The 144,179-nt window shown below is 33.3% G+C and overlaps 9 protein-coding genes and 1 non-coding gene across 29 annotated transcripts; 3 read left to right on the top strand and 7 right to left on the bottom strand.

Moving 5' to 3' along the window:
- Positions 1-16,996: 16,996 nt before the first annotated feature.
- On the bottom strand, positions 16,997-22,189 carry LOC108332009 (uncharacterized). 5 transcript variants are annotated; one of them, XM_052876739.1, is made up of 10 exons: positions 21,777-22,189; positions 20,810-21,184; positions 19,230-20,696; positions 19,000-19,149; positions 18,787-18,930; positions 18,613-18,694; positions 18,415-18,481; positions 17,487-17,672; positions 17,342-17,402; positions 16,997-17,240 (listed from the first exon to the last, which is right to left on the bottom strand). In XM_052876739.1, exons 2-10 carry the CDS (start codon positions 20,904-20,906, stop codon positions 17,059-17,061), a joined length of 2,436 nt encoding a protein of 811 aa, XP_052732699.1. In that variant the 5' UTR covers positions 20,907-21,184; positions 21,777-22,189; the 3' UTR covers positions 16,997-17,058. The 5 variants fall into 5 exon arrangements, with proteins under 5 accessions (XP_052732699.1, XP_052732697.1, XP_052732696.1 ...); XM_052876737.1 differs by adding an exon at positions 21,305-21,409 and having other exon boundaries at positions 18,787-19,149; positions 21,777-22,188; XM_052876736.1 differs by having other exon boundaries at positions 18,787-19,149; positions 21,728-22,188.
- Positions 22,190-32,159: 9,970 nt separating this feature from the next.
- Positions 32,160-43,843, bottom strand: LOC108331520 (uncharacterized). Of its 3 annotated transcripts, XR_008248574.1 has the most exons (7): positions 43,474-43,843; positions 42,018-43,270; positions 38,737-38,931; positions 36,933-37,842; positions 33,904-36,493; positions 32,892-33,119; positions 32,160-32,455 (listed from the first exon to the last, which is right to left on the bottom strand). XR_008248574.1 is itself a non-coding variant. In XM_017566243.2 (6 exons), exons 2-6 carry the CDS (start codon positions 43,180-43,182, stop codon positions 33,090-33,092), a joined length of 4,890 nt encoding a protein of 1,629 aa, XP_017421732.1. In that variant the 5' UTR covers positions 43,183-43,270; positions 43,474-43,843; the 3' UTR covers positions 32,546-33,089. The 3 variants fall into 3 exon arrangements, 2 of the variants coding, with proteins under 2 accessions (XP_017421732.1, XP_052732942.1); XM_017566243.2 differs by lacking the exon at positions 32,160-32,455 and having other exon boundaries at positions 32,546-33,119; XM_052876982.1 differs by lacking the exons at positions 32,160-32,455; positions 38,737-38,931 and having other exon boundaries at positions 32,546-33,119.
- Positions 43,844-49,247: 5,404 nt separating this feature from the next.
- LOC128196185 (pathogen-associated molecular patterns-induced protein A70-like) lies at positions 49,248-49,655 on the bottom strand. The gene has a single exon (XM_052876412.1). It carries the CDS (start codon positions 49,653-49,655, stop codon positions 49,248-49,250), a length of 408 nt encoding a protein of 135 aa, XP_052732372.1.
- Positions 49,656-50,116: 461 nt separating this feature from the next.
- Positions 50,117-56,381, bottom strand: LOC108330880 (uncharacterized). Of its 2 annotated transcripts, none has more exons than XM_052876981.1 (12): positions 56,308-56,381; positions 55,855-56,112; positions 55,318-55,467; positions 54,974-55,141; positions 54,447-54,599; positions 54,183-54,335; positions 53,869-54,033; positions 53,577-53,747; positions 52,957-53,140; positions 52,658-52,868; positions 51,646-51,910; positions 50,117-50,565 (listed from the first exon to the last, which is right to left on the bottom strand). In XM_052876981.1, exons 2-12 carry the CDS (start codon positions 56,009-56,011, stop codon positions 50,552-50,554), a joined length of 1,791 nt encoding a protein of 596 aa, XP_052732941.1. In that variant the 5' UTR covers positions 56,012-56,112; positions 56,308-56,381; the 3' UTR covers positions 50,117-50,551. The 2 variants fall into 2 exon arrangements, with proteins under 2 accessions (XP_052732941.1, XP_017420958.1); XM_017565469.2 differs by having other exon boundaries at positions 50,117-50,545.
- Positions 56,382-66,391: 10,010 nt separating this feature from the next.
- Positions 66,392-68,829, top strand: LOC108330615 (transcription termination factor MTERF15, mitochondrial). The gene is made up of 2 exons (XM_017565108.2): positions 66,392-68,421; positions 68,505-68,829. Exon 1 carries the CDS (start codon positions 66,466-66,468, stop codon positions 67,762-67,764), a length of 1,299 nt encoding a protein of 432 aa, XP_017420597.1. The 5' UTR covers positions 66,392-66,465; the 3' UTR covers positions 67,765-68,421; positions 68,505-68,829.
- A 1,403-nt stretch (positions 68,830-70,232) lies between these two features.
- On the bottom strand, positions 70,233-74,949 carry LOC108329929 (cleavage stimulation factor subunit 50). Of its 2 annotated transcripts, XM_017564316.2 has the most exons (14): positions 74,705-74,949; positions 74,500-74,583; positions 74,114-74,202; positions 73,865-73,937; positions 73,681-73,764; positions 73,510-73,596; positions 72,604-72,674; positions 72,440-72,491; positions 72,300-72,357; positions 72,130-72,230; positions 71,888-72,042; positions 71,318-71,426; positions 70,916-70,972; positions 70,233-70,814 (listed from the first exon to the last, which is right to left on the bottom strand). In XM_017564316.2, exons 1-14 carry the CDS (start codon positions 74,804-74,806, stop codon positions 70,659-70,661), a joined length of 1,278 nt encoding a protein of 425 aa, XP_017419805.1. In that variant the 5' UTR covers positions 74,807-74,949; the 3' UTR covers positions 70,233-70,658. The 2 variants fall into 2 exon arrangements, with proteins under 2 accessions (XP_017419805.1, XP_052732940.1); XM_052876980.1 differs by lacking the exon at positions 74,705-74,949 and having other exon boundaries at positions 74,114-74,192; positions 74,500-74,586.
- Positions 74,950-77,721: 2,772 nt separating this feature from the next.
- LOC108331491 (protein COBRA) lies at positions 77,722-81,186 on the top strand. Its single transcript, XM_017566198.2, has 6 exons — positions 77,722-78,007; positions 78,636-78,715; positions 79,090-79,546; positions 79,927-80,083; positions 80,221-80,498; positions 80,591-81,186. Exons 1-6 carry the CDS (start codon positions 77,905-77,907, stop codon positions 80,872-80,874), a joined length of 1,359 nt encoding a protein of 452 aa, XP_017421687.1. The 5' UTR covers positions 77,722-77,904; the 3' UTR covers positions 80,875-81,186.
- A 276-nt stretch (positions 81,187-81,462) lies between these two features.
- Positions 81,463-84,063, bottom strand: LOC108331490 (COBRA-like protein 4). Its single transcript, XM_017566197.2, has 6 exons — positions 83,793-84,063; positions 83,607-83,686; positions 83,033-83,489; positions 82,378-82,525; positions 82,002-82,288; positions 81,463-81,901 (listed from the first exon to the last, which is right to left on the bottom strand). The coding sequence occupies exons 1-6, from the start codon at positions 83,890-83,892 to the stop codon at positions 81,603-81,605; spliced, it is 1,371 nt and encodes a 456-aa protein (XP_017421686.1). The 5' UTR covers positions 83,893-84,063; the 3' UTR covers positions 81,463-81,602.
- A 1,136-nt stretch (positions 84,064-85,199) lies between these two features.
- Positions 85,200-101,455, top strand: LOC108330990 (UDP-arabinopyranose mutase 3). Of its 12 annotated transcripts, none has more exons than XM_052876976.1 (7): positions 85,316-85,554; positions 85,643-86,192; positions 87,798-87,858; positions 99,873-100,250; positions 100,340-100,590; positions 100,680-100,848; positions 100,925-101,455. In XM_052876976.1, the coding sequence occupies exons 4-7, from the start codon at positions 99,933-99,935 to the stop codon at positions 101,267-101,269; spliced, it is 1,083 nt and encodes a 360-aa protein (XP_052732936.1). In that variant the 5' UTR covers positions 85,316-85,554; positions 85,643-86,192; positions 87,798-87,858; positions 99,873-99,932; the 3' UTR covers positions 101,270-101,455. The 12 variants fall into 12 exon arrangements, 6 of the variants coding, with proteins under 6 accessions (XP_052732939.1, XP_052732937.1, XP_052732938.1 ...); XM_052876975.1 differs by having other exon boundaries at positions 85,635-86,192; XM_052876977.1 differs by lacking the exon at positions 85,643-86,192 and having other exon boundaries at positions 85,262-85,554.
- Positions 101,456-107,075: 5,620 nt separating this feature from the next.
- Positions 107,076-107,147, bottom strand: TRNAD-GUC (transfer RNA aspartic acid (anticodon GUC)). Its single transcript has one exon. It is a non-coding gene; the product is annotated as a tRNA-Asp (tRNA).
- Positions 107,148-144,179: the final 37,032 nt, after the last annotated feature.

The following is a 144,179-nucleotide window of genomic DNA, read 5'->3' as shown; positions in this document are numbered from 1 at the left end:
TGTGTGATGGACAATATGGTCAACTTGTGTGTGGATATGATGTAGGATTTTTATTCGGTTGATAGTTTGTCTTCTTGTATTACATAGGATTTTGTTTGGAGAATATGTTTGAGATACTTGAAAATATATTAGTTTTGGTTTTGTTCCACCATGCTTTATTTACTATATTTATTTACAAAGGGTAAGTAGTGTCTTTGGTTCAACATTTACTATCATATTTCGTTTTTAATATAATAAAAAAAAAGTAACCTTAGTTACAATTTTAATTTCGTCAGTTTTGTTTGAATTTAGTTAATGATTTAGGTAATTAAACACATATTTAGTCTTTAAATTGTCATGTGTGTTTATTAATATATAATTAACTATGAAGGGAGTTTTTTTACTATTTGTTTTGTAAATTTAAAACTTTAGTAGTTCCTTTAATACTTATTATATATTAACATTACATTTTTTTTGCTGACAATTATTAAAGATAAAACACATAGTATATTATCTTATTTGTTAATGAAATTGAAATGAAACTAAAGAAATTAATCTTTCTACTAAAACTAGTTTATTTTATTATTATTATACTAAAAATAAGACATGTTAATATTTTTTACTGAACTGACTGTTTATTCTTTAATAAATATCCTTAAAAAAGATATAAAGAGCGAAATTGTGAAAGTAAGTGATATTATTATTAATGTTGCCTTGAAAAACATTTAGATACACAAGAGAGTAGTTGGTATTAGTAATTTACATGCATACCAACTTTATCATTAGTATTCTTTTAATCTGTTTGGTAAAAAGTATAATATCTTAATATTTATTTTTATTGGAGCCTACGGTTCTGATACCTTAAAATTTGGCTCTGTAGCTTATATAAGATACAATATCTATGAAAAAAAAAATTTGAAAAGAAAATTGAGCACAAATAAGAAAAATAAAAGTCTGGATCGCTAACTTTTTTTCACTGTCAGAAACAAATTTTATGCATATGCATTGTTCCAATATGAGTCACCTTAAATTAAATTGTTTTAATAGATCACAGAATATTGAAAATATTCTAAGTTAATTTAATAATTTTGTTAATAAGAATGAAATTGAGAAGTTGTGATGGTTATAGATATTAAATTAAATATTTGACTTAATTTAATCTTAATGATATAAGTAAGTTGTAATAATTAGAGTTTGATGCTAAAAAATAAATAAAATTATTGATGTATAATTGAGTTGGAAGTATCTAGGAGTATTTTTCCATTTGTGTTATTGCTAAGCATGTAGATTTGAATTGAGTTGAAAAAGCAGAGAAGAGAAAGAATGATGAAAAAGTGTGTTATTGAGGAAACTGAGAATTCCGTGTCAGATTCTTCGGGCACATGCCTCCCCACCTAACCTATTGCATTCCAATTCTCCCTACACCTTCTCCATTCTGCTTTTTATTCTTTCACTTTCAATACACATTATGCACAATTCCACCATAAATTCTCAAATAATAAAAAAAAACATTTTTCATAGATCTTGAAAAATTTATGTCAATTAAAGATAAAATAAATTCTTCACAAAACTATAAAATGAATTCTTATTTTTTTTAAAAAACTTAGTTAAGTAAAAACCAAAACGAATAAAAAATTTAAATATTAAGACTAAATATCTATAACATTAATCATTAAAGAAAATTGTTTACATATATTTTTATAAAATTTATATTTTAAATATTATTTTCTAAATTTGAAATTTTTTAACTATTTTAATAGAATTATAAAAATTATTTATATTTATCTTATAACTATAATCTAAAACATTAATAGAGAAGATTTTTAAATTTCTTAAATTTGACTGCTTTTTAAATTTAATATTTTTTATATTTAAATAATTATTTATAATAAAAAATTATTTATATAATAAATAAATTTTATTTATAATAAAATTATAAAAAATATTCATGTTTATTTTTATAATTATCACTATAATAATTTTAATATCTTTTAAATGTATTTTCACTCAATTTGAATAATATAAATATCGTGGAAGAGAATAATTAATCTACGCTCCAATGGACCCCTTAATCCCATAAATGTCCAAAGGACTCATTTTGTTTTATCACTCCAACATCCCTCGTCATCTTACATATGTCTTATTATTATAATAATAATAATATTATTATTATTATTATTAAAATTAAAGATTATGCAAAACGTGAGCCTCATGTTCACAATACAGTTTGCCACGAAAACTGTTAATGGAAATTAATAACGTGGGTTGGAAAAATTTTAATTGAAAAACTAGTTTTAAATTTGTGTTACTTGTTAATGTTTGTATGTTTATTAAAAGAGAATTAAAGATTAGAAAAATAATAAATGATTTTAAGTTTATAATTAAGTTTTAAGTAGAACCAACTTTAGAAATAATAGGTCTTGAAAGTCAATATGATTATAAAAATATAGGTTTCAAAAGTTAATATCTTTATAAAAATATAAATAATAAACTTTTTGCAAAAATATAAATCGTAAAAGTATAAAGGATATGCAAAAAATATGTGGAGTTAATTTGTTAAAAATATAAATTAGTATATCAACATATTGATGTAATGTGTTGTTAGACTTGTCTAATTAATGCATTGACAAACTTGTTTAATATGTGTTGATAGACTCGACTAATCAATACATGGACACTATAGGAATCTAGAAAATAGAGTATTAGAGTAGATAGGTGTATTAAAATAATGAGATCGAGTATTTTATTATAAAATAATCTTATAATATAAATATAATTTACTAAAGTTCGCTCATTATCTAAAATACTATCTATCCTTCTAAACTCTTTTCTCTTCGTTTTCTCTCACTTCTCTCTAACCTTTCTCACCCTTAGACCATCTGTTCGACGATCAGGAGGTGTTTAGGCGATCCTGGCGTCGAGGGCTACCTTTACAACCGATCAATTTCTTGATTTGAGTCGGTATGTTTCTGTCGCAACCGAAAAAAAATCACGACGGGACGACGATCCGTAAAAAGAAAACGGGTTTTTGAAAAAAGAGATTTGGAGTCGCCACCATAGTTTATTCTGGAAAACTACGGAAAAACCATAAAATGATAAGGCATGGTCTATTAGAACCAGATTCTTGGTTCGGGAGTCGATTACGTGTAGGGAAGGTATTAGCACCCTACAACGCCTGCCTTAAGGCAGTACCTTTAATTAAATATGCGAATATGGATGTGGTTTTCAAAATGTTTAACTTTCCCTTGAAATAAAACTCGAAAGAAACAAACAATATTTTTTAGGTTTTTGGGCCCGACAAGGATTGACCTTGCTCCTACGTATTCTCATTCAGAATGAGAAATCAGGGTTCCGTAGTTCGTTTTGGAGATTGCTTGAAAATTTGTTTGAGAATTGTTTGGAAATGATTTTGGATTTTTGGGAGAGTGAACCTGACAAGGACTGGCCTTGCTCCTACGTATCTCCACTTTTGATGGAGAATCAAGGATCACGTAGTTCTAGCTAGGCGATATTGTTTGAAGTTTGAAAAATAGATGTTTTTTAGTTTTTGAAGATTTTATATTTTTTTTGGTATTTTTTATTTAGGAGAATGAAAAGGTTTTTGGCACAAGGACGATGCGTGCGATCACACATGTGCCTAAACCTTTAAAACATATTTTTTTGTAATTTTTGAAGAAAGAGAAAAGGTTTTTAGCACAAGGACGATGCGCGCGATCACACATGTGTCTAAACCTTTGAAACGTATTTTTTTTGGCATTTTTTGAAGAAGGAGAAAAGGTTTTTAGCACAAGGACGATGCGTGCGATCACACATGTGCCTAAACCTTTAAAACATATTTTTGGGATTTTGAAGAAAGAGAAAAGGTTTTTAGCACAAGGACGATGCGTGCGATCACACATGTGCCTCAACCTTTAAAACATATTTTTGTAATTTTTAATTTTTTTTATTTTGTATTTTTCTTTTTATCTTTAATTTTTATATTTTAGTTTTCTTTTTATTAAGAAGAGAGACGAGTTAAAATGTCTATGACATAAAATTGTGAAAGAAAAAAAACATAAGATAAAATTGTGGTAGAAAATTGGATAAATTAAAAAAAATGATCAAAATGCATATAAATAGAATGAAAAGAAAATGTGTACCTCGTTGAAGATTTGAAAGATGAAGCAAAACTTTGCTTGTAATAAGTTGTAAGGAGAGATAGGTTGATGGCGAAGAAGATGAATTTATAGTAGAAATGTGGTATGGGATTTACTATGTATAGAGGGATTAGGAAATAGTAAAATGTGAGAGAAAAATGAAGTAGAGTTTTAGGATGGAATGAAGAGGTTTTGAGAGAGAAGAGATGAGTATTATGTAATTTTTTTTTGTGTGTGAAGTGAAGAGAATGTAGGTATTTATAGAGTTAAGGATGAAGAAAGTTGATGAATAAAAATAATAAAATAAGTTGGTGGAAAATTTAGATGAAATAAAATATAATAAAAAAAAGATGAATAGAAAAAGTTAATGTGGAAAATAAGTGAAAGAAATAATATAAAAAGTTTGTGGAAAAATTAGGTGAAATAAAATATAGTGAATAGTAAAAGTTAATGTGGAAAATAAGTGAAAGAAATAATATAAAAAGTTGGTGGAGAAATTAGGTGTGGAAATTAAGTGGAAGAAATAATATAAAAAGTTGGTGGAGAAATTAGGTGAAATAAAATATAGTAAATAGTAAAAGTTAATGTGGAAAATAAGTGAAAGAAATAATATAAAAAGTTGGTGGAGAAATTAGGTGTGGAAATTAAGTGGAAGAAATAATATAAAAAGTTGGTGGAGAAATTAGGTGAAATAAAATATAGTGAATAGTAAAAGTTAATGTGGAAAATAAGTGAAAGAAATAATATAAAAAGTGGGTGGAAAAATAAGGTGGAGAAAAATGAATAATAAAAAATGTTGATGGAGAAGATATAATTAAAAAATGTAAGTGGAATAATTAGAAAAGTTGATATATAAAATTAATATGGAAATGATGTGGAAAAAGTAAATGGAAAAGGTAGATGATGTGGAATGAGATGTGGAGGGTGACGTGGATGGTGATGTGGAGAGTGGGGTCTAATAAGAGAAAAGAGGTGATGAGGAAGTAAAAAAGTAAGAGATTATTTTGGGCCATTGGATTAAGTGTTTAAAAGAAAATTTGGGGGTGCAAAAAGTAAAATAAATAGTATTTTTCATTTTGGTTTTTTTTATGTTTTTTTTTTATTTATTTTTGTGATGAATTATATTTACCCGGACGAAATTGGGTATTGACAGTTTCGTTCTCGTTTCTTAGCTTTTTCTTAATCTGTGATCATACAAAGAATCGGTCTTTGCATGAGATTAGAGTCTCCTTCTCTTGATTCTTATCTCAATTTAGGTTCCAACGGTTGTTTCCTATCACTAATTGGTGATTTGTAGGTTTTTCTAGAGTTTTCTTGCGGTGCAAACATCATTTGGGGTTTTCTAGAGCTGTGCAGATTTACACTGAGGTAAGGAAAGCTAGATTATGGTTTTAATTAGTGATTTAGTATGTATGTGAGATTATTCTACGTTTATTGTGTTGACTGAACTAAATTTAAGTTTTTAGAGTAAATGTATCATGTACAATTTGACTGTTGTGAGTGTGCATTAATGAACTGTGATAATAAACTGAATTGAATGATGTTTGATCGATTATTGGCTATATGAAATGTTATAAATTTGTGATAATTTTAGTTGGCTGTGAATAGAATCACATTGTAATGGTTTAAGGTTAGTTTTGAGGAAGTGGAGTAGTGAAAATGTGAATTAGAGGTTAAATGCTCAATTGGTCCGTTGGGATAGCTTTGGTAAGCCAAATAGGACTTGCTTGAGTTCCTAAGTTGCTTAAAACAGTGCTAAAAGTGGTAGAATGCAAATTAGGTCCAAAGGTTGAGGTTGTTAGATTTTGAAACTTAATGCGATTAGGAAATACTTTAGAATGAGGTTAGTAAGGTTTAGAAACAATTGTTCAAGTCTAATTAAGTCCACAACACGATCTAGGAGGATTAGAAGTTGGGAAAAGTATTTTCAATTGGTCAATTGGGTGCATATTCATAATTCTGCAGTTTGGTGCTGCAGAATTATGCAGACTCGCTGAGCGAGTGGAGTCACTCAGCGAGTGGTTGAGAGTCTAGACCATTGTCTAGGAGATTCGCCTAGTGAGTTGTGCCGCTAAGCGAGAGGTTGGAGTCTGGGATCATTGGGAGTTTTATTCGCCTAGCGAGCCGTGTCGCAAAGTGAGTGCATGGGGGGTCTTGACCACTGTCTAGGGGATTCACACAACAAGTAGAGTAGTTGAGCGAGAGGTTAAGGTTTGAGAGAACTGTGAGTTTATTCGCTTAGTAAGCGGGTCGCTGAGTGAGTGGTTTGGAGTTTGGAGGTATTATTGTGTATTCGCATAGCAAGTTGGTTCACTATGCGAGAGAACTTCTAGGTTTTAGTTTTTTTTCTTTCTTTCTTTGTCCTTGATTGATTTGAATGATGTTTTGCTTCATTGTGATTTATGTATGGATGTGTATTGAGTTATATGAGTATCAAAGTTATGAGTTTTTATTCAAAGTGGTGAAAGTAAGTTCCAAAGTGAATTCTCTTGGTGAGATTCAAGTATGTTTAGAATGAATGCAGGAGCTCAGTCTTGGGGGTTATCCTGAAACTCCAATGGTCTTTCATTCTCATGTAGAGAGGATTGATCCATGTCATGAGGAGTAACAGGAGGTCTTAGTCTTGGGGGCTTCCAGTATGCCCCAAGGCCCATAACAGACTAACCTTGTGAGTGTGGTAGGGTGGAACCCATTGACAATGGTTTTGCAAAGAAGTAGAAGCCACCACAAGTGCATAACCCGCCATAGTTTGGCAATCATTCTAAGTCCGGACAATCAAGTCATTGTAGTGTCATGCATAAAGTGTCTTTTGTTGGTGAATAATTATGTGTGAGTGTATATAACATAGTTGATGAATATAATGATTGTTCTTTTATTTAAACTAGCTTACCCTATTGTTTGTACTTGTGTTTTGTATGTTGTGGTGTTTTCTTCTTTACAATGATCATCCTGTAGGTGTGAGCAGAGGGTGAGGAGCTTTCAGTGGAGCAGGCTCTTGATGGCGGAGATGTTGCTGAGTAAATTTGTTTTATATTAGCTTTATAGATAGTGTTGGTTTATCCGCTTGTAAATAAAGTTTAAAATTTTATGGTTATTTTGGATGACTGTAAGTTAGACTTTATATTATAGATATAATTGTTCTATCATACTAATTATGTGATAACTACAATATGGTTAAACACTATATTTTGGGATGTTACAGACACATTCATTTAATGTGTATTGTTAACTCATATAGTTAGTCTATGAACAAAGTTGTATAATTATCTTAAGGCATATCATTATCTAACTCTTCATCTGTTCACACTGTGAAGTGATCATCACAACAAAAATAAATAAAACACAAAAATACAAAAGAAACAACAAGGTATGCTAGTATGCAAAATAATTATCTTAAGATAATTAAATCATCAAATATAAGCTAAGCATGGATTAAATAAATCATGTAGGTACATACTGTTGGAACAATCGGTACCGTTATAGAGTTGCGCAGCGGAATAAAATATAGATAGCGGAAAGCGTGTAACGATCACAACACAAGTTAAAATAGTCGGTTTCAAAAATTGATTTTCTTAGCGAACTTTTATCGAACAGTTGATGTGCTAAGAGTTTTAGGGATCAAGAAAATCAACACAGAATTTTTATCCTGGTTCGAATCAAAAGATTCTACGTCCAGTCGTTAATCACTATAAATAGTGATTAACCTTTTTCACTAAAAATATAGTTTGCAGATTACAATCAGATAATCAAAATAAGCAAAGAATAGAAAACACCTTCCTTCGACAAACGAACGGAAGAACCTGCTCAGCCAACTTGAAGAGAACCGCTCCGACCTTTGACACACAAAACGCGAGCTTCTCCTATTCACAAGACCAGACAAGAGCACTCTATCACTTTGAGAACTTCCTCAGACAAACTGTATTCTCAAAATGGCATAGATCCTTTTCACTCACAGAGAGCTTCCCTTAGGCACAAAGCTCTAATACTCTCAATTGAAAAGTTCTTTCTAAGAGCTGTGAAGACCTCTATTTATAAGCCTAGTTTCGTGCAGGGTCAAAAACTGAAAAGACATCTCCCAACTGCCACTGATAATCGATTATCAAAAGTGATAATCGATTATTTGTGTCCGTTATGGGGTTTACAAAAAAGTGATAATCGATTATATGATGTGATAATCGATTATTCCTGTATGACTCTGTGATAATCGATTATTGCCATTCCATAATCGATTATTGCAGTTAAAAATGCAAGTTTACAAAGTTTACAAGAATTTCCTACTACATTTAATTTCTACAAATTGCTTTTAACTAATTCTAATATCTTCTTCAACTAAAACTTCTTGCAGCATCATCAAAACAAATTTCTTCAAGATTTACCAATACTCCTTATTGGTAACAATCTCCCCCTTTTTGATGATGATCAAAAATATCTTCTTGTTAAAAGCATTTCTAATTTCCTGCACAGATTTCATACTTACAAACATGTTAGTAATAACTGCACTACTTAAATTAGAAGTTTTCTCCCCCTTTTTGATCATAAGCAAAAAGTAAAAAAGTGGAAAAAACTCCCCCTCAAAATTTTCTCCCCCTCAACAAAAGAATTGATGCATTTCAAAACAGAAATAAAATTGAAATTTCAGAACATGAAAGAACAGAATACCTCATGGAATATAAGAACAACAGAAATTCAACTCTAATTAAGAAGTACAAACAATATTAATTAATCCATAATAGAGATAAAAAAAGATATCTAACAAACTCATATATCTCCCCCTTATATAAATACCAGTTATCCCATAATATGTCAATCAAAAATAGATTTCCCCATTTTTTATCATAATTAGAAAAACATCTAATCTTTATACTCCCCCTAAATTTGTTAACTTAAAAAGAATTTGGGTCCTTTTAATTCATTAAAAATTACTCCCCTAAAAGTAATATTCCCTTTAAAAATCAAAGACAGATTCCTTAAAAAATTTTAAAAAAAGTTTTTTTTTTTTTTTTTTTTTTTTTTTTTTTTACGTTGTGACTTAAGATAATCGATTATTACTTTAAATAATCGATTATTTGAGAGCCAAATTGTCAAAATCCAAATTTTGAGGATGAGATAATCGATTATTACCCTTGGTAATCGATTATTTACGCTAATTTCCGAAAAACACAAATTTGGGCCAAATTTTCAACCTAAGACACATCTAACATTCATAAATTATTTCAAAGCTCTTTAAAAAATACCAGGATACCATAGAGTCTTCTTTTCCTTTTGAAAAATTAACCTGCAAAACAAAACAATAGAGTTTTGGTCCCCATAATCTCATTTGGGTCCTTTGAGGTTAGAAACAATTTACTTTATAACAGGAATCCAAGCATATTTTCCATTTGGAACATCAAAATGTTTAAATCTACATTTGTTCGAAGTGTGCCCCTTTTTCATACAATAAAAGCATGTGACAACATTTGGGTTTCTATAAGACACAGTTCCTTTTTCAACCCATACCCTACGAGTTCTTTTAATTTGGTTCTTACTTTTAAAAACACTTTTGTTTCTATAAACCTTTTTAACAGTTATAGGCATTTCAACATTATTATTTCCAGTTGCAACTTCAAGAAGATTTTCAAGAATATCAATATCAAGCATATGACTCTTACATGAAAGACATTCAACAGGATGTTCAACATTTGAAGACTCTTTCATTTCCAAGTTGCAAATTTTATTTCTCAAACTTACTTCCTCATCTAATGCCTTCTCATATTTAATTTGCAATTGTTTAAATTCCTTTTTCAAATTTTTATGAGCAGCATTCAATTTTTCAGATTCATCAAGCAATTCAAGAAAAGCTTTTTGCAAATCAAATTCACTAGATTCAGAATTAGAACAACTTACTTGGCTTGCAGTATCATCAGTATTTACCATCAAACACAAGTTTGCTTCTTCATCAGAATCACTTGAACTACTTGAGTCATTATCAACCCAAGCAATGTGGACCTTCTTCTTTTTGTGAATTTTCTTGATAATTGGACAAACGGCTTTTATATGGCCTTTTTCACCACATCCATAACATTTAAAGCTTGATGAGGAGCCTTGATTGTCCTTCTTTTTCTTCAAGAGTTGGCTTTTAGATGATTCATTGTTGGCCATTAAGCATAGATTTTCTTGCTCATTTGAATTGTTTGAGCTTGAGGAGCTTGAATCGAACAACGTCAACTTAACAACATCTGTGACTTTATCATGAGTGACTCTTAAAAATTCCCACATTTCCTGAGCACTTTCATAAACAGAAACTTTGAAAAAATCATCAAGGGTTAGTGCAGATAAAATTATGTTCCTAGCCCTAACATCATATTGTGCCATTCTATTTTCATCCATAGTCCACTGTAAAAAGGGTTTTTCTACCTGCATATCATTTACAAAAATAGTGGGAACAATTGGTCCATTCATAACAACTTCCCAAATACCCCTGTCAATAGACTCCAAAAATATTTGCATTCTAATTTTCCAAAACGCATAATTTTCCCCCGTAAACAAAGGAGGTCTATCAATAGAAGCACCCTCAGCATAAACTTGGTTATGACCGCCCATTTTCGAAAAATTTGAAAAACTATCAAAGCAAGCTCTGATACCAATTGTTGGAACAATCGGTACCGTTATAGAGTTGCGCAGCGGAATAAAATATAGATAGCGGAAAGCGTGTAACGATCACAACACAAGTTAAAATAGTCGGTTTCAAAAATTGATTTTCTTAGCGAACTTTTATCGAACAGTTGATGTGCTAAGAGTTTTAGGGATCAAGAAAATCAACACAGAATTTTTATCCTGGTTCGAATCAAAAGATTCTACGTCCAGTCGTTAATCACTATAAATAGTGATTAACCTTTTTCACTAAAAATATAGTTTGCAGATTACAATCAGATAATCAAAATAAGCAAAGAATAGAAAACACATTCCTTCGACAAACGAACGGAAGAACCTGCTCAGCCAACTTGAAGAGAACCGCTCCAACCTTTGACACACAAAACGCGAGCTTCTCCTATTCACAAGACCAGACAAGAGCACTCTATCACTTTGAGAACTTCCTCAGACAAACTGTATTCTCAAAATGGCATAGATCCTTTTCACTCACAGAGAGCTTCCCTTAGGCACAAAGCTCTAATACTCTCAATTGAAAAGTTCTTTCTAAGAGCTGTGAAGACCTCTATTTATAAGCCTAGTTTCGTGCAGGGTCAAAAACTGAAAAGGCATCTCCCAACTGCCACTGATAATCGATTATCAAAAGTGATAATCGATTATTTGTGTCCGTTATGGGGTTTACAAAAAAGTGATAATCGATTATATGATGTGATAATCGATTATTCCTGTATGACTCTGTGATAATCGATTATTGCCATTCCATAATCGATTATTGCAGTTAAAAATGCAAGTTTACAAAGTTTACAAGAATTTCCTACTACATTTAATTTCTACAAATTGCTTTTAACTAATTCTAATATCTTCTTCAACTAAAACTTCTTGCAGCATCATCAAAACAAATTTCTTCAAGATTTACCAATACTCCTTATTGGTAACACATACAAACAGTTGACGCTAAACTTCATATTCGGATACATGCTCTTGACATAGAAACTCATTAAAGGTGTGCACTTGTGGTGGTTTCTAAGTTCTACAGAGCCATAGCCTCAAGGAGTTATCACCCGACCATGCACAAGGTTAATTCTCTTTGCTCCTAGGACCAAACAATATCCATAGACTAAGACATTCTCCTACTTTTCACAACATAATACATTCTACTCTAAGTGTAAATGATTATTAAAGTGTTAAAATATCCTCTTACTGAATCTCATATGTCAATTCATACTTTAAATTCATCACCACAAAGAATTTCACATTGAAATTCCTTCATCACCATCACTACATGCCCACACCCTATCATCAAACAATCAAAGAAGAAAACATATCCAATGATATAAATTGTCGTTTAGATGTGGCGCTCAACCCTAAACCTTTCTCAAAGAGTGGTGCTCAACGACAACACTGACGCTCAACATCATTCTTCTCGCAAAAGTTTACGCTCAGGTGCTTTCTGTCGCTTAACGTCCTAGAGCTAAAATGCTTTAGACATACAGTACAAAAGTTGCGCTCAACGGTGTCCTTTAACCACAACACCAAAGCATTCACAAAATACAACGCTTAGTGGGTTGGAGCTAAAATGTTGTTAGACTTGTACAACAAGGCTAGTGTTCAGGGTTAGTCTGTCATCCCTTAACATTATACCAGATATCAACAATTGCATTTTGTGTTTTTGAGAAAATTTGAACTTGTTAATTGATCAAATTGGTACTTTTTTCTTAATGCATTGGTTCAAAACAATTTTAAACTTGTACCAATTTGTCCAATTACTCAGATTATAAACTCTTTCAATCACACAAAAGCAAGCAAAAACAATAAAGCACAAAACAATCATCAACATGTAAAACATTAGATTTATCAAACTCACCCACACTAAAACAACTAGTTTCTCTTACCTGATCCAACAACTCACAAGACCCTAACTAACAAAACTTCTCCCATCTTGTAAGATACTTTATCTACATATAGAAATATCATAAGAACAATCAAGACATACTGTTATGATCACTGGTCAGTAGAGATTTGTAATGACTAAAAAGATACATACTAGTGGAATAATGTTAACATGCAACTGATACTAGAAAAAGATCAAGAAAAAAAAGTTGAAAATTAACTTGTATAAACAAAAAATGAAATATCACCTTATAGTATTTTAAAACGTGTTCATATTATCTATAAACATGCTTTCTAATGGATTGGAATTTTGGTTTGTTAGCATTTGCATTTATTCATAACTTTTCTATCATCCATCTCATAAATTATTAGTGGGTGTGCCTCTAAGTTCCATCATAGGAGAGTTTTAGATTATTGGATAAAGGTTAAGAATTTAATTATAAATTTAAGAGTGTTAGATAATAATAAAAAGTCTCATAAATTAAAAATAAATGAGACAAAAATATATTTTAATAAAACAAATATTCATGTATTATTTTAACGATTTGAATTAAAAATAATTTTTCGATCTCAACATACACTTATTTATAAATTTATAACTCATTAATATTAAATTTTTTAATCTCTACCATTCTCAAGTATTTGAGAACACACTTAAATAAAATACTTACTGATTAAAAAATAACATCAGATTAATTTGGCTTGCATCAAAACATATAATTAAAGTGGATGGATAAAATATATTTTCTTTCTAAATCTATTTTTGGAGAGCGAAATATGTTTTTCATTTCTATTTTCAATCATTTTAGTTCCCAAAATATACATTTCTCAGTAGAAAGTATGTTTATAGGATATGTTGGACGGAGTGTACTGCTCACAACCCATTTGAGTCCTTCATCAATTTCTTAAATAACACAAGCCTAAACAAATTATTCAATATTTTTTATTTTCATTTTATTATTTATTTTGGATGGTTTCTCAAAGAAAAATTTACCAGAAAGATTCAATTTAAGTTAAATCGAATTAATATTATTTTTAATTCAAAACTTTAAGACAATAATTAAATGTATTTTTTTTATAGTATATGTTTCAACTCTCTTATTACTTTATCATACATTTAAATTCTTAATAAAAAAAAATTCTCTGGGTGGATGAAAAGAGTCCAGCTGTTAGGAAGAAGATGAGGCATGTTGGAAAAATGAAATGATAAGTATAGATTTGGAGAAGGATTGATTTGAATTATTGGAATGTATGTGCATGAAGAGATGTATATATGATTGCATGGAATTATGTGGGTAGGAATTGAAAGTGATAATGATATTTGGGGACAAAGAGGGTTAAGCATAGCTAGCAAAAGAACCCCACATCACAAAGTTAAGGAAGGCACATGTGACATGTTGGAGTGTTTCAGGCACAACCAACTAACCTAAACCAATCATCACTAACCCATCCTCATTCTAACATTACCCAAAACCCTACTTCATTGCCACATTATGCTTTTCCTTTTTGGAACCAAGCATCCCCACTTCTAATCATCATCTCTTTACACTATTAGATTCACCTCAATCAACTATACAAAAACATCCTATAGCTATGCCTATGCCTTCAACTCAAAAACTTCATTTTTTTTTTCAACAAAACAATGTGCATGCTCAATAGAAGAATAGGGTTTGAACAACTCTATAAATGCTTAATAATATATACTTGTTTTTGTTATAATGACTTTTTAATTTTATCCTTTTAGAAAACAAGTTACAATGTGATGTAGTTTGTTTTGTCAAGTTGACAATGATTTTGTTATAATGATATATAATGCCATGTTTGTAATACAACTAATGATACTTAATCACTCGAGGTTTATTTATTGATTAGGAATAAAATTGACATATGATATGTGTATGGAATCATATATGTCATTATAATGATGCCCTCATCATTAATTTAACGAAAATAATTATATTAATTTTTTTAAAATTTCGAATAAAGTCAAAATGATCAAAATATTAGAATGAAATTGAAAAAAAAAATCTATGATGATGAAAAAATAATTAAAAATAAAATAAATAGAAAAAACGAAATAGTATTTTTTGTAAGTTAAAATGATTTTTTTTTGAATTGCAAAAAATGTTTTTACAAATTAACTTATGTCTATATTAGTTTTAGTTTATGGAAAGATTAATTTTGTTTCTGTTTTTTAAAAAAATTTAAGCCAACGAGGAAGATTTTGATCTTGTTGGAGTGCACGATGGCATATTGGGAAATTTGAACTTTACTTTACCTTTAGATTTTTAAGGCTGTGAAAGTGAAAAGTAAATTGGGATATTTTAGGTTCAATCTTGGATTTGAAGTAAAGTAGGACTACAAATTAAATAAAAGCTGACTAAATTGTTCGTTCAACTTCTTTTGCTTTTTATAGTTTGAGTATAGGAAAAACTAAACCAAAGTTGTTGGTTGATTTGATTCCATGATTTAACTTTCTATCACGTCTCAGAGTTATTTTATTCTGTGTTATTGACTCCAATTTTTCTAAACAATTACTCTCACAATTAGTTTATGGATAAATCAAGATCCAAAATATCCATTTAGAAAAAAAATTGAGAGATATGTCAAATACAAAGTGACTCTCTCATAAAGCTATATAACTTTATAGTTTTTATTATTTATTTCAATCTAATTAAGCATAGAGTATTATTTATAATAACTTTCTATTAAAGATATAAAGTTTTATTTAGAACAAAGTTATTCTAGTTAAATATGAAATATTATTTATGTAATTGTGATCGGTTCAATCAAACACAACATTATTTTGAATGTAACAACTTTTAATTAAACATCAAGTATTATTTAAATATGTAATCTTTTCGATAAAACATGAATGAACTAAATTATTTTTGGCTAAATATTTTGTTTACACAGATTATGATATCATCGATAACATGTTTCATTCATTAAAAAAGAGTAACTATGATATTAATGATCACATGTTTTGTTTACTAAAAAAGAATAACATAACGTCTTAAGATGAATATAAGATGAAAAACAATGTTTTAAGTTTCTAATGAACACAACAACTTTCTTACTCACAAACTAAGACAAAAGATCACAAACTAAGACAAAAGGATTGATAAAGAATATAAGAACTTTAATGTTCTTGTCATAATTGTTATTGTAAACATTTTTTCCTCAAAGAGATCTTATTTAAATATATATATATATATATATATAGAAAGGAAAATAGTTGTTGTAAATCCTTTTGAAGATATGGTAAGATCTTAAACAAGTTATTGTGCGTCTGTGTATGTTCAAGTTAATAGATACACAACTTTTTGATTGGTAACCTTTTGATATACAACATGACTTATCAAACTTAAGTGACTTGTATGAAAAAAGAGCTCTTAAAAACTTTGAATTTAGAATATTTGCATTGGGAGGAGAAGTGAATTGAAATTTATGGGGGTTGGTTACAGTAGAAGAAGTCAAGACAATTGATTCGTCGTGCAGGAAGTTGGAGTTGAGTGCAGATTTTCACCACAATGAGCAAATGTGGTCCAAAGAGAAATGGAATCTAAAAACCAAATTCCATTGAGCAAGCGACAAAGATACACAACACTTGATAAACCAAATTCCATATGTTGGAAACATAGTCCACTGATAATGATGGAATCTCTGTTCTTAATTTTAGATTTGAAATGTTATTGGAAATACTTTCTTTTTTTTAGAATTAATCTAAACCATCCAAAAACTACAGCTACTAAGAATAGAGTTGATGCCTTTGGATATCATTGTTTTTTTCTTAATGCAGGGATCAATTAACATTAATCGGTGGTGGAAGAACTTTCAACTTGAATTCCTTGCAGAGAAGAAGAATGAAGTATCCAAGAGTTGAACCTGAATTTTAAGGGAAAGTCTAAACCCAAAATAAAAGCTTCCTGAGGGTTTGATGATGAGAATGAAGAATTATTGAAGAAGTCAATGACTACTATGGACTGAAATCTCCTCTAAAGCTTTAAATAAATTTCAGTCATTAAATATCATTTTATTTTAATTTATTTAACTTTCAAAATCATTTTATAATCAACTAGCTCCCTTGTCCAAAAAGGATATGTATGGAAGAAGGAAATAATACCTAATAGACTTGCATATTCTTTTTGAGGACCCAAATGCCACCTTAAGTGGCTTCAAATGAGACTCTAGTTTATTCTGTTAATCCAAGTTTTACATAATAATCAATTTTGAACAGCTCTAAACTGGAGTTCAGTGGTCAGTGATTTCCAACGGCAAACCAAAAACGTTCCAAGAAGGTAAAAAAATGATGAAAACAATTGAACTATATGCCCTGCTGCTAGTCATTCTGGCTTAAGTAGTAAGTAAACAAAACTGATCTATTTTAAATCAAAACTGAACGTCATTTCATTCATCAGAGTGATTAAACAAATGCAGTGCCTGATCGCTTCTTTTGAACTGATTCTATAACTCTACGGTAGTAACCCCATGATGGATTTGCTTCTCTTATCGGCCGTTGCCCAAAAGGATTTTCTGACACGTACTTTCTTACATTCTCAGCTAAAGCCAACCCTTCTAGATAAATCCGAAGATCACCTTCTGGTCCTGTCAACACAATTTCACATCAGTATCATTAAAGCATTTGTTATTTGAAAAATGGTACATGTGTTATACTGGAGAGGAAGATGAGCAGAACACTGTCCTACCTAATTCTGAGTCTCTGGTGTAGAAGTATCGGTAAGAATAAGGAAATATAGCTGAATGCATCTGAAAATAAATTGCAAGGTTGAAATGACAACAGCAGAAATTAAAGCTTACTGCATAAAAGGAAGACAAAAGAAGAGAGCTTACAGGATTCATTAGTGCCTTGTAAGGGGAGTCATCCAATAATAATGTGTTGGACTCGTTAAACTCTCCCTTCTCCCATGGTAGATCGGCTTCTTCCTTTTCCCACAATTTTCTAAGTTCCTTCAACACAAGGGGCTTGTGTAAATCCTCAACAGTAGTGAATTCAGTTGTAGTACAGTGGGACTGATTCTGCACATCACATTATACAAAAAGATTAATAGCGTCTAGAGAAATTACAAGAAGGAATGAAGATAACAGTAGCCATTTACAGGCTAAAACTGCATTTATAATGATGAAACACAAGCTATCTTACTAATGTAATTATGATTTACAATACCACTGCATCCACTTTGCCTAAACCAAAATCCATACACACTCACAAAAGACAACCATAATTAAAAGGCTGGCAGTGCAATATAATTTTCTTGTTGATTGACATTTATTAAAATATCATGTAATAACTCCATATATTTAAATGCCGCCAATGTACGCTCTTTTTGGGTACTGATAATTAAAACATAAAACTAATGATATGGAAAAGCCTGCAGAAGAGAAGGCATAGGAGTCAGTCAGGAAGCAAAAATATAACAAGCCGTACTGCAGAGACACACGATATTAAATGAGAAAAATTAAATAGGTGACAGACAGCAATTTTTTAAATTAACAATTTGTTTTGATTAACAAAATTTCCTATTTAATTCGATATGCAGGGAATTACAAATCAATCCAAATAACCCTTCCACATCTGGCCCACATAAAACAAAAGACCATATAGAGTAAAATTGTAATAGAGTACACCTAGATAGAAGATGTACCTAATTCCTAAGACTAGGTTGGAGGAAAATAAATTATTTATTGCAGACTTATATACCTTACGAAAAGCCCCTAAAATAATACTAAAAGATACAAAAAGAGTTATAGATCAGATTACCCAACAAAAGAGAAGTTTGGATGCAGATTTCCCCATAAGAAATTTGATTGCTTCATCAACATTGCACCTGCCAATAGTGGCAAAGTAAAAAAAATGTAACACCACTTTTCTTTTTCTTAAATACAATTCGGAAAGCCTTTGATTGCAACTCAAGCCTAGGTTAAAATAATAAAAAAAAAGTCATAGAATGGAAAATACTTGGCTCTAGAAGACCATACTCCTACATGAAATCTGTCCAAGCAAAACTGTAGAAAATTCTCGAAAAAGGGCCTCTTGTAGACTGCAAAAGGAAAAAATAACATGGCACTCAGATTCAACCTAGACCAAAATATGAAATTTGAAATGAGGAAACCAGATATTTGACCATGTTACCTTTTCTCCCTTTCAGTATAAAATCTGGCTCTCGTTCTCGCCTATACCTTGTTCTAGTGTCATGGATACTGACAAAATCAGCAAGCAGTCCATTCACATCAAGGATGAGAAGCTTCTTCTTTGGGTTCCCCAAACCACTTCTGTCTAGTGAGAATTGTGAAATCTTTAAATGACCATCTCTCACTGTGTCTAAGCTTAAATCAGAAACATCACCTGCACAACACATATCATTTCTTGTAATCTCCGCATGATCTAGCTGTCTACCATTAGTTTCAACTTGCTCCGCATGAATGCCAACTGCAGATGAGGCAGGCATAGACCTTTCCTCATCAATGTTGTCGGTGTTCAACTCTATTTGCTCACCTGCAAAACCAACAATGAGAATTATAAAATCTTTACATGATCATATCTTACCATGTCTAATCTTAAATCAGAAACATCACCTGCACAACACAGATTGCTTCTTGTAATCTCTGTATCATCCTGTTGTCTACCATCCGCTTCGAGATGCTCCACAGGAATGTCTACAACAGAAGTAGTAATAAATCTTTGCTCATCAATGATGTCAGTGCTCAACTTTATTTCCTCAGCTGCAGCTCCACTATGTGAGGTAACTTGATCAAATGAAAGTTTTGTTTCTCCATCCATCAAGCCAACTCTCAATGATCCATCAGAAAATTGGTGTGAATGATCCTTGTCATGATCCTGAAAAGTCGGTTCCTTGTTAGCACTTTCAGGACTATGGTCACCACTGCTTCTCCTACAATCAGCATCAACCATTTGTCTCCTTGTACAGGCTTTATAACACATGTTTATATCGGACAATTCATAATGTGCTGGGTCATCAACATCTTCCTTCATCATACTTGTATCATTTACAAAACTATTCTTATCCTCCGGGTTGGAAATGTTATCATTTATGCTATGCTCAGTACTCAATTTTACAACTTCTGGCACACACTCTTTCGAAAAAGGCTCCGGACTTGCTGCAACAGAAGTGTGGTTGCAGCTTACTTCTGAAACGTTATGCTGCTTTTCTGCAGTTGTATCCATTGTCTTCTGTTCCTTTTCTTCATGATCTCCCTGACAAAAACCCACTTCCTCACAAGATTCACATGTTATTGGATCAGTGGAAAAGCGTTGAATTGGACGTCCCGAGAGCAAATCCAATGCAGGGGAGGAAGCTTTTGCTGCAGTTGTATTGATCATCTTTTTCTCCTTTTGTTCACGATCTCCCAGACAAAAACCCACTTCCTCACAAGATTGACCTGTTATTGGATCAGTGGAAAAACATTGAATTGGATGTCCTGACAGCATATCCAATGCAGGAGTGGAAGCTTTAGCTGCAGTTGTTTTGCTCATCTTTTGCTCCTTTTCTTCATGATCTCCCAGACAAAAAGCCACTTCCTCACAAGACTGACTTGTTATTGTATCAGTGGAAAAACATTGAATTGGATTTCCTGACAGCATATCATATGCAGGTATGGAAGCTTTTGCTGCAGTTGTACTTATCATCTTCTGCTCCTTTTCTTCTTGATCTCCCTGATAAAAATCCATTTCCTCACAAGATTGACTTGTTATTGGATCAGTGGAAAGACATTGAATTGGATGTCCTGACAGCATATCCAATGCAGGTGAGGAAGCTTTTTCTGCAGTTGCATTTATCATCTTCTGCTCCTTTTCTTCGTGACCTCCTTGACGAAAACCCACTTCCTCACAAGATTGACTTGTTATTGGATCAGTGGAAAAACATTGAATTGGATGTCCTGACTGCATATCCAATGCAGGAACAGAAGCTTTTGGTGAAAAAGTATTCTCTGAAGTGCCACAACCGCTATTATTGCCTTCAATAGGATTATGTGTTGTCTTCTTCCGTTTGCTCTTCTCATTCTGCTTTGTCGAATTAAATTCTACAATTATTTAGCAAGTTAAGATATTAGACAATGAGTAATTTATAGTAGCATCCATCTTTGGTGAAGAATTATCCAGTGAAAATCAGGATCTTCATACTCAACAGCATTACCTTGTTTCTTCCTTTTCGGGGTTTTCCGCTTCTGTGACAAATTTACATCCTCTGTACTGGTTGAACCTCCCATATGAAAATCATTTACTACATCCATCAATCCCGGATCCCAAAATGGAAAAACACCTCCTAGACAAGAAAGATGCAGAGGCTCCAAATACACTGCAAACTAATAGTGATAATCTAAGATCACCCCGCAAAAGCACCTTTCTATATGTCTAAATATATGTTACATAACCACCCAGAAAATCCTCGTTTCTTTGTCTCTATATATCTTACAATAAGCTTTAATTTTTCTAATTGAATGTACCTATTGAATCTAACCTATATTCCAATCTATTGCCAAAGCCTCTTTCAGTCACTTACCCTAAAAACCTGCAAGAATAGTCAGTGAACACGAGATCAGCCAAAAACAGCCAAACAGAGTTTGAGAACTCCAAATGGTGTTCTAAACAAAGTTTTAAATTGAGGCGGCTGTTGTGGTTTCAACTCCACCTATGATACTGCAGGAAATTACAGAAAAAATGTTTGAACACAACTGTAACCGCCATGCAGTTTTCCAGGTGCCCAAAATCCTTGGCACTGCTGCCAAAATCAAAACTGCAGATTCATTTTTAAAAACTTTGTCATACATTGACCAATCCCCACCAAGAAATGACAACTGAATAGCCAAAACAGAAACTTTACATACACAGAAACCCAAAAAACATTATACAAAAGAGATATTTTTTTTGTCATTATTACGAATCCATAATTAACTGCACACAACTACTCTCCTACTGAGTTTCACATGAACATCTTTTCTTTTTTATTTCCACTGTTTACATAAAACAAAATAAGATGAAACAAACTAGCAACCCTTCTTCCTGCTGAAAATGAAAACACAACAACTAATAAAAAGAGGGCTCAGATTCATACAGAGTGTCATTGAAAAATGAAGAGCGAGAGAGTGATTGACAAAAGAAACCTCGATTCAGCTTCAAAACGCAGCAACAAAAAGAGAGACGGGTTTTGTGTTGAACCAGCGGCGGTGGATTTGATGAATGGAAGCGAACTTTACAATTTTAGGGTTTGAGAAGGTTACAGTGACCACGGAGGATTTAGTCTGTTGTGGTTCTTAAACAGCAACTAAAGCAGCAATTAGGGATCTTATAAAGGTGTTACCCAATCACACGCAACATTTTATGCATTTTAACAAAGCTTATTACAATTTTCATTTTTATTAGGGATAACCGGTGCCGGTGCAAGCTACCCATCAATCATATATTTTGGAGGGAAAAAAACGACACGGTGGTCCTCTGAACTTTTTTCTCAGAACAACAAAAAAAACCTACAAAAAAAAAGAAAAAAACCTCTTTATAGTAGTGGAAACATGTCCTCTGTAGGTCATTTCTATTACAATAAAATAACTTAGATCTTAGAAGATAGATTCTCTATATCTATTTATACTATTAATAAAGAATATTTATTCTTTTATGTATACAATTTTATTTTCAGTTTATTTATATTTACATTATTAATATATCTATATCTATATATAATTAGATTTCTCATTTTTGTTTCTATATTTATTTTTTAATTATATCCTTTAAATATACTTTTAAATTAAAATAAATATTTTATTAATTTTACTTTTCTAAGTAATATTTTTAAATTTAATTATTATTTTTTTATTTTTTTAAGCTTAACCATTTTTTATTACAAATTTATCTACAAAATAAGTACAAATTATTTATAATAAAATTATAAAAATTATTTATATTAAATTTTATAATTATAATAAATAATACAATAATTATAATAATTTTATTAATTTTTACTATCATTAAAAAAAGTGAATAAGTACTAGTACTATTAATAAAGAAAATTTAGTTTTATATAAACAATTTGTTTTAGTTTCATCTTATTTGTAACTACTTGTTTTCAACTTAAATAATTATTCAAAACAAATAAACAAAATATTTTTAGCTATTCATTTGTAGAAAAAGTTTTAATTCAAATAAATACTTATTTTAAAAAAATCATTTACACAATAAAAAAATTATTTGCACTAACATGATAACGGATTTTTTATATAATTATCTTTATATAAAATGTATTTTATAACCTTTTGATATTTTTATTTTAAAAATTAGTAATCAAATTATAGTGTAATAAAACTTTTACTATAACAAGAAAGAAAAGTTAACACCTATGGCGAATATGTTTCCACTAGTCATTAATCATAATTTATACAGCTAATAAAGGAAATTAACTTTTGTAGTGTTCAATTTTTTTAATTTTTTTTAATTCTATCATTTAATAACATATTTTTAAATTCAAATAAATATAGAAAATAAAAACAATCAATTTAACTATTTTTTTTTTAATTTAAATACTTATTCATAACAAAAAAACCTATATATCATTGGATTCATTTTTTGGTGTCCACAATTCTTTTTCAATTTTACCCTTTAAATTATTAATTCTTAAAATTTAAATAAACACTATTTTTTTAATTTTACCTTTATAAAAACCAGTTTTTTAAATTCAAATAATTACTAAAAAAATTATTTTTCAATTTTATTATTTTAATAACTGTTCTTTTTAAATTCAAATAATTATTTATAATAAAAAACAAATTTAAATAATAAAATATATAAATTGTTTACTTTTATAACTACTATTTATAAAAAAATATTTTATTTTTAATTAATATTTTTCATTTTAATTATGAAAAGTTATTTCAAAATTTAATAAAGTTTAACTGTAGAAAAAGTTGACACATACAGTAGTGAAAATACATCACATCCAAATGGGTGTCCACATTTTCTTGTTATATTGTCTATGTTTTCTTATAAATAATATTTTATTATTATTATTATTATCTTTGTCTATACTTTACTCTTTTAGTGTTCATATTTTCTAAAAAAAAATTCTTCAATTTTATTATTTTAATAAAAATAATATTTAAAATTTAAATAATTATTCAAAATAAAAAATTATTTTTCAATTTTATAGTAACAATTTTTTAAAATTTAAATAATTATTTACGATAAAAAAATCTATACGATTGGATTTACTTTTTTAATCCACAATTTCTTTCTAGTTTTATTCTTTGAATGATTACTTCTTAAAATTCAAATAAATATCCGTTTTTTTCAATTTTACCTTTTTAATAACTAACTTAATTCTAAATTGAAATAATTATTAAAAATAAAAAACTATTTTTCAATATTACTCTTAGTAACTATTTTTAAACTTATATAATTATTCACAATAAAAGAACAATTTACGTAATAAAGAAATATAAAAGCTCTTCATTTATTAATATTTTTCATTTTGATAACATTATTTAATACATTTTTACTTGTAAAAAAAAGTGAATGCACACAAATTAGTGAAAATACAACACAATATGCAAACGGGTGTCCACATTTTTTTTATTATGGTGTCTTATAATTTCTTATAAATAATATATTATTATTATTACTATTATTATTTTATATAAATTTATTCATTACAAAAATCATATAATAGAACAAGTTATTTATTATACACACATTAAAGTTATAGATGTAATAACTAATTTTGTTTTGGTTTAATTAGTCATTCCATCCATTTTCTCATTAAAAAATGTTGAGTTACTTCTTCCAATTTTTTTTAGTATCAATTTGATCTGATTTATGAAAGCTTATGCAATTTAATCTTGAATTGTGAAAAATTGATATAATTTAATTCTTTCTGTTAAATTTCTTGAAACAGATCAAAAAATATTCATCAAAATTAAAATTGAAAATAAGGATGGTTTGTTTTGTTGGTGTAATTAATATAATGTTAGTGTTAATGTAAAACCATTGATAATTTTTCACAAATTAAAACCAAATTATATCAATTTTCACAAATCATGACCAAATTGAGACTAAAAAGACTAAAGAACTAATTTGACATTTTTGAACAAAAATATAAACCAAATGACTAATTAAACCTTTTGTTTTCTTAAGAAATAAAATTTAAAAGTAAAAATTTTAATTATGTCTACATTTCTATACTTTTGTTTTATATATAATTTAAATATATAATTTTAAAGTAATAACTTTCATGCGAACAAGTACATATGAGATCTTTTGAATAAAACCAAAATATGATATTTTTTCTTATCCCACTCTTTATCGATTAGTTGTAGGAGCATTGCAATATGCTACTCTCACTCATCTTGATATCAGTTGTCAATAAGGTTTGTCCGATTATGGTTAATCTAGGGGATGCACACTGGATTGTTGTTAAAAGGTTTTTAGGTATCTTAAAGTACTATATCCTATGGTTTTCATCTACAACATTTTCTCTCATAGATATGTGTAATGCAAATTGAACTTCTGATGGTGATGATTGGAAATCCCCATCGAAAGGAACAAAACATTAAGTTAGAGGAGGTGGACATCTCAATTAAGACTAAAGGGCTACATAAGCTTCAAGAATCTAAAATTGACGATAATGAGTTAAGTCTAAATGTTTTAAAGTCAATGGGGAAGAAGAGAAAAGAGTGGAAGGGAAAGAAATCATCAAAGTATTTGTCTAAAGAATGACAAATATTAAGTGTTATAATTGCAATAAGAAGGTCATTTCAAGTCAAATTGTCCAATAGGGAATATGTTGATGTTGTGATAATGTTTGATAGATGAGGTTGTAGGGGTGTTAATGGCGCATGTGTCTATTACACAAAGTAATGAGTCATGAACTCAAGATGCACTCAACACATTTGAAACCTTGAAATTCTTTGAAATTGAAAGAATGAAAAATGGTTCTTTTGAAGAACAATAAAGCATGTTAGGCGCAAGGCATGAGGTTAATCGATTTGAAGACGTTTAACAACCCATAAATGTTACTGCAAGAAGTGAGGTATGTTTCATAACTCAAAATATTGTTATTCAGTATGTTTGATCTTATGGGTTTCATGACCAAGATTGAGAAAATTATGAAAAATTATAAAGGGAGCATTTATAATTGTGAGGGGGTTGAAAAAATATTGTTTTTATATATTAGAGGATTCAACTTTGACCATAAATGCGTATGTGACTAGTCAGATGATGCAACATAAGACAAAGTTTTGGCATCTAAAGTTGAGGCCCTTCAATAAAAAGGGGTTTGATGGAGCTGGGGAAGCAAAACCTAATAGGAGGTGATGGGTTGAAGGAGTTATAATTGTGTGATCACTGAAGATGACAAAAATACTTACACCCTTATGTACTCGCAAATAATATATGTTACGAATAATTGATACTTGTGTACAAGTAGGGGGTAACAGGTAATTTAGAATTCATTTTAACGTGTTAGGTTCTTTTTATTTTCACTTCCTACCGTCGTCCAAGTGTTAGATAAGTATTTTGGAAAGCATTTTTCATTCTCTATTGTTAGAGATTTACGACAGTCCAAGTGTCAAAGATTTACTACTATTTGAGTTTCTTCTTGTTTTTTATCTTCCCTTAATCATGTTTGGGTGGATGGGTATGAGTTTCTCATAGGTAGTGATTGAACCCAATACCAATAGCATGATGTATATCGAAATAATTGCAATGTGTTAGAGTGGGTGGGTGTTTGATTAACCCACTAGCGCAAAAACACCGTATAACGTCGCGCGTTCAACGTCCAACCACTGAATAATCAACGTTAAAAATGACCGGTGACTTTTTTGTAAATAAATGCAATTATTAGATGTCGTTTAGATTTGTAATTCGATGTCAATTTGTTATATTGGGTAAATTTTGCAAAAATGTTTGGCCCGAAGGTGAAAATGTATTTACGTATGACGTCGAATTCGCTAGAATTAGACGTCAAAAGGATATAAAACGTCGAATGCCCCAATATTAGACGTTAAAAGGTTAGTGAATTCAATAAAAATTTGAGCGAGAGATTGAAAATTCATTCACTTTATCTTAGCGCACGATACCTTCTTCTCTGCTCAAACTTTTCTAGAACAAAGTTTGACAACCATCACATGTAATCTTTCTTTCATTTGTTACAAATGCATTTATTTAACTACTTTAGGTATGATTTTCGTTTGTTTTGACCAATTATTTTCGTGCTTTTGTCCTTCTTAGGCACATTCTGTTTTCTCTCTCACTGGTGACAATACTTTATTTCGACGAACCTACTTTTGAAGGTTAGTTTTCGTTTTTCGTTTTGAAGAACTTATTTGTTGAACTTGTTTGTTTTTTTTTTAACTTGTTTGTTGTTTTTGTTTGGTTTAACCTGTTTGTTGTAGTTGTTTGATTGAACTTGTTTGTTGTTTGTTATTGTTTGTTATTATTGTTTGTTGTTGATACTACACTACATGTTCATAGTTCATGCTTTATAAAATATCAAAAACTGAAATTTGTTTTTTTTTTTTACATTTCAGGTCTCGTAGAATTGTAAGAAAGGATCACAATTAATTAAAACAAAAACAAAACAAAAAATTGATTAATGTTGAATATTGACAAAATTCGACGTTAATTTGATTAACGTCGAATTGTTCTATGTTCGACGTCAATTTAACGTCTCCCGATATGACGTCGATCTTGAATTCGACGTGAAAGGCCAAAAATATTCGACATTGTACGTTGTTTTTGTACTAGTGAACATTATGTGTATGTGGCTACTTCCTTAATCCATTTGTATTTGTTGAATATAGTCAAAATTTTATATGGGATTAATCTCTCTTGTTAAATATACACATAAGATCCTCTATTTATAATAGAAGAAATATGAGCTAAGCCCAAAATACAAATAAGAAATAATAAAAAACTAATTAAACATACAAGATAAAGATAAGATAAACATAATATATTTAACACTCCCTCACAAGCTGGTGTATACAAATCGTATGTACCAAACTTATTACTAATATAATTAAAGACTTAGTGAAAATATTTATTTTTGTACTCGAGTGACACCAAATTGTTAATGATATGTGAAGACAACATAGAACACAAAATACCAACCCAGAAAATTTTCCTTAAGCAACAAATTTAGGAAGTTGCTCCATATAAATCTCTTCTTGCAAATCACCATTAAGGAATGCATTGTTGATATCTAGTGGGTAAATAGGTCATTATTGAAAAGCCACCATGGCTATAAATAAGCTTACAATAATCATTTTTGCCACAGGAGAAAAAACATATATGGATGATCAAACACAATGGTAACAAAAGGGAGGTCAGAAGAGATTGCAACGAAAGAAGCCATGAATAAACAGGAGAGAGAAACCTTAAAAATCTTATATTCTCCAATCAAGACACCTGAAAAAGGAAAAATAACAACCTCGATACTCTGAATAGCTGCCTGAGACGAAACGGCACGTGCGACCACCACGACAAACCTTTAAGGGAAAAAGAGCGACATTAATGCTTTGAATCGTTGGCTAAGAGGAGACGAAACTTGCCACCATGCACAACAAAAAAAAGGGAGCAAATCCACAACTTCAAAAGGCACTGAAAGCACGTAAGAGCTTCGATGAAGGCATCATTAACGACATGGTGGTAGCCTGGCTGAGACGATCAAAATTGTGTGATCATCAGTCGAAATTGGAACTCTAGTAGTGACAAACAGTAGATGACGGTGTCGCCGGTAGCGATAAACAACGTCGTCGCTGACAGAGATAGGTGTACTAGTAGAGGCAACCAAAAAAAAAATTCCTTAAAAGAACCTTAGACTCTAGATACCATGTTGAATATAGTAAAAACTATGTATAACATCAATCTCCCTTGTTGAATATACACATAGGATCCTTTATTTATAAAGAAAAAATATGGACTAAGTCCAAAATACAAATAAGAAATAATAACAAACTAACTAAACATAAAAGATAAAGATAAGATAAACATAATATATCTAACAATATTTAAGGCTTAGTGTTCAGGATGTTGCCCACAAGGTGTTTAATGATATGCCCATCAAGATGTAAGGTCTTGTTGACAACTCTGACTTTTATTGCATAATACAAATGTCTCAATATCACAATATGCACAAATAGAGAGAATGTAAAATCCCTATCTTTGAATGAAGTGCCTTTTCATTTTGTGTATCCATCATTGCATAAAATTCTTTGTCTTGTCTGTAAAACACAAGCCAATCTATCTCTCAAAACAAGTGTTTTTTCTATTATAGTTTTATTAATATGAAGTGTTTTGTTCTTCACTAATCCTAGTAAATAATATGATTGATATTTTTACATAATTTTATCCTTTTATCATGTGTTTATATTCAGATGTATGTTTTAAATAGTATTTGTTTTTTTCTTTTTTGCAATTTAATTTGAACCTCATTTAAAAACTCAAAAAATAATTCTTTTTTAAATATTTGTAGGTATCTAATGAGTGTTCACTAGTTAAAAAAAATCTGTAAATTTTTTTTATGCAGGTATCTAGTAAGTAACAAGACGGGTAATGAAACGATTTTTTCATGCAGGTTAAGTAATAAGTAGACGCTATCTGTACCCAACTCGATTCATTGTCATCTCTAGTGATCATTGTATATTGAGAAAGTCTCATAAAATGAAGTTTGAGAATCATAAGCATTTGTCTAATAAACTGCTTAAGCATGCTCATGCAAACTTATGGCCCCGACATAAGCTTAAACTCATGGTGAAGGGTCTTATTTCCTCACTATCATTGATGATTCTTTAAGGAATATGTGGATCTATATCTTGAAAAGTAAGATTCAAAACTTTTCATAGATTTAGGAAGTGATACACCATGATAAGTAATCAACAAGGTACCAAATTCAAAGTACTTATAACAAACAATGAATTGGAGTTTGTTTGAGAGGGGTTTAATGATTTTGCAAGAAAGAATGTATAAGGAGACCAAAGATGGTTGTGGGTACAACACAACAAGATAAATTGACTGAGAAAATGAACAAACCTATCTTGGAGAGGGTGAGGTGTATGTTGCTAAGAGTTGAATTGCCCAAGTCCTTTTATTGGAGAAGTTGCAAACATTATCATTTATCTAATAAGGAGTCCATCATTTGCTCAACATTGCAAAACTTCCATGGCGGTAGGAGTAGAAGGCTGACATTATGATAATCTAGGGATTTTCGCACCTTGGCATTTGCACATGTCAAGAAGAATAAATTGGAAATAGGAGTTGAGAGGTGTGTCTTCATTAGATACGCAAAAGAAGTGAAGAAGTATAAGCTATGGATGTTGTTGGACATTTAACGAGACTTGAATAGCTATATTGTGTAGAGATCCAAAGAAAGGCAAGGAGAAAACTCATTGAGGTAGAGCATTCCCATTATGGATCAAATTGTCTAAAGGAGTGGGAAAAAGTTTTTCACAAGTGGAAGGGGCAAACTATAATGAGTTTTTATTATTTGTGTTAAGACATTGTTCAATAAGCATTTTGATGTCAATTGGTAGTAGTACAATCTAGTGTCAAAATAGTTGGATCTGGAGAAAGGCAAGGAAAAAGTTCACATTGAGGTGGAGCATTCTAGATATGAATCAAATTGTCTAAAGGAATGGCAAAAGGTTTTATATACAAGTGGAGGGGACACACTATAATGAGATCTTTCTCATCTATGGTAAGACATTGTTCAATAAGCATTTTGATGCCAATTGCTAACCAATATAATATAGTGTCAAAATTGTTGGATGTGGAGAGAACTCTTTAGCATATATTATTGAAGGGTTTGTAGAATATCAAGGAAATGCGTGTTTCTAAAGAAATCTCTAGATTGAAACAAAAGTCCAAGGAAATGGTACAAGATATTTGATAGTCTTCAATGCAAGACAATATTTCATAGAAGCAATTATAATAGTTGTATCTACATTCTATAAAGAGAAGGAAGGTGTGCATTGCTCTTGATCTTATATGTAGACAATATCCTTATAGCTAAGCAATGTAAAAATGAAATAAAGAAAAATTAAGCTCAAACTTTGGAATGAAAGATATCACGACGCAAATACTTAGGATGAACATATGAAGGGATCAAACAAATGGAAAGTTACATCTATCTCTACAAGGATACTAGTAGAAGGCGGTTGAGAGGTTTCAGATGCACAAGTTTAAGATCATTGGAAGCTCTCAATTATCCAAGCTCCTAATTCTAAAGAATGTTAGAGGAAGATGAAGATTATTTCATATATTAATGAAGTAGGTAGCATAATATATAGGATAGTGTATAGTAAATCGGATCTCACACTTGATGTGAGTGTGGTTAGTAAGTTCATGATAAATCATGAACGTACTCATTGAAAGACTTTGAAGTGGGTGTTGAGGTATGCGAGAGGAATTGTATCATCTAATCTAGTGTATAGACAATCCACTCGTAGCGAGATGCTAAAAGGGTTTGTAGACACAAACTATACAAGAAATATTGATACTAAAATATAGCCAACTTTGCAAATGTAGCCAACTTTGCAATCAATGGTGGTTATCCAGCTGAGCATATCACACTCATAAATGGGGTAAAAGAGACACTATGGTTGAAGGGGGATAATAGCTTAGTTACGTATTGTGTAGGAATGTGTGACCATACTTTTCGATAGCCAAAGTGTTGTCCATTTTGTTGATCATCAGAATTTACAGGAGGACCAAACACATAAACATTACTACACTTCATGAGAGACATTGTTGAAGTTGTGAAGGTCAAAATCGAGAAGATAGTCTCAAAGGGTAATCCCAAAATATGTTTACCAAGTCCTTACCAAGACAGAGATTCACCCACTATCTGAAACAGATTAATTTTTTGTTTGAGAAAAAGGAAATGTGATACAAAAGCTCTTTCCTTGATTTGGAATCAAGACAATTGTAATGATTTGAAAATGAATAAAAGTGCTTTCTTTCAATCTTATTCTTGTTTTTTTTTTATTATTGTTACAAATCCGTCCTTATCTATTATATATAGACATATGCTTAAGTCTTCATTCGGGGCCACTATAATCAAATAGCACCCATCCTTTTTCGATTATATATAGACATTCAATGGCACCTGCTGGTGCTAGTACCATCTTGCACAGGAGCATGTCATCACTAGTAACATGTTGCGTCGTGAACATACTTTGATCAGCTAAGTTGAATTTCACTTTTGCTTGTTTTGTAAGTTTATTTTAAACATATTTCTTAACAACTTAATATAAAAATAAATTGACAAAAAAACAGAGCATCAACACCTAGTATCACCTCTGACAACTGACAGTGTGGCCAGCAGAACAAATCTAGTGAGGGAGGGAAAGAAGAGAAAGAATAAAATAAAGGGGAAAACTGGAACATTGTCCTCAGGCAATCGCCTCTGACGATGATTTGCTATGTCTAGTGGAACATATTTAGGAGGGAGGATCTGTTTTCATTATCAATTTTACTAATCATAAAGAATCAAATCAAGGAAAAATTCACAATTTGAATCTGGATTCATCTACCATTGGAAACAATAAAAATTTCAAGCCAATATATCATCTTCCACGAAGAGATGAAAAAATTATGTCAAGAAAAAAAGTTTACAAGAAATATTTCCGTTAGAGAAATTTTCACAAGCAAGCTAAACTCTAGTGCCCTATTTACAGCAAAGACCAGTGATGTTGGCACTTAAGTGACAAGCTAAATGAAGAGACCTGTAAACTCTAGGCCTGGCTTTCTGACCAGGGGAGAACTTAGTTCAACTCCCCCTCCAATTGAATGCCAGTTTCTGTGATAAATGAAGAGACCAATGTCATTTTGCATTATAATTAACCAGAATGTAATAAAGCATCCCAAATTCTCCGCGATTAAAAACAAATTTGATTAACAGCGTCTCTGTAAGAAAAGCTGCTTCTATTTCCATGGTTCTGTTTGGGGAAGATATTTGATGAGGTCACCAATAAAAGGAAAAACTTAAGGTGTCTGCCAAACCACAAGATGGTTTGGAACGTTAAAAAGAAACAATTGGGCACCAACACAAATTTACAGTTTTCTTATAGTATTTTTACATGCAATTCCTTCTAGCTATTAGCTTAAAAAAAGCTACAAGAGTGAACTAATTCCAACTTCGTGATATTCATCATAACACTTCAAAATAACACGGAGTTGAATCTATAACATAAAAAGCAAATCACAAGAGTAACAAGGAGAAATACAATACATACATATCGGGGGCAACCAAAAATTCTTCAGGAACTGGAATGTTGACCAACCATTTTCACACCAATCCAGTGCGCCTTTAATATTGGGAGTAGACAACGCCAGGGAAGTACCGATGTTCCCTGTTGAGATGTCATGCCCTCCTGTTGAAATGCTACGCCCATTGACTTTGAATGTTGGAGAAACATTGGCATAGTTCACTTTCATACCTTCACGTACTTGTCAACATAACCCTGCCGAAAATGTAGGGAATAGAACATCACTAAAGGCAATTTGAATATTACCACTTAGGCATATTGTTATAATCAAATCAACTATCCCAGTTTGACCCGTGGCTAAAATTTTTTTGTAAAGCAATTCAAATATAATGCTTCCCATCTCCAATTTCTTTTTTAAAATAAAAGAAAATGGTAGTTCTTCTTGCATATAAAAATCTTGGGAAGTTAGACCACAGGTGAAGTTCAGTAGATCACTAAAATCTGTCTAAAATTTGACCCGTGGCTAAAATTTTTTTGTAAAGCAATTCAAATATAATGCTTCCCATCTCCAATTTGTTTTTTTAAAATAAAAGAAAATGGTAGTTCTTCTTGCATATAAAAATCTTTGGAAGTTAGACCACAGGTGAAGTTCAGTAGATCACTAAAATCTGTCTTATTGTGGATCTATGTAATCAGTCACATTTCAGTATAGAAGCAACTTTTCAATTAAAATCACTGAAGGAAACATCTAAAATGCAATTAAAATAACAGTGCTGATCCTTTCAAACGTGTTACAAAGAATTTTTTCTTTTCATTTAAATACAATAATATTCCAAGACAAACAGGGTAGTCTGTGCATCAAGCCTCTTGTCATTTTATCAGTGAACATATTTGTTTATAAAATGTAGACCTCTGTTAATTCTCAGTATAGATTCACGAAGGGATGCAAAAACACAAAACCATACCCATAGCAGCTATCTACTTGGCTCTGATAAGGGAAAAAAATTAAAATAAGTGATGGAGAAAATCAATTAATTACCATCACAAGTTTAGTCAACTTTCGCTGCGATGAATCAATATATTGACTTATCTTCGCTTGGGACTTAGGTACACGGTGGCCTTTCATGGCTCCTGACACTTTATCCACGGTCTTTTTCACAATGGTTTTAAAAGCAACCTTACTCATATTACCTTGTCGCCATGATGGTTTCAAAACCTCCTTTACAAAGTTCGCAATGGAAACTTTGAACAATTTCATTGATCTGGAATCCTTACTCTTTTTTCTTTTTCCAGGAGACTTGACCCGATTAATATCAACCTCCTTTGTAGTCACTTTTGCAACATCCACATCATCACTTACGCTCTCATTTTCAATAGCACCAACTTCTGCATCCGCTGTCTCACTGTATTCATCATTATTTTGAGAAGTGGTAGAGGCAACAGCCCCAACCTCCTCCTCCTTGTTTTTCTCATCCACATCCAAAGAAATGTAAGAACTTTTGGGCCTTAGGCTGACATTGGATTCACCTGTGACTTCCTGCTTCTGATCAAAATCAGTTTTTCTCAAAGAAGATGATGGTTCAATGCTGTCAAAGAGTGGATCATATTGGTCACCACCAGACCTAGGCAAAATCTGACCAAGAGCTCTACCTGATTTTGGTGCAGATGCCGAATGTCTTGATCCAACCCCACCATCACCCTCCCCATTTACCATAGTATGGTTCAATCTAGAAGAAGCATAATTGTTACCATGGACTATTTCACTTTCCTGTCTAAAAATACTTGAACTAAATTTGGAACTTAGTGGTTTCTCAAAGGTTGATGCATAAGGATTATAGTGAGCAGATATTCTTGATCCACTAAATGGTGGAAGAGAAGTTGAATGACTGCTATCCAGAAAATCAGGTGGATATCTGGAAACAGTAGCAGTCTCCCCAGGCACACCCAAATTAGCCTCGGATACAGAACACTGAAAATTGTACATTGATTGTTGTTTTTGTGATGATGAATCAATGTGTGAGGATGTCATAAAATGTCCTTCGGCGGGTAACTTGCCACCCAGAGAAGGTTGTAGTCTGTTCACATCCGATTTCCAGGAAAATTGATTTTGTTGAGGCTGCAAGCTGCCAAATGATGTGGCACTGGAAAATTTTGAATCCTGCAATGGAAGTTGATTATGAAATTCATCTCCGTTGAGACTAGATCCTGAAAGTAATTGACTAGCTGGGTTCCCTTGAGGAAGTTGCTTTGGAGAGAAAGGTTCAGTAAGCATAAAAGTCCGTGAATGGTCCTGCATAGGAGGGTATGCTATATCATGAAAATCAGAATTCTCAGAGCAACTCGGTAAAGGCTTCATGGAAGTCTGGGAAACAAAGTCAGTTCTTGAATGCATTTGACTCTGAATAAATTCAGAAGAAATATATGATTTTACAACTCCTGAGTTTACATTGGGATCATACACCATTGTTGATGGCGGCGGTGGCAGTGATGGTGGCGGTGGCAGTGATGGTGGCGGTGGCAGTGGTGGCAGTGGCGGTGGCAATGGCAATGATGTCCAAGAGCTATTAGGTGGTACATTGAAGTGAGCATTCTGCATGTGTAAAGGAGCTGGGTAAGGTTCAAACTTTTCTCTGGCAGTGGATTGGAAAGGAAAGAATGCCCTTTGTTGCATCACATTATACTGCCTTGAAATTTGTGGCATGTGCGCAGGATTTTCGCCAGGGGAATGTGAAACAACAGGTGCAGACACCTGGTAATTATGACGTGGAAATTCCACTGAAGAGTCACACTGTGGAGGTAACTCTTTTGAAGCCTGCTCTGATGTGACACTGTCAGGAACTTCAGTAACACTAGTAGAAACAGTTGATCTTTTATCAGGTGATGCATCAGTCACATAGGATGCATTTACATGCTGAGATGGATAACACGATTGTTCCTGAATTCCAGCAGCAGAAACACTGAGTTGCATTTTCTGAGCAAAAAGACCATCTCCTGAGGGAATGACATCTTTATATGTACCAGATGATTTAGAAGTATTATCATGGCCTAAAGCATCAGGGTGAAAGCCTTCAACTATGTGTTGCTGTTGAGAATCACCTGCTTCCGAACTATCATTCCCATGGATTGAATTCCTTGGATCCTCCCTCACATCAATGGTTTCCTGCATTTCAGGAGCAACCTCTCTGATAGATTTAGATTTACCTAGATTGCTATTAATTGATTGGCCATCAAGATGAATGATAGTTGATGCAACAACATTCCTCCCTGAATCTTCTTTTTTCTGCACTACTTCCTGGCTAGTCACATTCAGGCTAAGATCATCATCCTGACTTCTAACTCCATCATGCTCATTATCAAACACTTTAGAAGAAATATTCGTCATGTCTCCATTAGTCTTTGATTCTTTTCCACAATAACTGACTTCCAGATCATGTTTATTCTTATAGCGTCTTGAAGTAGCATTCATGTCAGATTCATGGTGAATGTACCTGCAAGATGCTCCCCGATAGCACTTTCCTCGAAGAAAGTCAAAGCACTTATCTTTGTCCCTTTTAACATTCTCACCACGAAAGTCACCTGACCGTCTTGAGATCGGTGACCTACTGCTTCTTCGGTGCTGGGGTGACCAGCTGTAACCAACAAAATTTGAAAAATTATATATAGTAGTATTCTATACAAAGATAGAAAGCTGTCAAGAAGAATCACTATCAAGTGACTCTCACGGAATCAAAAAAGAATTAAACTCTAGCGGAATCAAATGAGAATTCAGGTTAGACATAAATCTCATATTACAATCACATGCTATAATATTCTATCTGCGTGTATATATATTCTATTATTTTCCATCAATTGCATCAAAGCTATTGTTAAAGATATCAAGAATCAATATTTGAAATGCAAAGAAAGACAATTGATTCTATTAGCATGAGAGATTTTATGTTTAATCCATAGAACAGATAACCTAGGAAAGGAAGACTTGTACATTGTAATACAAATTGTTTGGGCATAAGATTCACATTAACAGCGGGTAATTAAGGTCATTCTACAATGCACAACAGCAGTATGTACCTGCGAGACCTGTTTCTTTTATCTCTTCTCCTCCGAGGACTCCTCCTATTCCTCCTACTCCTCCTGTCTGGAGGAGACTGGCTGCGGCTCCAGCTTCTTCTATCTCTTTTATTAAGCCTCCGTGTCCGGTGATGGAATGAATCATCAGAATCACTATCTGAAAGACCTTCTCTTAGTTGTCTTCCGAATTCATCTACTTTCATAACATTTAGTTCAAATTTTGAGGTTTTCCCCTCATCTTCCTTTTCAGCATTACCACTTCTACTACCACTGTCAATGGCAGTATCCTCTAATCTATCTTTGCCCTTGGAAGCTTCCACCGATGAAGCAAAATTAACAGACATCTGATTTTCAAGGTTATGGTCAACACATCCATCACTACTCCAACGTGAGACAGATTTTTTTCGGTTGCGAGTTTTCTTAGACTCTTGTAATAAATGTGTAGATATTTCTAAACCACCCTGTGATGTTCTGGAGAGTGACCCAAACCCCTTTTGAGTACTGGCGGGACTCTTAGATCCAATACCAATCTCCATATGACTCCCAGAATCTTTATGGACTGCTGAAACACCAGCAGTATCAACACCTTCTGAGAATGTGAAAACGTTAGCATCTGCAGCATTGCTTTCATCCCCATTAGCTGAAGTGTCATCAGAAGCATAATCTTGAAGAAGTCTTATAGGGCTGCCACTCGCTAGGAGTGTCCCATAATCCCTATTAGTAGTAGCGGTTTTATTGTGATCAGAAGGAACAGTACAAACAAAATCATCATCAACACAAGTTGCAGCTTCCTCCAAAGCCTTGCCCAAGGATAACTCAGCCACTTCAGTGGAGTCATTCTCAAGACTTTGAACCTTGGTAACTGGTCTTACAGATTTCCTGTGCTCCAGATCAGATAAAATCTTGGGTCCTGTATTTAGTAAAGAGCTTTATTAACACAAACAATATTTTGTTTTAATAAAGCAATATATTAGAGTTAGCCATAGAATGAATTTGACATCTAATACCAAAGTCAACTCTATTAATATTCTACCACTTCTGAATTCTGACCGGCTACATAAAAAATGAGATCAGAGTAATCAATTTTTAATTCAGTGAAAAAGGAGCAAATAAACCACATATAGTGATCATGAACAATGAGTTGGTAAACCTATCCTCTCTTCAATTATATAAGGAGAAATATAGTTAGTTATTCACCTCTAACTTACAGAAAAATATTTAATGAAATGAAACAAGTTGACAAAAAAAAAAACTACATGGATGTTAAATGAAATTCTGTTCTGCAAATAATTACTAAATTCAGTGCACTGCATGAATCTGTTGGAAATAGTAAAAATAATTAATAATCATCGGAACTTATGGGAGTCGTGTATCAGACAAAAGATTGGAGTTCTACTAATTAATTCAATTCTTGTATTTACTCTTTTATGCCTGAAATATCGAGAATGTTGAGTTACCACAGTCCATCAATTGACAGGACTTCTGTGTAATTTCTACAAGTCTTTTTTACAGTTTCTTATGTCAATCCTCAAACTGTCAAGTTAGATTCAGTGTTTAAAGCGAGAAAGATATCAAAACACTAAATTAAATACCAAATTTAAGTACTTAAACTTTCAGTGTAATAGAAACTTTTGATTAAATTTAAGTACTAAATTAAATTCTGTGTCCCAAAACTTTTGACATATGTCTATCACCAGCATTACTGACTTGATTGAATAAAGAAAAACATGTTAAATAAAAACTTGATTAAAAAGTATCTAAAAGTAATTAAACATAGAGGAAAAAGGCTTTTCTGAAATGAAACCTTCATTCTGTTTGCTGACTCCCATGGATCCAAAGTATGATGGACTGCAGGATGAGATGACCCTGTCAGGGTCATTCTCTGATAATTTCTGCGGCTGCGCTATATTCTGATTCACTCTAAGCACTTCATCATCTCGATTTAGGGCTTCAGTTGCAAAGTTTGAACCTTGGTCCTTGTCAGAAAGTGTGATATCATCTTAACCCATCCATAGAGAAATAAAACAAACCAGATCAGGCTCATCTAAAATGAATTTTTATTTGTGTCATAGTTTGAACTATTTATCAAATAAAAATTACAAAGTAATCCAAAAAGGTATTGGGAGACAAGGTTTGGTCCCTCCTGTTAAGAAGTGAACTTTAAGTCTAACTCAACCCCACAAAACCAGCTTGTAAGATGAGGTTTGCACCCACTTATATACTCTAAATTGGCCTTATCTCTAATCAATGTGAAACCTCACCTTACAAGCTGGCTTTGTAGGGTTGAGTTAGGCATAAAGTTCACGTATTAACATGATATCAGAGCCAGATTCCGAGTCAGTCCTAGCGAAATTTGTTGTTTGTTGGACATATTGTTCCATCTAATATCAAGTCGTTGTAGGACCACCCATTAGTGTCTAGTCCCATGCATGAGATGTATAAACCTCGGCATGAGGGAAGTGTATTGGAAGTCTCACATCGACTAGAAATAAAGTCAATTTAGAGTATATGTGTGTGTGCAAACCTCACCTTACAAACCAATTTTGTAGGATTGAGTTAGACTTAAAGTTCACTTCTTAACAATATGCATATAGATAATTTGAAAAAAAAACACATACAAATATAATTGTAATAATGTCAGTGGTGGCAGTAGCGAGATCTCAACAACGACTAGTGGCAAACAGAAGCATCAACAGAAATGGAGGGATTGAAAAACAAAGAATAAGAGGCTATTGTATTGTAGGTAGGGTAGGTTAAACTGTAATGTTTTTTTATTGGGCCTTGATAACCCGACAAAAGATTAAGAGAAAACAAAGAGAATAATAGGTTCCTCTCACGGACTGCTACATATTAGGGTTTCTCTCATTAATAGAATGTGATGACAACGATGAACTGAATAATTAAAGAGTAGAAAAGGCAGTCGTGTAACTGGAAAGGTGGTGCAGGCTGTATTAACAGTCTCTAAAAGATAAATTACAATTCTGTTCTGTAGCAAAACATATAAAAGAAGAGAAGAAGTTGCATAGCAGTTGAGAGAGGTTTGCAGCAGTTACAAACCAATGTAACTTCCTATAATTGTAACTAATCTAAGAAATAAAATAAACAAAGACACCTGAAACAAACTGCAGATAGTTACAATACTATAGACAAAAAAATAACACTAATATCCCCCCTCAAATTCAAGGTGAGGGATTTGAAAGAACTTGCACATTGAGTTTGCTTCTAAGAAAATGAAAACAATAGTTGGACAAAAAGTTTGTTAAGAACATCAGCCCATTGGTCAACACTTGGGATGTGAGAAACCTGTAAATGCTTGGACAACACTTGATCAAAAACAGAGAAGACATCAATCTTCATATGTTTGGTCTTGGAGTGAAAAACAGGATTATGAGCGATAGCCACACCACTTTGGTTGTCACATAGGATGACCAGAGTAGAAAAGGGGATATGGAACTCTATCAAAAGAGCCTGTATCTAGAAAAATTCAACAAATTCATGGCCATGATACAGTACTCAGCTTCAGTGCTGGAACGAGCAATGATTCGCTGTTTGTGAGACCACCAAAAAATCAGGTTGGGACCATGGAAACTAGTAGAACCAGATGTAGACTTCCGGTCATCAACATTAGATGCCCAATCAGCATCACACATGGAGGTGATGGAGAAAGGAGTGGAGGAAGAGGCTGCACAAAAAGAGTGACAAACTTTGCTGACAACGTAGCTTATGTCAGGCCTAGTGATAGTGGCATACTGAAGTGATCCAACAACAGAATGATAGAGAAGGATCAGAAAAAGAAGTAGAATCAATCTTGGAGAGTTTGCAGGTAGATGCCACAGGTACAGGATGAGCCTCAATCATCTCAGTTTTGTGCAGAAGATAAAATAAACTGTAACTATTCATCCTATAATTGTAACTAATCATCCTATAATTGTAACTAATCTAGAAAATAAAAGAAAAAAAGACACCTGAAAAATAATTAAAACAAATTACAGATCATTACAATACTATAGACAAACAGATAATACTAATACTCATCCGTTGCTACACATTAGGGTTTCTCTCATGCACTGCTGCACATCTCCCTCCTTCGTTTTCAGATAGAAGTTGCATGCCTGCCACCTTTTTGGCCATCTCCATTCTATCTTCGCATTTCATGATGTAAAAAGCGGCCGCCATGAGAAACCCACAATCACCACCATGTTGTGGCCACAGGCTATAAATCTACAACCAATTTCCGCCATGGCACTACCATAACAGATTGATTATAACACTGAGTCCAATGCGGCAGATGGTGTCGAGGAGGGATCAAGCTTGGCCTCCATTGTATCTTTATTCATCGAAGAGGGATATCGTACTGGAATTTCAATAGGCGATGATATTCCTAAATAGGTGTTGGAAAAGCATCCCATGTTTTAACAGTCATCTAATGGTGATGAAGGAAGAATGATAGTGGTCGGAAAGTGATCACAAATGTCATCATTGGAACGAACAATAGGATAATGTAGAACAGACTCAAAGAAAGAGGCATTAGTAGACACAAAATACCTATAAATACTGGGAGGGAAATATCGATACCCTTTTTGAAGGCAATGATATCCCACAAAGACATATTTGAATGACAGAGGAGAAAGTCTATCACAATCAAGTGTGAGGTTATGTACGAAACATATGGTGCCAAGAACATGTGGAGAAAGACTACATACAGGGTACCCTGTCATTAAAGACAGATGACATTCGGTTAATGACAGAACATGTCATAAGGACCCCCAAAAATGGTGAGGAAGATGACTGAGAAGAAGTGTCCTAGTAGTTTCAACGGATATTTGTTTATGCGTTAGGCTAATAAATAAAATCACTTCTAAAATACATATACAATCTAGATTTTTTTTATTACATAGGATTAGTTCCTTATTTCTATAATTATAACAAAATCAATACAAACTACAAGGACTTTCATGTTAAGAATACGTAACAGCATACCCAAACCAATGCTGGACTAGAATCAGGAGATGTCATAATTTAATACCTCAAACATAAAAAGTGTTAAATATTAGTTTTCAATTTCAGGATCATAAGAAAACTAACCTTCCATTTCCATGTCAGAATCAGCACTCCCAGTTGCAACATGCAGGTTATACTGCTCACCTGAAGAGTACACTCTCTCTGGTTGCCTTTTCTTTTCATGCCATCCAGTATCTAAATTATATTTCTTCTTCATCCACAGGAAATAAGTGTTAGAAATTGCAGCCTCAGTTCCTGGGTCTCCGCCAAACAAAAATACATATTCAGGATTTTGAAATTCATCTCGACGAATCTTATCTTCAATATCAGCTCCCTTCTCAGCAATAAGCTGACACAAAGCTTCTATCTTCAGTACAGTATTTTCTTCCGTTGGCTTAGGTGGGGGAAGATCCTCATCTTTTTCAGCATCAGCAACCTCTCTACAATTTGGACCGTCCCGTTTAGAATCAGAACCATGTACAGGTGCAATACCAGATGGAAGAGAAGCTACAACTCCATCAACCAAATCCACAGTCTTCACAGAGTGAGGGTCATCTGCAACATTTGAGGAGGAGGAGGAGGTTACCGGAGCATTAAGAGGAGGAGGCGGTGGAGCGGGAAGAGCAGGTGGTGGAGACAATGGCAACGGTGGGGGAATACCAGGAGGCACTCGGTAATTCCCAACAGCTGAATGGAAATAACCTGTTGAATGGGGTGGTGGTGGAGGAGCATTATGCAGATTCTGAACATCACCGGGCTGCAGAGGTGGACCATGGAAAGAAGGGTTATACAAAATTTGACCTTGGGAAGCCGAGGGAGGATGAGGTGGAGGTGGTGGTGGTGGTGGCAATACTCTAGGCGGTGGTCCTGGAGCCCAAGATGTTTGCGGTGTCACGGTGTTCCCCTGGTGTAATTGAGAAGGGATAGGGTAGGATTGTCCAGCATTTGGCATCACATTATGTGAACCTTGAACGGGAAGGTTCATGGGAATTGGGGAAGAAGAATTAGGACGCGGTGGAGGAGGAGGAGGGGGAGGTCCATTTAAATAAACATGATGAGGGGGTGGTGGTGGTGGTGGTAGACCACCAACGTTAGGCGGTGGTGGAGGAGGACCACCAACGTTAGGGGGTGGGAACTGATGGAAATGCGGCGGGGCCTGCTGATACTGAGGCGGTGGTGGTGGAGGCGGCAGCACGGGAGGGACGGGACTCTGCCCGATATGAGAACCACGATTCACTTGACTATACATAATTCGAATGCAAACTTTCTATTTAACATAAACTAGCAACAAAGAAACTCCAAAATCACAATCTTCACTGCTTCCAATATCGGATACCCTGAAAAACATGTGCAACGATAAAGTGAATGAAACAACTAAGGAGCAAAGCAAGCAAAACAACCAGAACCAACAGAGTATTATTAACTAACTCAGCAAGTGGGATATATATGGTTCGAATTAAGAAATATAATGCATTCAAGAAAAGGTCACATATTATTTCGTAACATTTTCCTACAAACACGATAAACCAGCTCCCCTTACTCTTCATATTTGAATCGTGGAAATTGCCGCGAGCAAGACGCACCGTTTGGTCTGTCGATTTCAGAGAAGCCACAGTTTGAGCAAAGAGGAATGATAGCTGGTGGGTAATGGGAATCGCTAGGGTAGGGTTTTGCTGGGAGTGAGTGAGGAGTGGGAAATAAACCCTAGCTAGGAAGCTATGAGAGCATAGGGGATGGAAAGAAGTACATTGGATTCGCGGAATTGTTATTGTGCGTGATTAGTGAGAAGAAGGAAGGAGAAGAAATTAGGAAGTGACAATAGATTAATGTCGGAAAAAACAATTGCTCCGAACGCATCCCAGAACCGTTACTACGAGAAAAACACTTTTTTTTTTTTTTAGAAAAAGAAATAGTAGACTCTCCTAAAGAGAGTTTAAATGAGGTCGGTATTCTTCAAACTCTTCTATTTGATGAAACATTTTCTTATTAATTGAATAATATTATCGGTATAAAATATAAGTAATATTCGATTTTTTTAATTAAATATAAAAACGGATATTTAAAAAATATTTATCTAGTCTCGTTTTAATGTGTCAATATATATTTTATTATTATCTTGTTTTATTTAAATTATTAAAATATTTATAATTAATTAAATAATCTAATATTAATATATATATATATATTGTTTTTTTTTCTCTTTTCTAATTGTTTAATTTATTTTATATTTATAAAATTCACACATATTACTTTTTTTTCTCATTTTTTATTAGAAATTTTTTTTGTGTATTATCAATTTCAACAAATAAAATAGATGTTAGGTCTATATTTATTACTTTTACTCTTTTTACTATTTTTATTTGTTTTATATATTTTTACATAAAAATTTTAACTCTCTCAAGGTTAAGGTTAAGGGTTCAATTAGATAAGTATTTCCTTTACTAACTAATATAAAAACATTTTTTTTTATTATTCGTTATCTTTAGTTTTTGTATTATTTAAGAAAATTTGTTAAAATAATTTTCATTAGACTGTTTTAATATTTTCAAAATAATAGAAACGTTAAAAATATAAAAGATAATTAAATACACATTTCAAATAGTATTAGAAAATTAAAATGTTAATATTAATTTAGCTCGACAATAAACTTTTATATTTTCAGCTTTATCTTTCCCTCAAATAAATAAAAAGAAATAATTTTATTTTTGTTATTTTAGTTCGGTTAAATGTCAAATATTTTATGATTTTTTTCTCCACTTATTTTGTTTTTCTATCATAAATATATTGAAATTTGAAGGTTTTTTTTTTTTCGGGTTTCATGTGGAGCATATGAAAAAGATGTGTTTATTTTAATTCTAAATTAAATTTATGTTATACATATCAGGGTTTTATAATATGTATATTGATAATTAACATAAGAGGAGGTTCATCTCAAATGGTAAGTAGATACTTTTGGAGTCATTATATAGAAGAATTTTCTAAATAAAATTAGGTGAAAATGATGGTGATTTAATAAATACAATAGCCTTTTATGTATAAGATGAATTCTTTAAAGAACATATAAATTGTTCATTATTAATTAGTTTTCCAAATCATACAGTGATTAGACTATGGAAGGGTAAGGTAAGAAACAAAAATTGTAGTTAAGTATTATATTCGATGATGGTGAATATTGTTTATGATGTCAAACAAGATTATTATTTTAAGGATCAAGAAAAACTAAAATCGATCTCTCATCGTTGCAAGTCAAATAAGCTTGGAGGACTCGTTAACAAATTTAGGATGCAATGCTTAATTCTTTATTATTGTCATTAAGCAACATTAGTTGTGAGATTGCAAATAAGGGTTTGTTTTTTGTCTTTGTGGAAAGGTGATGAAATGACCATTACATTAGATTATGCTCAATAGAAGTTTTTGTTCATTTGTGATGTTAAGTTTCATTACAGCTTCAATTTTGTTGATGAAGTTGCTAGGGTTAGACTTGAGTGATGTTATGATAGATGAGACATTATCGTGTTTTCCATGTGAGACTAACTCGCTTAAGGAGGTATATGAGGATTGTTGCACCTACCAAAGATGGAAGTGTGCAACAAAGGCTTACTTATTACATATCGTGGGATGCATACTTTTTTTTATAAAAGTGTGACATTAGTTATGCTCTTACAAAAAATTGTATATATTATTTGGAAAAGTTAGTGTTATTGACATGAATACATTTTAATAATGTGTTTAAATTGCAATAAGCATGAATATATGAACACTTCCCAAGAATGGAAAGAAGGAATGTGAATCTAACTTATAGGAGTTTCACTTGCGAGTAGTAAGATATGTGATTAGACAACATACATACATTGTTGGTGTTGTATGGGTGTGGTTAGATGGTTCAACTCATGCTTGAATCATTATGAAGACCATGGATAGACTCAACTCTTCAAATCTATCTTTGTATTATCTTAGTACATTTGTCTAAGGATGTGAATTCATTAACATTTGTCAAAGTGTGTCTGATTCCTTGACTTCTAATAAAATACAAAGTCGACATTTTCAATGTACATATGTTTCGAATGTAAAGTCATATAGTACAATAGACTATAGGTAGTTGTAGTTCATATACTATCTAGTTGTGCACTATCTTTGTATGCACTCAAATATATTGAAGTGATTGTAAAAGTATTGGTCATGAGTGATTTTGTTATGTAAGTGACGTAGCCACAATCACATTTGTTTTCAATTTTTGTATAAATAACACAATATATTTGTAAACAATTTTTATTATAATTATGATATAATAATTGTCTTGAATACACATCTTGCATGGTTGGTTTTGACACCTTTCTTATTCAAGTACATTTAATAAATTAAATTGGGCATGAAAACTTACCAAACATAAACATGAAAAATATGCATGCACCGTATCTTCACTAACAAATTGTTAGGTGAATTGATGGAATAGTGAAAAAAAGAGTGAAGTATAAAGTTAAGTTGTTTGGATTGAAAAAAAAAAACAAAAAAATGAAAAAATAGTAAATGATTCTGATGATAGATTTTACTTAAAAGTTTGTTATGATTTTCATTCTTTTATATATGAACCAATCTTAATTATTATTTGTGAATATAATAATATTATCATACATACATTAACTTGTAAACTTCGTTATGCGATGATTGTAGTCATAAAACTGGCAAGTTTTTCTTTTCATTGTTTTCTTTTTTTAGTAAGACTTATCAGTTTTCATGATTGTATTAATGACAAAAGTACATTATGTACATAAAAATATATTTTAGAAAAAAAGTGAAAAAAAATATTTTAATGGGATTTTAACAATTGTTGAGAAGCACCTTTGTAAAACTAAAAGAAATTACTAAGGGTTCAAAGTGACGAAGAATGATTAGAAGAGTAGTACGAAATGTTTTTGGTGTTAAGGGAGTTATAATCGTTGGGATTAATAAAAATTTTAAAACCATGGAGTTGCTCAAATCAATGGGTAATACAATTTAAGGTTAGATATATCTGTAGATTTGAACATTTTGATTCATAACATTTGCAATTAAATTGCTTCAATGCAAGTATGAAATGTCGTACATAACAAAAATATTAAATTTTTAAATTTTGAGGACTAAACTTGTTAAAATTTAAGATAAAAAATAATTTTAATTTTATGTCGGATTAAAGGTGAAAAGGCATATTTAATCCTATAATTTAATAAAAGTTAAAAATGTTCAAAATAAAAAAGATAACTTTGCTAATATGTTTTGTTTTAATGAGACGTGCTTTTCACAAAAGTAAAATAAAGGTTTAATACCCAATTTTGTCCCCACTTTGGTTTGGAAATCTCAAATTAGTCCCTTTATAGAAATGTGAGTGCAATGGATCCTTACTTGTAATTATTTGAGTCTAATGAGTCCCTTCCGTTAAATAGAAGGAAACGGAGTTAGTGGACTGATGATGTGGCAGTTGTCTTTGGTGAGGTGTCAAGACGCAATTGTTTGCGTGCTTACGTGGTGTTAGGGTTCCCCATTTTCAAATTGAGTTTTATTAAAAATTGGGGATAAAAGGATTTGGAGGTGATTTGTTGGAGAAATCTTGAGGGAAGTTCTGGAGATAACTCACCCCAGTTGGACCGGGTTCCGTCTTCGTCGTTGATGGACCGTCTTTATAGAAGATGGGAGAAAGGTTCCAGCTGCTTGATTTTGATATCCTGGCATTAAAACTTCGTACTGGTTGCTAAACTCTTCAATATTACTGTAATCCCCCAATGCCCCCTTTTTCTTACCATATCCCCCAAAAAAAGAACATAGTTTGGTCTCGATGGACATCAGCATGTGTACTTTTAGTTTAACGACAATTTAATTAGTGATGTGTGTAAAGAGGCAAGAGGAAAAAAAGGTTCCTTTTCATCAATTTTGTATTTTCATTGAGGTTTTAAGCCATATATATAAGTTGTGGGGATAAGGCTCTGCTTGCATGAAATTGCCAGTCGCAGAATCCTTTTACATAAATTTATAATAATGCAGGCTATGGATTCTGAACATAAAACGGGAATTTAGATAAATTAATCTGTGTCATTTATCATTTCGTTCTGTTCGGACTTCGGTTCGAAGGAAGGGGATAAGGGGGCGTGTGTCCCATTCAAAGTTGAACGCGTCCTTGTTAGTAAAAGTTTGATTTGTTTGTACACAATAAAAGTAGAAGCTGATATGTGTTTATTTATTTATTCTCTTTTAAACGTCATTATGAATTCGTTTCTTTAAACACGGTGGTATTACATTATATTTTTCTTTTATGTTTGACAATGATGATGGCTTTTCTTTTGAGTTTAATAGCCATGACTTTTACATTTGAAGTGTGATTCTTTTAATGAGTTTTCATAAAGTTATGAATCCCAGCATTCTGCATTTACTCCCCTGTGTTCAATGTCTTGTCCTACGCCAGCAGGCGTTATTAATATTTTTAGTTTAATTAACAAAATTTGCCAACAGAAGGCTATTGAGTTTTTTTAAATACGCTTATTTACAATGCTTGAGTTGCCTAACAATTTATGAATGGGGAAATGACGTAAGGCTGTTTATATGTGTTAGATATATATATTCAACAATATGAATACAATTGTTAGTAAAATAAATGCTGCTAGAAGTCTTATAATACAAGCAAATAATATTTGAGCTATGTGATTAAAATGAAATGTTTTATTTTATCGTGGTTGTTTAAAGCCCTCCCTCCTTAAACATGTGATTGTGCATATGCAGAATTTAATAATCCAAATGTTAGTACTCAGTGTAAACACTTTTTGACCAACATTCAGCCGATAAACTTGATAATGGAAAAGTAAGTCTAAGTGACTATGGAGCCCCGCCAAAGGTTGAAGAAGACTCCCAAGAGACCTATGCCAAAAATATATATTAGGGGAATTCTATTATAGAAACGAGCTAAGGAATTCCTGTAATAAAATATTTATGTTGCTTTTCCATAATTTTGTTTCCTTTTAAAGTTTCAATTAATTAGGTCGTCTTGGTGAAGGTATGTAAATCAGTACAAGTGATGAGACTAACATCCAGACAAATAAATAACCTACAAAATAAAATAAAAACTCAGACTTCATCTTTAAAAATTGTCTACATTCAAAAGATTATCGCTAGCTGCTTGCTATACATATCGATTAATTATTTTTTTTTCGAATAACAATACCAAAACAGCAACGGTTTACAAATACAGATTACAGACAACAGACCAGGTAGCCAAATTCTCGTGTTCAAGCAAGAAACATTCGAAAAAAGGTGATCTTCTCCTTCAAATAATATTAAATTCAAGTGTTATTATGAGTTTCGTGTGAGCATATCCCTGCATCGTAGAATAGAGTCAAGCCTCTGCAACCTGAGTTGCTGCCTAAACCTGTTGATGAAATCATCAGCCTTAGCGTCCACCCCTTCCTCTTCTTCCCTTTCCTCCACGAACTCCCCAGCATCCCTCACCTCAGCTTCGGACTCCGATCTGTCAAAGGTCAAGGACTTAAGCCGCTGCAGGAAGGAAGGAGCACGGCTTAATTGCTGCTCAACCAAGTCACAACTTTCCTTCTGCACTTTACCTAAATCCAGACTAAAACGCCTAACGTGCTCCAACAAAGATGGAGTTCGTACCAGATTCATTCCAGACTCAGAATTTTGGACCGGCTCGGATCTTTCACTTTCTGTTCTACGAAAACTAAAAGACCTAATCCGGTCCATCAACGACGAAGACGGAACCCGGTCCAACTGGGGTGAGTTATCTCCAGAACTTCCCTCAAGATTTCTCCAACAAATCACCCCCCAAATCCTTTTATCCCCAATTTTTAATAAAACCCAATTTGAAAATGGGGAACCCTACGTAAGCACGCAAACAATTGCGTCAGACACCTCACCAAAGACAACTGCCACATCATCAGCCCACTAACTCCGTTTCCTTCTATTTAACGGAAGGGACTCATTAGACTCAAATAATTACAAGTAAGGATCCATTGCACTCACATTTCTATAAAGGGACTAACTTGAGATTTCCGAACCAAAGTGGGGACAAAATTGGGTATTAAACCTAAAATAAATGAAATGCGGTCAATATAATTTTTTTAAGTAAAAAAATATTTTTTTATGTTTTTAATAATTTTTAAAATTAAAATTAATCTATACATTTCATAATCACGCTACAACCATGAGTCAAAGTAAAACTGAATTGGTGATTTGCAAAACAAATTCTGAAACAGTCATCTTGCCAAATGAAAATAAAAAATCGCCTCAAAGCTACCAAGACAAGATAAATGAAAACAAGAAAAAAATATTACAAGTTGGCACCTATAGTCAGCCTCTTAATATTTTTCTCCTAATGAATGAAGAGTTACAGACAAAAACTTGTAACACTATCTATACCTAAGGTAACAATTGTCTAGCCGAACAATTTAAGATCAATATATGTTGTGTAGGTAACAGAATATCCCCACCAGTTAGCACGTTTCTCTCTATTAAACTCTTATGTGCATCTGCTGCAACCTTCATAAAAGGAATGTAAAATGCCAGAATTCATGTTAATTTTTCTTGTTCACTTTGGCCTTCTGTCCTTGGAGTTGTGCAATCATCTGTCACACCTGTATTCATACAACAAGAACTGTGCTCAAACTCACAATATGTCATACAATAATTTTCAAATTTTCAATTGCTATTATGAAGTGATAACTATTTATTGTCTGAAAATCTTAATTCAAAAACCATGTCATGTCAGGTAAGTTTATCTATTGCAAGTGTTTAAATGTGGTATGCTGTAAACAAGACTATAAAACAATACAAGTAAACAACACAGTGCTGCAACATTGAGGTAATCGAGATTTCTTACCATCAGTAACAAAGTTAAGTGCTCCTAAAATAAGTAGTAGTAGCATCATGTAGATTTCAAATTGTCTAAATTTCTTACAATTTTTTTAATAGAATTTCTTAGAATTTAATATATTAGAAATTGAGTCCTGATTATTTGATTAAAAACTTGTATTGGAATCAACTGTGTACATATACTCTGACAGTAACATGTTCTCAGGGAAATGGATGGGTGTTTTTAACTAAAATTTACTCCAGATTTTGAAGTTTTCTGCATTACAAGAGTTCATTTAACATTACACAGACATCTATCTGATGCTCAAATATATATTATCTCTGATACTTTCATGATTGCCTTTACGTTTAAACAGAAATTTGAAATAAAACAAAAAGGTTAATCATTGATGTTGCTTTCAAGTGCAAACATGATGACTTCTTTTAATAAGAGGTAGTTAATAGGCAAAAATGCCATGATGATTAGCCCCCTATCCATTTATAAAAGTAAATCTCTTATCCCAAAAGCATATTGGGACAGAGGTTCATTTTTTCTTTCTTTTTTGTTGTGGGAGGAGAGAAGCAGCAGCTTACCAATCGAATCATTTAGGTTTAACTCAAACTCACTTGAAAATGTTGCCATATGTGAGAGGAAATGCCATTTCATTCAAAGAAATGCAAAAGACAAAATTCCAGAGGTTTTTTTCTTTCATTTTTGTGGGTGGGGGGCAGAGTAACAACTTAACAAGTGAATTCAGTTTTAACTCAAACTTGCATGAAAATGTATCTGAAATGAAAAGGAGATGCTATTTTATCCAACATGCTAACGACAAAAAAGGTCAAGCCAAAGAATCTTCACTAACTTCTCTCAATAGTTCCATACCTTGATTTGGTGGAGAAACAGAACTCTCAGCTGCTGCAGGTTTCAGGACATCAGCATTAGAGTTTGGTGCATCACTCGTTTGTCCTGAAATTTCACAATTGGAAACTGGCACATTTATTTCATCTCCAATTTGCATTTCACCTTTGGAGCTTGTCTCATCATTGGATCCATCGTTTTTCAAGCTCTCAATTAAGGGTTTTGATGAGTCATTGTTCTCATCATTTAGATTCAAAGAAACAGCTTCAGGTTCTGGGTTGACAGAATCCTGCAGGATATTCATGGATGTGCAGGTAAGAAAGAAACCTCACCAAAGACTCACGTTACATTCCCAGGGATGATCTTTATTAGATTCATGCGCATTAACTGGCAGGTGACTTTTCATTCACATACACCACTAGAGCCAAGGAAATGGTCTCCCTTGTATGGAAAATCTAAGAATGTTTATCTTGGAAGATCACTATCTAGAATTGAACAAAATTTAACATACAGTAAAAAGGGAAAAAACACTAGTGTTGGAACAGACATCCCACCAAGGTATTAAATAAACTAGATCATGACCAACTATATCTCAGCTAAGGTTACAGAAAAGGATTCAATCCATAACACACAGGAAACAGAAAATGTTAATATTTAGTGGCAATCCATAGCTTTTCTTGCATGCATACGGAGCCTGTGGTTACACCACAGACAATCATGTGCAAGTCCCATGAATCTATGGCCATAGTGCCTACAGGTAAAACACCTATGGCAAACAAGCACTGTACACATGAAAATTTTATTCAGCCACTAAAAAAACTCGTACTCTCATAAAGTTCACCTTGCAAACAGAATCTATAACTGTGTATAAGGTCACATTTATAGTTAACATCCTTCCAATAACAAAACCCAAACTGTCAATTTTAAATTTTTAATTATTCCCTGTTGGGGCCTCTAAATAAAATTTTAGTGCCAATAATCTGGCCCACATAGAATTTTATTCAACAGAAGTAAAAAAAAAATAATAATACTTGACCTTTAAGGAGTCCGCAGCTGTTGTTGGGATACTTGACGCAACAATAGTATCTGCTTCTTTATGGCGTTCAAGAAATTCTGAACTCTCTCCCCGTACTTCCGGTTGATTTTCTATTTTCTCTTGCCTGAGCACTGCAGAAGTTGTTACATTGTCTGATTGTGTAAGCATGTCATTTAAATCAACATTTTCAATTTCACCAGCAGACCTTTTCCTGTTTTGAGAATCAAACACTATGTTAAAACCAAATTTTTCAAAAGGGAGATTCAGGGTGGTGAAAAATTGTAAAGAGAAGGACATACCTATTGGAAGTATTAGCAACTGGACTTTGAATGTTTGGCTTGTTTGAAAACAGAATTCCATGAAGAGGCTTTCCATCAATAACAGTTTCAATAGTATATCCTGCTGAGATTTTTTCCGTAACTTTGGCATGAAACATTCTCTTTCCAGGAGGCAGGGATTGCCTTACTGGGATATTTAGTTTACCTGTAAACATGATGCTGGATACTTAGATTCCCACTTTGAATGGAATACCCAAACACCATTTTTCATTCTTTTAATCAAGGCCCATAACCAAAGAATATTTTCCTTTTTTAGAACTTACAAAACTTTACAAAATATCAACTTGCCACAACTAGTGTGCATGTCTCAGAAGAAACACACAAACTGGTCAGAGAAACTAACTCTATTTAGGAGTGCAGCTAAGAACACTAATCCTCACTACCTTATCATTATCAACTAAAAATATGGCAAAAGACCAAATAAATACATTACAAGAAAGCATGTAATATAAGCTGTGATATACACAGGAGGGACTTCCAAAATCCAATACAAAGAATGACAGGAAACACATATCACTTCAAGGAAAAACAAAATATTTTGTTATATTCCTCAGGAAGTTCATATATAAGCAGGTTCTCACTTTGTTGGCTATAGTTTAAGATTGACATAGGATGATTACTGCCAGCATCCACTCCATATCCACACAGAACTGGGTTTTGGACAAGATTGAGATTCTGCTCTTGACATTTCAGCTTCAATTGCTTCCTTAAGGATAACTTCTCTGGTCTGAGTTCTCTTTCCTGTGCAATACCTAAAAAGCCAGAAATATATTAGAAACACATTTCTGTCACAAACTTCTTAATTTGCAGAAATTCTATAATCAAAATGTTCCTCAGTATATTTAACAGGAAAAAATTTACTCTTTGCTCAACCTGTGTATAGGTAATACATATCATCCAGGGCCTCCAGATTTCTATTACAACCTCCCAAAAACACAAGAGCACCCCCCATATGTGGATCTAAACAGTCACCAGCTACAGAAAATCTAGCAGAAGGACCACTAGGTGTAGTTTCCACCTTCGTCCACACAAAAGTCTCTGTTTCCAATCAGGAATGAAAAATAAGGGCACAACTTTAACACATGAACAAACAATAAATATTTACTACAAACTAGTACAGTGAAAAAGTTTGAACTCCTGTTTAAGTGTTTATCAGACTTATAAACAAGCATCTATATTAGACATACCAATGTCAAGCATATACAAGTCATTGTATAGGCATTGAGCTTCTGTAAAGCCCCCAAAAACAAACAAACTGTTGCCCAAAGAAACTGTACAATGACCAGCTCGAGGTGGCAATGATTGGCTAGAGGTACACATTTTGCTCCAGATAAGAGTATCTGCATTTACAGAAAATGCTAGTAAATTATACTCCGATAAATACCCCCTTTCTTGCACAAATATTCAATAAGTGTACCAAATGTATAACAGTTACATAAAAGGATACATACCAGTATCTAGAACATGAACATCAGACAGATAATAATCTTGTTCATCTTCACCACCGATCACAATAATTTTGTTTTTCCAAGATGAACAAGTGTGGCTATCTCGAGGAGATGGTGGAGTGCCTGATGTTGTAGCACGCTGCCATGTATATGTTTCTACAGGTGAATAGATGAAAAGAAATCATAAGTATATTTCTCATCTTATCCATAATAAAAAAAAACTGCAAAGTACTAATGCAAATGGAATTATTAAACAGAGTAAATATTAGATCAACTAAATAGTGCAGCCTTCGTTGCATTTCATTCACAACTAAAATTATTATGAACCTCTAGAAGCAAGACAAAAAGTGTAACTATTCCAAGTTCCACCATGTGTTAGAATATAATAATTAAGATAAGAAATCTTTAACAATTTTGTCACACTGTATGAACCTATGATATTGTGTGAGGTCTCATGAATGTGAAGGGTAAAAATTGAAAAGTGAATTAGTTAGATAAACAAATGGTAGTGTGTGATAAAGAAAAGTCACCTGTATTTAATATGTAAAGGTCATTGTAGTACACATCATTAGTATTATTTGCAGATCTGCCACAACCACCAAATACAAATAGTCGTTTGCCAATAACTGCAGCAGCATGACCCTCCCGTGCCTCTGGTGCTTCCCCTCTCACAGTTGGAAAAATCCATGTATGTGAAGCTAAGACAGTTCAACAGCAGTGAGTGCCATCAAGTTAAACAATTACTGTACACTACAGGGTGTACATAATTAGATCACCCTAAACTCTTTCAGATGTATTATATCACAACTATGGTGTAAAACTTAGTCCAATAACATTCCCTTCCCACATTAAAAATATCAGAATAATGACTCACAAATGTCTAGAATATGCAAATCATTCAGCAGCCTGGTCCCATCTGTACCCCCAAACACAAAAAGACTATCACCAACAACAGAACAACTATGGCTGTCCCTAGGAGTAGGTGGGGTCCCTTTAACAGCTGGTTCACTCCAACTCTGCCTCACTGCAAATCACCAACATCAGCCATAAAATAGCTGCAGATAACAGAATAAATGAATAGAAACACTTCAAAAATAATGCAAACAACCCAATGCACTCAACTCGGAATAAAAAACAATGCACTCAACTTAAAAGATATAGGATGTCCCAAAATAGTGAAAGCATTTGATCATATAAAGATTCAAAAAGAACCAGGGACCCATATCAAAAATTAAAAGACGAAAGAACCCAACAAATAAAAACTACCCATGCTTAGTGAACAGTAACAGGCAGAAAATGACAATGCAATCAAAATTAAGAAGAAAAATCAATCTTAAAACTAAAAACCATATCAAGATTTAAAGAAAAAAAAAAGACAGACACAATAATAGAGAAAGATTGTGGTACTTACGAGTGTCGAATACGTGAACTTGGTTGGTCTGACAGTTAAATTTGCCGTAACCACCGAAGAGATAAAGAAGTCTGCCATCTCTAACAGCGTTACACGTGTGGCCCCACCTCCTCCCTGGTCCTTCTCCTCCTGTTCCCTTTACCTTTTCCCACCTCATTTTCCCCCTCCTCTTCAAAAATTGTTAAACAAAACAAAACGCACTACCCCACTAAAAAAGAATCAAACTTTTTTTCTCTTCAAATTTTAATCTTCCCAAACCTGAGAGACACGAGAAAGTGTGTGAATGTTTAAAGAATAGAGAAAGAGGTTTTGGGATTTGTGATTATTTTCGTTCATGCAAAATAGAATAAATAAATAAATAAAATGTGTATCACTGATATCACTGTCACAACAAAAATTGAAAAAAAAAAATGTATATAATGCAACAGTGGAAATGGGTTAAAGAAAACAAACCAGGAGGGGGTAAAGACTGAAGAGTGAGTTCTCCAGAATCTGATCAGAGAAAACAGAGAAAGGGTAGAAAGAAGATATTGGAATTTTAATTTTGTTATTATTTTCTTCAATCTTATTTTTCTTACAAGGTTACATATTTGTTAATTTGTAAATTATACTTCCTGTAATAGAAAAACTATATTCTAAGTGTAAATGATTTTTCTTTTCTATAATTTTGTTATGTAGTGCTTTGATTTGAACGTTACACAGTTTGTATTGATTGATTTAATTTATTATTATAAGATTGCATTTATTAAGGCTTAAAATTTTTGTAAATACCTTTGCCAAATTTATTCTATAGTTGTAATTTTAAGATATTGGATAGTACCTCAATAGTTATTTTTGACTGTCCAGTTATTCATTGTATTCCCTATATATAATAAATGACTTAATTGAATTTTTTCTTTAGATAATAAATATATAGGACTGCTTCTATATTATAATAATAATAATAACTAGGGGAAATATACGTAAATGTGTGAGCCTCTTTTTATCATCAAGAATTAAGTTAATTTAAAAAGTAACCGAATCTAAATATATAATAATTTAAGAGAATAAAATAATCATTTTAATTTTAAAAAATAAATTAATAATCATTTAAATAATAAAATAGAAATATAATTATTTTAATCTAAAATAATAATAATTAAAAAAAACAAATTAAAAAAATATAGATAAAAAAAGAAGAATTCAAAAAAATTCCGTATATATAATAGTAATTGTTTTACACAATAGAAAAAAATACAATTTAAATTAGGTGTATTTTTTTTAATGGTGTTTTAAACATTTTTTATACAACACCTTGATTAGTCTTTTACAGGAATATAAGTGAATTGCTTTTTCTAAGTTCAGTTTTAAAACCGTTTGTCCTGATAAATTTATTCAATCATTTTGAACTTGTTTATTAAATTGTGTAAAAGATTAATATAATATTTTCATAAATTTCCTTAATCATTTAGAAAAATTTTCAATAATTTTCAATTCATTCAACGGATTACTTTTAATGTATTTCAAAATTTAAATTTTAACCTTTTAAACTATTTCTTTAAATTTGAGGTCGATTGTTTTGATTATATATATATATATATATATATATATATATATATATATATTGTATATTAAAAAAAATATTTTATTTTATTTTTCAAATAATTAGTTTAGTAATAATAAATTAAATTTCATGTATATAACTTTTTTATTTTTGAATTTTCAGTTAATATAATAACCTTTTCTTTTGTTATAAACTTGTTCGTCTATGTGATTTTTTTTACAAATAGATTTATTGTAATTTTGTATAGGAATTTAAGTAGATTTGATGTTTTTTGTTTTAACTTAGACTTTTTAATTCATCTTAGGAATCTAATTAAAACTCATATTTAGGTTTATGCATACAATTAATGAGAGTTCATGTATAACATATATGTGTTGTAATCAAATGGAGGGAATTCATTTCTTTAGTTTTATAAATAGTCTTTTCCTATTTTGTCATTCAATTTTCGAATTGTTTCTTCATTGTGTTTTTTTTTTGGTTCTTTATTATTCATAAAAAAAACTAAATTTTGAAGTTTAATTCACCTAACCAAAATTTGTGTCGATTATTTATTATTTTAAATTTGTTTTTCTTTTTTCTAATTTTGAATTTGATCTTTATGATATCAAAGTGTGCTTTTGATTTTATAAAATAAAATTTAAAATCTATTGAATCTTAATTTGATAATATATTATTTTGATAAGATTTGTATTTTTAATTTAATGACTTTGTTTTCATTCAATTCAATTAATGAATTTAATTGATTAATTATTTAAACTTTAATTTAAATTTTTAATAAATTATAATAAGAGGATGCAAATTAGAGATAACAAAGTGAACAATGATAAAATGGGTTTAGAATGGAGTGGATCAGATTAAAACTTTTAATCCATTAATTTGTTTTGATGCGATTTGTCTAGTCTACTAAATTAACAAGTCAAACAAAATGCAAGTGGAGTGATCCAATATTCTTTTCTATAAATTAAAAATAAAAATAAAATATAATTTAAAAGATTAATTTTTTATATTATATTATTTTAGAGGTGTGAATATATAATAGTATTGTAATTTAAATTATTAACACTTTCAAATTAAGTTTTAATTATTAGTTATAATATAATAATTTAACATGTAAATATAATTTTAATTTATCCAATTAAAAACATTAATTAACAATTAAAAACTTAAAAAATATTTATATGATTAAAATTTTAATATATATATATATATATATATATATATATATATATATATATATAAACAATTTTAAAAATAATAATTTAAAAAAAGTAATAAAAATTAAGTAAAAAAACAAAAATGGGTGGGTTGTCTACCAGTTTGCCCTTTGATGGGGCAGGTTATAAATTCAAAGGGCAGGTTATAAATTCTAGTTGGTTTTGTTCTAATGAATCCATCCGACTCAATCCAGTTTTGGCAAACTAATGGTAAATTGGGTCAAAACAGGTTGGAGTAACCCATTTTGCCACCCCTACTACAAAATAATATTTTTGTTTTCTTTATTTTTGTTTTCAATCTCTGATTTCATTTTCATATTATGTTTATTTCTTATATTCCAAAATAATTTGTGTAGAAAAAATATTAAATATTAAATACAATAGATATGTGGTATGTGTTATTTAATAATAGACATATGTTTCTATATTGCAATTTTTTTGTAAAAAACTTATATGCTTTGAATTCAAAATAACATTAAATATCAAACTTTGAAAGGATGGAATTAGTGTTTTTTTAGTAATCCGTTCAACGAGGAGTTTGTTTAGGAGATTAACCTTCATGTGTTAAGTATAAATTGTCCTAAATAGATTTATTTTCTCACTTTGTACAAAACAAAATTGAGTATTGAGAGAGAGAAAAGTCATCTTGTTACTTAAGGCACATAGTTACAATTTTCTCCTCTCCCTTCTATTGATAATGCTAATTCTTACCATTATCTAAGCATCATTTTAGTAGCAAAATCAACTCTTCTTTAGCTTATTATTTGCTTAAATCCTCTCTTTTATTTAGTTTTAGTATTTATCTATATTTTGAGCTACATTACGTAAATAATACTCTAATCTCTTGTTTTTTGATCTATTTCGATGTTAGGAAGATCCTCCATTACATTGAAGAGCCTCGGTGATCCAGGAAGTCATTGATTTAACAGTCATTTTCGCTTAAGCGAGAATAATTTAGCTTAAGCGACAAATGACTATCTTCTCCAAGAAGAATTCTCGCTTAAGCAAGAATAATTTAGCTTAAGCGAGAATTCGGGCAGTATATATACTCACGAGGCAGAAAGAAAAAAGGGTCTTTGGTTCTTTGGAGAAGCGATTTCACGTCTGGAGCTCATGGAGGGCGCGAGGAGCTTGTGGGAACATCTCCTCCTCTTCCTTTGGGTCTCCTTCTTCTTCCATCTTCTATGTTTGTAAGCTTTAGGGTTCTCCATGGAAATGGAGAACTAGATTCATCTTGTTAGGGTTAGATGTAGCCTATGAACTCTTGTGTAATGAATGATTGTTTCGTATTTATAAATGCTTTTTCTATCTATTACTAGTATTCTTGTTTGCGATCTTAAAGCTTGCATGTAACGGGGACGTTCATGACTTGATTTTGGGGTTTCATTGAGCTAGGGATAGGATATGAAATCTTGAACTGAAACAAGAGTCCTTGTGGGTCATTGAGCCAAGGATGGGATATGATTCACATGTTGTCTTAGATCCTAGTTCTTAATACGAGTTTGCTTGTTAGATTGTCCAAGGGATTGGAGTTTGATAAGGAAAACCTAGGCTCTTTCACCTAAGGGATTAGGGCTAGAGTGTTTTAGTGGATTGACTTTAGTAAATTGATAGAGAGGAGATGAAATTGGTTATACACAAGAGTGCATTGGTGAAAACTAACCTTAACAATGTCATTTCATACCATTTCTAGTCTTTTCCATTTCCAAGTGCCTTCAATACCAAAGTCCAACCTTGTAATTACTTGTGAATTTATCTTTTTGCACATATTCTTAAATGATGAGTTGTTTTTTAGTCTAGATGAGTTGTTAATCGCACAATTTTCTAGTATTACGAGTCTCTTGGGAAAACGATACCTAGTCTTACCACGGTTTATTACTTGAACGATTTGGTGCACTTGCCAAAGAGTTTAACATCTATGCACTTCATTAATGTATTGTTTTCTCTTTCTCAAATATCGATCAAAATTTTATTTTGAGTGTGTGATTTTTCTATGTCATCATTTTCTCCTTTATATGTTGTAATATCAAATTTATGAGACATACAAGGATATTGAGTTGTGAGAATCTAACTCTTGTGATATTTTTCATAAATATATGTTTTTTTCTTGAACTATTTCATGTGAGATTAAAATGATTATTTTATTTATTCTAAGATATAAGTTCTAGATAAAAAAATTTAAAATAATTTGTTATTTATTAGTTAATTGAGAAAGGAAATGATAAAGTATTCTTATTTGAGGCGTATCACTATTGTTGTTCAAAACTGAGCCTTAATTTGGACTAATTAAGGTCTATCAAGCTCCACTCTAAAGAAAAGCAAGTAGGTACCACATGGTGTAAGAAATGTGTCACATCATCACATCACATGTTATTAGGAAGCTTACGTTGGTACCACCTCATCAAATGGGAAGCTTGCATTGCAAGTCTCTTTCCTTGCTTGCAAGTAAATAGAAAGACGTGTCTTGCAAGCTACTCCAATAAGAGAATGCCCTCGAGGTTACATTTCCATTTCATTTAAGTAGCATTGAATTTTTGCTTCATTTAGGCTAGAGTATAAAGGAGATTATCCAATCCCATAAATAAATAACTTTCTGATGCATTTTCTAATTACTTTTGAATCTAATGAGAATTGATGTTCCTCTATCAAATCTTTCACTCGCAAATGTCACAAAGTAAAACTCCTTTAACCTGTGTTTGGATTTATAAGAGTGAATTTGAGGGAAAAAAGATGTGAAAATAATGTTGTTTGGATTAAGAAAAAGATTATGAAAAATGAAGGAATATGAAAGAAAAAATTATGAAAATTGGTGCATGACGCGATGAGTTTGATAGATTAAAAAAATGTTTTAATTGATAAAATTAAATTATTACAATTTGACCCTTGATTAAAAAGATAATTTAAAATAAAATGTAATTAGTGTAAATTATGATAAAATCAAATGTGAATTATTATTTAAAATAAAAAAAATTGAAATTGATGAAATTATATTGAAATGAAATAGAATTTTCTACTTTTTATATATAATTTTTTAAAAGTTTTTTTTAATGAAAATATTTTAAATTTATAATATATTTTAAATGTTAAAAAAGTAAATATATTGTAAAAAGTATTTTTTATAACAACTTTCAAGAAAAATAATGACATTAGTTGTCTTACAAAAATAACCATTTACATGATTTTTAACATATTATTTAGACTTTTTGTTTTGTATAAAATGATTTTATATTGGTAGAGAATTTTTTTTAATTTACTTTTTTTTTATTATGGAGGTGCTAAAAGCTCATCATAATCACTACTATATGCAAAAGTTTAAAGTAATGGTCCAAAATAAGTTTTCAAGAGCAAAAAAGAAGAAGAAAGCAACAATAACAACGTGCTATAATGTTATCATTTTTCGAGTTTAACTATGGTTTTTAGGGACAATGCGTGAGCAACTCCACATTGAGGTGTATCATCTAAGATGTAGCACAAGTGACATAGGAGAAAGATTGTGCATCCAAGAAAATGCAATGTAAGCTACATTTTTAAGCATTTATTACTATTTCAAAAGTAAGAGGGAGATGCAAAAACAAAAGATAATCAGTTTTAACATTAGAGAAAAAAAATAATCAACTATGCTTAAAAAAAAAAGAGACGAGAGAATCGTTTTTCATAAAAAATACACATAGGATAATCAATTCTCTATGGTTCAAAATCAATTCTCTCGCGTTCTTTGGTCATCAATCACTTTTCTTGCATGCGAAAATCTACCATAATCACTTTGTTCTTACCTCACACATCTCACGTTTGATTATAATTGGGCCTTCACCGAAGCCAACATCAACATTCACAAATGCACCGTACAAAGTAAACAAATCATATGAGAATCACAATCGTAAATACACAAGAGTAACAATAAATATAACAAGTAAAGGAAACCAAAATGCATCATAAATTTGAACTCTCACAACATAAATACCTTAAACCCAACCACTTATTCATGAGTTTAATGGTGTATTGAAAGCTTCAGTTACCATGGTCATGGTCAACGACAAATTTGAACTATTCATGTTTAGGAATCTTGTTCATGAATCTTTATATGCTACACAACTTTCATGCATTTCATGTACATTGAAAAAACACAAAAAAATATAAAGTGAAAAGGGTGAAATGAAAGAATGAAAACTCAAGGATAAATAGGTAATTTAGCATGTTAGGAGTTGTCTTTCTCTCCTCTTCTCTTCACTACAGTGAAGACCATTTTCTCGTAAATCTCACAAATTCACGTTTCTTTTTTCCTTCAAATTGTATAAAAAAAGTGAGAGTCATATTTGTATTTCCATCATTGACTACAAAACACAAACTTAAACTTCTTCCATGATAAACTATCCTTGGGAATTGGAAGTTTGTTCTCTTGGAAGCTTGAAATTGTCAAACATATTCTTCATCCTTCACAGAATTCCATTTCATATATTCTCTCATACCCCATGGCAATACCTTTTCCACTCCTTTTATAACAAGGAACTAGTGGATAGGTTTACTTGAAGTGGAAAACAGATAATATACATCAAGGTAAAGTTTTCCTACACTGTGAATTGGTTGATATTTTGTATAAATCAGGGACAATTCATTCCTTCGTTTCTCTTAACCGTGTCAAAATACTGAATCATATTGTCAGCTTTTTATTTGCCTTCTTTGATGGTTTCTACCTTTATTAAGAAAGATAGTGTGATTAGTCATGTTCATATGGGTTGTCTTCTTATTATACTAATTTTTTTTATGTACATATTATTCTTTTAACCATTTATGTAAATTAAATGTTATTTTATGTATAAATTGGTTAACATCTAATAAAGTGATCATAAATTGTGATAAAATCACATAGTTTCTTATAAAACTTCCCCATTTCCATATTCTTATTCATATTTGTTATGTAATTTTGTACAAGTTTTCAATGTATAAAAAATGGAGTTTTCTTTTTATTCTTTCCTTAAACATAAAGGTACAAACAAAAACTATGAAAATAGGTCAAAATCATAATAAGGAAGAGTTGAATTGTGTTTTAATAAGCTTTAAAAAAATTTCAAAAAATTGTGTTCAATAGATTTATACAAATGAAGTTTGAAGCAAGACAAACACACTATTAAGCAAGAATGTTAAGAGTTGTGTCTTATGAAGAGTTGTCAAACACAACTTCAACTTTAGCAACATGTCATGTAAAGAGCCTTTTGAAAGACGTTTTAACAAATCTCTCATTCTTAGAATAGTTAAGGTAAATTACATGCAATATGAAAGGACTAAGGAAAGGAAAACTCTTGATTTTTTTTTACACTGGTTCATCTTTAAATTCCATAGTACATTCAATTCTTTATCAACTTGATTGAGTTTTATTAAACATACTAAGACTATGAAGATACAAGTGAGTATTGTTTCGACCTTAGCCATTTTATGGGTAAAATAACTTAGAATATTATTTGAATATACAACCACTTATGTCTAAAATAATATTTGAGTTATTTTAACTATAAATGGCTAAAATAATATTTGGATGGACTGAATGTGAATGATCAAATTACTTTTGGATGGATTGAAGAAGAAATGAAAATGAGCAAGTTTCTTAGAAGAAAGACATACGACATGTTATGTTGGTGTTAATAAATTTCAAGAATATAAGTTAATGCGGGCCAACTCGTTGTTAGTTTGCGTGAGTTATGGGTTATGCAGGGTGGGCTTAAATGGGCCAATAGACTAAACTAGTTAGCCTGCCTCACAATTTTATTTTAGCAGTTGCTCCCTCCACCACCACCGAATACTTCCTGCACCACCCCTTACTAATTTTGCCCTTCTCTAAAACGGATGTCAACATCCGTTTCACCTTCAACCGATGTTGACATCCGTCCGTTCACATATTTTATATATTAATTTATTATTTTTATTAAAAAAAAAAAAAAATCTTCAACGGATGTGGCGACATCCGTTAACGGATTGCCACATCCGTTTTAATAAAACTTTTAAAACTATTTTGATTATTATTTAAATAATAATATATAAATTAAATTAATAATAATTATTTTATTAAATAAAATAAAATTAATTCATAAATAATTAAGTAATAATTTTAAATTAATTAAATATTATTTATATATTAATTTAAAATATAATAAATTAAAAACTAAAAATTTAAAAAGAAAAAACTTCATAGATCGTTCTAATAAATTTTTAAAAACTATTTTATTATTTAAATAATAATACATAAATTAAATTAATAATAATTATTTTATTAAATAAAATAAAATTAATTTATAATTAATTAAATAATAATTTTAAAAAAATTAAATAATATTTACATATTAATTTAAAATATAATAAAATAAAAAACTAAAAAATTTAAAAAGAAAAAAACTTTACAGATATCACCACATCCGTATCTGTTTTAATAAATTTTTAAAAAGTATTTTAATTATTATTTAAAATAATAATACATAAATTAAATTAATTATAATTATTTTATTAAATAAAGTAAAATTAATTTATAAATAATTAAGTAATAATTTTAAAAAAAATTAAATAATATTTATATATTAATTTAAAAACTTAAAAAAACTAAAAACTTAAAAAAGAGAAAAAGAGGAGGTGTAGGATATTTTAAAATATAAAGGATAGTTTTGGAATTTAAAAAAATTGTGATGGTACAGGAAGCAATATGTGGTGGTGTAGGGAGTAACCCTCTTTTATTTTTTCCTATAGAGCTTGCATGGCCTGCCTTGCATTGTCATTCTTAGATAGAAAAGATTGTGTCTTGATTAATGGTTATAACTTCGATCCAACAATGTTTTATGATGAATATAAAGATTATAAACAGTTTTAGGTAACTATAAAATATAAACAATGTTCTTATAAAGCTTATGGCACAAAAAGATTTAAGGCTTTGAATGTTAAAATTGGAAACGTTTTCACAACTCTAGTTTTATTTAACTTTTTCTTAACATGAGATATTTTTTTATACAAAGCTTTGAAAAAAGTTTTTGCTATAATCCTTTATATATATAGCTTTACAAAGTTAACAGAAGACATGTTGACCTATAACAACTTAAGCATCTCTTACAACATAATTACTTTTGACTAAATATCTTAGTATTTTTGAATCAAATCATACCTAATTAAACACTTTGTTTAGACCGTGATTTAAAGATCACAATTTTTTTCTTAATGAAAATAGAATGATGTCTTAAGATGACTATAAGATAATAAACACTCTTTTAAGTTGTTAACAAATACAGCAGTATTATTCTTGCTCACAAACTAAAAAATTAAGAATTGTTTGAAAATATAACCCTAAAAACTTTCTCTTAGACATTTCAATATTTTTTTTTCACAAGATATTCTTTATATAAACTTCAAGATGAAAATAACAATTTCAAATATTTTTTAGAACCATTGTAAGATGTTGAATTTTTTTTGTCTGCATTTAAGCATAAATGCTTCATACAACATTAAGAATATATTTTCTATACAACTTTTGTATATGAACTTATCAAATTTAAAACACGTGATTTTTTTCGTAAAAATTCTTTACCAACCTAATACTAAATTTTATAATTTAAAATTACAATTACATATATTCTTTTAGACTAACTTTTATTCATATGATAAAATTTATACACTTATTTTATTTTGTATTTACAAACTAGTTTATTACTTAACTTATAGAGGCACTTTTAATGAATTTATTAACTTCCAAAATTATCAGTTGGTTTAATCGAATATACCTATACATACTATTAATTTTAGGGATCACCGGCTTAAGACCACAACCACAACGAAGACAAATCACGGTGGAGGCCACAGACAGAGCTTTTGGCAGCACAAAGAATGACGTTGGGCGCGAAATATGCAAACGCGCGTTTCCTCGGAAGCACTTCCGCTTTCTCTCAGTACAGAAAAAAAATCGCGGTGGCGAACCTATTCCAGAAGTACGGTTTCCCCTCTTCCCTCATCCCCTCCTTCCTCTCCCGCAACCCTTCCCTTCTCCAAGCCCCTCTCCCTCAACTCCACCATTCCCTCACCACCCTCTTCTCCCTCCGCATCCCCCAAAACGACATCGTTTCCCTCCTCACTACCAACCCCTCCCTCCTCCACCATTCCTTCTACCACACTCTCCAATCCCGTCTCCCCCATCTCCAAACGCGCTTCCCCACACTCTCCCCTTCCACCCTCCTCAACCTTCTCCTCTCTTCCACAAAGTTACATCTCGACCCGCTCCAACTCTCACCCAAGCTCAACGCGCTCAAAACCGATTTCGCATTTTCCGACGCCACCGTGGCCAGCATTCTGGAAGGGTTCCCCGACGTGGTTGTCACTGGCGAGAACGAAATCGCGAGCGTGATAGATTTTCTCTCGGGGTTCGGAATTCCCCGGGACGAGATTGATCTCGTTGTCCGTTCGTTTCCTAGGGTTTTGGCGCTCGGTGTTGAGCAGAGACTGATGCCGTTGTTTCGGGAAATCAAGGAGCTAGGGTTTTCCAATCGTGAGATGAGGAGCGAGATCTCGCGGGACCCGAGGATTCTGGGGATGGAAATTGGAGAGCTTACGCGGTGTTTGAGACTGATAGAGAGTTTGAAATGCAGGGAAAGTATCAAAGAGAGGGTTATAGGTTCGGGTCTGATGAGAGCGTGTTTTGAGGTGAAATTAAGAGTGGATTGTTTGTGTGGGTATGGTTTGACTCGAAGGGATGCTCTGAAGGTTATTTGGAAGGAGCCTAGGGTGATTTGTTACGAGGTTGGGGATGTTGAAAGGAAGGTTGAGTTTCTGGTGCAGAGGATGAAGTGTAGTGTAGAGTGTTTGGCTGAGGTGCCTAAATACTTGGGTGTGAATTTTGAGAAGCAGATTGTGGCTAGGTACAGTGTGGTAGAGTGTTTGAGGGGGAAAGGTGCCATTGGGTTTGAGTTTGGGTTGAAGGATTTGGTTATGCCTTCTAGGCTTAGGTTCTATAATCTTTATGTGAAGCCATACCCGGAGTGTGAAAAGATCTATGGAAGGTTTTCTGGGTGTGGTGTTCAAGTTAAGACGAAGCATCCCGCTGGACTGTGGAAACTTTTTAAACCGCAGAAGTTTGCTGAAAGGGATGAAGATGTGGAGAGCGTGAGGTCATTCATGGAGTCTCTGGTTTAGTGGTGGGATGAATTTGAGTCAATGAATGACTATCAAAATTGAGTTTTGACTTGATACGTACTTATATTAGTACTCTGGAATTGCCCTTGCCCAATTGAGATTCTTTGATGTGCTTCTGAAATCGAGCTTTGTAGGAAGTATGTCTCTCTCATTTTTTCTTCAAGTAAATAATAATAACAGGGTCTAGCAGCAGAAAAAGGCGACATCACCAGAGGCACTGATTTCTCTGCCTCACTGCCCCTGCCTCACACAACAGCTAATGATTTCAGGCAAACTTCCAAAACTACATTTCTATTGACTATTGGACATAATTTGTTGTATTTAATTTGGGGCAAGACTTAGAAGTTCATTCATTCGAGTGCAATGAAAGAGTTAATTACTTGAAATCTTAAGTCATCCGTGGGTCACAATATCACATGCTCTCTTGAAAATTGCGTTTTGTTTACGGCAGCACTGCGTCTGACATGAAAGTTCCTCAAAGAGCTTCTCGAAGCATGAAACAAGATTCCTTTCGGAGCACAAGATATATTCTTTAATAGTGTATACATTTCCCCGTTGTTTTGGACTGATCAGCTTAGTTTCTAGAATAGTTCCAGGTGTGCTAATGGAAGGTTTGTTGCCACCGGAAGCACTGATACAATAATAAAGCTATTTGAGGTGCTGATATGTTATTTAGGATTTAGATGTTTTGCACTTCATTTGACACGGTTTCTGAACTTAATCTTCTGCTTATCTAACAGGGTTCGAAGATCAATCAGATGTTTCTACCAAAGGCAAAGGATGGTCCTTAGCGGCCTGTCATTCGAACATATTATGATCGTATATATAAGTGCCTTTGCATTTTCTGATATATATACCCGTGACAGAATTTTGTTTGGTTACTATTTTGAGATTATTGAGTTATGTTTAGATAGATTTTTCCGTTTTTACTTATAATAAGAGAAGAAAAATAGATAAATTTATCTATTAAGCTAAAATTGCACATATATTTCCTTCCAATGTAAATTTGTTTATATTGATTTCATTATAACTTTATTCTATTATGTGAGAATTTTTTTATCGGCATTCTACACGTAAGATCATATAAAGTAATAATATATATATATATATATATATATATATATATATATATATATATATATATATATATATATTACTTATTTATTTTTATATATTGATTACAGTTAATTTAAACTTTGTTGTATCTGTGATTGTAAAAAAATTAAAAAGATTGTTAAATTCTAGTGGATTCACTAGATGTCTAGATATAACAATGGAAAGTGTAAACTTTATCTATAAGCTTTCGAACGTGTGTTCTATGTAGTTGTGTTCCAATTACATGCACCAAAACTTTAAAATAGTTTATATGTTGAGAAAGACGGTTTAATGTTTATTCTAATGTTTATGAGACATCACATGCAGCTAAACAATTGAAAAAAAAAACTCAGCAAGCAATGTTCTGATCTAATCAAAACCTTAGATGTGTTGGGTCTAACATGCAAAAAGGTACGGAGAGTATATTGAATTTGACGATTTGTTTTCTTGGTATATGAAGAAAAACCTTTTTAAGATATTGAAATCTTTTTAGGAGTATATAGGAAGAAAAATGTAGTATATTGAAAGTCGAGTCTGCTTTCCAAAATTTTCCATCTACACCACCTTTTCAAGATTAAAATAAATATAATGTTCATTTGGTTTCTTCATGAAATCTTGAACCTAAACTAATTGAATTAAGTAAAGATTTATATATATATATATATATATATATATATATATATATATATATATATATATATATAATTATGACTAGTCATATTTATTATCATAAAAAAGTTTATATCACAAGAGTCTTTTTCTTATGATAACAATTACGATAACAAATATAATAACAAGTATGATAAATTTTGAATCGATTGTTTGATACTGCATCAAAGCATAAAATATAAATATTTCGAGTAATCATAACAAATATAGCATGGCAGCTACCGCAAGCATGACGAATATAACATGATTCAGAGTAATTATAGCATAGAAGATGCAACATGTATGAAAGTTGATGATAGAAGACGTGATAAACATAGGATGATGTTTTATACAATACTAGTAATTACAATTGGTCGTGGTAATACATATCTACAGTGCATGCCTTATACAAGTAAATTAAAAACTTTTAAAAATATTCTTTTATTCTTCATATGTAACTCATCAATAGTCCAATTACAATTGCTTTAGTCAATTATGTGACTAAAGTCATAATTCTGGCAGTCGTCAGAATTCTGGATTTAAATTTTCTGGTAAAATTTTGAATGGGGGATTTTCGACCACAAACTATACAGAGAACCACAGACACCACAAACAACCCACAACCTGCGTCAAGTCCAATGTAACCCAAAATCTAACATTTCTAGTTTCTGTAAACTTATGCATTGTTTAATAGATTGAATATATTATCATTATGCAAATAAATGTCAAATAATACTAGTGTATTTAAACTTGTGCAGACCAACCCATAAGTTTCACGGGGCAAATGTTTATAAAAATTAAGGTACATCCGTTTATGATGCGGATTATACAGACTCATAACATCCTAAATGGAAAGGCCGTGAGTATACCCAGCTCCAAGACATAATGACCCGCCAAGGTTCATCCAAACCAACTTTAAGCTTCTTTGATGAAAATATGAAACAGTTAGAATCGCTCTAAAATTTGAGCAGATCACATCGGTGGAGATAGGCAATCTTCTGATTCCAAGCGTTGAAAGCCTTAACTATTCTGCAGGGCAAGGCTACTAATAACAGAGAATAAACAAAAATAAAATGGAATTCCCTGAGTTCACTTCTAATCAGTGATAACTTTAATACTGTCCGTAAATGCATTCAGCCTCCTCCCCTTTATTATACAGTCTCCTTCCAGAACCGAACTGACCTATCAGTTCCACAGGAAATAAAAGCTGACTCAACTGGTGAGTGTTCAAGCCAACGGGGTGCACCAACATGATTAGAAGGCCACTTTGCAACTTTTTCTGTTGTCATTGCATCCCAGATAACGATCTGCAATGTATTACCCGGATGCCTCAAATAAAATCAATCCAATTAATAAAGCTAACATCACCACAGGTAAACATGGAGAAAAAGAAAATGGATGAACAAACCTCATTGCTCAGTTCATCTATGAATATAATAAATTCTTCTGTCTGATTAAAAATAGCCTGCAACAGAGAGTGCACACAAAGGTAACTATCAGAATATGGATAAAAATATCACGTGCACTAACGGCTAGGCGATTAGAGGTTTTGGATAGAGGTTCTGCAGTAATAAACTGCTATTCCCGATGTACCCAACAAAACAATAATTACCTGTATATTGTGATGGGGAACAATAAATTAAGAGAAGCAATTTTAAAACTGATAGGCTGAATTAACTTACTAAAAAGAGATGAACATAAACATCTCTTAGTGCAAATTAAAAATACAAGCGTCTGCAGTTCTTCATGACTGAATTCACCAAGATTAACTGACCGAATAGAACGTATTATGTATCTATCATTTATGTACCTGACACCTTAGTTGGGTATGTATAGCTCCAAGATATTGTCTGACTAATCTTCCAGAGCCGACTTCCCAAAGCTTTACGGTAGAATCCTTCCCACAGGAGAGAACAAACCTAGAAATCAGACAGTTAAATCACTACATGTCTACAAGATCTAAGCCTATTAAGAACTTCAGGAAAGTGTAACAAGTTGGTCTTGATGGGCATCAATAGCTATATCCTTTCATCAAAAGCAACGGACAAGTAAGAAATGCAACAACTTTTGTCCTATGGCTCATGTTTTCTTGGTTGGTGATTTTTTTATTACAGCTATAGCAAAAATCCCATTCATTTAGATAAACAAAGGCTTAGTAGTAAACAGGAGTTTCATTGAAGATTTCAAATTTTGAAGTTGATACCATTTGGAATAAAGGAAACACCTACTTCAAAGTCAACAATACTATTGCTAAGGTTCAAAATCAACCAACACTAGGACCACATTTCCAGGCATAGATCATGATGTAGCAGGTAGTGACTAGCAGTATCACTCATGGTTTTTGCTGTGTCCAATATTTGCACAAAAAATGTATTCATACCTTTGATCTTTGGTAAAAATTGCACTGGTAGCCTCAGCTGTTCCGTGTGCTGCAGTTATTGACCGCACACAATTGGCTGTGATGCCATCCCATAACCTAATAGCACCATCTTTAGATGCTGTAACATACATGGAACCTGTACAAGAATATCTGACCTACGAATCAGACAAAGAAATAATCAGCATCACCGTAGTGTTAGGTAATTCACAGTTTGTGATACTGATGAAAAGATAATTACATGCCTGGTTTATGGCTCCACTAGGGCTGGTCTCTGGGATATTTGATGACAGATAACACTGAAAGGTATTTATATCATACAAATGTGGAATTGCATGATCAGTTCCTGTCAGAAATTCATATCTATTATCACTGATTTTTTGTGAAAAAAAACAAGATGTGATAAAATAAATACCTGCCAGCAGAAAGTCCCCAGATGGATGGAAAGATACAGATCGAACATTGTGTGTGTCCTGCATATTTAATTTGGGAGTTTATATGTAATTCTTATATTTGCTTACTCATTGCTAATGCCTAAAGGTAGGGCAAAACAACCTGGATAACCCTGTATGCTCTCTTTGCATTCGTTTTTGAAATATCAAAAAACCTAAAAAAATATAAACCTCATCATGTCAGATTGTAAGAGAATTTTCAAATAAAAGGACAGAAACATGGGAATAAAATGCAGATGAAATGGATATTATGGAGCAAAAACATACTTTATTGTTTGATCTTTGGCTCCAGAAATCAGGATAGTACCTTGTGGATGAAAATCCAGATCATTTATTGGCTGCATTATACATGTTTATATAAGAAAAATAAATACATTTTACAATTTCAATTTCCAAGGATCATTTTATAAACTCAAATTTGGAAAGTAAAGCTTAATAAAATCAGAAAATAAGCATCCTCCAAAACTCGCCAGTATTAGAGTCAAAAAGATCCACCACAGCCAAGATACAAATTGGCAATTTGATACATAGTGCTTTAGACTAAGTAAATTTGTCAAGCCAGAAATAATCACAACTACGAACTTCCACAGGATCAGTGAAATAAATATGAAAAAGAGGCTCTGTTTGGATAAACTTCGCCATAAGCACATGTAAGAGAAGAAAACAAACTAGCATAATCTAGCTTCAAAAGGTTCCTTGCTATGCAAAGGTATATATAGAGGAGGGTCATTGTACGTAAACTCATACTTGTATATGCAAAGAAACTGTTTACAGATCGAACTCATGACCAACTACTCACCATAGCTTCTTCATAGGCTAAAATAAGAAGATAAAATGAAACAAAATTTCTATAAGTTAAAATTAGGTCATGCACAGTTGATCCGTGGACACTCTCGTATTTAACTTCTCTAACAAACTTATTTTTACTTTTTATAAAATTTAAGTTAGGCATCACTATGTACTTTAGTATCTCAACAATGCTAACATCCCAAAAGAAATCTATCATTGTCTAACAAACTTATTTTAAATTATGAATAACAAATTCTAGCTTATGAGAAAAGTTTATTTATTTTTTCTTCTCTTAAGGAAAAATTTATCTAAACATAACCCAATAATATCATAAAAATAACCACATAAGTTCTGTTAGTGGTATATTAGGAAGTTCAAACACACTTGTATATGATCATAATATGTTCGAATGACAGGCCGCACAGGACCATCCTTTGCCTCTGGCAGCAACATCTGCTTGATCTTTGAAACCTGCAAGACAAGCAGAAGATCAAGTTCACATAATGTGTCAAATAAAAGGCAAAGCTTCCAAATACTAAACAAAAAAATCAGCACCTCAAATAGCTTTATTGAAGTATCGGCACTTCCAGTGGCAACAAACCTTCCATCAGCACTAAACCTAGCACATCTGGCAATATTCTAGAAACTAAGCCTATCAGTCCAAAACAACATTTCATTTTCGTATTACATCGAATTATTATTGCAGGAAATGTATACAATATCAAACTATATTGCACACCTTGTGTTCCGAAAGGTGTCGCGTTTCATGCTTCGGGAAGCTCTTTGAGGAACCTTTCATATCAGGCGCAGTGCTACCATAAACAAAACGCAATTTTCAAGAGGGCATGAGATATTGTCACCTATGGCCGACTTAAGATTCAAGTAAATAACTTATTCGCTACATTGAAATAACTTATAAGTCTTGCTCGAAATTAAATACAACAAATTATATTTGATAGTCAATAGAAATGTAGTTTTGGAAGTTTGCCTGAAATCAATAGCTGCAGTGTGAGGCAGGGGCAGTGAGGCTGAGAAATCAGTGCCTCTCGTGATGTCGCCCTTTTCCGCTGCAAGACCCTGTTATTATTTTCTTAGAGCAAAAAGATAGGATCATACTGCACAGAAAAAGTATATCCCTTCTAAACAAATTTCCGTCTAAACACTTACAGAAAAAAGAAAGTAAAATAAGCTGTACTCATCCCACAAACAAAAATCAGCTTATACACTTCAGTTCAATAAAAACTTCCATTCATTTTTTTTTTTTTAAATCAAGATAAGTTGATTTTAGCTAATAAAGGGACAAAACATTTCATTTTCCTGAAAGTGTTTAGGAGAAATTTATCCAGTAAAAGCTCAAATGAAATAAGACAGAACCTTAGAAACCAGGTCGAGAAGCCTGTTAGGTGGGGCTTCCACATTCAGTGGAGTCATGGTTGCTGAAGCAACAGCACTTGCAGCCTGAAGAAAAATTAGCAAGCATTTTATTTGCTTTATAAATAAAAAAGAAAATTGGTTTCTGAGATAAATAAATGCATTCATTCAACATGTTAGGTTATGTTTGAAGGAAGATTGGGCTTGCCTGGGTGAGATTGTTGTCCCGAAGATGTGCGACGATGAGAGAATTGATGTTTCTGTAGAGTTTGCCATCAAGCACGGCCTGTTCCGAGTTACTGCTATCCATTGCTGCATAGAGAAAATATCCCTGATTCGACGAAACCAAGAACCCTAGAAACTGATCTTTTTGGTTAGTTCCCAAATCGGAGGAGGAAGGGCTTAGCCATGCTTACTTTGCTGCCGCCACTTTCAAAGGTCTTCAAAATTAAAAGAAAATCAATTTATTTGCAAAATTCGTTTTTTTCCACAGAAAAAACGTGTCAAGTGGGATAAAACGAAGACATAAATTATCAGAAAACACTACTGAGAAACAGAGAAAAAAAATGAGTAATTTTATACTTTAACACGAATTTGGAAAGGTAAATTAGCTAAAGCAAATAAATATTTTACTTCAATACTCTTTTTAACAAAACATTATTTATCATTCAAAATTATAAAAAACATATTTGATTTTCTAAAAATTTAAAAGAATGAAGAAAGAAACATCATTCTCTCACTAGCATATATTGGTTTTTATTAAAATGTAATAAATATAAGTATTTGATATTGCTCTTAAGTGAGTTTAGATATTACAATGTTTAAGTTGATATTTATAATTTATCTATGTGTCATCACATGAATCAACCCATTAAAAAGAAAAAATATATATATACGAAGAAGTAAACCAAACTAAGGCTCCAAAAATAGAAAATAAACTCCATTTTTTCAAAAAAATTACACAACTCACAATATATGTAATTCATACCTATTATAAAAAATGTTTAAACTAATAATAAATAAAAGGAAGAGAATTAAACCACTTAAAATCCAAAAAAGAAGTGAAGCTGACAATGTAGTTATCCTAATGACTACTAAAAGTACCTCCACAAATAGAAAAACCCAAACACCCTTTAATAACCCATCTTTGTTTATTTTAATCCATCACACATCATGCATCTCCCAAATAACTTGAATAGTGTGCTAAACCCTTTAATAGGCCTTTTGATTGCTAAAAAACTTCAAACAAAAAATTCAATCATATTATGATGCATAGAATTTTTAGAAACATTATATGAAGGATTACACAACAACCCACGATATTAAAATAAATTGCAAACGATATCTTAGAGGAGTTATTGGTTATCCGAAACTTCAAACAAACCATTAACATTAAATAGCTAGATTCACCCCAAAAGACTAAACATATAACAATTAACTAAACCAATGTACATTCACTATGCATGGATTAATTTTAAGCACAGGGTTAATGTCTTACCTAGGAAATTTGTAGAGCAAATAGTGCCTGTAGAGAGTTTTAAATGGGGAATTAGTGTGAGAGGCAATTAAATGGTATTAATGACACAACCATAATACTTGATGAAAAGCAACGTGTCAAATGAAATTATGTTCCTAAAACATCATTTTGAAATGTTACAGTCTCAAAAGTGACAGTATTTTTCTAATCTTCCTTTCAAGTATTTTACCTTTAAAGTCAAAGAAAATTTAGTATGTCTTATATAAATGATGAGTCTTATAGAAGTTGAAGATTCATCAGATAAATTTAACATTAATAAAACCCGAGTGATAGGAAATAAAATATTTGATTGTAATTTACCTTATTTAACTTCTGTAAAATTGATTATGTCTTGAATAATTGATATATTTTTTCCTTAATTGTAGAGTCTAGATACTTTGTATAATCTATATATTTGGTTATTCTTTCCAAATCAATAAAACACATCCGAGTAATGTCACATAGAAATTAACATAATTTTTAATTTAAAGTTTTAATATTTTAGGTTGAAAGTAGTATTAATTCTTTGTATTAGTTAGATTCAAATCTCATTAATATTATATTTTTTAAAAAAATATTATCATTAAAAATAAATATAGGTTTAGAGTGAGATCACATCTTCAATAAACCTTGATTGACATAACTTTTTTCAATAAGGTTTAATTTTTTAAAAAAGAAAAGAAAAAAAAAGTTGACATTACTCATCTTCTACATCTATAAATAATCCTAAACTATGGAAAAAAAAAATTAGATATTTATGGGTGAAGAATTATTAGGACTTTTACCTCAAACAAAAACTCTCCAACATAAATAAAAGAATTATGAAAAATATATAATTTTAAAACGAACATATTTCTCATTTCCACATTATGCAGTTACTATTAATATGATGAATATACAGCTGACTCATCCAAGGAGCTATATGCACATTAAAAAGAAACATGTAGTTGTCACAACTTCACAGTTTAGACAACAAAACTATTAATTATATAATCAAGAGTGTTAAGAGAAACATAAGAAAATGTGGTCCGTACAAAAGTGGTAATGTATAATTGCTTCAACGGGATGGGGTCTTAAAATAATGCTCAGAAGAAACAAAAACATAGCTAACTGCTATCTAATCAATCAGTGACTTAGTAATCTCATGTAGTTTTCTGGTCCTGTGAGGGGTGGATCTACCTTGAGAATAAGTTGTAGAGTTATTATGTAAAACATTGTAGCAAACATCTCACCGACAAGTTTAAGGAGATTTTTCAACTTTTCCTTTTAATTATTTAAACCCATGCATCTGTCTTTCCTTCACATGTTCCTCTTGCTGTCGGTATCTTTTCTTATTCCCATAATATCCCTAAATAAATAGGGTTCAACAATCACCTCAGTATTCAAATGGGACCTAAAAAAGTTTTCAAATTTAAATGCCACGGAGAAAAAACAACATCTTGGTTCGAAAATTTAACAGTTAAAATTTCAATAAAACAAATGCAGTTGTATATTAAATAATAAATTAGTAATTTTTATTTAAGTAATTTTTGACTGACAAATATAACTCTGCACTAAATCAACAAAGCCTACTGTAAATATAAAAGACACTATCTGACTCTGTAAAAAATTAACCATGTTTGTTCAATAGATTAACTGTCATTAAAGGGCAAAATTGATATTTGGTGATGACTGTTTGTATCAGATCTTCCAAACAGTTTTGTTACAGTTATACAATAAAGACAGTGATTACATGAAGTTTCATGATAGACTCAGTTCATTTCTAAACCAAAAGCTTCTGCTTTGTGATGGAACTAGAGAGCTGAGAGGTCTACACCTTTGTTTGCTCTCACTCCCTTTTGGTGCAGATCTTGAACTTGAGCAACATTGTCATAGAAAATCTGCATCAAGAAATGGAACACAAAATGTTACCTGCCGTTGGATCTGTTGTCCCTCGTGGTGCTTTTGCAGTCTTGCTCCTGCTGCTCTTCTTTTTCTCCTCATTCAGTTCTACAGGTATTGGCTTTCTCTCATTGTTTGCATGGAGCTCAAATTTAGTTCCTACATGTACATTGATAATTTGGTTTCTGGTTCTGTTTCTATTTCTGAGTTACCGAGTTCCCATTTTCTCAAAAGTTTGGTTCTTTTGCTAGAACTGTGATTGAGGAAGTTGAAGGACATTTTATTGCATTGATCTGTATATTAGTTGACGGGTCCAAGTCAATTTGGATTCTCACTTCTTTGTGTCGGTTCATAGTTTTTTGTTTGGCACTTTAACCGATCAAAGAAAGTGAAAGATGGAATCAATATATTTCTTTTTAAATGAATTTTCTATTACATTTTAAACACTTAGCTGTTGCATATTAGTGATCTGGTTTCTATTAATAGAACTATAGATTAGTACAGTTACACCCATCTGATAACTACTTTAGACAAGTAGACTGTTTCTTTATTGAACTTGGAGAAAGTGAGGTTGCTCATGGATACAAATTACACTTTTATCTATTTTTTGTTTTAGTGTTTTACTATATCTGTTAAAATCTCTAATCTCCAGCTCGAAAGCAATTGAGTCAGATGTATTTTGTTGGAAAAGTTTTCAGATTAATTTAAAATTCATCAATATTTCTTGCTTGTTCATTTACAGAAGCCTATGATCCGCTTGATCCAACTGGCAATATAACAATCAAATGGGATGTCATTAGCTGGACTCCAGATGGCTATCTTGTAAGTGACCACAGATTTTTGAATGTATATTAAACATACTCAGTATAACTCGTACCTTGAAATTTTTTCTAAAATCAATGAGAACTATGTAAGACTGGACTTATTTGTAACTTGATGGATCTTCTCAATCGCACATACTTTGTTTGAACAGGACTCAAAAGTTTGTCTGAGCGGGTAAATTTTACTATGGTTAATTGGTTATTACTATTTTGACATTTTGTATTCACCTCTTACTTCATTGAGATAATGAATTACGTCACATGTCAAAGAAGCAGAAACCAATTTTTTTAGATTTGATTTTGAGTGAAGTTAGGCTTCTATGATCTGTTTCTGCTTCTTGAAACATATTGAACCTTGTTGTATGGCTTGAGCAGGCTGTTGTTACAATGTACAACTTTCAACAATATCGCCACATTCAGTCCCCTGGATGGTCATTAGGGTGGACATGGGCTAAAAAAGAAGTAATTTGGAACATGATGGGAAGCCAAACCACAGAGCAAGGGGACTGTTCAAAGTTCAAAGCAGGTATTCCTCATTGTTGTAAGAAGGATCCAACAGTGGTGGATTTACTGCCAGGGACTCCTTACAACCAGCAGATTGCAAATTGTTGCAAAGGGGGTGTCCTAAATTCATGGGGTCAGGACCCCAGTAGTGCAGTAAGTTCTTTCCAGATTAGTGTTGGTTCTGCTGGAACCACAAACAGAACGGTCAAACTGCCTAAAAATTTTACCCTCAAAGCACCAGGACCTGGCTACACTTGTGGTCCTGCAAAGGTTGTGAAACCAACTACATTTATTACCAGTGACAAGAGGAGAACCACCCAAGCCATGAGTAAGTTAGTTGAAAATTACACTGAATTAATCAAAATCCTTCTTATATTCGTTTGTCTTTCTAAACTTTCTTCTAAGACAAGCTTCTAGATAGATATAAGATATGTACATACAGGCCCTTGTTCTATTGAAGTTTCTTTTGAACTTTTGTTATTACTTTTAGTCATGGAAGTTTATTCTATCCATGTTTTTCACTTTCAACGTTTCATTTTCATTTTTCATGTTAGCATCATTGCTTCTGTAAATGTAATGGATATTATTTTGGTGAAATAAATAGTTGGTAGTCATGTACTGAATAATAATTTATGCTTTGTACATTATTCAGAGTAAGAAATCCAAATTCTTACTTCTCTTCAACTAAACTTGAATATTTTGTGGCAGTGACTTGGAATATTACCTGCACTTATTCTCAATTCCTGGCTCAAAAGACTCCAAGTTGTTGTGTTTCCCTCTCATCCTTCTATAATGACACAGTAGTAAACTGCCCAACCTGCACCTGTGGCTGCCAAAACAAAACAGAATCTGGCAGCTGCGTAGAGTAAGTATACAATTTATCTATTCCTACATATTTGAAACCTTCCTTTCTTGTGTGTAGTAGTTCTTTAAAGTATTTTCCTGAGTAGTTTTTTTCACCATTCCCCATTCTTATGATTTATCTTTCTGATTGTCTTACAGACCAAATTCCCCGCATTTAGCTTCAGTTGTATCAGCATCAGGCAAAGCTGCAAACACACCTCTAGTTCAGTGCACCAGCCACATGTGTCCTATTCGAGTGCATTGGCATGTGAAACTCAATTACAAAGAGTACTGGAGGGTGAAGGTCACAATTACTAATTTCAACTACAGAATGAACTACTCTCAGTGGAACCTTGTTGTGCAGCATCCCAATTTAGATAATATTACCCAGCTCTTCAGTTTTCAGTACAAGTCACTTACACCCTATGAGGGCTTGAGTAAGTTCTCTCTTTCATACACATATTTCTAGATGATATTGTGAAGAAAACATCCCAGTCTTATGTAATTGATTTGGGACATGGGTTTTCAGATGATACAAGTATGCTGTGGGGAATCAAGTTCTACAATGATTTTCTTTCTTCAGCTGGACATCTTGGTAACGTTCAATCAGAAATCTTACTTAGAAAAGACAAATCAACCTTCACATTTGATAAGGGATGGGCATTCCCCAGAAGGATTTATTTCAACGGGGATAACTGTGTTATGCCTCCTCCAGATGCCTACCCTTGGCTGCCAAATGCAAGTCCTAAACTAGTTTTCTCTGTGCTAAGTACACTCATAGCCACTTTAGCTTCTTTGATAAGTGTTATTTAATCAATCATAGAGAATATAGAGGAACCATCTACTCTCTTGGAGCGTTGTATCTCTCTCTTCTGCACCAGCTTGTGAAAGATAAAGTCATCCCCATTGTCAAAAAGGCATAGAGGCTGCTACCAAGGCAATAAAAAGTATCACAGATGCATAAATGCTTGCCACAAGAATTCTGTCCTTTATTCACCGTGGGGATTGCATTTTACCCAGTATAAGTGACACATCTTTTCAGCTTTTGATTTGTATAATTATTATAAATTACTTGCTTGGATGATAATTATTTTTTCAGATTATAGAATATCCAATTTATTTTTAGTGTTGAGTTGATATGATGATTCCAAGATGAAATTATAGGTATCACTTCTTCCGTTTCTGAAGTCATTTGTTAAATACTCATTTTCACATTTTTACAATCCCAAAACATATGCAGATGGGTTTACATTGAATGTAAAAAGTACTATGCAAAAAAGAACAGTTCTTTGAATATACAAAGGAAAATCGATTTGTGGATATACTCTGCAGTAAGGGTTGATATACTCGTTAGTTTGTTCTCATCCTTACTCTTCCAATTAAAGAATGACTAACACTCCGAAGAGAAAATGTCACCTTATGAGTGAATATATTCATTTGATATGTATAAGAGTTCACAAGAAATTCCATTTTGCATATCTGCCAGCTAATTCCTCTCTCTAAGCTGTAAGCTTCAAACTAAAAAGAGCCTCTCTTATACCTCAAAAATGTGTTACAATCAAATGAAAAAATAATGTGAAAACCACATAGGTTGCAATGAATGTAATAGTTGTTGGTGGTTTGTGGGCAGAGTTTGGCAACATAGGATATGAATCAGGAGGTGGCAGCATGCATTCATCACCATTAAAGTAGACCCTTCTAGGAAATGCCCAACCCTGCTTGAGAGTAAATGTGTTCTTATCCTTCTTCATGAGCACCTCAGACTGAACATTCCCTTTAGGCCCAGCTTCCATCAACAGATCATTGTAATATTTCAAACCATAGAACATGCCTGTGTCATCTGCATATACAAAACAGCAAGCAGAGTATCAAGGAAACCTCTTCTAAAGCACTAGTACAGAAAATACTCAACCATTTGCAGTCCATTTCTAAGAACTCACTTATGGATTCATAGGGAAGGAGTGGCATGTATTCAAAGCTATAGACTTGGGTTACATTATTGAGATTGGGGTGCTGCACAACAAGAGACCAATCGGTGAAATTCAATCGATAGTTGAAGTTGATAATGGCAATCTTGACACGCCAATAGTCCTGATAGTTGTCTTTCAAATGCCAGTGCACCCGGACATGACATAGGTGGTGTGTGCATTGTAACAATGGTTTTGGTGTGATGTCTGATTTTCGATGAGTTGAGGTGACATTCTCTTGCAGGATCTTTGAGTCTCTCCTGCATGCCCATCATTGTAAGATAAAAATTGTATGTCAGTACTAATTAGAAGGAGAAAAGACTAAAGTAAAATTACAAGGGCGGCTTACGTGACACAGGTATCGTTATTCTGGCACCCACAAGCACAAGGTGGACAACCTGTGATTTTGTCACTGTAGAAAGATGACAAAGAAACACAACAGCTTGGGTTCTTGGAGGCAAGAAACTGTGAATAAGTGCACGTCACATTCCAAGACACTACATAGAAAACCATTAAGATAGAATCATCGAAACATTCAATTAGAATTCTAAGTATAAAGCATTCTCACACCGAGATATACATAATGGGTGGTCTCACAGAGACTGATAATGAATAGAACAATAAATCCAACAAAAAATAAATTTGGTTAAAATGGACTCTAATTTATGACTCTTATACTATGTAAAAAGATAAATTTTAAGTCTAATTCAACTTCATAAAACCAACTTATAAGATCAAATTTGCGTCCAAATATATACATACTGTACAGTGTTCTTATTTCTACTTTACGTGGGATTTCTAGCAAGTCATCTAATCATAGATTGTCATGAATGATAAGATTGTTAGTTTTTGAATACTTTAATGTCATATACAGATTGATTTAGTTGGGTGTAAATTTTTTAAGCTAACTGTGTGTGAAAATTAAACTCATTTGTAATAATAGCAATGCATGAGTAATCACAGAGATATAGTGAATGAAGGGAATTAGTAATGTATGCACATACTCAATGCCTGCATTTTTCGCCTTCGATCATCTGTGAGGATTGCAGTGGATGGAACAACCTTAGCAGGGCCACAAGAATATCCTGGTCCAGGTCCCAACAATTTGAAGTTCTTAGGCAATTTGACTGTCTTGTTGGAGGTGCCAGAGAGCCCCACACCTATCTGAAATGAAGATACTGCACCTGAAGGGTTCTGTCCCCAAGATGTAAGCACACCACCCCTGCAGCAATTGGTGAACTGCATGTTGAAAGGAGCTCCAGGTAGCAAGTCAACCACTTGAGGGTCCCTCTTGCAGCTATGAGGAATCTTCAACTTGAACTTGGCACAGTTTCCTTGCTCTGTGGCTTGAGCCCCCATCATGGCCCAGATTATTTCTTTCTTTGCCCATGTCCACCCCAGAGTCCACCCAGGATTCATAATATTGCGGTACAATTGGAAGTTAAACAATGTCACAGTAGCCTACAAAATTTAACACAACTGATCAGTTTATGCATGATTTGATCATTCTTTTGGAGACATTTTCATATTCATAAACATAGAATCCATGCATATTATGATAGAATGATCAGAAGTTACCAAATATCCATCTGATGTCCAGGACATGATATCCCATCTTATTGTCACATTCCCAGTTGGATCCAATGGATCAAATGATTCTACAATCACAACAAGATCAATAACTTACAATGAATCCCTGAGCAACAAAACTATATCTACAACTCTAACTTCCCTGTGTTTTGCATATATAGTTGTGTAATTTACCTGCTGGAGAAACTAAAACAAAGCATAGAGCAATTAAGGCAACCAACTTGAAGCATCCAAATGTGTCCTTTTGCTGCTGTTTACCACTGTCAGATTCCATGTCTGAAGTTCACAGAATCACTAGTTCAGGTGTGGCACACAACTTGCTAAGAGTGCAGATGTACTAGTGCATTTATAACATTTGTTGAACTGATTTGCAGAATATGTTATCACATAGTGGTTGTTAGGTCCATGTGATATCACATTCAAAAGAAATGTTATGTCTGCATCTCTCTTATCAATTGTTTGCATGCAACTAGCTCTACTCCAATATCTTTTCAGTTTGCCTCAGGATACATAAGGGGTTGGCCAGTTTTCACTTACTTTTCATTCTTTAAACGACTTGCCTCAAATTGATGAATGATTTATGGCAGGAGATCTTTTATGATTTTGTTTATTCTCTGGGATTATTAACATTACATCTTAAAATAGTTGTTTATCTGGATATAGTTTGTGTCTGGAGCTAAACATCAACATCTATGAATATAAATTGTTCATGTTTACAGAACAAATAGCTATATCATCTGTTTTCACTGTTATAAAACATGGCAATCAGCCTTAGAGAATATGGTATAGAGTTACCATCTTGCGATGGATTGAAAACAAATATAATGTGCCCAACGGAACCATCCAAATACAAGCCGAATAATGGTGCAACGCAACACATTTAAAAATCAAACTGATACATTGAACAAATCCAATGTAGCCCATGTGTCTTAGTTCAAGTTATTGGGCCATAGTCTTCAAACCTGATTATCTATCACTCAACTCAGATGGGCAGCTTCTTCCTGCACGTTCATTTTTTCTTGCACCCGATATAAGAAAATTCCAGTTTTATCATTTCTGGATTGTATAATCTGGATGGTACAACTTGTCCAACTTCAAATTTTTTTAAACACTTAACAACTAAAATATAGAAACCAAATTACTAATTAGGATTGAGATATGATCAGCTTTCAAATAAAATTAATACCAATTTAACGAAAGAAATAACATTAAATTAATTTGATACATTATACGACTTGATTAAACCTAAAACAAATATTATAACTTAAAATATTGAGGAAAAAATAATAATTAAACCAATAATAATATTTTATTAAAGATATATTTGGTTCCGAGAGCCATAATTTTTCTTTTCATTTTATAAATGAGGTTAAAATAGAGAAATTGCACATTGTTTCGTCACTTTTTACCTAAATCCTCCTGATGGGAAACTTTTTGCATAGTTCACTATCTTGTTCTCTCGTTTCGACCCCATTTTCTAATTCTCAAACCATTAAAATCACTTTTCTTTATTAATGCATACTTTTCTTAAGCATAAGGGATTAAGAAAGAAATAGAAAAACTAAATAAGGGACAATAAAGTGAGTAATTTTTTTTTAATTTTTGTATTATCTCTCCAACGTGCATCTACGTTATATTAATTTTAATATTTTAAAATATATTAAAAATACATACTAAAATAAGTATAATTTGAAAAAGTAGAAATATATTTCGAAAAATATCATGCGGCCCACAACGCCACGACGGAATCCATCACCGCGGCTGGGCATTATAGCGTGCCATAAGGAGGCAGCGCCGCCAGCCGAGCCGAAGAGTTTGTAGGCGCTGGAATGGTGGCGGCGAGGCGGCGAGGGAGACAGAGGCATGTGCTGGGCAAGGTGGCTGGGACAACGACGAGGATCAAAGAAGGAGAAGGCGCGAGCTACTTCGTTTTCAGGTTAGGGATTTGGCAACGCTCCTCCTCTTCCTAATTGTTTCGGATGCTTCTTGAAAAACGGGTTTGTAACCCTCTTAAAGCTTCTTAGTAGCAAGAATCGAAGCTTCTCCACCACGCTTGGGAGCTATTGTTGTAGTTGTTGTGTGGAGGCATCACTTCCGCATGCAGCTCCGGAGAAAAAACAACCCGGAGCAATTATCGTCCGTAATGCATTGGTAAATTTGAATACCGACTGATCTATGGCAATAAAGGCCAAAAATTGGGATTTGTTTCCCCTATTTCGATTTGGTCGAGCAAGAACCCTATTTCCCCCTTCTCCCTCGCGAATCCTCTCCCCCTGGTGTCGCGGTGGTTCCCAGCCGCAGCTGCAGCATTGGCCCGCAGCTGCAGCATTGGTTCTTCCCAGCCAAGGTTGAGGTGCTTCTTTCGGTCCTGGTGTTCAGGTGGTTGAGCGCACCCCATTGACGGTGTGAGGACGTTGGGTTGGTAACCGTTCGAGGTGCGTTGAGGGATTTTCGCAACGGTTGGTGCTGCGGTTGAGGGAATGTTGGTGGACGGTGATTGATGCACTTTTTGCCGCTGCCGTGGTGGAGGGAGGCTGTTGACGCTGCCGTGGTGCGTTTAGGGATTTATGCAAGGTTAGTGTTGTACTGTGTTCGTGTCAATGGGTTGTATTCCTTGAGAGAATGTTCTTATATACACTAGTGTGAGGTCTCTATGCTTTGCTTGTGACGATCCAATTATAAGGTCTAGACTTGAGTCCGACATTTGAAATTTCAGGTTTGCCCATGTATTGCATTATATAATCACTACATCTGAACATATTGGATTCTTGGACTGTGTTTCATTACATAATGTTTAAATAATATTACTAATCTTAACAATAAAATTATTAAAGTGATTACTACACTTAATATATACATTAAAATCTTAAAATTAATGCCTGCGGACGAATTTTCCTAGCTTCACTGTAACAAGCAGTTGTGAGTATCCAAAACCTGATTCTGGTGCTTCATTATCAACTCACAAGTTTGGTTTTGTTTTGTGTGTTAATTGATGTGGAAGCTAAACTACTGTGTGTTCTTTCTGTTACTATTCTGTACTAATCAAATCAAATCAGACATGCAAGCTATTAATGAGCTCAAATAATGTCTGTGTATTTCTATTACTTAGCTACTAAAATTGGTGTTCCCTGCCCCTTGAAAGTCAAAAGGCCAATCAATGATTGGTGTTGAACCGAATTAAAAACAGACTTTGAATCAATGATGAGGGAGGGATAAAGAGTAGGTAAATTTAGAGTGTAAAATGGGTTAGTTTGGAGGATGAACATTAGAATAGGGCAGAGAGCATGTGTCACACCTACTACTCCAGTTATTGATAATGAAAATGCTGACCAGACTCAGGTCTATTTATGCACTTGGAAATGTTTCTCACGCTTTTTCATTAGTCCAATTATAGATTCTACTCAGGAATCACACACAGACCACAAATATATTATTTTCGTTAGGTTTATGTTGTCTATCATAAATACAAGATAACTTTAAATAAAGCCTATTAAAAAACTTTATTAAGTCAAAAAAATGAAAAAAAAATAGCTACTCTCTAATTTTAGGTAATTTAAGAGTTAGTAAGAATGACATTTAAGTTAGTACAAATAATGGTCGAGTGTGTTCAATAGTAAACACTTTGACTTGCCCCATAGCTCCCTAAGATGTGGAGTTTTACTTTAATTTCCTCTTGTCATGTCGTACAATGATGATCTTATTTTGTTTGTTAACAAACAATTGCTACTGTTTTTCTCTTGCTCCTTCGTTTTGACCTTGTTTGATATTTGGATTTCTCTTTCAAAAGAACCACTTATTTGGAACTTTCACTAATTTGTGCCCCTTTCTTGCTGCTTTAATTGCAGCATGCGGCACCTTCAATGTGTCCCTTTATTGCTGCTCATTGCAGCATTTGGAAGCCCTTTTTTAGCAGCCTTCAATGCAGCATCTGTCACCTTCATAACAGCCACTTAGCGATAGCATGAAAAAATTGAAATAAAAGTATTTGCGTGATATGAATCTACCTCCCCAGTTAGACAAGCAATATGTATCAGAACACCAAAATTGTGCTATCAATGTTTACACAGAGAACTACCTCACATTTTATAAAGCCCCAATACTTTCTAACTCAAATTTGAAACTGAGTTTTATTACTGTTGCTTAAGCATTTAGAAGTGATACTTGTAATTGTTATTGCAGTTGGTGGAGTTGCTTGAATTATTTCTTTTTGCTTCCGCTGGATTTTGATTCAATTTAAAAGGTTAGATTACTTAAATTGTTGTTTGTCACAACTTAGTAACTTTTGGTGCATCTGATATTGCATATGATGTTAATGCTTCTGAGTTTGTGCTTGAAGTGTAGTTATTTTCTACTTACCTTCTCAAAATAGTTTGGATATATCATCACAAGCGAATGCAGTTGACTATAACTAAAAGTTTTGTGAATAGATCCAAAAGATCAAGCATACCTCTGAAATTTACTCTTTGTGTTCCAGGTAGTAATTAATCTCAGTTTGTGCTGCTTTCTTTTTGTGGCCAATATTGTCATACACTTGGAATTATTGTGTTTTAGTTGTAAGATTTGTCAGAAAGATAGCATGTGCTTGACGACATTTTTCCTTACTCTGTTCTTTGGTCTTTGATGAACTTGGTTTACATGTATTGATATAGTGTTCATTCATGTTGTTAATTATTAATTGCATGCAACATAAGGATGATTATATATAAAGTGTTTCTTATTTATGCATTAGGATGAGATTAAATATGAATGATAGTTGGTAACAAGAAACCTTGATTTGTCTCCTAATTTAAAAACAGACACGTAAATCAACCATGAAACACCAAAGAATTTTTCCCTGTTGATTTTTGACAAGACAAGAATGTAGAAACACGTTCAAGGAAGCCTGTCTTCCTTCCTCCCTACAGGATGTAGAGGTCATGTCTCAAAACTACAAACAATACGTGTCCCATTAAATTACATTTTCTCTTACTTCCAAGTAGGTCCCACATGAAACCACTCACTTCTTGTGAAACTCTCTTTCTCTCATCCCTTTTACCACTTTTTACATAACCAAACTCTCTTCCTTCCCTCTTTCTCTTTTATTTTCCATGCATTTACGCAAAACTCTACTTCACCCACCTTTTCCAACTATTACCGTGGCCCCCACTCCCAATATCTACCACTTTCACTCTCTTTTCAAATGCTAAAAACTACACACTTCATTCCATGCACCAACACCATTTACGTAACCACCTCTCCTCACACTTCCACTTTCTTTTCTTTTGACTTTTCAACCACACCTTACTTCTACCTTTTTAAATTTCATTTCATTCTTCTCTCTCTTTTCCTCATTTAAAACACGTGACTCTCACATCATTTACGTAACACACTTCCTCCCCCACACACTTCACTTTCTCTTTCTTTTTTCTTCAAATATTATTTTATTCTTTTTACTCACACCCCACACTACCCTCCTTCTTCCTTTCATGTAAACCACCCCATGCACTCACTTCATTCTATCTATTTTTTTTTTCACTCCTTATTCCCTTCACATTTAACGTCACACACATGCACCCTTTTCTTGCTCCCCCCTTTTTTTTATAACTCCTTCCCACCATTCCTTCATTTTTTTTCTTTGCTTTCAAAGGCCATCCCAAGCTTCTTCCTTCACGGTTTTTGGTCCTCTTCCAGCACCTTTCTTTTTCTTTGCCACTTCTACATAAACCAAGCCATGCCCATCTCCATCTTCAACTTCTATTCTTCTTCCATCATGTTCTTCTTCTACCCAAGACATCAAACTTTCATTCTTCTTCACTGTTTTTCATCAAACACATGTACCCCAACTCACCAAACATCTCTTTCACTCCTCTCATTCTCATAATTCATTCTTTCCTCTTCCAACAATGGAAGAGAATTCTCAATACCCTCTTATCCACACTCTTGGTTAAAGAGTGTAGATAAGTGCTCCCAACAATATATAATTCTTGCAAGGTAATAAGAACCAAGATATACAAAATATACATGAGACTAAGCACACACACCCTCCCATGCACACTCACATCAACGACTAGACTAGTCTCAGTATACATCCAAGAATGACTAAGATGTATAAAGACCTAAAAGAATCTTTTTGGTGGAGCGGAATGAAGAAGGATGTTGCAGAGTTCGTAGCTTCCTGTTTGGTATGTCAGAAGGCGAAGATCGAACATCAAAGACCAGGTGGAATGTTACAGCTGCTGAATATTCCCCAGTGAAAGTGGGACAACATCTCGATGGACTTCGTAACTCACTTACCGAGGTCATCGAGGGGTCACGACTCCATATGGGTGATAGTTGATCGATTGACGAAGAGCGCCCACTTTATATCCATCAATCAGAAGATGTCAATGGAGAAGTTAGTAGAGTTGTACATAAGAGAAATTGTAAGATTGCATGGTGTACCAGATAACATTGTATCGGATCGGGATCCAAGGTTTACCTCGAGGTTCTGGCAACAGTTGCAGGATGCTTTGGGTTCTCGGTTAAGGATGAGTTCAGCATATCACCCTCAAACAGATGGACAGACTGAAAGAACTATTCAGTCATTAGAGGACTTGTTGAGGACTTGTGTTTTGGACCATCTTGGAGGTTGGAGTGAGATCTTACCATTAGTGGAGTTCACATATAACAACAACTATCATTATAGCATTGGGATGACGCCTTTCGAAGCTTTGTATGGGCGAAGATGTCGAACTCCTCTTTGTTGGTTTCAAGATGGGGAAGCAATATCAGTAGGTCCTGAGTTGTTGCAACAAACTACTGAAAAGGTGAAGTTGATTCAAGAAAGAATGAAAGCAACACAGAGTAGGCAGAAGTCGTACGCTGATCGGAGAAGGAGACCGCTTGAGTTCAATGAAGGTGATCATGTGTTTCTACGCGTGACACCAATGGCAGGTGTGGGTAGGGCTATCAAGGCGAGGAAGTTGTCTCCTAAGTTTTTTGGTCCTTATGATATTCTTAGGCGGATTGGACCCGTAGCGTATGAGATAGCGTTACCACCGCAGTTGGCAAACCTGCATAACGTGTTTCACGTGTCTCAACTGAGGAAATACATTCCAGATCCTACACATGTGCTAGAGGTTGATGATATACAAGTTGATGAAGATCTTACAATCAAAGCTGGGCCAATCAGGGTGTTGGAGGTGCAGACGAAAAATCTAAGGGGAAAGGAAATTCGCACGGTGAAGGTGTTGTGGAACGAGGAAACCCAAGAGATGACTTGGGAGCTTGAAGAGTTTATGAGAAATGAATACCCATTTCTGTTTGCGTAGTAGCCTTAATTTTCGAGGACGAAAACTTTTGGAGTAGGGGAGAATGTAAGACCCGTATAAATAAAATGATTTCTTACCTTAAGTATTTTATTTTGTGGTATTATATAATAAATTGTGATGAAAAACAATGTTGAGAAATATTTAAGGAAGGGAAGAAAATTAAATTAATATTGGTTTCATAGTAAATTTCGAAAAAAGTTGAAAGAGTATTTAAGTATAATTGTTTGCGCTATTATATCAGCGGATGGAGCCTGGTCTAGTGGTTGATGTGAGTGTGCATGGGACGGTGTGTGTGCTTGGTCTCAAGTTCAAGCCCTCCTAAAGACCAAAAAGGCTCCTAGCTCTTTTTAATTTCCACCTTGACATGTGGGTCCCACTATGAGTTAAGAAAGATAGAAATTGAAGTGTTAAGATGAGCGTGGAAGTGGCTCCCAAAGCCTTGTTTCACTTTGCTTTTCATGCATTAAATGATGAAAGAGAAGGGTGAATGTTATATTATTTTATTGATGTTGAGGGAAGCACTTTAGGTTAATGCTTCCATTATTTGATTCCAAGAGGGAACTTTTATTCCCATTAATCCCTCATTCACGTGAAATGTTACATGAGTGCTTGAGTCATTGCCTTTTTTTTTCCACTTTGCTTGAGTGGGCACATGTTTTCTGGGCACATGTTTTCCAAACTTAGGAAGCTTGTAAGTGACCTTGGGGAGGTTAAAACTTGGAGAATGGAAAAGAGATTTTGGAGAGCAACCAAGTTGGTGAGAGAAAGGAAGAGTCACCTTAGCCTTGGAGTTTTTGGACGTCACTTGTAGGAGACCAAGAGGAGTGGAAGCTTGTTGTCTAGTGAAGAAAGAAACCTAAGAACCTTTGGAAGCTAGCTTGGAATTGAGGTAAGGGGTTTAACTTGCGATATAACATAGTGTATGATGGGTAGAAGGTAACAATATAATGTTGTTGCATGCTTTCTTTCTTGTGTGTTGGGATTAAAGTTAACATGTTGAGGCATGTACTCTTCTTTTGGGTTTAAGTTTCATGTGTTGTTGCATGGAGAATGGGTATTCACATGTTCATTTTCGTTTTTCTACTATATGGGGTAGTTAATGGATTATACATGTTTATATTTTATGAAAAAGTGGTGTTGTTGTAATGGGTATACATGTTGGATGTATTGGGGTGTTGTTTGTGTATGAAAAAGTGTCATGGGTACACTTTAAACTCATGTATATTTTGTATATCTTGGTTCTTATTACCTTACAAGAATTATATATTGTTGGGAGCACTTATCTACACTCTTTAACCAAGAGTGTGGATAAGAGGGTATTGAGAATTCTCTTCCATTGTTGGAAGAGAAAAGAATGAATTATGAGAATGAGAGGAGTGAAAGAGATGTTTGGTGAGTTGGGGTACATGTGTTTGATGAAAAACAGTGAAGAAGAATGAAAGTTTGATGTCTTGGGTAGAAGAAGAACATGATGGAAGAAGAATAGAAGTTGAAGATGGAGATGGGCATGGCTTGGTTTATGTAGAAGTGGCAAAGAAAAAGAAAGGTGCTGGAAGAGGACCAAAAACCGTGAAGGAAGAAGCTTGGGATGACCTTTGAAAGCAAAGAAAAAAAATGAAGGAATGGTGGGAAGGAGTTATAAAAAAAAGGGGGGGAGCAAGAAAAGGGTGCATGTGTGTGACGTTAAATGTGAAGGGAATAAGGAGTGAAAAAAAAATAGATAGAATGAAGTGAGTGCATGGGGTGGTTTACATGAAAGGAAGAAGGAGGGTAGTGTGGGGTGTGAGTAAAAAGAATAAAATAATATTTGAAGAAAAAAGAAAGAGAAAGTGAAGTGTGTTGGGGAGGAAGTGTGTTACGTAAATGATGTGAGAGTCACGTGTTTTAAATGAGGAAAAGAGAGAGAAGAATGAAATGAAATTTAAAAAGGTAGAAGTAAGGTGTGGTTGAAAAGTCAAAAGAAAAGAAAGTGGAAGTGTGAGGAGAGGTGGTTACGTAAATGGTGTTGGTGCATGGAATGAAGTGTGTAGTTTTTAGCATTTGAAAAGAGAGTGAAAGTGGTAGATATTGGGAGTGGGGGCCACGGTAATAGTTGGAAAAGGTGGGTGAAGTAGAGTTTTGCGTAAATGCATGGAAAATAAAAGAGAAAGAGGGAAGGAAGAGAGTTTGGTTATGTAAAAAGTGGTAAAAGGGAAGAGAGAAAGAGAGTTTCATAAGAAGTGAGTGATTTCATGTGGGACCTACTTGGAAGTAAGAGAAAATGTAATTTAATGGTTTTGGGGTTCACTTGAAAATGTAGATATAGAAGGGAGTGTGTTTAGAAAAAAAAAAAGGGTGTATTAGAATTATGTTTTTCTTTGATGTTGGGTATTAATTAAAAAGTGGGGGTGCACTAGAAATGTTGTTTTAGTTGATGGAAGTGTGAAATTAGTAATTTCAGAGGGGTGCGGCTGTAGGACAAATAATTAAATTAAGTTATTTAATTATTTGTTAGTCAATGAATTTAGTTGACTTTATATATGATGGTGATGGTTGTGATGGTAAAATTGTGAGAGCAAACGTTCTGTCATTTTCTTAGAATTTTTTTCAAATCGATGGTGTTCGTATTGCGATACGATAGTGTGTTGAGTCTCTGCGGAGACTGAGGTTCGAGTGTCACCCTTTCCTCGTGCGCGGGGGACTAGAGAGGGTTGAATATCTCGCCCAATGACTTCGGCTCGTGTGAGTATAGTGCTTGGTGGGTGCGCCTAACCGATGTTTTTACTCGTAATTCCTTGAGGAGTCGGGGAGATAGGTCTGAAGTTGCGATGAAAGACGACTCGAATCGTCCTGTTTTGCGAAACAGGTTTGGTACGACAAAATTCAAGGAAACAACAGAAGCTCGTGTAAATGATTGAGTCGTGAGTTTAATACTGTGATGTATTGTAATATTGTGACTTTGATAGTCTGAGTGATGATGATCTAAGTTATGAGTTGAATATTATGTTGTATTGTAAGGTTGTGACTAGGATAATCTAAAGTTATGATATTTTGATATTGAAATTATATGCTATGTTAGGTTCTTCTTTACTCACCCTTTCCTTTTGTAGTTGTGGTTCCACCTACGATGATCGTACTTGTACGAGAGTAGATGGCGTTGCAGATGAGGCAGAGATGAAGTAGCACGACGAGAGTTATGAGAATAACTATGGGGGACTTATCATGTTTTAAAGTAATTTTATGTCTTTGAATAATGAATTTGATATTTGTAAGGTTTTAACTTTATGTTGTAAGACGCTTAGACTTTTGATGGTTTAGTTCCGCGATGTTAATTTTAAAAGAAAAAAAAAACTGGCGTAAAATTTTGGATTTTGTTATTTTCTAGTGGCACTCTGTAAGGGGTGTTACACAATGCACTCCTGGTAGACCTCCCGCAGCCAACTCAACCTAACTTTTGAACCGCGTGTCTATTTCATCTCAATTGTAGCTTTGACGCAGTCCACGTCAAGCAGCTCCATAATATGAGATCGAGCCTCCTCAACTCTAACTCATCGACCTCACAAAATTAATCCATGATGGGTAGGTGGAGTAGATTATGTATGTCATCTAATATGACGCTCATCTCACCTATTGGGAGGTGGAAAATATTCGTCTTTAGGTGCGACCTCTCCGCAAGGGAAATGATCAATCCATGATCGACATACTCGTATGATATGTTCACTAAGGAACTCAACTCCGACATGGAGATATAAGGCTCAATAGCCTCATGGTATATTCCAAAGTGTTTTAGTTTTTTCTCATGGAAGATCATCTTGATCTCCCTTCGATCCTACATAATAACACAAAATTATACAACAAAAATAAATAAACAGTTAAGGAACAATTAACATTTAGGTTGATGACTAACTCAGTCTTGTTATATGACAAATGTAACGTGCTGGGTATAATGGGTAAGTAAGGAGGTGTCATGTGGACCTCCTAGGAATCAACCACCTTCATCTTCTTCCTCACCAACATCGAGCTGCTGAACATCCTCCTGCTCAACATGCTCATGCTCATGAATGACATCCACACGATATTCTTCAATGCGTCTTCTACGAGTAGATGTCGTAGGTCTTCTCCTTTCATCATGTGATGAAGATGAAGGCTTACCACGAAAAGATGATGCACCTCTAGTTCTATCCATTTCTATTAATCAATTATATAGAAAATAAATTATATTAAAAATATAATAACAAACAAAAAAAAACAACAAATAATTACATAATAATATATATTGAAACAAATAATAAATAATAAAAATTAAAGATTAATAATAAACTAACAAAGAAATACAAAAAAATAACAAAAATAATTACTTAATAAATAATACTTAAATAATTACAAATTATGACAAAAACATTAAAAATAAATTAAGTAAAAAATTAATAAGTAAACAAAAATTTTAGGCATAATAATTATTATTTAAATAAATAAATAGTTTCAAATACATTACAGATTCAAAACAAATTAAAAAACAAATAAAATAAAATAAAACAAAAACAAATACATAATAAATAATATATAAAGAATTATAAATTATAACAAAAACACAACAAATTCAAAATAAATTAACACACGAATTGTGGTTAAGGCTGGACCTTAAGCAAAACACCTCCTTAATTTCCCAAGAGGTTCACATGACATCTCCTTTCTTATTATCCATTATACCTAACCGTTGCATTTGCCATATGACAAGACTAAGTTAGTCATAAACCTAAATGTTAATTGTTCATTAATTGTTTATTTTTTTTGTGATATAATTTTGTGTTGTTATGTAAGATCAAAGGGAGATCAAGGTGATCTTCCATGAGAAAAAACTAAAACATTTTGGAATGTACCATGAGACTATTGAGTCTTATATCTCCATGTCGGAGTTGAGTTTCTTAGTGAACCTATCATACAAGTATGCCGATCATGGATTGATCGCTGCCCTTGCAGAAAGGTGGCACCTGGACAAGAATACTTTCCACCTCCTAGTAAGTGAGATGAGCGATACATTAGATGACATCCACAATGTGCTCTACCTACCCATCATGGGTCAATTTTGTGAGGGCGATGAGTTAGAGTACGAGGAGACTCGATCTCATATTATGAAGCTGCTTGGCGTGGATCGCGCCAAAGCTACAACTGAGATGAAACAGACACGCGGTCCAAAAGTTAGGCTGAGCTGGCTGGGGGAGGTTACCAGGAGCGCATTGAGTAAGAGCTTTGGGAGTGCACTGCTCGGGCCTACTTGTTGCATATGCTTGGATGCACAATTTTTACGAATAAGAGTGACACTCTGATTCGAGTCTCAAACCTCCTTCTCTTGCAAGACTTGAATGCCCGTGCGAGATATGCTAGGGGAGCAACGAAACTGACACATACTTATGAGCAGTTAGGAGATGTTAGCTTTACTGATGTTAGGCAGGTAGCTGGATATTCCACTATTCTACAGGTACATTTTAGTTTTACAAATTTATTTTCATATATTTTACAAATGTATAAAATCATTTAAGTAATGTTTTGTAGAGTTGGATATATGGGCCCCTTCCTAGCATGGGAAAGAGGCAAGTGTTGGGGAGGTATACAGACGTAGATCCAAGTTGCCTAGATGCATCACTCTGTTCGTCCATGCCTTGACGAAGTATGTCTTGCACGAAATGATCCAAGTATGGTTCACATAATAAAAAAATAGAGACCATGCAGTAGAGGCATACTCAAGACGATGAACATAAGCACCAAACTTCGATTGGTTGTCACAGTCCATCACATTTTGTCACACTTCCATCAAGACATCCCATGCCTCAACATTATCTACTAACATATTGCATTTCGCTTTGACATTTTTCATAATGTGGAATGTACAGAGCATCTGATATGCCTCAGGAAATACATTGTCAATGACATTCATTAAAGCAAGGTCTCTGTCAGTGACAACAACGCGTGAACCGCCATCTGATGTCAATAGTAATCCTTTGAACCTTTCCAATGCCCAAGTGAAATTATTTTGGCATTCACTTGAAAAAAATACAAAGACGGCTATGAATGTCAAACCAATTGATGTGACTCTAACAAACTTAAGCAACGAAAGACGATATTTGTACGTGGTATCCTTTAGGGAACAATATTAAATGAATTCAGCAAGTGCACTGAATCGGGATGTGTCCAGAATAGGTCACTTACCACGCCAGAATTGTCCAAAGATCTACTCCATTAAATGTATTTATCTCTATCTAACAACATCATCAACTGTTGCATATCAGTTCTCGACCCTCTCAAAGATTGTTTGTAAGTGTACTTCACGTTATATATTTGCTTCATAATGGTTACATTAGCTTCATTATGTTCATTGAGAGTCAAAAGAATATTTGAGGGTTTTACTTGACTCTTAGTCATGTCAACAAGAATTGATTGTTCAACAACATTTAACCTCCCCACAAAAGGATGACCATACAAAGTCTCTGCTAATTCATGATTGTGATAACCGCACATAACCTTGAACACCCAACTCTGTCCTTTAGGTTTACCCCTCAATCTAAATGGACACTCACATTTTCTTGTGCCAGATACACTAGGCTGAACATCTGGCTTATACTTCTTATACTTCCCACTCCTTTCACAGCCTAACAAAATGAATGCCTTTCTTCCCGGTTCACTAGTTGTTGTGTCAGATCTTATAATCACAACAACAAAGCCAAGGTCGAATGCAATCTTTCGAACCCATTCAATTAACTCGGAGCGTGAGGGGAAGATTTGATCAGTGGAAAACTTATATGTGTAATCACCCTCAGCCACTTCATTTAGGAAAGAAGAAAATTCGGACATGAAATCAGAATTTATTTGAGAATCGAGAAATGGATAGTTATCCATCTTATAATATTAAATACAACCTACAATAATAAATATTAAAATTTAACTAATAAAAAAACAACATAACATATTCATTTTTATATAATAAATCAAAATGTTGAGATTTGTATCGCGTAGCGCAAAGGTTTTAGAGAGTGTGTTAAGGTCAATAACCAAGAGTGGAGGGGTGATTTTCTTTCAGAACTTTTATCAAATAGATTAAAAAAAAATCAACACAAAAGAATTTTATCTTCGTTCGAATTAAAAGATTCTACGTCCAATCGTTAATTACTATAAAGAGTGATTAACCTTTTTTCAGTAAAATATCGTTTCAGATTACAATCAGATTGATACAAAGATTAAAAGACAGAGAACACCTTCCTTCGACACACGATGGAAGAACTTGGCTCAATCAACTTGAACAGATCCGCTTCGACTTTAGATGCATTAAACGCAAAGTTTTCCTATTCACAAGACTTGACATGAACACTTAGACTTGAGAACTTCTTTAGAACTTTTCTATATTCTCAAATGGCTTAGTTAACCTCTTAGAGGTTTAGGAAGGTGTATATATAGCCCAGGGGTCAAAAACTGAAAAATCTGCTCCCAACTGCCAATGATAATCGATTATTTGCGATCGTTATGGGGTTTTCGAAAAAGTGATAATTGATTATTTGCGCGCCTTGGACAATATTAAACCAAGCAAAAAATAACCATAAAAAAAAAGTCACAGGATGAAAAGACTTGCAAGAAGGAAGAAGACAACAAGCATAAATGGGGTTTCCTTCCTTAGGGACCAACACACACAAAAACAAACCTCTACTATAAAAATCTTGCCTAAAACACCAATACATACAAAGCCTACCTAAATGGTAGTGCAAATCAAGCCTGCATAGTTAACTAGATGATAACATTAGTTAAATCCATAAATGTGACACTTGAGTTACTTAGATGATAACATAAGTCTACGAACACGATACCCAAGTTATAAGTTATCAAGATAGTAATAAGTCCAAAAGCATAACACCAAAGTTACCTATTTGGTAACATAAGTTATGCTCACAAACACAACACCCAAATTACCAACACCCAAATTACCAACACCCAAATTACCTAGACAATAAGTTATGCTCACAAACACTACACTCAAGTTACTTGGATAATAACATGACTCCAACAAAACTCAATCAATGTTATTAGCCTAAATATTCACAAAAATATTTATTAAATATATAATCAAATCTCAACCGTATAATTATATTTCAATCGCTATAATTTTTTTTATAAATACTTACTAAATAACAAGTTGTATCCAAACATAGGATATTTATAACTATTGTTTCTGTCTTGTCTAAACTTAACCAATAATCTATGAAATACTAATGTCACGTACGTCGATGCCTTGACATGTACAGATACTTATCTTACAAGTATCTCTTTTAAGATACCTGTGTGGTATCAAGTATGTGGGCTTCATAGTGAGCCCATAATCAGGGACTTTCTTACTACAGGCCAACTTTCAACAACTTACCTTATTTTAAAATTTATTCCTTAAACCTTCAAAATAAATAAATAAAAAAGTTATTGGTTAAGCAATAAGCATAAAATTTGTCATCTTTCGACTATAATAAAATTAAAAAAAATATATTTTGATATAGATTCTTTTACAAGATTTTAATAGAATATATATTATTTATTTATTATTGTATTGATATATTTTAAACCCAATATAAAAATAACGCATATGTTGTATCTAAATATTGTTAAAAAATATGTATTAACGTATAATTGCCCATTAAGTTAATCATACCATACAAGTTTTACGTGGTCATTTAACCTTTTACGCATCTGCTTACAGTGTCAATTAAGAAATTGGTCAGAGAGAATCTTCATAGAAATATGTTGCTGACAACATAGGCACACGTCCAGCTAGCTAATGAACACTAACGTTAATTGGTTTCTCCTAGACAATGTTGACATTGTGTATGACGTATACCACAAGGAATTCTTCTCGTAATTATAAGTAATTAGCAAGTGAATTATTTAATTATAGGGATTTCCTTTTATATAAAATAAATTTAATTTGGTCTACAAAAACCCCTTGAATCCAAAGCATTGGAAACAAAGACCACCACTCCATCCTCGAAACAACGTTGTGGTTTATCGGAGAGGTATGTCGGAAACAGGAGCGACGGCGATTCTGAAGGAGGAGGTGGACATAGTTATCCCCACAATAAGGAACCTGGAGTTCTTGGAGAAGTGGAGAGCGTTCTTTGAGCCTTACCACCTCATAATAGTGCAGGACGGTGACCCTTCTAAGGGCATCAAGGTCCCCGAAGGCTTCGACTACGAACTCTACAACCGTAACGACATCAACCGCATTCTGGGCTCCAAGAGCCACTGCATTTCCTTCAAGGACTCTGCATGCCGCTGCTTCGGCTTCTTGCTCTCCAAGAAGAAGTACATCTTCACCATCGACGATGATTGCTTTGTCAGTATCACACTTTTTCTTAGATTTCATCATAGTCATTCTTCTTGTAAAATGATATATAGTCTTTCTTTTCTTTTTCTCTTTTTCAGGTGGCAAAAGATCCATCTGGGAAAGAAATTAACGCCCTGGAACAGCATCTGAAGAACCTTCTGACTCCATCAACCCCGTTTTTTTTCAACACCCTCTACGATCCTTTTAGAGAGGGTACAGATTTTGTCCGTGGATACCCGTTTAGTCTGCGTGAAGGTGTCCCTACAGCTGCTTCTCATGGCCTCTGGCTCAACATTCCTGATTATGATGCCCCAACTCAGCTTGTCAAACCTCTGGAGAGGAACACCAGGTACGATGAATGTTTAGGTCAAATGTTTTTGAAGAAAAGTTGAAAAAAATAATTAAATTTGTTAGAATATATTGGTTTTTGTATTTAAGGTATGTGGATGCAGTAATGACCATACCAAAGGGAACCCTGTTTCCCATGTGTGGAATGAATCTGGCATTCAACCGTGAATTAATCGGTCCTGTAATGTACTTTGGACTCATGGGTGATGGTCAACCTATCGGACGCTATGATGACATGTGGGCTGGTTGGTGCATGAAGGTATTGTATTCCAAACATCATGTTGAAAAGGGGAGATTTTTGTAGAAGATTGTTTGATTAATTTCTCATGTTGTAGGTGATAAGTGATCATCTGGGATTCGGGGTGAAGACAGGTTTGCCTTACGTCTGGCACAGCAAAGCGAGCAACCCATTTGTAAACCTTAAGAAGGAGTACAAAGGAATTTACTGGCAAGAAGAGCTGATTCCATTTTTCCAATCTGTTTCTCTTCCCAAGGAATGCACTACTGCTCAGAAATGCTACGTTGAACTCTCGAAACAAGTGAAGGCAAAACTTGGGAAGGTTGATGAGTATTTCAACAAGCTTGCAGATAACATGGTAACTTGGATTGAAGCTTGGGAGGAACTAAACCCTTCTGTGGCACCAAAATCTGATGCATTGCCCAATGGCTCTGCCAAGTAACTTCTTCATCACTAGGATATGCTTGTAGTCTTCATTTTTCTTTTCTCTTTCCATAGAACAATAAAATTTCATCACTGCCTCCTCAACGTATATTTTTTAATGTTTTCTTCATCACTTTGAAATGTAGCTTCTTACTAAACTTTGAAATTTGGCAGCCAGGTTATTGCTCTTGGTAATGTCTTCTAATTCCTGCCATTTGCACTTTCCTTTTTTCTGCACTCTTATTTCTATTATTAATAATAAAAGTACTAAATAATAATAAATTATTAAAATATTGTGTATATATTAATTTAAATTATTATTAAATAATTTTTATAATGATTGATATAATATAATAATAATAATATATTTTTTTATATTATCATTACTGTGATGCTTTCCGTCTTTAGTGAAGAGGAACATATGACACACATTTTTCTTCTACAAATTATTTTGCAGGGGTTCCATAAGAATGTAATTGATAACTTAAAAGTTGCATATAAGTTTTAGCGCGATCCACACATCTATAAAAAAAATCGGCCCCAATTTTAAACGAATAATTAAATATTGACTATAAAGTTACATATTTAAATATTTGATTTATTTAAAATATGATATTCTAATCTTTATACTAAATTTAGAAAGGGAGGTTGCATGCAAAGTGAGCTACGCCTATTTATAAATATAGGAAAGAGTTCTTTACATTGGTTATTTTGGATATTATAGTTTGAATCGACGATCAAAAGATAAATCAGGTGACTTCTTTTGACTTGAGTGACGAACGGAAACTTATAATTCCATATTGTACTTTGATTATAGAAGAATTGAAACATATAAAAAAAATAATAAATAAAAGTTCTTTTAGTAATGAAAACATAAACATAAATAAATAATGAAAAAACAAACTATGTTTCAGTTGGTTAAGAAGTAAATTTTAAGCCTAACTCAATCTTACAAAACTAGTTTATAAGGTGAGTTTTGCACCCACTTATATACTTTAAATTGGTTTTATCTTTAGTTGATATAGAATTTTCAATACAGTTATTACAAGAACGAAACCTAATATCCTTATAAATTAAGCTTTAGTTATTACTAGTATTAAAACCTAATATTTCCTTTGTGTTTCAGTTTTGGTTATAATCAAAACCTAATCACTACAAAAAAATGATGTATTACTAACAATCACTTTCATTGGTAACTTTGAAATTTGGTCAGTAATAACATTTTTTTTTTGGTGAATTTTCAATGGTTTTATGTGTAAATAAGTAAAGGATCACCTCATTTGTGTTGTTCAATATGTACATATGTACATATGTACTTGCAACAATTCTTTGAGACATTTGGTTACATTTATACCTTAGATGCTTTTACTTATAAAACACTTGTTCAACCATGATCTGCGAGGAACTCCTATCAGATTTGTTTTATCATGTAATCTTAACAAAACTCAATACTTTATTTAGCAATATATCTTCCAATCACTGAAGCTTCTAGGTGATAGTGATTTTTCATATACCCTTTCAAAATCTTCATATAACATTCAATAGGATACATTCATCTTAAATATATTGGTCCACATAACTTAATTTTTCTTTCCAAAAGTAAATGTACCATGATATCAAAAAAGGATGAAGGGAAAAACATTTTCAACTGAGACAAGCTGATAACAATCTCTCCTTGAAGTTCATATAATTTTATAAGATCAATGGATTTACTACAAATTCAAGAGAAAAATAAACACATGCATATTATAGTTTGTCTAACCTTTTTGGGTAAAATTCCACGAATAGCCACCGGTAACAATTGTTGCATTAAGATGTGACAATCATGAGACTTCAGACCAACAAGCTTCAAGTCTTGCATCGACATTAAACTCTTAATATGTGAAGATTATCCTTATGGTACCTTGACACTCTTTAGACAAAGGAAAAAACACATCTTCTTTTGTCTAGACACAATGTAACATGTAGGGAGAAAATAAGTACACTTACCAACCACCTATGATGCTAAGTCTTCTTAAATCTTCATTTCAAGCACATCCAAATAAGCATTTATTTTATCTTTTGTCTTTCCCTAAATATTAAGTAGTGTATCAATCAAGCTATCACACAATCTTCTCTACATGCATTATTAACTTTATTAACTTTTTCAAGAATTTAAAGGCCAATTAATGGGATTGGTGCATAGTCATTCTCTTTATGTCTATTGAATGCTTTTTCAACCTTCGATAATGATGATTAGGTTGTAAAAATATTCTATCGTGCAAATATACTCGCTTCCTCTCATGTTTCAATTGATGGGTTAAAGTGTTTTCTTCACATATAAAACATGTTTTATGACTCTTGACATTGTACCCTGACAAATTATCATAGGTTGAGAAGTCATTAATGGTGAAAAATAATACTACATGAATCATGAAAGTTTTTTAAGCAAAAACATCAAGTATTTCAATCCCATAAATCCATAACAACTTCAAGTCTTCAACTAGTGGACTGAGATAAACATTTATCTCATTTCAGGGTTGCCTTAGATGAGATATAATCACAGACAATATCATGTACTTTCCCTTCATGCAAAATCTAGGAGATAAGTTGTAAATGAATAATATAACAAGCTAACAACTATGGTTTACACTTAAATTACTAAATTGATTCATTCCATCGGTAGCTAAACCAAACCGAAGATTTCTACATTCTTGACTAACTAAGGGAATTCATTATCAATATTTTTCAATTGCATTGAATCAACCAGATGACAAAGTAGTTTGTCACATCTTCTCTCATCTACATGTTATCTAAGGTTTTTAGTGTCTTTTGGATTCGCAAACAAACGCTTAAGTCTGGGCATGATTGGAAGGTACGAAACTACTTTCAAAGAAAGACCATCGTTTTCTATTTGCCCACTATCTTCACTATTGGTTTTCTACTTCTACCATGATAACCCACACTTCAAACATGTTTTCAAACCTTTAAATTCTTTTCTGTATAATATGCAATCATTATGACATGTATGTATTTTTTATAGTCCATACCTATCAAACAAAAAGTTTATTGACATCACAATTACAAGTGCGTAATGTATTTTCATCTAGAAGCATTTCATTCAACAATACTAACAATTTTGTGAACTCTTAGTGGTCCACCTATTGGTCCCCTTCAAACTCATGAGCCTTAATACTACTAATAACCTGTGAACTTAGTTGAACTGACATACAATGAAGTCTCTGCATTAGTAGACATTGTCTCATACTCATGCGCTTGGACAAAAGCTTATGTTCCAACATCATAGATCATGTCCTCTAATTTGTCTTCTTCCCATCAATATTCCATGGTGGAATCAACAACATGTTCAGTTCAAGAGGAAGTTGAGAAGTCTATTAATTCTCCATGCCATGTTCATTTTGTATAACTTCGAAAGAAACCAACATAGATAAAATGTTTCCTAATTTCGGTTGCATTCAACTTTTTTCCATTCAAGCAGTTGATACAATGACATCTAAATTTCACATCATCGTCACTTCTATCCTCATTACATTGTGCAAATTGTATTACTTCTCTTTCATACTTAACACTAATGCGCGGTGAATTAATCTAATCTCGATCCATACATTTGAATATTGAAATTATGTGAACAATTTAAGTAATATTTAAATGAATGTTGATCTCACTTTGGTTTCCAAGGTATGAACCTATCCCATTCAAGAAGATTAACTTGTTTTAGTTTATTGTGCATATCAACTTTTAACAACATATATTAAATTTTATGAAATTTTGCCGGCATTTAGTTTTGGTCTTGTAGGTTACATGAAATGAAAGTGATTATCAATCGTAATCAAATATGCATCCAAAGATCAATACAAAATACATTTAACAAATATTCATAAATTTTAAGACATGTATATTAAAATATATTATATATGCATTACTAAGCTATAAAAAAATGGATTAATCTTCTTAAACTGTCTAATTAGACAACTCAAGATTCAATACGTATAAATTATTAGTATTGTCTCCTTTTATATTAATTTTTAAAAAATATAATTTTTTCAAAAGAACTTGGAGATAATAAATAATTTTTACATTGAATTTTAAATAGAAAACTAAGGTTAATTCAATGCAACAACAATCTCAAACCAAACAAAATAAATCAATATATTTAAGCATATTATTGATTAGATATCTAACATATAAAAAATAAATTTTTCCATTACATAAATTAACTATAGGCTATTAAAAATAAATTTTGAAAATAATAATAAGAACCTAAAAGTAAGCAACAGTGGAAGAGGATGCAATCCTAAACACGTTTTGAAAAATTACAGAATTCCACCATAATAAGACAACAAATGGCAGCAAAAAAAACCCCAAATTCTATAAAAAATGAACAAAGAACACAAGGAAGACATAAACTCAACCAAAAAATGCAAAAAATAAAACCAAAAAACTATTCAGCAGCAACGTTGAATGGCGACAGAAATAGAGGTCCTCGAGAACTGTTTAGTAATGACAGTGGGCAACGAAGACCTCTTCGACATTACGACTTAGCACAAACCAAAGTAAAGGAAAAACTAAAAAACTTAAAAAATGAAGTTGGACACATATGTAACTTTCGCGAAAATTAATATTAGAAAAATTAAAGCCTGAAACTCCTTTTAGGTATCGGTTGTTTAGCAATTAAGCATATATAGATAAAATATTTTTTTTTAAATCACAATTTTAAAAACTTTACAAACTTATAGACTTCAATTCTTTAACAATCCTAACATATAGACCAATAAGCTTAGGTTTTTTTAACAATCGAAGTTTATAAATTTTTAAAATCACTAGCTTTTTATATATTTCGTTTGCTTTAAAACGAAAACATATATAACGATTTTAAAAGCAAAAGCGGCACCGTAATACTTTTGTTTTTTTCACAAATACTTAAAACCTTTTTAGCGTTATAAGTTGGTATTTGTATTATATACTTATTATATATTTCACCATTATATGAACTTTTTTTATAAACATTTCTAAAAGAGAAAAATTAGAGAAAAAATTGAATTAACTTTTCTATATAAACTAATTTTAAGTGCTTATTTCATTATTTATTTAGACCTATACATCTCAATGTACATATTCAAAAGCTTCTGGAGTGAGATTATAATTGACAGGAATTATACAAATTACTAAAAAAATAATATTTACCGAAACAAAAAATTGTGAGGAAAAGGAAAAGTTAGGGAAAATGTTAGCGTTATGTTTGGATGGTTGGAGTGAACGTGACATTGTTAAAGTTTTTCTTGTGTTTGTGAATGATCACAACCAGCTTTTCTTTTTGGCGTTTTCAGCGTTTCCATCTGCATTTCCTTGTGCCGTCGAATACCATAACGAGAAAGTCGGCCGAAACTAACATTTTAAACTGAAATTTTATAGAAAATATATTATTTCATATGTATTTTCTTTTAACATGTTTAATAAGTCCCTTCAATATCTTATAGTATACTTTTTTTTTCTTAATGATGAGTCTTTTAAGAAAAAATCACTTAAAAGATAACACATTAATATGAGTCCAACCTCTATAAGAATTAAAATAATATATTTAAATATCATAAATAAATTAGAAAAAATATTATATTTAATACTATGAAACAATAGATAAAAGCAAATGTTATTTGAAAGATTGTTTTGTCATCAATCTATTTCAATAATTTAAGATATCTTACATTTTAGTCAGGAACTATGGGAATTGTTTGTTGTGCGGTCTTTCATTTTGGGTTTTAGCTTACACTTTAGGAAAAGCCCAGAAATTATGGGCCGTAAATTAAAAAAAATATTAGCCGAAAATGCGCCGCTGCCGGGGATCGAACCCGGGTCACCCGCGTGACAGGCGGGAATACTCACCACTATACTACAACGACTTGTATGTTTAAGTTAGTTATAAAACAAAATAAATAGAGAATCCAAATTACTAAAATATAATAAATTTATTTCTGTTTTTAAAAATTAATCAAAGTAGACATGACCTCGTAGCCAAATCTCTAGAAGCTTGGATAATATGGTAGCGGAAATGAACAAAATAAAAAGTTTTATTATTTTCATAAAACTTTCGTATTTTTTTTAGTAGAGATAATGTAACATTTTTTTACATAAATGTTTTGAGTAACTTTCATATGTTTTGAGTAACATATGGATTTTTTTTTTATTTTTTACTCCCATTCGAATCCTTATGCTCCTGGATCGCAAATTTAGGGTTTTGTAGGTGTGTTTCTCCTCTTTCGAATCTTTTGCTAACTTTTTTCATCGAATTGGTTGTCGTTTCGTTGTTTATGATTGTTCTTACACGTTGCGTTTACTCGTAGAGAAAGCTTCAAAGAGTCCAAACTATGTTCGATTCGATCCCCTCGGTCTTCTCCACATCTTCCATCAAGAAAGTTCTTCGTTGAGAGAGCAGAGTAAATGAAGTTATAGATTTGTATGTAATTTCGATAAAAAATCTTCGTTGACAAATACCTCATTATTATATTTTTTAATAAAATCTTTTCCAGATTTGTATGTAATTTCGATAGAAAACATTCATTTCCAATTACATATAGATTGAAACTCATTACATACAAATTTAGTCTTTAGAAAACTTTCTCACCACAATGCACCTTATTTACATATGAATTATCGATAGGTAAAAATTTGTATGTAAAATTCGTATGTGACTCATCTTTTTGAATTTGTATATAATACCTATATTACATATGGATTAAAATTCATATATAAATATAAGTAGATAATTTCAGTTTTTCTTTTGTAATGTTTTGAAGCAAATAAATGTGTTAGAATGGTGGAAGAATAAGGATTTTTTTTAGATATGGAGTTAATGGTTAGAGATTTCTTGAGAATTATTGTCAATATTGCATTTGAATACACATTTAGTATTGGTTTCCATGTCTTTAACAAGTAGGAAATTATCAATTGTCTAAAATTTTTAAAGCAATTATTTGTGTTTTTAGTTGGCAGTATGGATTTTCTGAGGATAATGTAATTATTTTAATTTATTCTATTTTTATTGTCCTATTCATTCATGTTCATTATTCAAATTATGCAAATGATGATAGTAAGCAAAATTATAATCATAAAAAAAGTGAGAGATGAGTTCTTTTAAGGCTGCATCCAATGTATCTGAATGAAAGAATGGACAATGATACTTTTGAAGTCAAGATGATTATTAATTATTATAGTTTTTAAGTAGTTTATATAATTTTTTTTAATGTTTTTTTATTCATGAATAATTTAATTTTGACATATTGATTTGATGTAAACACTAATCTTATGTTTATTTAGTAAATTTGGATAAATAGTGTTTAGGAAAAAAAATATTTGACATTTTTAATACAGAAAAAAGAGATTACATTTAGTATTAAACCTTTAGTTTCGTTAATTTTATTTAAACTTCAATAATGATTGAGGTAATTGAATATGCATTTGATATTTAATAATTGTCGAATGTGTTAGTTAAATGGAATATTACGGTTAATACGTAATTAATCTTGAAATGAATCTTTTACCTTTTACCTTTTACTTTTTCTTTTTGTCAATTATAAGATGAGCCAACATAATTAATCTGTATTTCATCTCAAACACGAGAAAACAAAGCAGGTTGAATAAACCACATTATACCATCCTTCTAAGACATACTCCTCATTGTTTTTTAGTTGGAAAACATTAGCAAAATAAATTAGTAATTTTTTGTAATTACAGTTTACAGTGTATGCTGATATTCTCAACCCAAGAAACAAATGATATAGTAATTAAAATATATCAGTTATTATATTATTAAATAACTTTAGTTGAATAAGGTGCCACCTTAGTACGAATACACTAACATATTTTTGAAGCATGTGAGATTTTAATTTAATTAAACCTTCTTTTGAATAATACAACGTTATTTTCGTAAAATATAAAAAGTAAACCCACGTTTATAGTTGAGAAAAACATGTTGCCCCCATTTTCAAACTTGTCTTCTACCTACCACATGCAAATCATGGAATTCTGAGGAGCCTGCTACATACGAAGACAAAAAGTTATCATACACTATGTTATGTGAGAAGCAAAAAAAGTTCGATAATTTCCCCTACCAAACCCTTTTTCAAATTTTCAAGATAGCAAAGGAATTGTTTTAACAAACATTTTTTCATAAACACAGCAATAAAATAAAATAAAATAATATTTATTTGTATTTAACTTATATATATAATCTAATTTATAAACATTTTATCATATTTTCTTAACATAAACTAATTTCACCTCATATAAAAGTTAATTTCACTTCATCTCTTTTTTTTTCTATTATGAAAAGACTTACGAAAAACTTTGTCTAAACAAACTCTTCTATGAAAACTTTTAGATGGAAAAATATGAAAATAATGATTTTTCAAAATTATAAATTAGTCTATACACATATTACAAAAAAAAAATCAAAATCTTAAAAAGTAATTTATATGAGAAAACTTCTAAAATTAAAGTTCGTATAAACTATACTATTAATTTTTAGAGATGTTTACTGTATTTTTTTTTTCTTTACCATAAATTATTACACATATATTTGTCAAAATTTCAGTAAAACAAAGTGAAAAGCATTCCTTTATGCTTTCATTTAGTGGAATCAAACCTTATCTTGTATGCCCTAGCTAATCAAAATAATTTTGGTAAACATCGGCTATAATTAAGACAGATGTTAATCTCTTTAACCTCTCACTCAACTTGTTCTCTGAGATACTAACATGAAGAAGATGGGTTGAAGTTGATGATAACTATAAGGGGACAAACCCTAGAGTAAAAAGCCAATAAATATGCATAAATGATGAACATTTTTGCTGCTGTTATGATAGATCTTAGATGAGACACAAGGAATCTATCATGCAAATAGAGAATATGTATTAGGGAGCAATGACAGAATCCAGATGAGGTTAATTAGACCGACCAAGCGAAACATCATGAACAATTTTTGGAATTAGATACGAATATTTTATTGGATATAAGAAAGGTTGGAAGCATAATTTATAAGAAAACATCATCATATTTATTTACCACTTTTTCAGAAAACAATTGTTGTTCGACACGACTGCATGTAGGAGACAATAATTTCCGAGTTCAACTCATGTTTCGTAAAGGAAAATTTCCATTGTCTTAATTATTGGTGACATGAGATAAACAACAGGTAACTTTCTTTATTTCAAGATAAAAGAAACAAAAACAAGTGACTCCAGTCATCAAAAATAACTCATATAAGTCTCTTATGAAAGGGACACCAAGCTTTTTTATTTTTTTTTATTCTATGGAAACTGTAAATGGTAGAAGTTAGAATGGTATTGTGTATTGATAATGGGTGAGGTGAATGTGGTTATATCATGTCATCTTAAAGTAAGAGTTTATTTTTATTTTTATTTTTATAATATATTGAATAGGAAATTTTCTTTTATTCTTAGTTTTATCGAAAAACTATTCGACTACATGTTCTTTTAGTGTTTTAAATGTTAATTAAATATTATTTTTTTATGAAAAATAAAAATCATATCAAATAAAACATTATATTATCAAGGATTAAATATTAAAATGGTAAATATTATTTAATGTTAAATATAAAAAAGTTATAATTAATAAATATCGAATAATAATAAAATTTAAAAATAATTATATAAAAGAGAGTAAAAATATTAAATCTGTGTTTTAAAATAAATTACGAAAATAAAAAATATATATATTTAAATCTTTTAGATTACTTAATAATTTGAATCTGTTTTAATAATTTGAAGTATGAACAAGTAAGAATGGAAACAAGTATTATAATGAGAATGAAAACTGAATAAATATCAAACTCAAGAAGACTATAAATTTCAAACTCAAACCAAAAAAGATTGTGTGAAGAATGATTGTATACTTACATAACGAAAAATATCCTTGATACTTTTCTAACCTAATTTTATTATCTTCTGATTAAAATTAAATTAAAATATATTTTTATGTAAAATGTTTTTATACAAATAATTAATATTTCATATGAGGAAATTATTAATATTTTTATATTGATCTCTGTAATATTTATCAAGTGCCCCTTAAAATTTGAGTGTTAGAAAAGTTATTTCCATATGGAAACTTCTTAAAGCTAATTTTTGTTCACCTTTAATTTGTCACTGGATGAAATAAAATTCTCCAGTGATGTCTTTTCTTCTATTGTTACACGCTTTTTGACAGAAGGTATATTTGAATGATTTCTTTTTTTAACTTCTCAGAAACATCCAAGCCTATTTTATTTATCAAAGTAAACATATTTAGTATTAATTATTAGAATTTCGATTTTAGGGGAAGAATTATGATTTTCGTTGGAATCCATCATTGTCGAAAAACAGGTTTAAATTTAATTTTTCAGGAATCAAGTTCTGACCTGTGATTTTTCTTAAAAAGAATAAGAAAATAAATAATTTAATGAAGAATTTATAAAAGTGAAAATAAATAACAAAAAATATACGTAGACTTTTTTTATATTTTGTTTTCGAGTTTTTAAATAATAATAATTGAATTAAAAATAACTTAAATAATAAAATAAAACAATTTAATACCTGAAACTAATTAAAAGAAATTAAGAATAAATATTTTATATATAAATAGAAATTTTAAAAATGATGCAAAATAAAATAATTACATATTTAAATTCATGATTTATAGTAGTTTTTAAAAAAATAAAAATATATTAATGAAAATAATAATATATGAATATGTTTAAATAATAATAAAAACTAAGAATAATATAAATAGTTTCATATGATAAAAATAAAAATACGTTTAAAAATTGAATAAATGAATATTAATTTGAAATTCATTAATTTTTTATATTAGATTATTAATATAAATTAAAAATAAAATTAATATGTAATTAATAAATTGTTAATATCTTAGGTTCTCCGAAAGTAAATAAATATAAATTCTAGTGTTGAAATATATTTTAAATATTATATAAGGTAATAAATTTATTTGTGATAGATATTATAATTTTATTAAATAAAATGAAACTTGTGTTTATTTTTTTTTTATAAAACTTATGTTAGGTATCACTATTTATCATGACATCTCATCTAAACTAGCATTTAAAAGCATACTAATTATTATTTCTTACCACATGAAAAATATTGTTAAAAAAGTAACAACAAAAAACATAAAGACTAAACAAAATTCATGTAAAAAGAATACATACCAATTTTTTTTCAAAAGAAGCTATATAACTTTAAACATAAGAAGTTTATATCTATTATAAAAAAAATTAATAACAATCCTATGTGCCATAATATTATATCATTTATAATAAATTCAATTTTTTAACCTTCAATAAACTAACTTATTATTGCCACAATAATTCCTTTCACACTTAACACCATGTTATATTTATAAGATTTTAGTTTCTACAATGATGTTTAGTATGACAATAACGATGACGTGCATTACATGTCAAATTTTGTTGTTGTTATTTTTTTTAGCAGTGATTGTTGTTAAAATTTAGTATGAAAAATGAAAAATATGATATAAATTTGTACACTTTGTAATTTGGAAAGGAAGGAAAGGCAATGGCAGGTTGACGATGAAACTTCGAGTAAAGAGATTATATATATATATATATATATATATATATATATATATATATATATATATATATATATATATATATATATATAAAAGCCAAATTTGTGTTTGTGTTCTAAAACTTATTGCAAATAAATTTTACGTTATATTTGTGAAAACAAGTAAAATCAAAAAGTGAGGATTGAATAATATTTTAAAAATTTTGGAAATATTTTTACAAAGGTTTATTTGATAGACATGAACAAACAAAATTTATACTTGATAGACAATGTGTCAAGTAGTTTTGTTAAGAATAAGTTTTAGAACACAAAATTTATTTGTGTTCTAAAACTTATTGTAAATAAATTTTACATTATATTTGTGAAAACAAGTAAAATCAAAAAGTGAGGATTGAATAATATTTTAAAAATTTTAGAAATATTTTTACAAAGGTTTATTTGATAGACATGAACAAACAAAATTTATACTTGATAGACAATCTGTCAAGTAGTTTTGTTAAGAATATCATCTAATGAAGATAATTAGACACTTTTAAGTTTGTCAAAAGCATTATGAAAAAGACTTTTCAAAACTTGTTAAGAAATATTTATCCTAGTTATTTTAGTATTGGTTTGTTTGTAAACATACTACACCTAAATTTTTATCGAGTTCCACTAAGAAGACTAATAGTGCAAAGATTCAAATGAGTATTATTTATACCTTAACCACTAATGGCTAACACAACCTAAGTAATATTTGAAGATGCAACCATTACTAGCTAAAAATCATAATATTGTTTGAAATGCAATCATTTTTTACTAAAAGCTCAAGTATTGTTTGAACATCAACTACTCTTACTTAACCTAGTGAGCATTGTTCAAATACATGCAATCTTGACTAAAACTAAGTATTCTTTGGAATACAACCACATTTCCAGTTAAAATTACACCACTCTTAACTATAGTCGAGAATTCATTAAAAGATAAACACTCATGGTTAAAAACACAAAGTATTCTTTGAAACACAATCACTCTTAGCTAAACGTGACTATTGTTTGAAAAATAATTACTCCTAGCTAAGGATTTTTTGAATAAAGGGAATGATATAAAATATCACAATTTTTGGACACCTAGGTAGAGAGAGGCGACATCTTATGATGTATACAAGGTTTACGCACTCTACTAGTTTACATTTGAACCAAATAACAATCAGTTATAATAATTAGTTTTAAATTATAATAATTTGTTTTTATTAGTTAGCTTTTGTATATCTGTTTTCCCTTTATTTAGGTTAATTGTTAGTGCTAAATTGGTGGAGTTTGTTCTCTTGACTCTTTCCAATTTACGTTATCAATTTGTATATTTATACTACTCTAAACCAGTAATAAAATTAATTCAAAGTGATTTTTTCTATATGGTATCAGACTAATACATGATCCTCTCCTTCTTTTTTTTTCTCCAACATAGGACACCGCTCCTTCCTTTCTTTTTGCCTCCCATGGCCAACAACAACTCTTCATCTATTAGCAACCCTCATGAACCATCAAAACCCTTCACTTGCATCACCCTCAGTAGTGTCACCAAGCTTCTTCCTTCCAATTACCTCACCTGGAAACTTCAAATTGAAGCTCTCCTTGATGGTTATGATCTTCTCAAATATCCAGATGGATCCTTTCCTGCGCCGGCGACGACGGTCTCCACCACCGTTGAACCTCCGGTGATAAATCCGAATCCTACTTATCAACCCTAGTGTTGACAGAACCGTCTCATATACGATACTCTCCTCACCACTCTCTCCCCTAAAGTGGCATCCCTAGTGTCTCAAACAACGACATCACATGATCTCTGGACTCTTATCCAGCGCACCTATGCCAAGGCATCTCGTAGCCACCTCAAGCAGTTAAAGGAGCATCTCCACACAACGTCCAAAGGTACCCAATCCATCACCACCTACATGCATTCTCTAAAGCAAAATGCAGATCTCGTTTCCTCACTTGGCTCTCTTATCTCTATTGAAGACATGGTTGATCATGTCTTGCGTGGCCTTGACGACAACTATAGAGCTGTCATTGACGGCGTCAATGCAAGGGACACTACCATTCTTTTTTATGACCTCCTCGAGAAGCTTCTCATTCAAGAACTCTCCCTTGTTGCTTCTCAACGGTAGGTTCCTACTCCCATGATAACCTTGAATGCAACGGCTCGATCCAACCATTATGACAAAACTCGATTTGGGCAATTTTCTGCATCATCAACTTCATGCCCTGACGATCGCAAACTATTTTTTGGTCGCTGTCAGTGATGCAATGTCAAGGGCCATGTTCTGTCTTAGTGTCACACCTTCAAACAACAGCACCCTAGTGTCCTATTGCCTCCTCATTCCTCTTTTTCTTACCCTGGATAGGTTCAGGTCCATACTGCAACTGCTGTAGTGGAGCGACGCATCATGTGACCAATGATCTTGCCAATCTAGCACTTCATCATCTGTACACGGGTCCAGACTCATTGTTTATGGATAACGATTCAGGTTTAAACATCTCTCATTCTGGAACACTTTTACTTAATGATTTATCCCTCTCACATACTTTATGCGTTCCTTCCATGCAATAGAAAATCCTTTATGTCTCTCAACTGACCAAACAAACTAACTCTGTTGTTGTTTTCTTGCCAAACTCTTTTCATGTGAAAAAATTGCATACGGGTCAAATAACACATAAGGGCTCGTGTGTGGATGAACTCTATCTTTGGCTTGCCAACTCCCCGTCCGTCCACTCTGTCCGCACAGACTCCTCTGCTTCATGGCACCATAGACTTGGGCATCCCTCCTATTCTATCTTCACATTTATTCAGCAACATTTTTCTTTGGGTTCAAATAAATTCCAACAATCAGATTGCAACTCATATCAAATTAGCAAAAGTCATAAACTTCCTTTCCATGAATCCACTCTTAAGTCATCTTATCCTTTGGAAATAATTTTCTCTGATGTATGGACTTCTCCTGTTTTATCAATTGATGGTCTTCGCTACTATTGCATGTTTGTTGATCATTTTACTCGCTATATTTGGCTATATTCGATAAAACATAAATCTGATGTGCAAACTTGTTTCCCAAATTTAAATCGCTTGTTGAAAAATTCTTTCATCACAACATCAAAATTCTTTATACGGATAATGGTAGCGAATATATTGGTCTTCGTCCTTTTTCAAGCACTCATGGAATAAGTCATCACACCACCCCACCTCATACACCTTAACACAATGGAATTTTCGAACGTTGGAATCGGCACATTGCTGAAACTGGTCTTTCTCTTCTCCACCACTTGGGTTTGCCCCTCACATATTGGCCTCACACCATGACAACAGCCGCCTATCTCATAAATCGTCTCCCAACACCAATTATTGGGTACCAGTCACCCTATTCCAAATTACTCAAAATTAGCCAGAATTATCATAAGTTAAAGTGTTTTGGTTGTTTGTGTTTTTCCTGGATTAAACCATATGCTAACCATAAACTTGCACCAAAGTCTGCTATGTGTGTTTTTGTAGGTTACTGTTGACCCAAAACTTGTGTTAGCCGTTGCTAGGACTCGGGTTCAATCCCCAAATCCCCGGCAACGGCGCCAAAAACTTGATAGTCCATTGACTTATTGGGCTCGATTTCGGCAAGCGTACCAAATCGTTCAAGTAATAAACCGGTAAGACCGGGTATCGTTTTCCCAAGAGACTCGTAATACTAGAGAATTGTGCGATTAACAACTCATATAGACTCAAGAACATAACATCAATTTACAAACAAGTACAGAAACATAAATTCATACATAATTACAAGGTTGGACTTTGGTATTGAAGGCACTTGAAAATGGAAAAGACTAGAAATGGTATGAAATGACATTGTTAAGGCTAATTTTCACCAATGTACTCTTGTGTATGACTAATTTCATCTCCTCTCTATCAATTTACTAAAGTCAATCCACTAAAACACTCTAGCCCTAATCCCTTAGGTGAAAGAGCCTAGGTTTTCCTTATCAAACCCCAATCCCTTGGCAATCTAACAAGCAAAACCCGCATTAATGAGCTAGGATCTAAGACAACATGTGAATCATCTTCCATCCCTAGAATCAATGACCCACAAGGACTCTTATTTCAGTTCTGGGTTTCATCTTACGTCCCCATAATCCATAAAACCCCAAAATCAAGTCATGAACGTCCCCATTACATGCAAGTTTTAAGATCGGAAACAAGAATACTAGCAATTGATAGAAAAGGCATATATAAATTCAAATCATTCAACAATTACACAAGAATTCAATGGCTACAACTAATCCCAACAAGATGGGTTTGGTTCTCCATTTCCATGGAGAACCCTAAAGCTTACAAACATGGAAGATGGAAGAAGAAGGAGACCCAAAGGAAGAGGAGGAGATGTTCCCACAAGCTCCTCACGCCCTCCATGAGCTCCAGCCGTGAAATCGCACCTCCAAAGAACCAAAGACCATTTTCCCTTTGTGTTTCTGGGTTAAATAGACACATCAGCAAAAGTCGCGCCCGACGCCCCTCTGTTTCGCGCCCGGGCGCGAGACTCACTGGAAAGTCACGCCCGGGCGCCCCATTTTCGCGCCCGGGCGCGAGACTCTCTGGAAAAATTGAAAGTGGACGAGCGTCCCTTCTCGCTGCCGAGCGTCCACTGACGCATCCATGGACGAGCGTCCACTGAAATTTGGACGAGCGTCCCTTCTCGCTGCCGAGCGTCCACTGACGCCTCCATAGACGAGCGTCTTCTTAACTCTCTCTGGACGAGCGTCGTCTTAACTCCTGGACGAGCGTCCGCTCTCTTGCAGGACGAGCGTCCTCTCTGCTAGCTGGACGAACGTCCACTTCTGCTAGCAGGACGAACGTCCAATTCTTCTCGCTGGACGAGCGTTCTCTGCTCTCTTCTCTGGACGAGCGTTCTGCCTGGACGACCGTCCTCTTCTGCGTTTCTGGACGAGCGTCCGCTCTGCGACGAGCGTTCTTGCGCTGCTGATGGGATTTTTGCATGTGCTTGCTTCTTGGTCCAGTTGTATACATGGTTGGAGACTCTTCCAAACTCATTTTTAGCTACAAAATAAGGGATTATTGATGAAAGTACATCAAAGTAGCCAAAAACACAATTATTTAGAAAACAAGACAAAACAAGAGGATTAAGCAAGTTATAAGTTAGAAAGGAGTTGATTTTGCTACTAAAATGATGCTTAAATAATGGTAAAATTTGGCATTATCAGTTACTCGGCTGATTAACATGCATACTTGTGTCTCGATCCAACCACAGGAAAGATCTACACCTCTCGCCATGTAAAGTTCGTTGAATTTGAATTCCTGTACAACTCCCTAGCACCTCAAGCAAGTTCGAGTGTAGAGCAACCACAAGGCCCACTTCAGCTCTCCATACTCCATCCCATAAACCAACCCATGGTCGGTACCACTCTAAACCCACCGGAGGAGGTCTCGGCTGCCCCTTTAACTTCATCCTTCCCCAACTCCATGCGTTAGGCCCAACACTCCACTGGACACTCCGAATCCGCTCCCTCACCTCCAACCTTAACACCATGCCCACAATATTCTGTGTCACCATCCCAACCCGATGTCAACCCCAATAGGAGACCCCAAACCAATGGTGGTGGCATCATCACCCGGTCTAAAAACAACATTGTCAAACCCCTCAAGAAGCTTAACCTCCATATCTAACCCTCTTCTCCACTCGAGCCCAACACCATCACTCAAGCTCTTCGCGACCCTGATTGGCGCTCAGCTATGCAAGTTGAGTTTGACGCCTTACACTGCAATAACACTTGGGAACTTGTCAGTCGGTCCTCTACCCGAATTTGGTTGGTTGCAAATGGGTTTTTCGAATCAAAGGACACTCGGATGGCTCGATTGATCGATACAAGGCTCGGCTAGTTGCCAAAGGTTTTTACCAACGCCCTGGTTGGAACTATATAAAGAAATTCAGTCTGGTTGTTAAACAGGTCACCATTCGCATTGTCCTCACACTTGTAGTTCATCAAGGATGGTCCATCCGCCAACTTGATGTCAACAATGCGTTTCTTCAAGGGACCCTCAAAGAGGAAGTTTTCATGCTCCAGCCCCCTGGTTTTGCCAACAAAAGTTTCCTTGATCATGTTTGTCGCCTCAAAAAGGCACTATATGGGCTAAAGCAAGCACCCCGCGCTTGGTATACAAAGCTTCGAGTGTTTCTACTTTCTCTTGGCTTTGTTAATTCAACTACAGATGCATCTCTCTTCATCTACCAAAAATCAGGTTTCACACTATATTTATTAGTATATGTTGATGATATCATTATCACTAGGAGTTCCTCTACAGAGTTGTCCAACCTTATTTCCACCCTTGCTGCTCGGTTTTCGCTGAAAGTCCTTGGCTGTCTTAACTATTTCTTGGGCGTCTGTTAGCCAAAAACTTGTTGGGCTCGATTTCGGCAAGCGTACCGAATCGTTCAAGTAATAAACCGGTAAGACCGGGTATCGTTTTCCCAAGAGACTCGTAATACTAGAGAATTGTGCGATTAACAACTCATATAGACTCAAGAACAAAACATCAATTTACAGAACAAGTGCAGAAACATAAATTCATACATAATTACAAAGTTGGACTTTGGTAATGAAGGCACTTGGAAATGGAAAAGACTAGAAATGGTATGAAATGACATTGCTAAGGATTGTTTTCACCAATGCACTCTTGTGTATAACCAATTTCATCTCCTCTCTATCAATTTACTAAAGTCAATCCACTAAAACACTCTAGCCCTAATCCCTTAGGTGAAAGAGCCTAGGTTTTCCTTATCAAACTCCAATCCCTTGGACAATCTAACAAGCAAAACCCGCATTAAAGAGCTGGGATCTAAGACAACATGTGAATCATCTTTCATCCCTAGAATCAATGAACCACAAGGGCTCCTATTTCAGTTCTGGGTTTCATCTTACGTCCCCATAATCCATAAAACTCCAAAATCAAGTCATGAACGTCTCCATTACAAGCAAGCTTTAAGATCGGAAACAAGAATACTAGCAATTGATAGAAAAGGCATATATATATTCAAATCATTCAACAAATAGACAAGAATTCAGAGGCTACATCTATCCCTAACAAGATGAATCTGGTTCTCCATTTCCATGGAGAACCCTAAAGCTTACAAACATGGAAGATGGAAGAAGAAGGAGACCCAAAGGAAGAGGAGGAGATGTTCCCACAACCTCCTCGCGCCCTCCATGAGCTCTAGACGTGAAATCGCGCCTCCAAATAACCAAAGACCGTTTCCCCTTCGCGTTTTGGGGTTAAATAGACTGGATCTGACACATCAGCAAAAGTCGCGCCCGGCGCCCTCTCAGTCGCGCCCGGGCGCGGGGCTCTCTGGAAAAGTCGCGCCCGGCGCCACTTTCGCGCCCGGGCGCGGACCATCTGGAAAAATTGAAAGTGGACGAGCGTCCTCTTCTCTGGCCTGGACGAGCGTCCTAAATCTTGGACGAGCGTCCTCTTATCCCTCTGGACGAGCGTCCTCTTAACTCTCTGGACGAGCGTCCTCTTAACTCTCTGGACGAGCGTCCTCTTAGCCCTCTGGACGAGCGTTACCTCTACTGCTGGACGAGCGTCCTCTCTGCTACTTGGACGAGCGTCCTCTCTGCTAGCTGGACGAACGTCCTGCCTGGCTGGACGAACGTCCTCTTCTGCCTTTCTGGACGAGCGGCCGCTCGTGCTTCCACTCTGGACGAGCGTCCACTTATTCTAGGCGAGCGTCCCCTCTGCGACGAGCGTTCTTGCGCTGCTGATGGCATTTCTGCATGTGCTTGCTTCTTGGTCCAGTTCTATACATTGTTGGAGACTCTTCCAAGCTCATTTTTAGCTACAAAATAAGGGATTATTGATGAAAGTACATCAAAGTAGCCAAAAACACAATTATTTAGAAAACAAGACAAAACAAGAGGATTAAGCAAGTTATAAGTTAGAAAGGAGTTGATTTTTCTACTAAAATGATGCTTAAATAATGGTAAAATTTAGCATTATCAAATACCCCCAAACTTACAACTTTTCTTGTCCTCAAGGAAAAGTACTTCACTTAGCAAATAATTCAATCACAATGGTCTAGCAACTTTAAGCACACTTTCAATCAATTAAACAAAATCAATCATGCTTGGTCAACTTATAAATCACATTCAAGAGACAATATAGTCTTAGCAAGCTAAACTTCAATCATGGTGCTAACAGTTCAAAATCACATGATAGATGCAAATGATAGATCAACAAACATGGCAAGATGTTTTCAATGAGTGCATGGAACCAATCCTCACCAAGGTAAGTGTTTCACTCAAGCACAATGGTGTATAAGGATGTGTGTCATACTCTCAACTATTACAATGTTACACAAATCAACTTTGCCTTTTGTTTCAACAATATCAAACACATTAACAAGTGTCAAACTCACCCTGCGACTGCCCTCGGCTGACGAGTAGTCTCCCTGAGGAGACTGGAAGAATGTATTTTATTGTATGTATTTTATTTTTATGTGTTTTATTATTTTTATTATGGTGTGTAATATTAACGATCAGAATTGATCGAACCCCGAACATCTTTATTTGCTTATATATATTTTTTTTGTGTGTTTTATTTTGCTTTATATTTCTGAATTTGTAACTTTGCACCTTTTTCTGTTATATCTTTTTTTTTTCATTTTTGCATTTTTATTTTATTTATCAAATGTTAAGATTGTATGAGTATATTCAAATTGGTATCTTTGTTCAAAAACATCTCTATGTCCTTACTGTAAATCTTGCTCTGATGATGAAATAAATTAGATTTTTTTTCTTTTTATTTGGTCCAAAGAAAATTTCTAATCTAAACGAAATAATGGAAAAGAAAAAGGTCCAAAAGAAAATAAATTATTTACAAAGAAAATAAGGAAAAATGACTTTGAATAAAATGATACCCGAAGCGAACGTCATGAGCATGAAAAACAAAATTTTGAATCATTATGCATATGAGACAATGAAGAAATGGGAAGAGAGGAACAATGAACTCGTAAAACAACTTAAACAATTTGAAATTTCGATGACCCTCTTTTTTTTTGAAATTTTTTTTTGTGCAATGAAATCGGACTCACGCAAAAGCTTTCAAAAACGACTTCCTCTTTTTTTTCGAGTTAATTGTCTGACTTGCACTCATCAAACTGGTAATTATTTCCAAAGCTTAGAAATGTGAGGAATGTCACACATCCGAGGTCTAACTTTGGGATTACATTTTGACTTTTTCTCCCGAGACATCAACGTACGTATGCTTGAACACACTCGCAAGTGAAAAATGGGAATTGTTTAGAACGGTTTGGGAGATAATGGGATAGTCACGCTAATGTCACCTCATACGCTCTATAGAGTAGATGAGTGCCGAAGCGAAACACGAGGTACCTAAAACGTTTCCCCGATTGAGTATGATGATGAATCCATGATAATTTGTACAAAAATTCAAGTAAGATCCGCAAAGCTGCCCCAGTTTTGGGATTATGGGTTCTTGAATTTAGGGGGAAAGGCGCGTGGTGAGATCCACCCAACTACCCCAATTTTGAGATTATGGATTGATGATTTTCAATGAAAAGGCGCGGGGTGAGATCCACCCAGCTGCTCCATTTTTGGGGTATGAGATCTTTTTAGAAGAAGTAGAGGGTATGAAAGGATCGGCTAAAAGGTGGCCCCAATCGGGTTTGATTTTCTTGTGCATATTTTTGGCTAGTTGGCAAGGAGATCCTCTCTTCCTGAGACATTATTCATTTTCAACTCCCACTTCTTCCTCTCTTTTTTTATATCACCCTTTCGGGTTTCTGAATCTAAGTGACCTATTCTCCCTTTCTTTTTTTTTCAATGGATTCAGGGATCAACCTACTAGCGCAAGCGAGAAAACTTCTGGCCAAACCAATTTGCCCTAGTGCAAAGGTTTACTTTGTTACTCAGGCCATTGACAGTATCTCTTGGGGAAAATCTTTTATTTTGGGAAAGGAAGGGTGATATTTTTCAAGCACCATGCACACAAACGTCTCGAGAGAAAGCATCAAATTATTATTTTCGATTAGACATTCGACCTCGGAAGAGTCTGACACTGTAACTTTGTCTTTGATTATTTTTTTTTATTTTCGAAAAATAAGAGTTTGACAATCTGCAAGAAGACAAATGACTCAAGATTTTCTTCAATTTTGTTTTTGTTTGTTTTTTTCTTATTATTATTTTTTTTTTCGACACCCTATTAGGACATGATTTCCAGTAAACCTTGGAGATACCAAGTAATGAAATTTCACATTAAAATTCATGGATGAAAGCGTGATATCAGTGAGCATAAACCTCCTAGCGAGACAAATTAAAACACGAGCAAAACAACAGTAGTTCCACCTTTTACAATAATCTATGCTTTCCCATATAACCCGAGAGTCCTCTTCATTTGTCCATGGCATTTGTAGAGGCGAACTCACGCCTTGCCACAGTGCTAGATTGCATTTCTTCAAACTTTAAACATCCTGAATCGATCAAAGATTGCACTTTACGTTTCAGAGCCTTGCATGCCTCTATTGAATGTCCACACACCCCTCCATGATAATCACACCTGGCATTTATGTCATAGTTCCTTGGATACGGAGGTCGTATAGGCCTAGTTGGACAAATCTTTATGAGGTTTCTGCGGAGAAGATCTGGTAGTAGCTCTGTATAGGTCATGGGGATAGGAGTGAAGTTGGCGACCTTCTTATCACGATTGTAATTTCTTCGCTCAATGGCTCGACTAGACCCATAAGAATGTGACACTTGAGGATATGCAATAAAATGTGAATCAGCTCTTCGTTTTTTTATCTTTCTCACGTCTAGGATCATACTCATTTAAACTTGCTACTAGCTCTGGGCCTAGTGCAATTTTTCCATTTCTTATGCCACTCTCGACCCTCTCTCCAATTACTACTATGTCAGTAAAACTTGAGGAGACTGAGATGCTTAACATGTGCTCATAAAATGGTGGTCGCAGAGTATTCAAAAATGTGGTAGTCATCTCCTTGTCGCTTAGAGGCGGTTCTACTTGAGCAGCAATCTCTCTCCACCTTTGGACATATTCTCTGAATGATTCAGATTCTTTCTTCACCATGTTCTGCAGTTGTGCTCTGTCAGGTGTTAGATATTTATTATATTCATACTGCTTTAGGAATTCCTCAACCAGATCTTTCCATGAATAGATGTGAGTAGTTTCTAAGCGCATGTACCAAGTTAGAGCCTCGTCAGTTAAACTTTCTTGGAAGAAGTGAATCAAAAGTTTTTCATCGTGGGCATAAGCTACCATTTTCCTGCAGTACATGCTTATATGGCCCCTCGGGTAAGTATTTCCCCGATATTTCTCGAATTCTGCCAGCCTGAACTTTGGAGGTATCACCGCATCGGGAACTAAACATAGTTTTCTAGCATCTCCAATTTCAAAACTTCCTTCACCCTCTATGGCTCTCAACCTCTTCTCAAGGACTTCTAATATGCTCTTATCGTCCTTAAAATCTGCTGGAGTAATGACACAAGACGGATACTTCGTCTCAGGTTGTTTTTTCGTTGTCATGCTCTTAATACCTCGTTGGATCATCTTCCCAGGATTTGCGAAAGTGGTCACCTCTAGCTCGCCTTCTACTTCAACTGCATTACCTTCGGCCTTTTGAGTGTCAAGATGTCCCAAGTCCACTCCTGAGGGTGAAGTATAATTCGGGGGAAGACCATAGGAAGGGAAAGTTCGTGCTTCTGGAACTCCTTATTGTGATCGTTGTGTGCATAAACATCCAGGACCTTGTAAGGCATCCAGGGTCTTTAGGACTTGTCTCATTTGTTCCTTCAGCTGTTGGATATCGGCTTTCATTCCCTCTTGAACTTCTACTTGGTTCTCCATGATTTTGCCACTGGTTCGTGTCCTTTAGGGTGTCTTAGATGTTTAGCTGTATTTTTTTGTGAAACAAATTAAGAAAAGGAAAATAAAAATAAAAAGAAAAGAAAAGAAAAGACAACATAATTCAAATTCTCTAGTCAGAAACTATAAAGCTGTGAAAATATTTGCCCCGGTATGATTTGGAAATTAACACGAAACAGAGTCAATAAGGTGGTCCATCATTCAGAAGTTCCCAAAATGCGAGACATATGAATTCTTGGTCAACCATCGCAGGCTTTAGTCATCACATTATCTAATCAGTTTCTTGCAGCAATTGAGGAATGTTTCAGTTCCCTCAAGCGGGTTGATGATTGACATTACAGACTCAGCATCAGCTAAGAACTTAGGGACGTCTTTAATGGCTTCATTGGCAAGGGAAGCTAGCTGTGAGAGACTTCTCTTCCAATTCTTTTAACTTGTCCTTATTCAATGACATATTCTTTCTTCATCTGACTCATCAATCTTTTATGTTCCCTCTTAGCTAAACGCCGACATTCCTTCTAGTTTTGTCATTGCTGCTTCTATCCACTGCTCATTATTTTGAAATTTCTTCTCACAATTTGGGTAGGGGAAATTAATCTGAATTACAACTTGACTGTCTTAACCCTTTCTGTGATTCATTGGCTAAGGGAAACTTCCATTAACAATCCATGATCTTGGGCCTTTCTTTGAAGCGAACAACATTTCCCCCAAGTGTCTTTAACTTGATGAAACATTTCAGCAAAGATTCATTCCTCATATGATATGCAATGTGGCGAGAGATGCAAGCGTTGGCGATTCTCCCAGGATACCCAAATTGTTGTTGTTGTTGTTGTTGTTTTTTTATATGCTGAGACGTACACAACACTGGATACCCATGAGGGAGACATTAGGGTAATTCCCGCAACGGTATGTGATATACTATCTTTCTTGCCAAGAAAACATGCGATTTAAAATTTCCTGCTCTAAGCTTGCACACAGTTGTGCTCATTCATTTGCCCCTTTCACATTTGATTTATACTGCCACAGCTCAACCATGGGACACATGGCATTTAAGGCGTCCTCAGTCACACGGGAGATGAACACGACATAACACTTTTCCTCCCTTCAGCTCATAACAATGATTAAGGGTCCCATAAACTTCAGCCAGGATGGTAGTGACTGGATTCTCACAGCGCTCTTTGTATCCCACAAATGCATTCATAGCGGCATAATCGGCGAGGTTCTTGACATTTAGGAGAAAGCATGACACCATAGAGGAGAAGAGCTAATACATCCGTAAACATTTCCCAATTTTCCTCTTCAGCCAAACGATGCAGGTATTCCTTTAAGTATCTTTGAGGAAGGCCCCTCACTTTTCCCTTGATTGTGAACTCGCTTTCCAACTTCATTGGGTGTACTTTCCTGATCCTCGCTAACTGCAAGACAAGGATATACTGCTCAAGGTAGTTGTATGTAGCTTTTTCCTCGAGAGGTATATTTAAGACTTGCTCGAATTCTTCCACTGTTGGCACTAGTTGGAAATCTTGGAAAGTGAAGCACTTTAGTGGTGGATCATAGTACTGGGCTAAAGTAGTAATTGCTGATGTTTGGACCTCCACCTCTAACAAACTCAACAAATTCTTATACCCCACCAATATTATCCTCCTTTACTCGACGTGCATCTTTTCGTCAAAATGTATGAACTCGAATACCTATTGACTCAAAATTCCATGTTAATTCCCATCTTTAGCTTAAAGGCCTTAATCACAACTTTATAATTTTTGACTAGAATCCACAAAATGTGATGAGACTAAAAAAAAACATGAGCTAAGACAAGAAGGAAAGAAAAAAGATAAAGAGATATGATGATATGTACGCGGTGCGTGATTTTTATTAAGCAAACATGAGGGTTATAGGAAAACACATTTCTCCCTTTTGTGCCCTAACAAAGGTTGAATGACAAAAGTTCTAAGGCCAAATATATGCACTCACAAGGATAGCTTCCTAATGCTTAAATCAGGCCACCAGAGCTATGGCTCTTTTCACTGTTTCTCCACAACAGTCAGAGTAATCAACTAGATGTGGAGACACAAATGAAGAGAACAGACTCTGGCTGGGGTTCTCACGATAGCCAAACAGGAAGTACATCCCAGAGTGACACCGCTACACAACCCCTCTATTTCTAAGTTACGCTCAGACCCGGGTGTAGGGCCTCACTCATGATATGCATATGGTGTGTGTGTGAAGGGAAAATGCAATTGTACACCCCAAACCCTCACCTGCAAAACAACCAGAAAATTCCCAGGCAGATATAACATGTTTTCTATCCTAGGGTTCAATATAATCAAAACAAACACACATACAATTATGCCGAATATCAAACAAAGATAAAGAAAAAGGGGAAGAAAAACACAAAGAAAAACCACATTGGATTCGCACATCTAATTAAATGGCCTGACTCTCTGGTGGTCCCTAGTGGAGTCGCCATCTGTCGCAACCGGAATCGCGACGGGACGACGATCCAAAAAGGAAAAAGAAACGAGTTTTTAAGAAAAGAGATTTTGGAGTCGCCACCATAGTTTATTCTGGAAAACTACGGAAAAACCATAAAATGATAAGGCATGGTCTATTAGAACCAGATTCTTGGTTCGGGAGTCGGTTACGTGTAGGGAAGGTATTAGCACCCTACAACGCCTGCCTTAAGGCAGTACCTTTAACTAAATACGCGAATATGATGTAGTTTTCAAAATGTTTAACTATCCCCTTGAAATAAAAACTCTAAAGAAGCAAACAATATTTTTTAGTTTTTTGGGCCCGACAAGGATTGACCTTGTTCCTACGTATTCTCATTCAGAATGAGAAATCAGGGTTCCATAGTTCGTTCGAAATTGTTTGAGAAATTTGCTTGAAGAAATTGATTTTGGATTTTTGGGGAAATGAGCCTGACAAGGACTGGCCTTGCTCCTACGTATCGCCACTTTTGATGGAGAATCAAGGATCACGTAGTTCTAACCAGGCGATATTGTTTGTAGTTTTGAAAAGTAGATGTTTTTTAGTTTTTGATGATTTTATATATTTTTGGTATTTTTATTTAGGAAAGAGAAAAGATTCTTAGCACAAGAACGATGCGAGCGATCATACGTGTGCTTAACCTTTAAAACATATTTTTTTAATTTTATTTTAAGAAAAAGGAAAGGTTTTTAGCACAAGGACGATGCGAGCCATCACACGTGTGCCTAAACCTTTAAAACATATTTTTTGTAATTTTTGAAGAAAGAGAAAAGGTTTTTAGCACAAGGATGATGCGAGTGATCACACGTGTGCCTAAACCTTTGAAATATATTTTTGTAATTTTTGGAATTTATCTTTTATTTTTGTATTTTTCTTTTTGTCTTTTAATTTATTTTTATTTTTTTTAATCTTTTTATGAACAAATTTGACATAACATAAGATACAAAGAGTGGAGTTATCATACATAACCACATATGAAAATAAAACAATCAAGTAAAAAAAAATATTAAAGAGCATAAAACAAAATAACCAAATAAGCATAAAAGTGTAGAGATAAAAACCAGAGGTGTGCGGAATAAAATTGAAGTTCCTTTAATTTGGGTCAAAATCCCCTCTTTTTGTCTTTGTATCCGCCAGGAGTGTCAAGATGAAACTGGAGGTGCATCCTGAAATATGTTTGTAAGGTCCAATTCTTTTTTTTTTGTCTCTTTTTTTTAATTGTTGGCCGAATGGGCTTAGACCCGAATGAAAGTTGGTGTGAAAGTGAGAAACGGGGTGTGTGAAAGGGAAAGGGTATGACCCAAGGGTAGGGAGAACAACAGTAAAATTGGAGGTGCCAGAAACGAAATGAGCCCAATGTCCAAGCCTCTCCTTTTTTTGTTTGCAAAAACGAATGGGCTTAAGCCCAAGCGGAATAGGGGTGTGAAGTGGAAACCAAGGGGTGTAGGAAAACCCTTTTTTTTTTTGGTTTCACATCTTTTCCCATTTTTCATTCACTCAAACTCAGACATCACTCACTCCCTTCAAGGCTTCATCCTCTCAAAAAGCTTAACACCACCGTCTCCACCAGACAGGCTACCGCACCACCGTGTCTGCGGGCTAGCCACCGCGCCTCTGCCTCTCCGGAACAACCACCGCAAGAAAACCCAGAGGCGTTCACCCCCCCCAACGGCCACCGTCTTCTCTCTCTCGCCTCCTTCTTCACCGCACACGCACTGATCCAGCCACTGTTTTCCCGATCCTGCCACTGCGCCACACCGCGCTACTGCTTCCTTGGACTCGTTTTCTCTCTCCGACACCGGCAACCCAGGGAGGGGTTCATCTCCGCCGTTCTCTACGCCGCGTCTTCCTAACTGCTTGCCGCTCACAACCGCGGCCCAGCCACCACGCCACCACCTCTTCCGATCTTGACGTTGGCAGCACACCCACGCGCCACCGGAACCATTTGCAACCGTAGCGTCGTCAGCCTTGGAGGCCGCCACCGACGGGTTCTCCTGTTCTCCTTTTTCTATTTTCTGTTTCCGTGTTTGGATTGTTAGGAGTGATGAGCCGAGGGATAGAGGAGAATGGATGATGATTGAAGATTGGGTGGCGTAGATGATATGTTGGAAATGAAAATGAAGAAGTTTGAGAATGAAGTTTGAAGTGTCAGGTCTTGGAGATCAAGTGATGAGTGGATGATGATCAAAGGGTTGTTTTCAGTGTTGGAGAATGGAGAGGGGTTGGGCGGAGGCTATCCGGGGAGTGAGTGGGTGAACCTAAATGATATTGGAACCTGGGTGATGGGAGTAGAGGGGTGGTTACGGGTGAGGTTTAGCCGTGAGTGTCAAGATATAGCCATGGGTGAATGTGTGCCTCACGGGTGTTCCACTGTGGTGATTGGTGTTGAAATCAAAGAACTTGAGGAGGTCGAACCAATGATGCATAAACGGCAATTTGATTACTCTTGTATATCGGTATGAGAACTGTATATCGGTCCGTTCATTTGGTTTGATACAGGTGAAGGATGATCTTCGGCCGAAATTATTTCGAAGGAAATCTTGTTAGATAGAAAAACTATTTCCACTTTTTGTTTTACTTTGATTTTTTTAGGTGTTACCTGGGCATTAAAGGATATTGAAGTTTTGATATTACGTGCCTATTGTCTATGGTCCTTAAACATCATTCATTCGTCTTCCAATACGCACAAGGGAAACATATATGCACAAGGGAAACATATATAGAATATATAAACAAGCATGACTAAAAGGTTTAGGGATATGAAAACTTACCTTAGAGTTTCAAGATGCTTCTCCCTTTGTTCCCCTTCTCTTTCCTGAATGATGTCTCTGGTTTTCAGAAATTGATCCTCCCCTCTACTTCCCTTTTCTTTTTTTCGTAAAAGTTCTTTTCTTCCAGAAAATGGATGATTCTCCCCCTCTCTTCTTGGATTAAATTTCCTTTTTCTTCTCCTTTTCTCCGTGAGGTTTGTTCTCCCAGAAATGGATGATCCTCCTCTCCCTGTCCTTTGTAAGGTCTGTGATGAAACATATTTAAAGAACACCAAACTTGCTGCACTGTCTTTCAGGAGCCCGACACATCCCCTGAGACATCTTCCTTAATCCGGATTCTCTTGTTTTATCTTCTTTTGTTTTTTTCTTTTGACAACTTTCCAGGAATTCCGAGACACATCCCCTCAGACAGGATTTCTGTTTTTTTTGTTTTCTTCTTTTGACAACTTTCCAGGAATTTCGAGACACATCCCCTGATTCGGAATTTCTGTTTTGGCACGTAACATATCAACAATTACCATTATTTATTTTTATTATTTTTTATTTTTATTTTTCATTATTTTTATTAGGTTTAATCCTTTTCGACATCCCTATTTATGTACGAATGTCTCAATTGGGTCCTCGTTTTCTAAAGTATATCAAAATGGTCCCTAATTTTGAAAATTGATATCAATTGAGTCCTTTCCGTTAAGTTGGCTGGACGACGTTAAAAAAATTGATGAGTGGATGCTGAGATGACGAACGAACGCTCGTCCACCAGCGAACGAACGCTCGTCCATCAGCGAACGAACGCTCGTCGACCACCTGAACGAACGGTCGTCCAGTGTGGAACGAACGGTCGTCCAGCAGTAAGAGGTCGACGAGCGTTCGTTCTCTGGTGGACGAGCGTTCGTTCGCTGGTGGACGAGCGTTCGTTCGCTGGTGGACGAGCGTTCGTTCGTCATCTCAGCATCCACTCATCAATTTTTTTAACGTCGTCCAACCAACTTAACGGAAAGGACTCAATTGATATCAATTTTCAAAATTAGGGACCATTTTGATACACTTTAGAAAACGAGGACCCAATTGAGACATTCGTACATAAATAGGGATGTCGAAAAGGATTAAACCTTTTTATTATTATATTTTTTATTAAAACAAATAAAGTGCAACAAAATAAAATACGAACGCCCCACTGCCTGGACGAACGTCTCAAAACAACAAACGGCCGATGACGAATACAAACATCATATAGAACGACCGTTCACTATGGACACAGAAAAACATATCAAGACCGAACGTTAAATTGAGAATAAACCATAAAGACCGAACGTTCAACTAACATAAGAAAATGACCGAACGCTGGACGAAAATAAGCATCGTACGAACGCTGAAGAGAGACAGGAGACCGAGCGTTCAAATGAGTTTTACAACATCAGGTACGAACGTTCAACACGTCAAAACCGAACGTTATTTGATCAATAAAAATAGTAACGAACGTTATTTGCTGAACTGCCAGAGATCATGAGATACTAGGACGAACGCTAGTCATCACTAGTACATCAAGATCGAACGCTCTCTACCTGAGAGCAAGTATTGGTTTGACAAGATTAAAGGACGAACGGAAACACTACAAGGCTGAACGAACGAACGCTTGAGGCTGAAAATTGCCGAACGTCCATGGCCGAACGACTTAGGACGAGCGGCCGAACAGTTGGAAACCTTGTGGATAACCGAACGATGGAAGAAACGAGGACGAACGTCCAAAATGAACGAATGGCCGAACGGTTGAATAAGGGCGAGGACGAACAGTCGCTCAAGAAAGTGGACGAACGGTCGAACAAGGGCGAGGACGAACGCTCTCTTTTTATTATTATTATTATTTTTATTATTTTTATTTATTTATTTATTTTTTATTTTTTTACACTCCTCATGAAAATAAATAAATCAAATAGCCAATCCGGACGAAATTGGGTGTTGACAACAAGCAAGTTACATCACAAGGACTTTTTGAAGCTTGTATTGTGGCTGGGCTAAGAAGAAAATTTGGTTTTTCTGGACAACAAAACACCTTGAGATAAGAGACCAAACAATTTAATTCATGCTATAGCATAGTATCTCTTTTTCTCCAAAATTGAATAAACCACTCTCAACTTATTTCCCAACTCTTTTTCATTGAATTCATGTTTTTGTCTTTCTTCTTCTTTCTTCTTTTTCTTTCTTTTTAACTCAACTTATTTTCTCAATGCTCCCTTTTTTATAAGAACTCCCCCAAACTTAAACCATTTCCTCATTCTAACATATATGTTCATCTCAACTCAAGGTAAGGAGGTTAAGGATTTTTCAATAGGCTTAAGGTTTCGGGAATGAGAAAGTTTTCTTTAAGGTTCAAAGGTTATACATTGGCTTTTAGGCTCAAAATGTAGAAGAGGTGGAAGAATAAGATGGCCTTGATCATTTGTAACATGCAAGTAACTAGTTCAAATAGAGAAACTTAGGCAAAATCAACTGTGATTCCAAAGTAATAACATTCAGCAATAAACTCTGAGGCACAACATCTCACAGGTTTACTCAGGGTTCCAAAATTTGATAAACATCATACCAAGAATATCGATCACAATTAAAACCAAGCATCTACCTAAACAGATACAAGCAACCATAATCTCTGTTCAATAAGCTCAACCACATAATCTCAATCAGATTTTCAAAACAATTCTCATAGATAAAGAGCAAGCACAACAGATTTGTATTCAATTCAAGCATAACAAATGATTCACTCAAATCACCAAACCAATTGCGCAAGAGCTATCCACTAGGCAAGTCAAAAAGAAATCACAAACACAAATACTGAAAGTAAAAAAAAAAAAAAAAGAACTAGAAATAAAACTGAAAAACCGATTTAGAATGGACTCCTTGCAGCTCCAGTAGTGTAGAACACTAGCTTCACTTTCATCTGCAACATCTTCCTCCTCCAGTAGCTTATACTCCGCAACTGCTCCACCTCCCCCATCAGTAGGGGCCGGGCCCCCAGGTCATGCTACATGAGCATCAAAATCTTCAAGTCACAGGGTGCTCAGCTCACACTTGGCTCAAAGGTTGGCCAGTGGTGGTTTCAAACTTGTTAAGTCCTAAGGAAGATCTTATACTGTAAAAAGAAAGCTCAAGGCAAAATTAGTATCCCATAGTCAACAACTGGATAGAAAGATCCATAAAACATACTAAAAGAAATATGCAAAAGAAAGCAAAGAAACAAAACAATGAAATCCAAAACAAACAAAGACAAAAGTACAAGAACATAGAGGGAAGTCTTAAAATTAAGTATCCCAAAGGTACCACAACACAAAAAGGTATAAAAACACAACAAAAGGAGTGTGTGAAAGAATGCAAAAGAATGGGAAACTCATCATAAATCAAGAAAAATAAAAGTGCAGAACCAGAATTTTTGGTGCTGGGCGCCCCTGGTGCAGCTCGCGCTGGGCGCCCCTGGTGCAGGGGGGTTGGGCGCCACTCAATCAAGTTGATGCAGGGCGGCCCTGATGCAGCTCGCGCCCGGCGACCCTCAGCAGGGGGGGCTGGGCGCCACTCAGTCAATCTGGTGCAGAGGCCTCTGGTGCAGCTCGCGCTGGGCGCCCCTGGTGTAGGGGGGGCTGGGCGCCACTTCAGTTTTCTGCATAATGCAGATTTCTGCGAAATTGGCCACTCACCATGTGATTTTTGGTTCTAGACCTTCATTCAATGCACTCACACACCAAACAAGCTAAAACTAACCTAATACACTTATACAAACCATAAAAACAACATCACAACTCAAAAATCACAATAATGCAAAACTACACAAACATGCATAACATAAACCAAAAATGCAAATAACACAAAAATCACACAAACACAAGTAGAAAGGGTAAGAAAATTGGGTTGCCTCCCAAAAGCGCTTGTTTAACGTCATTAGCTTGACGAATTACTCAATGAAGTGCAGATGTTGTTGTTGGTGTGCTCCTTCCACCAACTCTTCTTGAACCACTTTCTAGCCACCAAATCAACTCTCTTAGCATAATTCTCTTCATCTTAGCCCTTCCACTACCTTGACATCTTTAAATACTCAATCCTCTTGATCAACTTTGGCTTGCTAGGCTTGCTAGGCTTGAGCTCCTTGTCTCTCATCAAAGGGTGGTGGTGACTAGTCTTTCTCTTTTCCTTCTCCCTTTCTTCTTCATTCACTTAGCACTTGGAGCATCTTCAAGGGAGGAAGAATTTGGGGCAGCTTGTGATGCTCAACATAGTTGTCTCCTTGTGTCCTATAATTACTTCAATCCCAGGGTCTTCATGATGTTTTTGAGGCTGCAGTCCTCCTTGTGTGAACATCCCTTGCATACACTTAGACACAACTAGGCTAAAGCCACAAATTAGCCCAAGTAAAATTGAAAATCTATTTACAACAAAAGAGTTAGTTCTATATACAAAAATCAAGTCTACATAAGTTAGAAACCTCACAAAAGTCTAGTATTGACACGAGTCCCCGGCAGCGGCGCCAGAAACTTGTTGACCCAAAACTTGTTAGCCGTTGCTAGGACTCGGGTTCAATCCTCAAATCCCCGGCAGCGGCGCCAGAAACTTGTTAGCCAAAAACTTGTTGGGCTCGATTTCGGCAAGCGTACCGAATCGTTCAAGTAATAAACCGGTAAGACCGGGTATCGTTTTCCCAAGAGACTCGTAATACTAGAGAATTGTGCGATTAACAACTCATATAGACTCAAGAACAAAACATCAATTTACAGAACAAGTGCAGAAACATAAATTCATACATAATTACAAAGTTGGACTTTGGTAATGAAGGCACTTGGAAATGGAAAAGACTAGAAATGGTATGAAATGACATTGCTAAGGATTGTTTTCACCAATGCACTCTTGTGTATAACCAATTTCATCTCCTCTCTATCAATTTACTAAAGTCAATCCACTAAAACACTCTAGCCCTAATCCCTTAGGTGAAAGAGCCTAGGTTTTCCTTATCAAACTCCAATCCCTTGGACAATCTAACAAGCAAAACCCGCATTAAAGAGCTCGGATCTAAGACAACATGTGAATCATCTTCCATCCCTAGAATCAATGAACCACAAGGGCTCCTATTTCAGTTCTGGGTTTCATCTTACGTCCCCATAATCCATAAAACTCCAAAATCAAGTCATGAACGTCTCCATTACAAGCAAGCTTTAAGATCGGAAACAAGAATACTAGCAATTGATAGAAAAGGCATATATATATTCAAATCATTCAACAAATACACAAGAATTCAGAGGCTACATCTATCCCTAACAAGATGAATCTGGTTCTCCATTTCCATGGAGAACCCTAAAGCTTACAAACATGGAAGATGGAAGAAGAAGGAGACCCAAAGGAAGAGGAGGAGATGTTCCCACAAGCTCCTCGCGCCCTCCATGAGCTCCAGACGTGAAATCGCGCCTCCAAATAACCAAAGACCGTTTCCCCTTCGCGTTTTGGGGTTAAATAGACTGGATCTGACACATCAGCAAAAGTCGCGCCCGGGCGCGGGGCTCTCTGGAAAAATCGCGCCCGGCGCCACTTTCGCGCCCGGGCGCGGACCATATGGAAAAATTGAAAGTGGACGAGCGTCCTCTTCTCTGGCCTAGACGAGCGTCCTAAATCTTGGACGAGCGTCCTTTTATCCCTCTGGACGAGCGTCCTCTTAACTCTCTGGACGAGCGTCCTCTTAGCCCTCTGGACGAGCGTTACCTCTGCTGCTGGACGAGCGTCCTCTCTGCTAGCTGGACGAACGTCCTGCCTGGCTGGACGAACGTCCTCTTCTGCCTTTCTGGACGAGCGGCCGCTCGTGCTTCCACTCTGGACGAGCGTCCACTTATTCTGGGCGAGCGTCCCCTCTGCGACGAGCGTTCTTGCGCTGCTGATGGCATTTCTGCATGTGCTTGCTTCTTGGTCCAGTTCTATACATTGTTGGAGACTCTTCCAAGCTCATTTTTAGCTACAAAATAAGGGATTATTGATGAAAGTACATCAAAGTAGCCAAAAACACAATTATTTAGAAAACAAGACAAAACAAGAGGATTAAGCAAGTTATAAGTTAGTAAGGAGTTGATTTTGCTACTAAAATGATGCTTAAATAATGGTAAAATTTAGCATTATCAGCGTCGAAGTAATTCCTTTCGCTATAGGACTATTTCTTTCGCAAAGGAAATACATCACTAATCTACTCCATAAATCAAGCATGGCTAACACAAAATCAACATCCACTCCCTTGTCCGTCAATGCTCAATACTCAAGGATTCTGGTGATCTCCTACCTTCCCTAATTGAGTATCGCACACTTGTGGCAAGTCTTCAATACTTAAGTCTTACTCGCCCGGACATTTCCTTCAACACCAACAAACTTGCGCAGTTCATGCAAAACCCTAGAATGGTGCATTGGTCTGCCCTCAAACGGGTGCACCGTTATTTGGCGGGCTCTTACAAAAAAGGCATCTTCATCTCAGAAACTGCTCCTCTAACTTTTCATGCTTACTCCGATGCAGATTGGCCAGGTTATAAGGATGATTATATCTCCACCACTGGTTATTTTTTGTATCTCGATAGCACTCCCATCTCTTGGAGCTCCCGGAAACAACGCTTTGTTGCTCGATCCTCAATTGAAGCAGAATACAAAGCCTTGGCTGACACGACCAGTGAGCTTCTATGGGTCCTATCCATGTTCAGTGAACTCGGTCACATGCCCACAGCCAATCCAATTATCTATTGTGACAATCTTGGTGCCACAACTCTCTGCGTTAATCCTGTTTTCCACTCTCGGATGAAACATATAGCCTTAACTTATCATTTTGTTCGAGAAAATGTTCAAAAAGGTAAGTTTCGGGTGTCCTTTGTGTCTATGATGATCAACTTGCTTATATACTCACAAAGCATCTGCTTCGGCCTCGATTTGACTCATTATTGTCCAAATTGCATCTCTCTTCTAGATCATTCAACTTGCGGGAGGATATCAATTATAATAATTAGTTTTAAATTATAATAATTAGTTTTTATTAGTCAGCTTTTGTGTATTTGTTTTCCCTTTATTTAGGTTAATTTTTAGCACTAAAAGCTTTAACTAATGAAATTGACAACATTTTGGAAACTTGGAAGATTTCTTTAAATTCAAAACTTAGAAATGATTTTTTGTAAATCTTTTTCTTCATGTTTAGATTCTATACTTCAAATCTTCATGTTTGGAGTTTTGTTTGTTCAACATGAACATAAAGGTGCATTAAAGCCCTTTAAGAGATATTAAATATTTGCCTATTATTTAAGCATCCTGATAACATGACTTATCAGGGTTCATTAGAAAGCTTTCAACCAAATTGAAGAAAAGAATAAGACCATACAAGGTAGATAGTCCATCTAGAATTGACATAAGATGTATCATAATGTGGGTTGGTGTATACAACTTTGGCTTGTTCTTTCAAAGATGTTTGACATTGACGTGGGCTTTGCATGATCTTCTCAATAGATGTGAAGATGAGAACATTTTTCAAAACAAAAAATAAGTTCATACAATTTTTTGTTAGTTGCAATGTTAGCTTAAAACATAAAACACCATGTGCATGCATATCATTTAATAAGTACGTTGCTTATTAGATGAAGTAAAGAGAACACATGGGCCTATCAAACCAATCATATCAGGTCTCAAATGATTTTATATAAATCTTACATTTTACAGATGAACCATATTCATGCTTTATCCTTGGATGTTTAATGACACTTAATCAAAAGAAATAAGGTTGGATTGTTTCCTTTTTCTAATAATCTTATCCTTTTTGCTCGTGCTTAGCAATACAGTTTGAACAACAATTTTCATAAAGAAAAATCAATGAATCAAATTTTCACAAAACAAATTTTAAAAAATGACATACAAACTAATGAATACTCATCGTAAAACACAAATTTTATGAAATTTTAAACTTTTCAACACAATGAATATCATTAGATAAGATAACAAATTTTTAAAAATGATATACAAACTAACGAATACTCATCATAAAACACAAGTTTTATGAAATTTCAAACTTTTCAACACAATGAATTTCATTAGATAAGATAACAAATTTTGAAAAATGACATACAAACTAACGAATACTTATCATAAGACACAAGTTTTATAAAATTTTAAACTTTTGAACACACTGAATTTCATTATATTAGATCATATGAATAAGATATAATCTTAATACGTTTGAGAACAATTTTACTAAAAGAAAGATAACAAGAATCAAACTACATAAATGTTATACATATTTTACAAAATAAAATGAAACCTCTTCAAGTATTTCTTTGTCTTATTCTCTTTCTTTTTCATTTTCTCCCCCTTAACATAAGCTCCCTAGCTTACAATTTAGGGTTTAAGTCCTCAAGCTGCAGACCAAAGGTCTTAGCTGCAAAGTATGAGTATATATGATTTATTTTCTCTTTTTCTCACAACATTTTTCTTTTAGGATCTATTACAACTTTATTTTCTTGTTTTAATCTTTAGTGACCTTTCTTAGTGTTTTCTTTTGCTTAGAAGTGAAAAAGGTTTAAATGTGATGGAATTTGATGACTCGCATGCTTTTGTTTACATTGAAAACTTATATAAGATGGTTTATTTTTATTTTTTAATTTATTTTCTTTTAATAGTAAAGGTTCATATATATATATATATATATATATATATATATATATATATATATATATATATATATTTATATATATATATATATATTTATATATATATATATATATATATATATATATATATATAAATGTACGTGAAAAAGGAAAATAGTTTAGTTTTTATACTTAGAAATTTTCTATATATATTTTTTTCTTTTTTTCCCTCTTAATGGTCGAAAATGCCTCTTTCTCTTCTTCTCTCTCGATCTCCTCCCATTCATAAACACCATTTCATTATTTTATTTTTTTGTTTTTTCTTTTTTTTTTAATTGTTTTGAATATTCTCTTTTGGGATTTGGATAAGCAAGATTTTTGCATTTTCTTTTTACCCTTTTCTTTTCATACCCAATTTGGCCAATCAAAGTGGTGAATGTTGAAATGAAAAAGATGTGAGACCTAATTTATGCATTCTCTACACGGTTTTCTCATTATGGAGTCTAGCTACTCACCCATGTATGTACCTATGAGTCAATGAATACAGAGCCTCAACGATATTATTACCTTAACTTGTTCTTGTTGGAAAATATTGCACTATTGAGCTGCAATCACAGCAAAGAAAACTACGAGTCATTAAAATAATGCAACACCTTTCTCTCCATGTCTTCACTCTTCTTGTGTGTATGTTGGTGTTTGTTTATGAGTTGCTGTAAGACCGTTTGCCTCTTTTGGACACGACAACATCTCCGTACATGTGTACTCTTAGGTGCCGCAGCGCTATGTGTCTTTTATGCATAAAGGAAAACAATACCACCCGTGATATTTGGAGATTTAATGGTTTCTGGGAAAATGTTGTAGAAAAGGAGGTACCAATAACTGTTATCAAATGTTAATAAAGGAGTCTAATTTTAGTTTACAATAGTGTGTTTAAAAGAGTTTTCTAAGTATGTTATAAGTATTGGTTTTTGTGTTCACAAATAAGAACAGTTAGAGACGTTTTATTCTACTTACACATTTACTTTTAATTAAGAAGAAAGTAACGTTTAAACTAGTTTTTAATTTATTTATAGGATTAAATATTTGTCTCTCAATTATAATGTGTTTTTTATTTAGTCTATTTTTTAAATTTTGATTCATTTTCATTCTCTCCTTATAAAAACTCATAGATTTAATCTTCGAATATCAATGACGTTAATTTTTATTATAACGTGTGATGACTTGGGTCCAAGTCCAAATATCTATTTCAATTTTTCTTGTATTTTTATAAACATGTGTAAAATGTGTTAGGCATGCGGTAGACATAGATGAGACTTTCATCCTTATAAAAGCATGTTATCACTTTGTATAAAATTACTTTTGAGATTTTGAGAATTATGTTTTCTGTAGAGAGAACTCTAGAGACTATTCTCCTTGAAAGTCAAGGTTAAAGAATCCAAAGATCTCCTCTAGTCACCTTCCATTCACCTCTCCTTCTTTCATTTCTCCATTTGCCCTTCAGATTCTCGCTCATCCATCTCAGCGTTTTTCCACCAATTAGTGTGGCTCGCATCATCTTCATAAGCCACATTAGAGAGAGAGCTCTATCATTTCTCACTGCCTTCATGCCTCATCGCGATCCACATAATCACATGTATAAAATCTTTACACAAAATGAGATATGCCTTTTTTTTCTCATTTTTCCCCTTTCGTTATCTTCATTTTCTGCATTTAGTCATTTCATCATTTACATGTATAATTCATATTACACCACAAACGCAACACAACATCCTTAAATTGATATAACATAACAAAAATGTTCTAAGATTAACCAAGAAAGTATAGTATCAATTTTTTCCAAACTGTCATGTTAGACAATTCGTGATTTAATACAAACAATTAAAAGTTTCATCATTTGGAAACTAAGTTTCACTCAATGTTTAACTATCATTTTATACTATAAATATTTTAAAAATTTAATAAAAACTAAAATGCCAAAAAACAAACTATAAAAAATTGTCTAACATAAAAACAATAACAATGAAGACAAAATATTACCAATGAAGATTAAACAATAATGATGAAGACAAATCAAATTCCTAAAAAAATGGTTAATTATCTGCAATTTCGCAAATGAAAACACCAAAATGAAATCCAACAACCAATTTATAAACAAAGTGCAATGTATATTAGAAACCAAAAACCAAATTAACCATATATATTTGAGAGTGGTGTCACTGTCGAAGTGTAGGAGTCACCGCCGATGAGAGAGAAAAGAAAACTTGTTGCTGTTAAAAATAATGTTCATGCACAAAAATAATGTGTCAAAATGAAAGAAAATCACACACAAACCATCCAATCAACGTGAATTTGTGTTAAATGAAGCAAAAGTTACTTTTAGTTGTAATCGCACTTGTTGTCAAAATCATTTGAAGGTCTGAGAAGAGAGAGCAAGCAGAAACAATGGAAGCGAAATACTCTCTCGCATTGTTTTTTTAAGTCATGAAATTCCATATGATATTTCATTACATGAGAGCTTGACATCGTATCTCATTAGACGTTGGATGCCTTAATTGAACGACGTCTAGTCGGACTGAAAATTGTCTTTTGAATTGCATTTTTTAATGATTTAAACACATTTAGACGTTGACTGTCTGACTATTGGACTATTAAAGTGATATGATGTCAGCATATTGATTCTCCAACATTTAAAGTGTACAAAATAATGTCTTTTCAGTTCAATTTTTAATAATTCAAACACAATTGGACATCCGCTTCTTAGACTGGTCAACATTTAATTATGTTCAACTCAGCAATTCGAACTTGACAACATAACAATCCAAGCTCAATCTTGATAGGAAAAGTGTATGATGTCGAAGGATCACTAAAACATACGAGAAAAGGGTGTATGACATCAAACGTTGTATGAGATCGACGTCTAACTGATAATTTTATTTATAAAAGTACTACAATAATTCTTTTTTTAATATTGTTTTAGTTGATGTTGAATGTGAAAAAAAGCCCGTACTAGTAAAGATAGAAACTCGAATAAATACATTACAAGATTAGTCATTCTATTAATTGTTATGGTGTGTAGAGCATTTGTACATGTGTGAGCGTTTTACAAATGTATTTTTAGTTTACAAGATACTTATGATGTTGTATTTACAATTTTAATATGATAATTAACACTGCAAACATATAAAACTTCCACAATTTCTCAATTTATATCCATGTTATCCAACAATTCTTAATCCTGTACGTGGTTCCTTTTAATTAACTATAACATTATAATTGCTTTTTGATCCATTCTACTTAATACATGCTTTGTTGATTTTGTTTAAATTCCTTGAGTCAAGGGCTTTTTTAGAGAAGGCTGATCTCGCTTGAATTTGGATTGAAGTTGACCTTTTTTTTTTAAGTTGTTTTTTTTCAAGATGTATTTAATATTTTTACCTTAACATCTATCATCCAATCAAATCTATAAATCCTTAATATCATGTTATAATTCAGATTCAATTATATTTTTTTCAATTATATATAATATTTTACAACTCAAATTTGATTAATGTTTCATCTTATTTGTAGTTAACAAATAAAGAAAAAACAAGAAGGGATCCAAACATAAGAAAGAAGAAGGTGTTTGAATGGAAGGAAATGGAGTGAAAAATGTGTGAAAGTTTATAGTAGATGTGATTGATGTAATATAATAATTTTTTTTATGTATTTAAAATCAATTTTAAATCAAAATAAAAATTATTATCAAATCCCAATAAACATAAAGTTTATATATTTAAAAAATAATATTTTAAATAAATTACTTCATAAAATATAAAAAACAGATTAATAAACTATTTATATTACTTATTTTGTTATAATATAAAGTATACATATTAATAAAATATTAAATTAATTTAATTTAATTTATTTGTTTTTTAATATATTTTTAATGATTTATTTTGTAATATAAAAGCATGTATTAAGAAATGATAAATTAATATATTATAATTAATTTATTTTATTTATCATTCAATTATTTTCTTTTATTATAATATAGAGACATATATTAATGAAATAATAATAGTATAATTATTCACAAATTATCAATTGCATTTATAATTTAGTTAATTATATAAATTTAAAAATGATAAAACATTTAAAATTAATGGATTATGTTTTATAACATAGTTCATTATGTTATAAATACTTTATTATTATTTATATACATAATCAATTATGCTAAAATAAGTATAATGTATTACTATTCACTTGTTCATATCTAATTTTTTTAAAGAGTGAAAAAAATATCATTAACGAATTTTCTTTTTTTGTTTTCTGTAGCTCATGTTTAGCTTTTCCTACTTTCACTGCTCTTTGTATCCTCATAAACTATTTTACTTTATTTTGTATAGAGATGATCATGACAATATTCTAAAGTACCAAAATGTTCAGAACATGTAGATTTTAGGGATATAAATTATTAATTATAAGCAGTTAGTTGTTAATAATCTATAAGCAGTAATTGTTAATTACTAATATTTTTGTAATCAACTTAACTGTGATATTAATTATGTGAAGAACTACCATATCAAACCTGTAATGTCTCGATCCAAAGATTAAAATGTTTCTGTATAAAGATAACACAGACATTTGAATATTTGAGTTTCAATGTCTTAAAATAATATGTTGCTATGTATTCACCACTTAGCTTTATCTTAACAATTTTAATAAATTATTAATAAGTTAAAATAAATTCTACTAGTTATATTGAGAAAATTATTAATATCACTTTTTTTATCCAATTTTAAGTAATATATATATATATATATATTTATATTCTAAATAAGGATAAATTTCATATTAATTGAATAAAAATTAGAAACATGTAAAAAAAATCCATAAATGTATTGTTTTAAGATTTTAAGATAAAGTTGAGGGATTGAACTTATATTGTTAGTATTGTTTTTTTAATTTAAATAAAAATAATACGAAAATTATGGGCTTACATAAACCATTTTTCGAATTTCTGAGTTAAAATTTTGAATCCTATTACTAGCAAAATCCATGGAGTAAAAACATTAATAAATTTTATCATTATTAATAAACATTAATAATCTACTAGTTACCGAAACAAATGAATTAATTTGTTCAAGCTATTTTTCTTATGTTGTTATTCAGGAAGCAGATTACAAACTTTAGTCAAACCTAACTATATTGTCTGTATTTAGATTTATTTATACTATTATTTAATTATATTTATTGTTGGTGTTGGTGTGGACTTTAAAACTAGAGCAACCATAATTTTAAACCTAATACTCCTTAGTCAGTCCCTACTTATAATTACCAAATTAGGGAGAAAAAGAATTCTAATTTTTAAAATTTAGTGAAAAAAATTAAACGAAAAACGAAAGTAATTTTCCCTGTAAATTTTAAGAAAGATGGTAAATAATAAAAGACAAAAGCATAGGAAAATACTAGAAAAAAAAAATGATCCATCAGAGGAAGTAAAGACGCATCGAGAAACCGTA

Source organism: Vigna angularis, chromosome 4 (assembly GCF_016808095.1).
Source record: "Vigna angularis cultivar LongXiaoDou No.4 chromosome 4, ASM1680809v1, whole genome shotgun sequence".
Classification (NCBI taxonomy): domain Eukaryota; kingdom Viridiplantae; phylum Streptophyta; class Magnoliopsida; order Fabales; family Fabaceae; genus Vigna; species Vigna angularis.
Note: the sequence above shows the minus strand (reverse complement) of the source record. Positions and strands in the feature narration are given on the sequence as shown.

What these genes read in the sequence shown, in the direction of transcription:
- LOC108331490 (XM_017566197.2), bottom strand. Translation starts at nt 83,892, where the DNA reads ATGGAATCTGACAGTGGTAAACAGCAGCAAAAGGACACATTTGGATGC. An exon ending in GCGAAAAATGCAGGCATTGA is followed by an intron (nt 82,526 to 83,032) that starts GTATGTGCATAC and finishes TTTTCTATGTAG; the next exon opens with TGTCTTGGAATGTGACGTGC. An exon ending in AATAACGATACCTGTGTCAC is followed by an intron (nt 82,289 to 82,377) that starts GTAAGCCGCCCT and finishes ATGGGCATGCAG; the next exon opens with GAGAGACTCAAAGATCCTGC.
- LOC108330615 (XM_017565108.2), top strand. Translation starts at nt 66,466, where the DNA reads ATGACGTTGGGCGCGAAATATGCAAACGCGCGTTTCCTCGGAAGCACT.
- LOC108331491 (XM_017566198.2), top strand. Translation starts at nt 77,905, where the DNA reads ATGGAACACAAAATGTTACCTGCCGTTGGATCTGTTGTCCCTCGTGGT. An exon ending in GAATCTGGCAGCTGCGTAGA is followed by an intron (nt 80,084 to 80,220) that starts GTAAGTATACAA and finishes ATTGTCTTACAG; the next exon opens with ACCAAATTCCCCGCATTTAG. An exon ending in TACACCCTATGAGGGCTTGA is followed by an intron (nt 80,499 to 80,590) that starts GTAAGTTCTCTC and finishes ATGGGTTTTCAG; the next exon opens with ATGATACAAGTATGCTGTGG.
- LOC128196185 (XM_052876412.1), bottom strand. Translation starts at nt 49,655, where the DNA reads ATGGACCGGATTAGGTCTTTTAGTTTTCGTAGAACAGAAAGTGAAAGA.
- LOC108329929 (XM_017564316.2), bottom strand. Translation starts at nt 74,806, where the DNA reads ATGGATAGCAGTAACTCGGAACAGGCCGTGCTTGATGGCAAACTCTAC. An exon ending in TTCTCGACCTGGTTTCTAAG is followed by an intron (nt 74,203 to 74,499) that starts GTTCTGTCTTAT and finishes AAATAATAACAG; the next exon opens with GGTCTTGCAGCGGAAAAGGG. An exon ending in ATACCCAACTAAGGTGTCAG is followed by an intron (nt 70,973 to 71,317) that starts GTACATAAATGA and finishes TCTCTGTTGCAG; the next exon opens with GCTATTTTTAATCAGACAGA.
- LOC108330990 (XM_052876977.1), top strand. Translation starts at nt 99,933, where the DNA reads ATGTCGGAAACAGGAGCGACGGCGATTCTGAAGGAGGAGGTGGACATA. An exon ending in CCTCTGGAGAGGAACACCAG is followed by an intron (nt 100,591 to 100,679) that starts GTACGATGAATG and finishes TTTGTATTTAAG; the next exon opens with GTATGTGGATGCAGTAATGA. An exon ending in GGGCTGGTTGGTGCATGAAG is followed by an intron (nt 100,849 to 100,924) that starts GTATTGTATTCC and finishes CTCATGTTGTAG; the next exon opens with GTGATAAGTGATCATCTGGG.
- LOC108330880 (XM_017565469.2), bottom strand. Translation starts at nt 56,011, where the DNA reads ATGAGGTGGGAAAAGGTAAAGGGAACAGGAGGAGAAGGACCAGGGAGG. An exon ending in AGTTCACGTATTCGACACTC is followed by an intron (nt 55,468 to 55,854) that starts GTAAGTACCACA and finishes GGTGATTTGCAG; the next exon opens with TGAGGCAGAGTTGGAGTGAA. An exon ending in TTTGCATATTCTAGACATTT is followed by an intron (nt 55,142 to 55,317) that starts GTGAGTCATTAT and finishes GAACTGTCTTAG; the next exon opens with CTTCACATACATGGATTTTT.
- LOC108332009 (XM_052876736.1), bottom strand. Translation starts at nt 20,906, where the DNA reads ATGGATGTAGTAAATGATTTTCATATGGGAGGTTCAACCAGTACAGAG. An exon ending in ACAAGGCACTAATGAATCCT is followed by an intron (nt 17,403 to 17,486) that starts GTAAGCTCTCTT and finishes ATTTATTTTCAG; the next exon opens with ATGCATTCAGCTATATTTCC. An exon ending in CACCAGAGACTCAGAATTAG is followed by an intron (nt 17,241 to 17,341) that starts GTAGGACAGTGT and finishes TTGTGTTGACAG; the next exon opens with GACCAGAAGGTGATCTTCGG.
- LOC108331520 (XM_017566243.2), bottom strand. Translation starts at nt 43,182, where the DNA reads ATGTATAGTCAAGTGAATCGTGGTTCTCATATCGGGCAGAGTCCCGTC. An exon ending in TTCTGACATGGAAATGGAAG is followed by an intron (nt 38,932 to 42,017) that starts GTTAGTTTTCTT and finishes GGATGGGTTAAG; the next exon opens with ATGATATCACACTTTCTGAC. An exon ending in AAAAGAAACAGGTCTCGCAG is followed by an intron (nt 36,494 to 36,932) that starts GTACATACTGCT and finishes TGTTGGTTACAG; the next exon opens with CTGGTCACCCCAGCACCGAA.